This window comes from Vulpes lagopus, chromosome 2 (assembly GCF_018345385.1).
Source record: "Vulpes lagopus strain Blue_001 chromosome 2, ASM1834538v1, whole genome shotgun sequence".
NCBI classification, from domain to species: Eukaryota; Metazoa; Chordata; class Mammalia; order Carnivora; family Canidae; genus Vulpes; species Vulpes lagopus.
Window position 1 is genome coordinate 58,917,847 of NC_054825.1, and position 121,896 is coordinate 59,039,742.

Genomic DNA, 121,896 nt, shown 5'->3' on the forward strand with positions numbered 1-121,896 from the left:
AACAGAACAAGTAGGAACAGCACCCTGGGAAACTGAAAAGGCGCTTGACTTGGAGAAAAATAGATGCATGTCCTAACAGTGTGTGGCTTTGAGGAAGCCACTACCTCGCTGGCCCTCAGTTTCCCTTTCTGGAAAACACTGGAATAATACCCACCTCATAGGGCATGAATGAGGAGTAGAGGGGGACCACAGATGTGAGATCATGTCCTAAACAATATGCAGCTGTGTTGGGCATCATGGTTTCCCATGGAAGAGAGCGGCTCTGGGGCAGGTGCAGACGGTGGCTCCCCGAGCCCCCCTTCCTCTTCTCCATCTGCTCAGCCTCTCACTCACTCATTCATTCTGTTACTGAGTGCCCATTATGTCTAGCATTGTTCTAGGCCACTGAGGATATAGCCATAAACAGAACAAATAAAAACTTTTGCCTTCATATTCTATTGGGGGAAGTCAGATAATAAGCAGACAGGAAAATGTATGACTCTATGGAGAAAAATAAAGCAGCTGGTGGGGAGGGGGTATATTCATTGGCATTCCTGACAAAGTGACATTTGGAGAAATACTTGTAGGAAATGAGGAACCAGCCCGCTCAGGTGTGGGGAAGGAATATTCAAGGCAGGGAGAACAGCCATGCACAGGCCCTTAGGTGGGCACACTCATGCCTGTTACAGCAAGAGCAAGGAGGACCATGTGGCCCCGGTGCTACACTCAGATAAGCAACAGCGGGATCAGGTGGGGTTTTGTGGGCAATCATAAACATTTAGCTCATTCTGAGATGGGAGCCCCTGGTGGGCTTGAGGCAGAAAAATGACCTGATCTGATAATGTCTTTACAAAGTGATGCTGGCTGCTGTGTTGAGACAGCACTGTAAGTGTGGGCAAGGGCAGAAGCTGGGAGACCAGTCAGGAGGCTCCCCACCCAACAATCCAGGCAATGGAGCATGGTAGCTCATCTGACCACCAAATCTCATTTTCCAGAAGACTTCTGTTTTAAGACATACATTTTGAGCAATGCTAATCAGGTCCAACACCCTTGTTTTAGAAACCAGAAAACTCAAATCCCAAGAAGTTAAGTGACTTGGCCAAGAATATTCAATTTGTGAATAGCAAAGCAAGAAGTCTGCTGCCACCACTGCTGCCAATATATCCTGATTCTGAGCCCAAGAGCCAAGATTCTCCTCAGAGCACTATTGTTGCAGCTGAATATGAATCTGGAGCTCAGAACTGTATCAACAGTATTTAAAACCACGAAGCTGGAGGAGGTCCCCAAAGGAGTGAGCACAGAGGGAGAAGAGGTTCAGGGAAAGAACATTAGGCCTCTCGGTGCTCAGTGATTAGGAAGACCAGAAGTAATCTGCAAAGAAGACTGACAGAAAATGGTCATCAAGTGCCTTCAACAGAGAGCAGTAGTTCTGGTTGCCTCCAGAAATGAAGAAAAAAAGTGTTTGAAAAAAAGGGAATGATCAACTCTGCCAAATGTTCTGACGGGTTAAGAAAAAGGAAGACTGAGATTGAACTACTGAATTCAGCAACAGCAAGGCTATTGGTGACCATGACCTTTTTTGAGGGAATATTAGGAGCAAAGATGTTGAGATTGGAGTGGATTCAGGAGAGCTGGTGGAGAAGAGTTGAGGTGATGAGATAGACAATTCTTCCAAGTAACGCTTCCTTGCTGCTCCTTGGCTGTTGAGGGTCCATCAGGCCCACCTCCTATCCTTGTCCTTCTCCTACTCCACTTTCCATTTCTTGTCTTCCTTCTCCCACTCTCCCAAAGTTTGCCTGTTCCATCTCCCCCTCCCTTAAGCCCTACTTTCCTTCAGGAAAAAAGTCACCTAATGAACTAATATGCACTGAGAGATTAATAAGATTTCATTGATGTTTTGCTGCCTCCAAGATCATGTGGATTTTAACAAAGGATTCCAATAAATAAAATGTTTTCTCCCAGAGGTAATTATGGCAGCCACAGATCGGAGGAAGGAAAAGACAATGAATCTAAAACACCATATTGTCCCTTATCCATCATTATCCAATGCCTACTGTTGACCTGTACAATTTGCAAATATATAATTTTCTTTTTTTAAGATGTAATTTATTTGAGAGGGAGAGCAAGAGAGTGCAAGCAGGGAGAATGACAGGAGAGGGATAGGGACACCTAGGTGGCTCAGCGGTTGAGTGCCTGCCTTTGACTCAGGGCATGATCCTGGGGTCTGGAGATTGAGTCCCACATCAGGCTTCCTGCATGGAGCCTGCTTCCCTCACTGCCTGTGTCTCTGCCTCTCTCTATCTCTCATGAATAAATAAACCTTTAAAAAAAAGAGAGAGAGAGAAGCAGGCTCCCCGCTGAGCAGGGAGCCTGATGTGGGGCTCAATCCAATGACCCTAAGATCATGACCTGAGCTGAAGGCAGACACTTAACCAACTGAGTCACCCAGGCGCCCCAATAAATATGTAATTTTCTATTTTGAAATAAACTTTCATACTGAAGAAATGATGCAGAACATTGAGCTCATTGCCTAGAGCAGTGCTACTCAAGAGACGTAGTCAAGACCCACTGTGAGTCTCTGCAAGTTGCGAGACATGTTAAGTAGTGTGTTACTATAATAAAGTTCCAAAGTACAAATAGTTTTCTTTTGTTCGTAAATTATCTGAGGGAACCCTGTACACATGAGATTCTCCGTGTGTTCTCTCAGAGACGGTAAGGGCCAAGCAGAGTCACAGCTTGTGGGCTGAGATCTGCCCATAACCCACAGCTACCCAGATCTAATTTCTGGATAAGACTGAGAGGTGGAAGCTTTGAGGAGCAATGCTGGTCCTCCCCTGGGCAGTAAAGTAAGTCATGATTTTTTTTAATGATTAAAAAACCAACACGAGAAATTCTAAATGATCATTGGTAACAAGACTATCAAAACCAGAGACTTCGTCAGAGTAGGGCGAGGAAGACATACCCCTTCACTCCATACAGGACTGCTTCCTTGAAGGTATTGATGGCAGAGACTGCCCAGCAGCATACGAAGGAAGCAGACTAGCCTGCCAAAGACGCCAGGCCAGAAGATCCAGGAAGCTCTGACAAAGATGGAGCTTTCATCCAAGTCCTCCTTGGCTCCCAGAGAGAAAGATCACGAACAAAAAAAGGGCAAAAGTTAGCTCGCCCCTTACGGTGGTCACAGACACTTTATTAACATCTTAGTTCAAGTTGAATTTAAGGGGGTGGCAGAAATCAGTGAAGGGGCCGGAGGTACAAATTTCCAGTCATAAAATAAATAAGCCCTGGGGATGTAACGTACAGCGCGGTGACTATAGTTAAAATACTATATTCCATATTTGAGAGTTGCTAAGAGAGTAGATCTTAAGAGTTCTCATAAAACACACACACACACACACACACACACTTGTAACTATGCGTGGTAATGGATGTTAACTATACGTATTGTGGTGATCTTTCTCCAATGCATATAAAATGTCGACTCATTATGTTGTATGCCTGAGATTAATATAACGTTATATGTCAGTTATACTGAACACCTCCCCCCCCCAAAAAAAATCATCATTCTCAAAGAAAGTTTACTCCTCTCAAATCCATTTGCTTCACAGAAGACATTAGGCTTCCTAGAATTTTTATTACTTATCCTCATTAGCCCACAATAATACATACTAAGATCCCAAATCCCCTGTTACCTTCAGAGGATGGTGGCAGACAGATGTCACAGAATTGGTGAGAGGTTTCGGTAAGTAGGTAGGTAGGAGTCACACTGCTGAAGATTGGAGGAAGAGGGTGGGAAGATGATGGGGAGTTTGTAAAAAAAAACCAAGTTGGGGCTCCCGGGTGGCACAGTCTTGGTTAAGCATCTGACCCTTGATTTCAGCTCGGGTCATGATCTCAGGGTCGTGGGAACAAGCCCTGCGTGGGACTCTGTAATCAGCACTGAGTCTGCTTGGGATTCTCTCTCCCTCTCCTTCCGTTCCTCCTCCACCCCACAAATTTTTTTTTTATTTTTATTTTTTTATTATTTATGATAGTCACAGAGAGAGAGAGAGAGGCAGAGACACAGGCAGAGGGAGAAGCAGGCTCCATGCACCAGGAGCCTGATGTGGGATTCGATCCCGGGTCTCCAGGATCGCGCCCTGGGCCAAAGGCAGGCGCCAAACCGCTGCACCACCCAGGGATCCCCTCCACCCCACAAATAAATAAATGTTTAAAAACAAACCAGGTCAGGCTGCGAAGATGAAGAGAGTCACACTTATAAGGAGCGGTACATTATCCCCTTGATGTTTCTTTATAAAATATACATTATCAGTTTTTATTTCAAGAAAATTAAAAAAAAAAAGAAAATTATAGTAACTGAACCCAATTGCATTAGGTAAGGCTACCTAAGGCTACCCAACATTTCTATAGTTTCAGAATCAGAAAATGGATTTCTGGCACTGTTGCTTTTTCTGTCACTTTGCAAAAAGGTATTAAGGAATTAATTACAAGTAGACTCCCCATTAAGCACAGAACACCGGGCTAGAGCAGAAAGACTTGGCTCTGTTAGAATGAGCTGCACACTGTAGGCAAGTCTCTGTGCCTCCCTGTGCCTTGGTTTCCCTATTTATAGGATGTGCAAATATATTTAAAGTTTCTTCCTTCCCCAAGAACTAAAGATGTTAATTTGAGATAAGATTGGCCTTCTGTTGTGAGTTAGTTTCCTCATGTGCTGCATTTTGACCCTATTAAGTGTAGCTGAAGGGGGGGAAAAAAAAGTCCTTCTTATTAAAAATCTAATCAATAGAAGATATGCTTTCGTTCTTACCACACAATCCCTAGAAGAGCTATTTAATACAAATATATGTGGTACTGGTTAAGAGCAGTGATGTATTTCCTAGCATTATTTTCAGACAGAATTTATAAGCACCAATCTGGGTCTCCGTCTTCTAAGGAGCGTTTCTGTGTGCTCGGAGTAAGGGCTTGATTTACAACTCTCATTCTTTTGCCTTAATAATGAGAAAATTTTCCATACGAAGCTGGGTCTTTCCTTAGCTCAGTGTCCTAATTTCCCCTGTCAAAATAGCTTTTTTAGGGAGTCTCTATTGTTCTCAGTTAATTTTAACACTAAATTAAAAGTTTCATATGGTGGTGATTTTAAAACATTTTACTCTGAATGCCAAAAGGTACCTCCCAAACTACTTGAATCATAATTGTTACCATCGTTACAATAAGGTTTTCATATAGAATCTCTGTTAGGCCCCAAAGTGTTCTCTAAAGACCACACTTTGAAATTTCTGTTCTCTCAAAACATACCCCATACGTTAGATAAGGGGTCACTGACCTCATCTTACAGACTTAATAGTCAGGAGAGCACATAACTTCCCATTGGATTCAAAGGAAATAGTGGCATTTAAATCCTAAATCTAATAACCTAATGCTATTCCAGTGGCTTACCCTCTTTTTCGCCTTTTTTTTTTATTCCAAGTTTTCTAAAATCATCTGGGAAGTAATAGATCATATTTAATTGTTCAGGCTTTTATGCTGCGCTTTCAGAATCGCTTCTGATTTGTGGTCTGGCTCCAGTTCAGTATTACCCAGCACTAGGTTTGTTTCATCCACCCAGTATCAAAGCTCCCTCACTTTAGCCAGAAATTAAAATAATAGCTTTCAGTTTCTCCTACCCGTCAAGGAGCTAGTCAATAATGCAATTTGCCATATTTTGTAGATGACTCTATATGCTCTCCATTAAAGCTGGATATATAATCCTTTTATTTATTTAGCAGGGGCTAAAGACAGAACCTTTTCTTCCTGACAACTTTACTTTCTTTTAGCATTATGAACTGTCCTGAAGCCCGCAAAGGGCGAACTACCAGGTATTACCTGCTCCTCTAAATAAAGCCTGGGATACCTGCAGTCACTTTTCCTTACATCTCTTCCCCTAGAAAGTTTTACGCAGCCAAGTGTTGAGTGAGGAGGGAAGAGTGAAGATACCATCAGTGACCAAAGTGGTCATATAGTTCTAAAATGATTAAAAACAAAACATTCCAAATACAAAAATTATCAGAACAAAAAGCTCTTTTGTGGTGTAAGTCGTAGACACATGACAAACACCCCCAGAGCAATCTGAGCTCTCGCCTACCATTAGCACTTTTTAAAGTCCACATGCAACTTTGATTTGTGGGTTTGTGCACAAGGCCATGCAGTTCAGTGCCCAGAAATCTTGAGGGCTGGCTTCTTTTCTCGGCTGCCTCTGACTGACCTTGTGCAAATCACCTCAACATCCCAGTTACAGGAAAGAGAGATAATCCCACAAGCTATCTGCCTTCCACCTTGACTCATATCTCCTGGATCCCCAGAGAATGTGATGTGGACTAGACACAGGTCCTGTGAAATTATTATCTTAGAGGTGACTCTTACATAATGAGGTTATTAACCCTCCAATATCTCCCACAGTTCAGGTTAAGCTCCAAACTTCAGCACTTCCATCCCTTAAAGTAATCACTTGAAAATTGAAGGTAAGGGTTAATGACTGCAGATTCACTCTATTTTCCTACTTTAAGCCTAATTTAACATTAAAAAAGTCTTCCTTAAAAACTTATTTTTAGGGCAGCCTGCGTGGCTCAGCGGTTTAGCACCACTTTTGGCCCAGGGTGCGATCCTGGAGACCCAGGATCGAGTCCCACATTGGGCTCCCTGCATGAAGCCTGCTTCTCCCTCTGTGTCTCTGCCTCTGTCTCTCATAAGTAAATAAATAAAAAATCTTAAAAAAAAAAACTTATTTTTAAAAGTTAACTTTTGTCCACCTGCAATTCAGATGAAAACATGTCTTCTATGTCTATACCCTTTTGATTTTACTTGGAGGGGCAACATGGATTATGAGCTAAGAGCATATATAGCTTGGGTTTAAACCTTATCCCCAACACTTCCTAGTCATTGTCCTTGGACAAGTTATTTCAAGTCCTTGTGTCTCAGCTTCCTCTTCTGTAAGTGGGAAAAATAGTACTTTTGAAAAATAAAAATCTAATCATGTCACATTACAAAAACAAAACCCCTTACTTGCTAACTCTTCTTAGTCAAAACTATACTTACAATAAAAGTGTTCTGAATTTTCTATTTAACTTGTACAGCGCAAAAATAGTCATCCTTGTTGAAATAGTAACTATACTCGATAAATGGCAAGGTTCCAAATCTCCTATCTCCTAAGTTTCAAAGTACATTTTGTTAGGAATAAAATTTAATTGATTAACAATGGAGTAAAAAACAAACAAAAGGGGATCCCTGGGTGGCGCAGCGGTTTGGCGCCTGCCTTTGGCCCAGGGCGCGATCCTGGAGACCCGGGATCGAATCCCATATCAGGTTCCCGGTGCATGGAGCCTGCTTCTCCCTCCGCCTGTGTCTCTGCCTCTCTCTCTCTCTCTCTGTGACTATCATAAATAAATAAAAATTAAAAAAAAAAACAAAAAAAAAACAAAAAAAAAAACCCAAAACAATGGAGTATCAAATACTTTTAAGTGAATGGAGATGTGCATTATCAAGGGTTTTTGGTTTGTTCCTTGCAAAACAAAGCAAGCTGATTCTAAAATGTATGTAAAAATGCAAAGGGCCAAAAACATCCAAAGCACTCTTAAGGAAGGATGGCAGGCTTTACTCCAGCCTATCATAAAGCTACCATAAATAACATGGAGTAACATTAACACAAATAGATAAACAGAACCAAAGAGAGGACCCAGTAAATTCACACAAACATACACTGATGCTTGATGTATACCAGAAGTATACTATATAGCTCAGGACAAGCTGGCTACACAGAAGGATCCTTCCTCATACATTCACAAATAATTTCCAGGTAGAATCAACAACACAGCAGAAAGGCAAAATTATAGAGCACTTTTTAACTAAAACAATTTTAAAAGATAGTATTTTCATGACTTCAGAATAGGGAGAAATTCCTTTTAAAAAGACATTAAACAGGGCAGGCCCAGTGGCCCAGTGGCTTAGCGCTGCCTTAAGCCCGGGGTGTGACCCTGGAGACCCGGGATCAAGTTCTACGTCAGGCTCCCTGCATGGAAACTGCTTCTTCCTCTGCCTTTGTCTCTGCCTCTCTGTGTGTGTGTGATGAATAAATAAATAAAATCTTTATTAAAAAAAAAAAAGACATTAAACATAAAAGATTGGTAAGTCTGCCATTAAGGTCTGTTAATCAAAAACACCATGGAAAAAGTAATCCAAAGAGGAAGAAGATGTTTACAACAAATATAACTAAGTAATGATTAGTATTAAGAATACACCCTAAAGGGGCTAACTGGGTGGCTCAGGCGGTTAAGCATATGCCTTTGGCTCAGGTCATGATCCTGGGGTCCTGGGATCGAGCCCCAAGTCAGACTCCCTGCTCAGTGGGGAGCCTGCTTCTCCCTCTCCCTCTGCCTGCCACTCCCCCAGCTTGTGCTCTCTCTCTCAAATAAATAAATAAAATCTTTAAAAAAAAAAAAAAGAATACACCCTAAAGATAAATGAGGAAAAGGACAGCTGACACAAACACAATAGAAAGATGAATAAAAGTTTTGAATGGACACTTTTCAAAAGAAGAAATCCAGTGACCTGTAAACATGAACACGCTCAATGCCATTCCTAATCAGGGAAATGCAAAAATAAAACCACAATTAAGACCTACTACCAAAACATCACACTGGCTAAAATTACTGTCTGGTAGTAGCAAGTGTTAGTGAACTGGAACTTTCATACATGCTGCACAAGGGATGGTGAGAATATTAAATGTTAAAGATATGCATTATATCCCACGAAATGAACTCCTAGGTAAATACCCAAGAGAAATGTTTATGTGCACAAAGATACTCATCGCAGCATTGCTTATAAAAGCCAAAAATTGAAAGTATTATAGAAATGCCCACCCCACTAAAGTGGGATTGATAGGAATGGCACATTATACAGCCACCAAATGAATCAACCACACTTACACATGAATTTTATAAGCAACGTTGAGTCAAAGACACCAAACACACATACAGTACGATTTCATTTTTATAAGGCAAAAGTAGGCAGCAAAACAAATTAACCATATTATTGCATACATAACTGGTAAAACCTTTTTTTTTTAAAAGGGGAAGTACTACTTCAGGATAGTAGTTACCTCTGAGGGATAAATAGGGTATCCACAGGGTACATGGGGGAGATTTGAATGCTGGCAGTAGCTTTTATGCATCTGGCTTGTGATTACATAGCTGTTTGCTTTACCCATTAAACTGCACACCTGTTTTGTGTACTTTTCTGGAGGTTATATTTGACAGAATTTAAAAGAATGAGGGAGAAATTGTATACCAAATATTAATGCTGATTAAATCCGTAATTATTAAAATAGTACAGGAAAAACTGCAAGGCACAGAAATAGGCCCATACCACAAGACACATGGGAATTTAATATTCTATAATGATAGCATTACAAATCAGTGAGGAAATGGTTTAAAATATTGAACCCCCCCCCAAAAAAATATTGAACCAATTGGTCAACTATCTGCAAAAATTAAATCTTACAACATCCTCAAATAAATTTGAGATATATTAAAAATTTCCTTTTGAATTAAATAGAAGTATAAAATGGAATTTTTAAAAAAAGTAGTAGAAGAAAATAAGGATGAATACATATCCATCTTGGAAGTAGGGAAGGCATGCTCAGGCATAACAAAAGTAGTCTCCTAAAGAAAACTTCTACACCGAAACACCACAAACTGTATTAAAAAGAAAGTAACACACTAAAATAAGAACATATGACAAAAGCCAGACATCTTAATTCATCAAGAATTTATAGACCAATAAAAACAGCACACTCTCCAAGAAAATAGTTAAAACATGAATAAGCAACGCTCAAAAGAATGAACATTAAGTGATCAATAAACATGAAAAAACATCATTAAGCAATCAAAGAAATATAAATTTAAAAAATAATCCTTTCTTGTAACTGATTTGCAAACACTTTGAATAGCAATTTTCAGTTCTGGGAGTTCAATATTGCTAGGAGGAACATAAAGGGACTCCATCTTTGTGGTGGGTGAGGTCTATCGAGAATCTCAAAAACTTACCTATACTTCCAACTAGCGATTTCACTTCTAGAAGGCTATCTTCCAGAAATAATTTTTTGGACAAATGTGACTTTAAGATGTTAATCTCATTGTTGTTTACAGTTTACACTGCAACTAACAATTAAATTATTAAACAGTAGTAAGTTGATTTTAAAAGTTCTGGCACACCCATTAAATAGAATATTCTGTAGCTATCTAAAATGCAAATTATTATGGGAAAATGTTTAGGACACATAGAGCAGGCTATGAAACAATATATAGTATGATTGCATTATTGAAAATAGAAACAAAAAATATGTGAAGTACATATACCCAAACCTTAATAGAGGTGTTCTCTGGGTGATCTGACTACAAGGGACCATGTGTACATGCATTTGAGCCCTTCCATATTACTTGGCTTTCCAGAATGTATCCTTTTATCCTCTAAGGAATAATTTTATGTTGTGAAATACATTTACTATCAGTTTTTAAAAGTACAAATAATTAATTTGTTAGCTCAGTATATCTTTACATTGGGGGGGGGGGGGGCGCTGAGGTGACAGGGGCATAGAAAGCTGTAGCTGCTCCTGGAAATTCATGCTAGAGAACTGAGCCCTTCTTCTCACTCCTAAATGTGTTTGCAGGAAAATTTGATATATGAAAGTCTCTTTTAAAGTAAGATAAATTTAATTAAGCACCAGTAAAATACCACCATTAACATTGTAAAGTTGCTCTAATTAATATTTTATTCTTCAACACTGTTTGAAGTCTCCAACATATTAAACAAAGAAGTCTGATAACAACTACATAATCCTTTAAAATTACATAAACACAAATACATAAGAGATTGAGATTTCTGTAGCCTATATATGCCTCTTTGGGCGGGGGAGAGGGGCAATATATTGACAATCCAATTGTAGCTTTAAAAAAAAAAATGGTTTCCTTACCAAAATGAACCTGTCAGCTCTGAGAGTAATGACCTCAAGTCAGGTCAAGCCTAAGAATAGCTACTCCCTTCACCTACAACAGTCACCCTAGACTTTCCCTCCAACTCGTGTTACTCCAGGCAAATCTGATCATCTAAAGATCATCCAAGCTCCAGCATCACTAAAAGTACTCCTTATTCCTAATCAGAAGAAAGATAGCATTCTTCCTAAGGGAAGACGGAAGGAGACAAATATTTAAGAATTTTCTAGGAGTGTCTTCCTAGGTACTTCACATGTGTCCAATACCTCAATAACCCCATGCAAACATGCACAAAATTCTCTAGACTGCTCCCTTCATTACTCAAAAGAGGCGGGAACTATATCTTCCTAATTCATTTTAGGTGATGCCTGGGGCAACCAAATATTTCACTGAAAGACATGTAATAAATGCTATTCCACTGAGATAAGAATAAGGAAGAGCAGTTACCTGCCTCATTTGGCTTAGAGGAAAAAAATACTGTGCTTACTATGTACTAAAATATCAGACCAACACACATACTGCAAAACTTTAATACAATATGATTAAACATAATATTCAAATTTTAAACTTTCTAAGCACATGAAAGTCATCTTCTGAAAGACACACTGGGCTATTTTTATAGCTACCTTTGTGTAACTTTGTAAAACTCCTCCCCTCAACAATGTGACTCTGATCTTGATACTTGGTAAAAAGTCTGATGTAAGACCATGATATCTCAACAGGCAGACATTAAGGTGATGATTCCACTGCCCATCTTCAGAATTCATCATCAGAGGACTGATCATCTTCATCCCTTACTTCTCGATACTTCCTCGAAGTCTCCCCTTCTGGATTATAGCTCTGCATCTTAATATTCAGTCTTTCAGCTAATTTTTGTGCCGCGAGTTTGGCTTGCATCTCCTTTAAAACAAAAATCAAAGCAAAAAGTTACACATTCACATCTTTTTCCCTACCATTTTTCCAACAGGGAGTCACTTAAAGAACACTGGAAATAAAGGGGCATACCACTCCCCTCAGTGCTCTCTAGCAGTGTGCAAGTCTGAGGTTGTGCCTACCGCAGATACAGGGGGGCAATGCTGGTGAGAGCTACTAGCCCACCACCGCTATGGTCAGATTTCCCCTCAGACAGACAGTTGTTCACTGATTACCCCACTTCTCCATGGCAAACTGAGTAACAGGCTAAACGCCGCAACAGTTGCAAATATGAAAAGATTTTTAAGTATGTGGATACATGCATTTGTACATACACACTCACACAGCAGTTTGAACTATCAAATGCCAAAAATCACTAATGCTGTCCTGATTCTCCAACAAAGAATCTTCTTTCCTAGATGAAATCATGGCTTTTAGGCTTGAGAGTTACATTTCAGTTGCACAATGAAAAAAAAAACAAGAAACCAATACTTCTAAAAAGCTAACCATCCCCTCTCCAAATTAAGTTCCCATGAAACTTACTATGCAACACAAAGTCCACATAAATTTCAGACACAGGCAACGTGCTCATAAGACACCCAAGGGCACAAGCTCTGACTGATGGCAGAGGCAGCGCAATTTTTAATCTGGTTCTTCACTTTTCTCCTGCTTCTGCCCCTACAACTTGACCCTCTCCCCATCCTTCCCCTCAGGCCATGAATATTCTGGGTAGGCAGAACTGAAATGGGAGCTATTACCACTCTGCCAAGGAAACCAGTTTCAAAGGAACCAAATTCAAGCTAAATTGGACAGGCACTTAAGATCATATAAACAATTTAGAAAACAATTCCCCAAGGGTGTAGTTTTAAGTAGGCAATAATACTGTAATACGTGAGGAAGAAAATGGCTAAAAAGGAATGCCTTGAAAATGCCAATCCATGCCAAATGAATTTTTGTAAAAAGTCAAGGCTGAAAAACAGCCTCATTTTGTCTTGAATAGTGCCTAGTGCCTGATTAAGATCTAGCGAAGCAATGCTAGGAAGTTAGGCTGCTATTTTCCTGGAGGTTCAAACTCTTACTATCTAAGGATATTGGATGCTTTCTATTTTCCCTCCAGTCTGCACAACTATTTCCTCCCATCTCATTACTCTGTGCACAAACTGTCCATATACATGCTTAGAGTCCTGGGCAGAAGTCCCAGATCTTTGAAGAAAGTGCTCTAAGAAATTAAGTCACCATAGGTAGGCGATTCTTCTGTCTTCACAGGGGCTTACAGATCATGCTTTTAAGTTTACTATCTGAACATGTTGATAAAACCACAGTATTCTCCCAACATTACGCTCTTCCCTGTCCGGCAAGAGACAGAAACCTGCAAAGTTCTCCCTGATTCTTGGTTAGCTTCTACCACCGAGAACCTCTTGCATGGCGTTTCCAAGGTAGAAGACAGAGAAGCAAGGCTTCTGCTAGCCTGACAGTATGGGCTTTAAGAGACTGGGGAATTTTGCAGTAGTCTCCTCCCCGTATTTTCTGGCAAAAACCACTCAGCTGTTGCACCTAGCTGTGAGCATCTCCAGCTGCATCCTGTGGTTCTAGCAGCTTCAAGACTCTCAGAGAACTAGAGGCTCACATCTGAAAGCTACTGGCATTAGCTGACCATTTCTCAAGCACCTACTCCCTTCTATCGAGTCCTATTCTTTCTGAACCTTTCAGAGTAAATTCTGACTTAGCAGCATCCAACACACAGACAAGAAACATTTAGAGCTCTAAATACCTCATAACTCTGTTTCTGCTGTTTCTGAAGTGCCAAAGATTCTTCTATGGAGAGCAGCTGGGTGGGCATATGGTGAAGTGGTAGAAGGCGAGCTGCTGTGATGTCATCGAGATGCTGCTTATCCCTGAGCCGCCTCTCTTCTGAGGAAAGGGGAGACCCTCTTCTCTGCCAATGGCTAGATGCAGATTCATCATTATGTTGCGAAGGTAATCTGAAGGAGGGGAAATTTGTATCAGCGGACTACTTTCTTTTTATAGACACACATTTACAACATTCCCACACAGAAGTGGCCTTCAACCTTAGCAGTGAATTCTCCTAAAAAGATAATAGTAAGGAGTTTACCAGTATTTATATATGTAGGTAAAAATCCTATTTCTAAACATACTTACTTCAAAACCAGTATGTAAATTAGCACCTTTTTGGAGAGTAACGTGACAATCCACTGTTTCAACAAATAGGTAGACTGGTAAGTTCTTTGCATTTTCCTTTACTCCTCCAACCTTACACTTGAACTGAAGCCATCTTTCCATCTTTTCATTCAAAAAACATTTGCGAAGGGGTTTGCTGTCCAGTAAAGGGAAAAAAACTTATGGACAGTTTCTGTGCAACACAATACCACCTGGATACCATACACAGAGGTGGTATACATACTATACATGTTGGCACAGTGTAACATAAAGTAAACGACGTTTTATTGGGAGACGGGGGAGGGGGCTGTCAGAAAAGCTTTAAGAAAGTGAATTTTGAGGAGTCTTGGAATAATAAATGCTCACTGTGTCAATGAGGGGAAAAGGCATCCCAACAGGGAGTGAGGGCCAACATGGTGCTGCACAAAGGGTGTTCAGGGGGTGGGGTGGCCAGGAAAGGCAGCGAGGTAAGGCTGGTAAGTAGACCAGGCCCAGTCCTCAGCGAAGAGTTCTGTTCTATATAATAGGTTCAGATTTGCATTGTACAAATTTCACTCTGACAGCAGTGGAGAGGATGGACTGCTGGAGTTAAGACTAGAATCCAAAACATGCCAGTTATAGTCCATGAGAGGGATAAGAGCCTTCGTTTTGACAGGACAAAAATAAGAATGATCAGAGATAAAGGTCAACGAAATATATTATGTAGGTCTTTACGGCTGGCAGATACAGAGATGAGGCAAAAGCAAGACACCTTAGGGAAAAAAACAAAGTGCTGACACTATGAATTTAGGGAATATGGGAGAAAGCATAGGAAGAAGTAAAAGTTCTATGCTATATATAAATCTAAAGTGCCACAAAACACCCACAGGGCCAGGTTTCATTGGTAACTGGCCATGCAAATCTGAAGCTCTATAAAGACCGAAGCTAGAGGGAGATGAGGGGCAGCCACCAGCATCCAGGCGGTACATGGAGCCAGAATGGCATGGAGGAGGCCAAAGGAAGAGCAGAAAAAGAGCCAAAAACTGCTCATACTTGGAATCCCTGGACAAACACCTAACAGACTCATCCAGGCCCAGCCTTTCCTGATCTGCTCTGACCAGAAGCATCTGGCTCTCCCCACTCTGACTTCCAGCTAAATGACCACACTACCACAATCAGTGTATCCACTGACTACATGATGCTTTAGGTTTTCCAGCTTTCTGGAGGTAAGGAAATGTACCTCCCTGAACACAAAATGAGAAATTACTTAGAAAGAGTACAAAGATTACTTCTTGTTCCTCACTAAAAATTAATGTTCTATAATCCTGGTTTTTATACAGAATAAAATGTTTTCAAGTTAAAAAAATGGCAGGGTTGAACTTGAAAGTTTTTTTGTAATAGTTCTATAGTTCTTTGAAAGTTTTAGGTATTTCTAACTAGAGGTTTTCAGATTTTCAAAGGCAGGCAATAGTGTTTGTATATGATGTTACACCTTGCTAAAGTCAGACAGGTAGGACACCAGTGGCTACTCCCTGAGGTGAATGTTACATCTGCACACAAGGAAGTAACATCCTTTTTTCTTCAAGGAGCTTCTCTTTTTCTGCAGATCTCAGTAACAAAACTATGGCTAGGAACTCAGAAGCAAGGTTTGCCCCTCCTGCCTCAAATGTTTCTGTGTCTTTAACCCCTTCTCAGCTACCTTCCCCCTCAAGTTGTTATGGTCTAGTTCAAAGTTCTTCCAAGTGTGGAAGCCTTGGGTTTTCATCTAGACCCTGAACTCCTGAGGAGCAGGACCTTTACTTCTGTGTCACCTCAGCACCAGCTGCTTACATATAGTGAGCATACAAATATGTTTTGATGACAAGTCCATCAGCTTTTTTCCCCTTAGCTTACAGTCTAATCAAAGGGGGAGCTGCATAACAAACAAGTGTTGTGGAAAACAGTCACAATAAATTCTCAACTCTGGGTTTAATATCAAATGTTGGCTAAGCATCCTGAAATTTAATACTTTGCCTGCTATGTGAAACCTATTCAATTATTTGGCTAAAAACCTAAAGTATTTTTCACCATGAATCCTCCACTCTGGCCAGGCTGTTTCCACAATATGCTCTTTCCTAACTATAAGGAGGTCCTACACAAAGTCCACTGAACTGAAAGCATTCTTCCCTTTTTTTTTTTTTAGTTTAACAAATGGTACATTTCTGTGACCGGCCTGTTTCTGATAGTACTTACACATTAGTTTTAAATTTATGTGCTGGGGGCACTGGGTTTTTGGCTCGAATTTCTAGCACTTCCATGTAATGAGGCTTCTTCTGTGCCCCACTATGGAGCCTTCCCAAGTTTTCAGCACTCCTGCTCTCTTCTGAGTGCCCTTCACCTGGGTCCACAATTGTGATCCTTTGTAACTTATCAATAAACAGGTTGTAAGAGCTGCTAGAATTATCTTCTGCTTGACGTGAAACCCGATGTTGAGGGAGATGCACATTAGCTTCGGAAGAGGAAGGTGCACGGGCTCTGGTGCTGGAGGCTGGGCACCTATTTGCTGTGTACTCCACCTCTGGAGCTTCTTCATAGCCTTCACCAAAAGGATGTACAAGTCCCTGTTGCTGTGAGGTTGTTTGAGATGACTTGATGTTACTTACAGAGGAAGAGCCATAAACTAGTGATGAAGTATCAAGTACCTGGTCAGAATTCTGGGCCTTATCTGTGTCCACATCAACAACTGCAATTGCTTTTTGCTTTAGCTCACAGTCTAAACTAACAGGATGAAACAGTTCACTTTTTCTTCTAACTTCTTCACATTCTGCAATGGCAGCTTTCAGTTTGGCAACAGAGTCTAAGATCTTTTTACCTTTGTCGGGCAATTTGCAAATGAATTTTCTGTTAAATGGGGGAAAAAAAACACACATGTATTTGTTAGAATCATGTTTTTAAACTTGAGATACAAAGACAAAAGCATTATCCTCAAAGGGAAAAAAAAAATCTATCTTTAAGCCAAAAATCTGATTTCCTACTGCCTCAAAACAGGAATAAAGTAAAAGGCATTATCTAAATACTCTAAAAATACAGGATGCAGGAATAAGTATTCCTCATCTGTCTAATTAGAATTTCAGCAAAAGTATTTTAAGCATATAATATCCTATGATACACCCCAAAACTCGCAGTTTTTAAAGTGTGATGTCCAAGGCCTTCCTAAGGAGGGGACATGGATGGTTCTGCATGGTCGAAATTATTTTCATAATAATACTAAACCATTATTTGCCATTTCCATGCTCCTTTTCTCATATGGGTATAATGGAGTTTTCCAGAGGCCACGTGATACTGCTCTGATGGCTAATCACTGTGTATTCTTGTGTTTTAAAGATCTCTCACCTGTAATTACTTTTTTTTCTAATTTATTTATTTTTAGGAAGAGAGTGAGCGCAAGACCACAAACGGGAAAAGGCAGAAGGAGAGAAAATCCCAAGCAGACTCCTGGAGCCGACGCCAGGCTTGATCTCCCCACCGAGATCCCGACCTGAGCCAAAACCAAGAATCCAACGCTTAACGGATGATGCCACCCAAGTGCCCCTCTCACCTATAATTCCTAACACAACCAATAAACACCAGTAGATGTTTTGTAAAACACCAGTAGATGTCTTGTAAAACAAGAGCTCCTTGGGACGCTCCCTAAGTCTTAACAGTATAAAGGGGGTCCTGAGACCAAAAGGTTAACTCACTGCTATAGATTTAAAAAACCATTCTCACAAAGTACTTGAACCTACTCGAAAGCTCCCAAATGGTCATTTGTCCCTTTTGCTGAGTGACAGAAATTCCTTTTCAGATTCTCTCTCTCTTTTTTTTTTTTTTTTAATCTCTATTAGAAATGGAGGGAAAGATAGATTACACCTCCGGCTCTCCATTCTCTCAAATTACATTTCTTCCCACAATTACAACACTGAATCCCTCTCCAGCTGAGATTCCTACATGCCCTCGGCCTTCTCTCTCCGGATCCTCATGACCACTACTCTAGCTTTCCCCCACCTCCCCAGGATTTTATTTATTCACGAGAGAGACAGAGAGAGGAGAGAGAGAGAGAGAGGCAGAGACACAGGCAGAGGGAGAAGCAGGCTCCATGCAGGGAGCCCGACGTGCGGCTCGACGTGCGGCTCGATCCCGGGTCTCCGGGGTCACGCCCTGGGCCGAAGGCAGGCGCTGAGCCGCTGCGCCACCCAGGGGTCCCCCTACTCTGTCCTCTAAGCACACCTAACTAACTGTTCAACTCAGCAGCCCCCGAGTAAACTCAACCTCGGAGCTCCTCCCCAATTTTCCTGTTCTTACCAGTGGTCCTCTCTACGGGCCGGAAACTTCAGCCACCCCCTTCAACCACCTACCCCGATTACTCCACGCCTGGTCGGAGTTTTCCCCATCCGACAACTACTCTTCTACAGTCCCCCTTGCTGGGAACTTCTCTGAAAATAACCTCCAGCTGTCGCCTGCCTCGGATTCCTCCAAAACCATCCTGCACCAATCTGCTAAATGAAGCTTCCTTTAAAAAAAAAAAAAAAAGATCACTCTCATTATGTTGTTCACCTGCTACAGGGCAGTCGGCCAGCTGGAGGGGACCAACTTTCCTGCCTAATGCAGCACTCCAGACACTCCCTCTCCTTCCTACGGCTCCCGTAGAACGGGGCCGAGACGAACCGACCGCGGGTCCTGGGCCCGGTCCGGGCGGCAAGGGAGGCGGAGGTACAAAGGGATTTAGGCCACGGCCCCTCCCTTCAGGGAGCCGTCGGGGGAGCGAGGTCATTAGCACCAAGGGGGGCTCAGGGACAGCTGAGACCCCAGCAGCCGGCCGGTCGGCACCGCCCGGGTCCGACGGAGGGAAGGTCACCTTCCAGGGAAGGGAACCCGACGCGGGGGAGGGCAACGAACGCGTCCCAGGGGGCCCCGACCGAAGAAGCCTGCGGTGACTCGGCGGGACCCCAGCTTACTCGTTGCGCAAAAGTCTCTCCTGGCGCTTCAACATCTCCCGCAGCTCCGCCAAACTCCGCCGCCCCAAGTCCTCGGGAACTTGGGGCTCGAAGCCGCGGGCCAGCGAGGACATTCTGCGGGGGCTGCGGCTGGCGGGGCGGCGGGCACTCGGCTCCCTCGGCAGCCCCCGCTGCTGGCGCCGGATCCGCCGCCGGCGTGGACTCCGAGGTAGGAGCGGGAGCCGCCATTTTCCCGGAAGAGCGGGGCTTCTTCGAGCCGAATCGAGCTTTATTGAAACACCGGAAACAAACACAGGCGAGGGGAAGGGGGCGCTGGGAGGAGCGGGGAGGGGCGGAAGTTACGTAAGCCGGGGGGGCGGGGCGCGCTGGCGCTGGGGGCCTCTTCGCGGCTCGTCGGCTCGGCTCTTAAGGTTTATTCAAAAAGTGTTGCCGGTAGCGCCACTGTGACCCCCCAACACGTGTCCACGACTCCTGCCGTTGTGGAGCTTCCCGAGGGGTGGAGGGAGGCAGACACTAATCAGGTAATGGTGAAACAGCAGTAAGAGGGGCAGCCCGGGTGGCCCGGCGGCGGGTGACCCTGCGGACCCCGGATCGAGTCCCGCGTCGGGCTCCCTGCAGGGAGCCTGCTTCTCCCTCTGCCTGTGTCTCTGCCTCTCTCTCTCTGTTTCTCATGAATAAATATCTTTAAAAAAAGAAAGAAGAAGGGGCCCCCGGCAGGTGCCTTCTGAGAAGTGGGATGGAAGTGGAAACTCGCCCTGGGTGAAGCCGGGGGAGTGTGCCGGACGGGGCCCAGGCGGCCAGGGCTTAGTGAGGTCCTCAAACTAAGTTGGAGGGATTTTTCGTGACTATCAGCGTTTCTTAGTGGGACTCCGTGGCATTCGGAGCAGGACGTTTATTTCTTCCTTTGCGTAAGACGTTTGGTGTCTGGCTTGCGCCCTCTGGTTCAGTGCAGCTCCCAGCTCGGAACAATCCCCGACGCCTCTACCTGTTCCCCCTCACACACACCCCCCCCCCCCCGCCACGGCCCGCCCTGCAGGTACACAGGCCCCTCCAAAATCCGCCGGAGGTGATGGTGGCAGGTGCCGGACTAGTCAGCCTGAAACGATCCTTTCTAACTGCCCAACTCGCCCGTGGGAAAGCAGAGGCGCAGAATCAATGAGGTATTCCCAGGGCACAAAACTAGTTAAGTGGCCGCACCAGATTTCACTCTTTCTACCACACCCGTTTGGAAAATCTTTTTTTCCGCCTATTTCCAAATGTTTAAAACTGTTGAAAGTTTTTTTTTTTTTTCTTTTCAGGTTGTTAAGAATCTTAAGAGTAGAGCAGTGTAAGAAGCATCCTAGGTCGCTCTGAGTTTGTCTTTACAGCTCAGCTACCAGAGCTGTATCCCAAAGCAAAACTAGGAAAAGCGTGCAAGAGTCACAACACGTAACAGTTGGGGGGTTCGGGCACCTCTATAACCTCCAACACTACATCCCCCCATTCTCTGATATGGAGAATCTTTAATTCTCTCAATCCTGTGTATAGTGCTGTAATAAATGGAGCTGTTCCCTCCCAATTAGATAGAGGCTCTAAGATAAAATCTGAAACTACTCCAGGGATACAGTTGAAGCCATTTCTGTATTGTCCCAAGCTAGTCCATTCTGATCAGAGTAAAGTATCCAAATTCTCAACATAAGCCCTGCTTGCAAAGACCTCAAGAACCTGCTCCAGGGCAGCCCCGGTGGCGCAGCGGTTTAGCACTGCCTGCAGCCCGGGGTGTGATCCTGGAGACCCTGGATGACATCGGCTCCCAGCATGGAGCCTGCTACTCCCTCTGCCTGTGTCTCTGCCTCTCTGTGTCTCTCATGAATAAATAAATAATTTTAAAATTAAAAAAAAAAAAAAAAGAGCCTGCTCCAGCCCAGCTATATAGCAGATACTTGAGTAAGACCTTGGAGTCAGGGAGTTGTCTGCTGGCAAGCTCCCCCAAAGCCTCCCTCAACCTAACTCTGAGCCACAGCTGGAGGCCTTTATTAACCCCACGGTAGTGAACCCTCCTGGTCCTGGGCCACTGGTGTCCTCAGGCAAGGATGCCTTTCTCTCAAGACTCAGAATTTTGCCCCCTACCATTCTCCTTTAGCCCCTTATAGATCTAAATTCAAGCTTCATCTTCCTCCTAAGCCTTTCTACATTATTCCAACCCTAAATTGCTCTTTCTCTTGAACATAACTATACCTCTTAGAGCTCAAACCTCAGTCTCTGAAGCATATTCTGCTTCTCCAATTGTCTTATGCATGGTGATTTCTTTTTCCTTTCTAACAAAATTGTGAAGTCCGGGAATTCTCTCAGGGAGTTAATGTTTGTACTTTTCTGTCTCTTCTAATGTATATCGCAGGTATTAGTTGATGGAATCTGCCTCTCTCTCAATTTTTCTCATAGCCTTCCTCTCATGCTCCTCTTAATGAAATGTCTCTTTCGTATATACAAATCTTAAGCTTTTTATGTAAGTATCAACCATAGTGATTGTGAATTCTCAGTGGTATGTGATAGAATCTTTTATACAACATAGCTTAGAACTTCAAGATGTCCTAATACAAATCTGAATTTCTAACAGCACCGATGCACAGTCTAGTTCTCATCAGTGACCAAGAGGTTTGGCAAGTGAGAAAACATCACCCTAAAACAAAAGCGGGCTATTTGCACTTCAGAATGAAAAGAGACAAAGTGTTCTTTTATAACCATCAAACAAACAAATGAAAGGTAAGTTTAGAACACAGATTTTAACAGCAGTGTCTGGGGAGAAATGATATAAAATGGAGAAATTCAACAAAGAAGGAAACCGTGAATGACATTGGTTTTAACGGTCTCCAGCCAGAGCCAGGCAAATACTTGAAAAGAAATGGAGCCCACAAACCAAGAATCCCTAATCTCTGCTAAAGAATTCCAATTGTTGGGCAGCCCCAGTGGCTCAGCGGTTTAGTGCCGCCTTTGGCCCAGGGTGTGATCCTAGGGTCCCGGGATCGAGTCCCACGTCGGGCTCCCCACATGGAGTCTGCTTCTCCCTCTGCCTGTGTCTGTGTCTCTCATGAATAAATAGATGACATCTTTAAATAAATCACTTTTCCAGTGGTACTTGGACTAATCTTCAGAGTATTAATTATCCTCAGAGTAAACTAATGAATTTGGCTATTAGCAAGAAAAAACGTCAAAATGAAGAATTAAAGGAGAGGACAGTTTCATCATTATGTGAAGTGTTGCCAGGATGACTTAGCCATTCCATTGCCACCAAACTGCTAAGAGTGTTGTTTGAATGCAATTTAAAAGGACAAAAACGGGCACCTGGTGGCTCAGTCCATTAAGCATTGGATTCTTGATTTTGGCTCAGGTCATGATCTCAGGGTCCTAAGATCAAGCCCCACATGGAGCTCTGTGCTGGGTGCTGGAGCCTACTTAAAATTCTCTCCTCTCCCTCTCTTCTCCCGTGCCCTGTTCACGTGTGCTCTCTCAAAAAAGGACAAAACAAAAACACCTGGGAAAGATTTCCATTAGTCCTTAGGTAGTTGAAGATAAAAATTACAAATCAATTGTAAAATTAGTAGCACTGATCCTGAGAATCTTCTCCAGGCTGCTCCTCTGTTTTCTCCCACTGGTTTTAGGCCACAAAACTGGCCATGGTATGCGTCAGGTCCACTAGAATGGCAGCAAAATTATTTCCCATCCCACATGTTCTGCTTACTATGTGAATTTAACTCTCCTCCTCTCAAGAAATGGGGTTGGGGATGCCTGGGTGGCTCAGCGGTTGAGCATCTGCCTTCGGCTTAGGGCATGATCCCACGGTCCCAGGATCGAGTCCTACATCAGGTTCCCTGCATGGAGCCTGCTTCTCTCTCTGCCTAAGTCTCTGCCTGCCTCTCTCTCTCTCTCTGTGTCTCTCATGAATAAATAAATAAAATCTTAAAAAAAAAAAAAAATGGGGTTGGTCTTCCCTGTCCTTGAATCTGGGCATGCTTATAACTAGAGCAAAAGTGATTTTTTTCAGTCTTCATAGTAAAAGGTGATGCAGCTTCTGCCTAATTTTCTTGGGGTTCTTACTCTTGGAAGCAAGTCAGCCATGCAGAAACCTGAGTTTGTGTGGGGTTTGGTGTTTTGTCAGCCTAAACTGGGGTTTCAGCCAGAAGGCAGTATTAACCACCAGATATGTGAGTGAACAAACCTTTGAATGATTCTAGCTCCTGACTGGAACAGCCTTCCAGGCTCCCAAACTGAGGCCCCAGACATTGTGGAGTAGAGATATACCCACTAGGCTCTTTCTGTATTCCTGACTTATGAAATTCAAGGGCATAATTAAATCTTTTTTTTTTTTTTAAACTTTAAGGTTAAAGGGTAGTTTGTTGAACAGCAGTAATAACAGGAGCATTAATCAAGGTTAATCCCTCCAGCTATGATCTGGATCCCATCTATTTTGCCTCCTTGGAGATCATTTGTTCATTCAATAAATAATTACTTCTCGTGCATGAGATGCTGATCTAGGCTTTGGAGATATAATGGTGAATAAGACAAGTCTGCCATGCTGAAACTTACATTCTATTAGATAGTACTAAGTGCCACATAGAGAATTAATACAGGTGGAGTGATTAGGAGGCTACCTTGATTGAGGTGATTGAGGTTGGTTTTTCTGAAGAGGTAATTTATAAGCTGAGACCTGAATGATGAGCATTAACCATGGGAAAGTCTGACAGGAAAGCGTCCCAAGTAGAGGGAAACATAAATGCTAAGGCTCTAAAAGGAGCAGGAGCTCAGCATGTCTAAATAACAAAAGGTCGGGGCTAGATCTTGCAGAGCTTTGTAGACCAGGATATGGAGTTTGAATTTTACTCCAAGAGAAATGGGAAGCCATCTGTTGTAGGCAGCCTCTAGGCTGGACTCCCAATGGTCCTGCCCTATGGTAATCCCTTCCTGTTAAATGTGGATGGACTTCCTAACTTCTAACAAAGACAACGTGGTAAAAAAAAAAAAAAAAAAAATACAAATGGTGAAAGTGACTGAGTTTCACTTCTAAGGTTAGGTTGTAAAAGATTGGAACACGCATTTCACCAGAGGTGTACAAAGGAAAAAATACATGAAAGGTGAGCAGTGTTATTAGCCATTAAGAAAATGCAAATTAAAAATTCAATGAGATAACACAATTATCAGAATGTCTGAAATTAGAAAGACTGTATCAAGTGTTGGAAAGGATGTGGGACTACTGGAACTTACACTGCTAATGGGAATGGGAATGTAAAATAACACAATCACTGGGGAAAACAATTTGGCAGTTTCTAAAAACCTACTGCATAAACCCTTTGCTGGGTACTTACCCAAGAGAAAGGAAAGCATGTGTCTTTCTGAAGACCTGTAAATAAATGTTGATAGCTTTATTTGTAATAGAAAACTGGAGACCACCCGATGTCCATCCCTAAGGGAATGGATAAACACGTTGTAGTATGTCTGTACAATTGAGTACTATCATACATGCAAAAACCTCAGTGAACCTCAGTTATACTGAGTGAAGCCAGGAAGAGTACATACTGTGCAATTCCATTTACGTAAAATTCTAAAAGATGCAAACTAAGCTTTAGTAACTGAAAGATCAGTGAGTGCCTAATGATGTGGGGTGGCAGGGAGAGGCTGCAGGGAAGGATTATGAAGGGGCAGGAGGAAACTTCCAGGGTGATGGATATGTTCATTACCTTGATTGCAGTGATGGTTATGTGAGTGTATTCATTTGACAAGTCACAACTTCTCCCATGGTACACTGAAAATAAGTCTGGTGCATGGCATGTCTGCTATACCCCCAGCGAAACTGTTAGAAGTACCCCTCTATCTTCCACTCCCTTCTCTGTGTTCAAGGATAAGCTGTTGGAAAGACTTGTCTGTACTCTCTGACTCCATCTCTTCCACTTTCACCAGTGCCATGATCGCTCTCGTGGTGTCAGACCCAAGGAGCAGGTCTCAGTCTCTCTCCTCCTTGCTGCCTCTGACTTATTGACCACTGTCTCCTAACGGAAATTCCATGCTACCAATCTCTCCAGGATTTTCAGCTCTGGCAGTTTTTGCTCTAGGGCCTGAATTAGAGCCCTAAGGACCTTATCACCCGGATGTCCCAAAGGTTCCTCAGGTTCAGCTTCTCTGAAGCTGAACTTCTGTTCCCTTCCCCTACCCACTCTTCCTTTTTAAAATTCCCTGTTCGATGGCATCATCATCCACTTAGTTTGCCCAAGCCAGAAACTAAGTATTCATACACAGCTATTCTTTTTCCTCAACCTAACAGCCTAAATACCTTCTTCTCTGGACACTTCTCCCTCTTTCTACCCCTTTCAGTACCTTGCCACATACCCAGCATTGCCTTAATTGCCTCTGTTCCAAGTCCTTGAGCGAACTACTGTAACAGCTCCTCAGAGGTCTTCCTATCCTGGCCTATCTTTTCCTTCTAACTGCTGTCGTATAACTTTCTTCCTTAGAAAAAAATAATCTACTTTTGCTTCCTTCACTTGGAATACTGATGTAGGAAACACTGATATCAATGTAGCAAAAACCAGAAATGTCCAATTCCCTTGCTTGTTGAGCCTCTCAGCTCACAGAGATCGTCCTACCACCATGTTGGGATCACTGGAGGGTCCACACAGGGAGTGCTGCAGGGGAACACCCAGAAGCATGCCTGTCTCTCTGCCTAGAATTGACGGTGGTGTGTGGTCACTGTGGCAGTGGGTTGTGATGAAAGCATAAATGAAAAATGTAGTTTAACTCCTGTCAGACAGCAGGAACTTGGGCAGCAGAGTGATGGTTAGTGGGAGGTCAGTCCCAAAAGAAAATATAAAGGAGAGGATTGGCAGATATTTGAACGAAGGTCATTGGGAACAGTAGTCACCAAAAAAGAAACCTGTGATGATTAATTTTGTGTGTCAGTTGCTTAGGACTTGGTGCCCAGATAACTGGACAGACGTTACTCGATGTTTCTATAAAGATGTTTTTTGGCTGAGATTAACATTCAAATCAGTGGACTCTGAGTAAAGCAAATTGCCCCCCCATGATGTGTGTGGGCCTCATCCAATCATCGAAGCGTGTAATAAAAAGACTGACACCCCCCCCCCCCCCCCCCCCCCGAGCAAGAAGGAATTCTGCTGGCAGACAGCCTTCAGACCTGGACTGAAGCAGTGGTTTTTCTCCTGTTCTCCAGCCTGCTGCCTACCTGCAGGGTTAGTCACCTGAGCCAGGTGTCTCTCTCTCTCAGATTCATTTTAAGGAATTGCCTCCCATGATTGTCTACACACACACACACACACACATTCTGCTGCATCTGTGTCTCTGAGGAGCCCTGGACCCATACAGAGCCCGATAGTGTCAAGCTGTTAGGAAAATCAGGGGTCCAGCATGACCAGGGAGAGGGGGCTGACGGAGGAGAGGGAGGGCTGGCCTTTGCTCTGCCCCTGCTGTGTGCTGGGCATGTGGAGAAGACATAGGAACCAAGAGTCATAAACAAGTTTGAAGCAAATTCTATTTTCTTCCGTGTTGTTTTTTTTTAAGCGTTCATTTGGGAATGGAACTTGCTGAACTTGCAAACAAACCATAGCAGCCGTAGCTAATGAAAAATTAATAAAGAATGCTAAACCTTAGACTCCATTGAACAATAATGGCTGGCATCTGTGTACCATTTACCAAACCTGCCCTTCCAAGCCCCCAAACCGCTTTCTTGGATGAGCAGAGTGGCAGAGACTAGCCCTGCTTTATAGAGGGAGACACGAGGGCTAGGACCTCCTGCCACTTGTCCCTCAGCACAGACCTTCCCAAATAACTGGCAGGATCCTGGCCAGTTGGGAGCGAGAAATAAGGAAACAGGGAAGTGGAACTGGGCCTGAGAAAAGCAGAGTGAAGAAAGGAAAGGAAAGGAACTGGTAAAGAGGGACACAGAACAGAGGAAGGAGCTGTAGGGATAAAGTTTCTCTGCACAGAAACAGAAAGCTTCATCGGAAGCCTTATGCTGAGAAATGCACAGATAAATTTTTCATTTCCCTTCCAGCTCTAAAATTCTGTACTACAAAATGTCACATTTCCCCTTTTTGTATTTTACTGTGATCCCACTGCAACAAAAGGTTTTCCTCAGCTACCCAGGGGTTTAGGCTGTAAAGTGCATGTACTCCACACTAAAAGTAAATTCTTGCATTAGTTATCCAAACTGTTTGAAATGAGGAACCAAATTTTCAACTCCTATCTCCCTCTTTATCAGCAAATAGTAATTTAAAGCCATTTACCGGGGCTGTGGTTCCCGGGTAACAGACTGTGGCCTATTAAAATTAATCCTGACAGAAGATCCTTGCTGCTTTCTCCAAGCACATTCAGGCCATTGGTTTATGAACAGGATGAACAGACGGCCCATCCCAGAGGGCTTGAGGGAGGAAGCACGTTAAAATGGACGCCTGCATCTTTGTTTGCTCAGCTGCTTAGAAAAACTAAGACTGAGGGAAATGGGATTAATCAAGGGGGCAGTTGCCCATGGAAAAAAAATAGGAAGACTCTGGTGAGAAAATCCCAGCCAAATAAGGTTCAAGTTGAAGGGAAAGAATTCTTTTCTCTTCAGACTTTCACATGGTTGAGTGTTATTTGGTGACACATCTCCCATTTCTGGGCACCACAGTGTTTTATGATCTTTGTGATGGTGTGGGAAGAGGTATTTTAGGGGAAAAATAATTAAATGTCCGAGTCCCGAAAATTTCGTGTAATTTTACTTTTAATTTACAAATTTAGTGAAGATTATTGGCTAGATATGTGGTTAATTGCAATTAACATCTTTCTGTGATTTTTCATATGAACAAACTCACGGATGAGAAAAAAGTGTTCTTGTAAGATCATACGTACCAATCTTGGTACAGACTATATAGCCATTGTAGCTGAAGCCCCTCCTCTCAGTTTAGGAGAAAGAAAATTGTCAGAAGCAAGACAGACTCTTGATTTAAAATATCATCCCCTCCCCTTAACTTATTTCACTTCCCTTTGACACACTGACTGGAATTCCAGCAATAAGATCACTAGGTTAACAAGGATCTTCCTTTGAGACCATGGATATTTCTAAAAGGGTTGTGGCCTATCAGCCATTTATAAATGAATATGAACTGGTTCCAAATGGCTGTCTGACAAAAGGGCTAGCTGAGGCGATAACCTACACTAACAGAGTAGAATTTGGTAGGAGGATTAAAGAGGAAATTGAGAGAATTTTTAGCAATCAGAGAGGAGAGTAGATCACAAAGTATTAAAACAGACTTTACAAAGCAGGAAGATCCCAGAGGACCTCCTATCCAGGATTTGGAGAATATGGAGAGCAGGCAAAAGGGGACAATGTCAAAACCAAACTTTGCTTGGAATTGGCTCAGATTCAGTGCTGGAGAGCAGACATCCTATATATACATGGACCTTGTCAAAGATCTTTCATAAAACTTACAGTTGACTGTGTATCAAAAGATGGCTATAAAAATATTTCATTAAAAAATACACTCATAAGTATGTTTACACTTCTCTTGTGCTCAAGGAAAGATGGTTTCTACGTATGTTTATCAGAAAATAGAAACAGTAAGGGAGGTAATTTGCAAAGTCAGGAAAGGGTGAGAGGGTACAATTTCCTTTCAAGTGTTAATAGGGGAGGGAGTTCAGAGTCGTATCCATCATGGAGGGAAAGAAGAACCAGGCCACTGCTACAACATCAGCACACCATGGGTCTCACTCTTTGGAGTCTGATGTCTATCAGACGCTATGAAATAAAGAAACTGGTGACCGGCAGGAGGATGGAGGTAGAGAAAGCTGACTACCCCTCTCCTGCCACTGGACCTGGCCAGAATCAAATGTCTGATCACCTTTAATGTTCTGTGTTGCACAAACAAGAACACAGCTCTGAAAAGTTTCAGCTAGGGGAAGTGGGGGCACAAGGGACGCCCATGGAATGTAGAGTCGAGAGAATTATTAAAAAGAAAAAAAACAGTCCTTGATTTTTCTTCCTAAAAATTTGGAGAACAGTCAAGCATAGTCTATGGGACAATAAAGGTGATCCCGATCAGAGAATTGAAGGGGTGGTTGTCAATCCTCAGCTGTTTTTTTTTGGGGGGGAGAGGGTTTATGTACCACTTACTTTGTGCTTTGTGGCCAATTAATTTCTCTGGGTCTCTGTTTTCTCCTATTTAAAATGAGGTTATTAAACCAGACAAACTCCAAGATGCCTTTCAACGCTTAAATTATATGATTCTGGGATGATTAATGTCATAATACATTCTTTGGCAACATCTGCATCTATTTAAGCTCATAAATGTTGAGAAGAAATATTTGGTATGCAGTAAACCAGGAAGCAGGTAGCTCCCTTTAAATAAATACTCATCCAACATTGATGATGTTTCAGGTTTTATCAACCCTTGCTGTACTCCCATACTTGCCCATATCTTATGGAACTGGGTAATGTCTTCCGTCACCTAGAATTCTTGGGCTTAATTTAATTTTTATATCTAGTGGATGACAGCTCTGAGTAATTTAAGATTGTTTATAAGGTTTAAAAAAACCCTGAAGTTGTCAAAATAGTAGAAGAAAAGCAAACTATAATAAATGATGTGGGAGGAACATCATTTCAGGCAGAAGAGAGAAAAAGGTGCTTTGAAGGAATAAGTATTTTCTTTTTTATCGTGCACAGAAAATAACATTAGATAATATAAATAAAGGGTTGCAAATTGTGGGTCTGTGGCCACATCCAATTTACAAATGGTTTTTTTTGTCAGGACAGAGTTTCTCAAAATCACGAATTTGAGTGACTTGGGCATGTACTTATCATCTGGGTGAACTTTCCTCCAATGAGCCACTCACCCTCGTTATCCTACACCAGACCCTTTCCACCTCTGTGCAGACCCTGGACACCAGAGCATTTGAGTTTGGGTGTGTCACAAAAGAATAGATGAAAAATTTTATCCAACATTTTTCTTGTCTGAGATATTACAATTAATCCCACAGAAACGTCTAGGTCACTAATCCAATATATATAACTTGTAAGAAAATGTTCTTTACCTCCAAATCTCAGTTTTCCTAAGGTCTTCTGATTTTAAGAGGCCCCACAAATGGGGTGCCTGGATGCTCAGTCAGTTAAGCATCCAACTCTATTTTTGGCTCAGGCCATGATCTCAGGGCCCTGGGATCAAGCCCCACATGGGGCTCTGTGCTTAGTGGAGAATCTGCTGGAGAGTCTCTCCTTTTGTCCCTCCCTCGTACTGTCTCTCCAATAAAATCTTAACAATCTGCACAAATGATTCTCAGATTATTTATAGACTTGATGTCCTGCTAGATTATAAATTTCATTGAGATTACAAGGTTGGTTTTTTTCCCCCTCTAGAATTAAGTGTAAAAGGCTAATTTTAACTCAAAAAGACTCAGCCTTTTCTGGGAGGAAACCACTTGCCTTGTTTTATAGTCAGACTAATAAGTACTATAGTCAAAGGTTGTAATTCTCTTATTTTGAACATTTCCTAAAGAATTATTTGTAAGTATCTCAAACAATACATAGTCATTTTTTTTACAAAGCTTGATATATAACATTTTTATCTATTAAAAGTCATTTTAAAAAATCAATTATGAATCTTTATGATCACCATGGAAAAACACCATCTTTACGACTATATTTTCTATTTTCAATTCCATATTGGGAATTTGGGGACAAAAAAAGGTTAACTTGAGACAGCCCTAATTTCCTTCCCCAGCCCCCCAAAAATGTTTAAATAAATTCGTGGGTACTATAAAGATATTTTATTTTAGGGCTGGGCCACAAAGTGACCAGTTAAGTTTTTTCAGGCTGAATGTGTTTTGTTTAGGAGGTGGCAAGTTAAGAGGAAAGGAGAGAATTAAAATATTTGCAAGATGTCATTAATCTCCAGCAAGAACCTAAAGTTGTTTTTTTTTCCCTCTTCATTTCAGAACTAATCCAGCTTTCTGTTATTTGGCTCAGAAAAGTCTTAAATCTGTAACAAGAGAGTAACTTCCTGTTCTCAAGAGTATGGCTGCCAAAGAAAACATTTACAAGAAAAGTCCCAGGGCCAAAAAATTGCCTACTAATTATTTCTTAACCCCCTCCCACCCCTAATTCAGGAAGGTGAATGCTGTAAATGCTATATGTTAAAACTCGAAAGTATGTGTTGAAAAATTAAGAGAAAACCCCTAAGAACTGTTTGCTATTTATTTATATTTTATTGCATTCAAATTACATGAGTTTTATGGCCCTTGGGCACAAATTAATGTTTCTTACAATATTTTGTTCAGAATTCCACAAAGATTATACTATACCTTTATCAGACTACATTATGGAAACTTTTACCTGGTACCTTCCCAACTGAAGAAGGGAGAAGTAGTCCCAACATTCAGGACCTGACCTAGTACTACCAGCTAGGCTGTGATGTTGCTCCAAGTTGGCCTGACACTCAGCAGTGAGGTCTTTTTTTTTTTTTTTTTTATAAAGATTTATTTATTTATTGGAGAGACTGCAAGTGGGAGGAGGGGCAGGAGGAGAGAAGGAGAGAGAATCTTAAGCAGGTTCCCTGCTGAGCACAGAGCCTGATGACACAAGGCTCCATCCCAGGACCCATGAGATTAAGACCTGAGCTGAAACCAAGAGTCGGATGCTCAATCAGCCTGAGCTACCCATGCACCCCACTCAGTATTGAGGTCTTGGTGTTCTTCTTGGTGATCTCTCTGTTCAGTGCAATGCCAATCAAAGTCCCAGCAGCCTTTGGTAGAAATGGACAGACTGTAAAACTCACATGGAAGTGCAAAGGACTTAGAATAGCCAAAACAGCTTTGAAAAGAAGCACAAAGTCAGAGCATCTATGCCACATGACTTCAAGCCTTATTAGAATAAGATGGGCAAATAGATCAATATAACAAAGTAGTGAATACAGAAATAGACTGATGCAAATATGACCAATTGATTTTCAACAGTGATACCAAAGCAGTTTAGTGGAAAATGGGTAGTCTTTTCAATAAATGGTGCTAAAACAATTTATACTCTACACCATGTATTAGTAATCTAATCCTGTTTAACAGATTATCCCAAATTTAGCCTCCAGTCTCCCTCTGGTCTTTTTGCCTCTGGACTCTAGAAACACATCTCCAGTCTCCCTTTTGGGCTTTCCCTTCTCTGACAAATTCAAATGAGTTATTCTCAAATTTTCATATGGGGAAAAGGAGACTACAGTTTATTCAATCTCCTGTTAATCCAGCCACAGTCCCACTCACTAGTACTCATTGAGTCTAATAGTCCGTCCAGTAAGAGGATCCTTAGATTTGCAAATATTCATAATGCAACACCTCCTTCCCAGTAATTATAGTAATAATGGCAGGTATCAACTGTTTGTCTCTGGTGTGGTGCTGGAAAATTTTTCCATGGTCTCACGTGATCTGCACAGCAAGCCTGTGAAGGGGATGTAATTCCATTTCTAGGCAAAACTGCCAGTGGGAGCGCTAAGCCTGAAGTGGCCTGACCAAAAGGGTATTGTGACTTAGTGGCAGACTAGAGACTGACTCCAGGCTTCCCACCTGTGTTCTGGAATCAGGCCCGCATGGTTTCAGACAGTTTGCATCTCCTTTGAGTTTCAGTTTCCTTGTCCACAAAATAGCAGCACTAGTAATGTCTTCCACACAGAGTGGTTGCAAAGATTTAGTAGATGTATGCTGGGCCTAGCTCTATAACTCTTGCTCTGCTAGATTTCCCCAGCCAGGGCTCTTTCTGGAATACTTCCTATTTGTAGATTATTGAGGTTTGGAATGAATCCCCTTGTTTATGGGAAATTACCCCCAAGGAGCTCACTTCATGAGAGAGACAGGAAATGAACGTGATGCTCTGTCATTAGATGTAAAAGGTAAGAGGGTGAGGGGGGCTTGGGAAAAGTAGCCCTGGGATTCAGAGACAGCAGAGTTCAGGAGGAACCAGACTCACTGGGGATAATTTTTGGGAGGTGAGGGTCTCGAGGGGCACAGACCTGTCTCCCCAGCACATGACCTGTGGCAACTGGCATGTGCTGGTTGAACCGAACCGTGTCTGAGTGTGGCTATCAAGAAGAGTACTGTGGTCTGATGCAGATGGGAAGGAATCCTTGCCATCATACACCCCACCCCACCCCTTGCCCTTAGGGGACCACCCTGGGGCTCCTGGAGCAGGAAGCTAGCATTTGTGGGGGAGGAAGAGGGTTCCCAGGGTGGAGCAGGTCAGGAGTCAGTCTTGGTTGGTACACCCGCTAGTGGGGGGAGGGCACGTCATGCAATACAACTCCAAACACTTCCCAAACGTCCCTCTTTCCTGGCTGGCCCCCGAAATCTGCCCTCTGGGGCAGGTCCTACCCAGACTCAAACCCATTTCAGTCATGTGGCCTGAATTTTTTCTGTCTTCATGGCTGGCTCTTGCTTCTGACTGAGCAGCAGACCTTCTGTGATTCCAGGATCCTGGGGAAAGCCCACTCACTCACTCTAAGCCCAGGCCTGTTTCCTGTTTGCTGCCCATGTTCTCTCTGGGCCCTGGGGACGCCTACAGGCCTGCAGCTCACACCTGCACCGACCCTGAGCTCAGGTATCCAAAGGCAATATCCTGAAGAACTTTTTTCACTGCCTGTTTGCGGGACAGGTCTGCCTAAAGCAAGCAACTTTATACACTCCTTCATTTCTCATTCCCAGTGTTGGCAAAGGGGTCAGAAACCTCATTCTCATCCTGTTATAAGAATTTAAATGGATGCAAATTTCCAAGGCCCAGTTGGACCATATATACCAAAAGACTTAAGTCTGTATAATTTTTGACCCGGCCCAGCAATTCTTCTTCTAGGAATTTATCCTGAGAAACTAATTAGGCAAGTATATAAAGACAGCATGTACACAAGATGATTCATCAGAGGATTGCTTAAGAAAAGTAAAGACAACTTCCAAAATTCCAACACGAGTGGAAGGCTGAGTAAATCAGAGTAGATCAATAAAATGGAATCCAGTTAAGTATAAGAAACAATGGCATAGATCTATATATCCATATCTGTATAGAATGACCACAATATAGCAAGTGAGAAGTGGTATGTAGTAATGAGAATAACACTTAAGTGCCTACTGTGTGCCAGGCACTATTTTAGAACTTCACAGATATTAACTCATTTAATCTTTCCACCAACTGCAGCTAGAAAAGAACTGTCAAGGATCCCATTTAATAGGGGCTGAAAGAGGTTCCATAATTTTCCCAGAGCACACACTAGTGACTGAGCTCAGTCTCCAGAGCCCAGATTCCTAAGTGTCACAATTCTGCTTTTTCAACATAGTACCATATGTGTTTTCAAAACAAAACAAAATAAATAGTATGTGTGTGTGTTTTAAGACAGCCAAGAAGGATTGAAATGAAAACATTGATGGCATTATTCTAGGATTTTTTTTTTCATAATCTAGGATAAAACCTTGCATACGAAGCTGTTTTTCATTTCGGTAAGATAAAATTACTATGTACTATTGAGTTAATTAGATAAATTTCAGGGTTTAAACATACACACACGCTGGCGCTATCTCCCCCCGCCTCACATACACACACCCTATCTTATGGTTTATAAATACTTCGATGAACTGTACTGATGGAAAGATCTCTGTGCCCTGACTTTGACATTCCCAAGCTCCATCTTGTTCTCTACCTCTCCTACCTGACCATGGATGAAATACAGAGACAACGTAGGTAGAACAAAATATATGCCATTTATTAAACATATGTGACATAGGTTATAATATCAAAGTAGAGCATGCATGAACAAATTATTTAACAAAAACACCAATTGATACTGAAAACATGAAATGATTACATTTCCACAACATACAAAATTCTTTCAGTTAAAGTGAGAAAGGGGAAAAAAAAAAAATCACAGGTGAAATAAATACTTAGATTTCAGTAAGCCCCATGAAGGCATAAGGCACAAATTAAACCAAAGGATTAGCACATCAGAATGAGGCACTTGTGCCGGCAGGAGGCCAATCTCCAGCCATGGCTCCCACAACCCCACACAGATCCTGGGTGCCTAGAGGAGACAGCACCCTTCCTTGGCAGGGTTCGGTCTCCCCAGGTGCTCCTGCACCATGGACAGGCTTCTCGGCACCAGAGAAACACTGCCTCTAATACTTTTATGGGTGAATAAAGCCTTCATGCTGTAACAAATGATCCTGGCGTGAATAACATGAAATTTCAAATTAATGCCCTTTTTCCTCCCAACCGAAGGCTAGTAAACCAGAAAATAAATTGTGAGGGAATTATCCTGACACAATTTCAGTGTCTACTCAGAAAGCTAATGACGGCCCAGTAGGGCATGGTTGGGTGTTTGAAATACGACCTCGAAACCACTCTCCCCAGCCCTCCCCTTCCACCTCACTTTTCCTTCATGTTTTAAAAGTAGATCAGAACCTCAGCAGGCTCCTTTCTGGCTTAAACACATATACAGGGAAGCAGCAGCCATCCTTCCCAGACTTTGAGCTGTGTGGTTCTAGGGCCTTTGCGCATCTGTACAAGGTGTGTGTCTCCAAGGGCCTAAGTCAGGGTTTTCTTCATGGTTAACTCCAGAACTCTTGTGTACGGGGTATAGTTCCTGGAAGGCATCGCAATTTCACGAGTCCTGCCTGTTGGGCTGAGAAGTGAGAAAAGGCAGGTCAGGCAGATGGAACAAACTTCATATTTTTCATGTAAGGCAACTCTAGGAAATGGTTTTGCCACTGCTGTGGCCTAAAAATAGACAGAATGCAGTTGAATCTTTCATTTAAATATTATGAGGGTCCTTTATTTTTAGCAACTTTTTCCCCCAAAGATTTGACAGAGCTGAGCAGAGAGAGAGGCAGAGGGGGAGAGAAAATCTTAAGCACTCTCTCCACCAAGAGCATAGCCAGATGCAGGGCTCGATCCCAGGACCCTGAGATCATGACCTGAGCTGAAATCAAGAATCAGACACTTAAACCGACTTGAGCCACCCAAGCGCCCCATTAGCAGCTTTCAAAGGTTGTGCCAAGCATCGATAATTCAGAAAAAAATTTTTAAATGTATTTAATTAAGGAACTCATCATTTCGTGGGACAGCTATGTACGTAACTGTAATACAATGTGTTAGGTACTATGAGATACATAATGATCTGTGCTGGATATTCTCCATTTGCCGGTTCAGATGACTTCCTGGTCTTCACCTCACTCTGCCCTTGGGAAGCTGACCTGAAATCAGCATCAATGGGCTCCCTTACCCTTTAACTTCCAGTTGGTTCTGACCAGTTGGAAACTGGCAGCAGAGGATGAGAGACTAGAAGGACAGAGAGGTCAGGACCTTTGTCCCCTTCTGGCCAGGCTGTGGCTTGGTAGTTGGCCACATTCCTCTTGCAAGGACCACAGCTTACAGCTCTCCCCTTTGTCTGCTCTACCCGCTTCCTCCGCCTGCCTCTTCAGGCCCCACGGGTAGTACTTCCAGTAGTACTACAGAGTACACCATTGTTCTTTGTTTACTTCTCTCAAAGCTGCCCATACCTTCACAAATGGCCCCTTCATCTAAGTCTCTTCAGTCTTCCTGTCCTGTCAGGTCCCTGAGCAATATAAGAATTGACCTATTATGGGCCAACTGAGGCCAGGACAAGGTAGCAGCACTGAGGAGGGCATCTGGAAATCTGCACCGAGAGGGGGAACCTTGAAGGTACCTAGGCATTCCTCAAGTGGCCAAGGAGGAGACAGGAATTCAAGCAGAAGGGACAGTGTGTGCAAAGGCAGAAAAGGGTGAGCATAAGGGCTGTGGGTATGGAAAGGAGACATGTTCGGTGGGACTGGGGCAAAGGGTTCATGATGGAAAGTGGCAGAGGACGAGGCCTGGTGGAGGGCCCTGTGTGCCCTGCTAAGGAGGTTAGAAGGGGACACAGCCACTAAAGATTTGTAAGGAGGGGCAGGATATGCTCGTCTGTTTATTCTAGTAAGATTCCTTGGCACCGCTAAGGGTTGATTAAAGTGGGGTTAGGAGGTAGGTTAGTTAGGAGGCAGGAGGCTAGTTAGGAGATCCTTTAGTGTGTGTGCTGTTCAGGAGGTGAGAGATGACAAATCAGGAGAACTTGAATTCTGACAGAAACACTGGAGGTGAAGTAGCAAGGAACGGGTAAGGAGATACAGGGGAGGTGGAATCAACCAGAATTTGGTGACTGAGATGGAGGAAATCTCCCATCTCTTTTTCCTCCTGGACACCGTAACTACTTTTTCCCAGTGTGGCCGTGTGACTAAAGGACAGCAATGATGTTTATTACTTCCAGGTCTAGCCAGGAAAATTCTCCTACATAACCCTCCATGCCCAACCTCTTCCCTTTCATGTAGAGGATAGAGTGGAGGGCCCAGGAGGACTCCAAAGCCCAAGCAAGGTGACCAGCTGGAAGAATCTGGACTCCTGGATGACCATGTGCAGTGAGGCCCATGCCAGCTGGCCTCGGGCTGTCACACGAGAAATCAGTCTTGATTTTGCTAAGCCGTGGTCTGTGGGCTTGTGTTACAGCAACTATGTTCCTTCTCCCCCCGATGCAGTGACCAGGTGCAAGTAGGAGATCCTAGTCCTCTCTATTCCCTCAGCCACTGCGCCCGTTCAGGCTCTCCGAATCCATGTTTGAATCCTGGAGCACTGTTCTAAATGGTCTTCCTCCCTTCGGTGTTGGCAAAGTCCTCCTCCTCCTCAGATCCTCTACCTGGTTTGCTGTCAAAGAGATCTTCTGATAATTGAGGCATATTACCGTACTTCATACTTTTCAGGGTCTCCCCAGTGCTTCCGGGATGAAGTCTAAGCTCCTGTGCTTGGTCTTACAGACCCGCTGCCATCTCCTGTTTTATCTCCCTCCCGTCTGGCCTTGCTAAGAAACACGGTTTTCACCCCTGCCACACTGCCATTCTCCCGTTGTCCGCTCTGTCTTGAAAGCTTCCCTAATCAAGTGGATTTCATAAATCCCTGCCTGTACTTCAAGACTCAAACCAAACATCACCTCCTATATGACAATTTCCCAGATTCCCCACCCCAGTGATGGAAAAGAAGTGATCATTCCTTTCTTTTGGTCCCTTTCCTTGGGCAGTAGTGCTCCATTTTCTGCTTCCACTTTTGCTAAACTTTTCCAGCAGTTAACATTTCCCCTTACCCTGCAGTGATTTTCAACTGTAGCTGGCTTACAGATTCTTAATGGGATATATTAGAAGCTTGGGGGAAATTTTAAACATCACCTATGTCTTTTCCATGCTCTCTAAACTATCCTCCCCACGTACACCTTGAAAAAGACTGTCTGTCATACAGGCTCCTGACCCACGACTGGAAGCACCCCATAGGCCCCTCTGGTCTCCACATTCTCTGCTAGTTACAAATGCCTGAAGGCTGAAAACCACACTCCTCTTCATGACTCCAGCAGCTCACGCAGGCCAGGCACAGAGCTATCACTAAATGTATGGGTAATGAAGGAAACCAGAGGACAAGGGGTTGCCAGGAGTGAGTGGTCAGAGTGTCTTGTCCCCTGCCACAGAGGAATCCACAAAATCTGGCAGTTGGGTCCCCAGTGACCTGACCAGGCAGTTTTGTGGAGTGCTGGGGGCAGAAGCCAGATGGTGGTTTGTGCCAACCACCATGAAAATTCCATGTAACGGAAGTGGTCTCTGGTGATAATATCGTAAAAGCCCGTAAAATGCAAAAATATTTATAAAGGTGAGCTTTCCAGGTTTCAAAAACACAAACTCTGATATCCCAACCTTTCAAGAGGAAGTGAGTTATTTTGTTGATCACTAGGAAACAACGGGATTTCAAGAACACAAATAATTTCAACCACTGAACTGAAATTCAACCATTTTCTTTAACACCTTAGGCCATTGTTAACCTTTTATTATTCCATAAAGGGGCAAGTCCCCTGAGGGAGACAACACCAGAGTCAGCAAATAAAGCTTTGACAAAAAGCTACTTTGTGTTCTGGTCTCTACACACCAGCAGTATGAAATGTTGGCATTTTAAAGCACTTACTATGTGCGGGGCACTTATGACCATGGGGAGTATTTTTCATTACATCTATTAAGACATAATTTATGAGCTTGCTTGGACACCAGGTGTCACTAAGGGGCAAAGAGAAAAAGTTTCTTTTTCGTTTTTTATTTTTCTCTTTGGATGAAGGCTAGTGGATTGGAAATTGCTCTCCATGGCTTTCATTAATAGATCTCAAACTTTTAAATCAAACTCTTGATTCTTTTCTAAAGAATAGGTGGCTTTTTTAAAAGACCCTGGAATCACAGTGAGTGCCTTCTCAACCCTTCCCTCCCTCCTTGCCCTGTTGTAAAATCCGCGCTCTCCAGAAATCTGTGTAATGCAAGGGTTGGATGAAGAGGAGAAGGATTTGAAGAGGAGAAACTGGAGAGAGAAAGTGGTACTCTTCTGATGAGACATGAAGAACCCAAGTCTCTAGCAGGCTGGTGGCAGTGGGACTGTAAAGGCCTGCAGCAGGTCCTGAAGGGAGGAGGAGGCCTGTACGGGCACTGAGGTGGTCCTGGAGCAGTGTCCACAGAGAACTGCCCTTAGGGACCTGGGAAGGTGGTGGCCGCATCAATGGAATAGGAAGATGCACCCACTCCACTGGGCACTTCCTGTCTTAGCCTAGTTCACCAGCTCAGCAAGTTTCTGAGGGAATTACCATCAGAATCTTCCAGTTCTGGGTGAGAAATCGAAACTCAAAGAAGATTAGGGATTTACCCAAAGCTGTAGATACAGCGAGAGGCAGATCAGCCAACAAATGTTTATGGAGCATCAAGAAAGTGCTAGGCTAGGGAATGAGCAACCTCAGCGTTGCTGTCCGCTGGAGTACACTGTGTTGGCAAAAATGCTGGTGAAAATGGGGAAGTGGTGACGGTGTGGGGAGTTTACAGAAGGGGCTTAATGGCTCTATAAGTAAAGAAAAGACTGATTTTGAATCTTCCCAGCATAAAAATCAAGCAGCTCTAACTGTAAGTCAAATGCTGTTAACAGTAGCACAGCAGGAAAGCCCTGCAGGTATAGGGAGAAATGAGTCCTGGGTGGCCCGCTACTCTCCCGTGAGGCTTTGTACCCAGTGCCTGGAACAGGCTGGGACCACGTGGCCATCTCAGCCATCACAGAGACCTCATCAATCACTGGGCCTTCCAGAGTTTTATGCACTGTCTAGAGGGTTCCAAACCATGGAGAGTTTAACTGAAGAGCTTAATGCATACTGAAGCAGTACAGACTTGCAGCACTATCAATCCATTTAACAAAATCACTGATAACCACCAGTAAAAATTAAGTTAATGAAACTGTCTTAGCACACCCAAATTCATTTATATTTGATACAGCGTCTTATGTGAAAAATTAGAGTTTTGGTGTAATTAATAATAATAATAGCTGGTTTCTTTTTTTAAGATTTTTTTTATTTCACAGAGAGACCACAAATTGGGGATGAGAGGGAGAGGGAGAAGCAGATTCCCCATGGAGTAGGGAGCCAGATGCAGAGCTCCATCCAAGGATCCCAGGATCGTGACCTGAGCCAAAGGCAGATGCTCAACTGACTGAGCCACCCAAGTGCCCCAATAATAGCTATTATTTATTAAGTGCTAAATGCTATATATTTTTGCATTTAACCCTCATAGAAACCCTATGAGATTTGATACTCTCCTCTTCATTCCCATTTTAAGGATGAAATACTGTAGGCTTAAGAGTGATGAAGTAGCTTGCCCAAGATTGTGCTCAGCTGGCAGCTGGCTGGGCAGTGAAGCTCCATGACTTGAGGCTCCCCAACTGGACTACATTGTCAAGTTCTTTGTGAGAGAACAGGTAGTGAGAACAAAACTTATCTGCAGAATTAAGGCTTTAATGCAATACTCTTATTGATCCAATACATTTTGGAGTAGGCTATTTTCGAAATGTTCTGGAAAACACTATGGGATCTTATATTAGATGCAAGTTCAAAGTCTAAGTAAGAACCAGGAATTTTGTTAGAATATACACACAGAATTTAGTGACTTTATTTATTATCTTAAAACTACACATGTACCACAGCAGGACTCTAACAGTCTGGTTCTAATCCTGGCTGTGTGGCTTCCAGTGAATCACTTACCTCTCTCTGAGCCTTGATTTCGGTATCTATCAAACATAGGTACTAAACTAGACCAAGGGATTCCAGTTTCTTTATTCAAACAAAATCTTACTTGGGATCCAACATATAAAACACACTAACAGCCGAGTTTTTCAGTTTTGTTTTGCTTTGTTTTCCAGCAGGGGAAGGTCCCCACAGGCCAGCTCCTTGCTCACCTCCAGCCCCCCCGAGGCTGCTCCCTGAGCCCCAGCACCACGTGCAGGGAAGCAGCACAGGTGGGAAACTACTGCTCTGAATTCTCTCTAAAGACCTTGTGCTCCTCGCCACTCAGACCCGCATGGCACCTTTCACGTAGTAGGCACTTAATAAATATTGGAGAGGAAACGAATGGAATCTTACCCTGCCTTTTCGGAAATGCGGATATGTAGCTTTCATTTCCTCTGCTGATTGACCTATGCAGTGAAAGCGCTAAGATGGATCCTGGGGGAAACCAAATGTTACATTTATGGAAAAGCTGCTTTTAGATGCTGAAGTGGCTTCCAAGTTCACCATGGCCATAAGTTAAGGGTCTGTCAGCACTTCCATTATGAAAACCGCTTTGTGGTTTCATAACTTAGCCATAAAAGTTTGCTTCAGGCTATCCTTCGGCATACAAATTGAAAACTTTGTTTTAAGCCAAAATGTGGGAATTAGAAAACAAACAATTTATTGGTTTCAGACATAGTTTTGTACCCGTCTTAAGCCAAACAAGATTTATTATGTGGGCAATTAAAGTGGACTAAACCACTTGGTTCCTGAAAAATAAAAAAGGAGAGAAATGTCCAAACTATTTATATTTCAGAAGGAGTCCCCAGGCATGACCATTCTTTTTGGCTATATTTTTATCATGTCCTTTGTCCCCCACATTGATGAGACCTTCAGTATGTTTTAAGTATCTGTTTCCCTGCTTGAGCTGGTTAAACCTGAGAAATCACCTACTCAAAACTACTGTACTTTACAGATTGGGAAACTGAGGCCCCAGCAAAGACAGTCTGGCTTGAACACATCCTGCTGCTAGCTAGGGGAACTAGACCCAGGTACTCTACATTCCAGCTTGGTGATGCACTCCCACCGTTTCCTACCAGATACAACCATTCGAGGTTCCAGGATTCTACATTTCTCCAGCCTGCTAGTATCTAACAGAGCACACACTAGTGCCCCTAATTACACAGGACTACATCCTCCTACACACGGTATACAAGGTACTTTGTGACTTTGGGTACCTAAATTACAAGCCACATGCCATGGGCATGCTCATTATCGCTTTATGTCTCTTTGGGCCAAGCACGGTTTCGAGCACCTAGCGACGATGGGTTAGCTACTGGGTCCCAGATGCTGATCTTACTAGAGATAGACCCGGGCATGGGTGTGTGGAGCAGCTTAAGGACAAATAGGTCAGTCCTCGAGCTTAGAAATGCAACTGAACAGACAAGGTTGTGGTTATTGTTCATTTGTCATGACTGAAACAGATCGATCTATTTTCGATACTGAGCCACTGTTTGACGATACTGTGTCACAGCTCAGGGAAACAGAGGACTCTCCCTCCCTCTGTGTTACCAGAGCACCTCGAGGCCACCCCCCCCCCAACACACACCGTTGTAAATGTCTGTGTCCGTGTATGTCTCCCCTTCCAGACTGCATGTGGGGCAGGCACCAAATCTCATTCCTCTCCATAAGCCTATGGCACAGGGAAGGTATTCAACAGATGTTTGCGGGGTGAATGAACCAGCGGACAGAGGAACAAATGTCTGTACTTCCTGACAGGGCCAGTCTGTCTCTCACGTGGCTTCCCCACGCTTCTCTGCGTGACCCTCTCTGCCCTGCCCAGTACTCCCGCTCCCAGAGAAACGAGCCAGACCCCTCGGCAGTTACCATTTATCTTTGCAGAAATATTTTTGATAGAAAGAATGTGATTCTGGTACTAACAGCCCCGTAACGTATTTTCTTAAGTCAAAGAAGAATTTGAGTCAGAAAAATAGGAAATTCCCAAATACCTGGTTAGAAGATCACAGCCCACTCCAATCTCTCTGGTCTCCACCTCAGGCTTGGCCTGGGTTTCTATTAAATAGTCCAACCTGCTTTGTAGTTCATTATTCTAGAGAGGAGGAAAAAAAGTACTTTTAGTAAAGCAAATACGTTCCCCCACAAACGTGTGATACAGATAGACATATAGATACAGTCCAAATGTATTACACGATTTACCATGACATGGACATCATAATGTATTATTGAGCACCTCTTATACTGTAGGAATTGAAGAAATAGTTTGCATCCTTACAGATACTTTTCTGTGCATGTACATACATATGTATCCAATTTTACATCAATGGGAACAAACAAAATACCCTGTTGTATGCTAAATTTGGGGTTTTTCACTCAACAATTTGTTGTGAATATCTTGGCATGTTTATTAGTTTTCTTTTTATGTCAACAAGCTATTTTAATGGGTTCATAGCATTCCATTGTGTGGATGTATATTATTTATTTAACTAGTCTCTTACTGATGGCATTTAGATATTTACCACTTTTTTTGCAATTATAAATAAGGTACAGCTCATGTTTTAATACTCCCTTATTAAACTATAAAATGAGTAAGTCTATTAATTTAATTTAGTGGGAAATACCTCTATAACTTAATAATTAGTATTTCATAGGTTTGGAAAATTCAGAATCTCAAACATATAAAGTAGAACAAGCTCCTTGGGATTAAAATTAGCATTCTAAACAGTTTTTTTCAGGCCAGAGCCAAACATTACATAGGCTGATGATTAGATGCTCAGGAATTGGAAATTTGCCCCATGGGGGAAATGAAGGACAAAGGAGCAAAGGGGCTGAGGATATTGGAATGAAAACAGAAGAAAGGATAATGCTTGGCACCTAAAGGGCAAATATACACACACAAAATCCAGAAAGAGGTTAATGGTGGTTATCTCTGGGTATTGAGGGGTTTTTTTTTAATCCTTCTATATTTTTCTGTAATGCTAAATTTTCTCTTTTTGTATATTATTAGTTTATTTTTTTCATCATGGTAATGATCTTTAATCCCCATCACCTATTTCACTCATCTCATCTCCCAACCCACCTCCCCTCTGGTAATCATCAGTTCTCTAGAGTTAAGAGTCTATTTCTTGGTTTCTCTCTCTCTCTCTGTTCATTTGTGTTGTTTCTTAAATTCCACATATGAGTGAAATCATATGATATTTGTCTCTCTGACTTATTTCCCTTAGCATAATACTCTCTAGCTCCATCCATGTTGTTGCAAATGGCAAGAGTTCACTCTTTTTTATGGCTGAATAATATTCCAAACCACCTCTTCTTTATCCATTGATCAATGGACACTTGGGCTGCTTCTATAATTTGGCTATTGTAAATACTGCAATAAAGAGAAGGGTGCATATGTCACTTTAGTTAAAAGTTAGTTAAAAAATTAATATTTTTGTATTCTTTGGGTAAATACCCAGTAGTGCAATTACTAGATTGTAGGATAGTTCTATTTTTATTTTTTTTTAAGATTTTATTTATTGAGAGACAGAGAGAGAGAAAGAGAGAAAGAGAGGCAGAGACATAGGCAGGGGGAAAAGCAGGCTCCATGCAGGGAGCCTGATGTGGGATTCGATCCCGGGTCCCCAGGATCACGCCCTGGGCTGAAGGTGGCGCTAAACCACTGAGCCACCCAGGCTGCTCTATTTTTAATTTTTTGAGGACCCTCTATACTGTTTTCCACTATGGCTGTACCAGTCTGCATTCCTACCAACAGTATGAGAGGGTTCCTTTTTCTTCACATCTTCACCAACACTTTAATTTTTCATGAGGCAATACGTTATCTATCTTCTTAGCTATATTCTCAGAGCATGTCATGTCAGAGATGCAAGGTAAATACTGAATAAATAAATGTATAAGTAGTCTTATAAGGAGCATTTTATTTGCATAATTAGAAAAAAATTAAAGCATTTGTCTTTTAAGAAGCTAAAGCACTATTCTAACACATTAGATTAATGCGTGAACGTTGAACAGTTCTTTGAAAAAGAAGCTCATTTGTTTCAAAAGCAAGAATGTGGGTATCACTCAGTAGATCATGCTCTGAAATGGGTGATACCAAAGAGCAAAGCAGCAGCTCTGGTACAAACTCATGTTCTGTAAAGGTCTATGGATCCCTTCAGAAAAAAAGGGAAATGGTGTATAGAGAGAATCCATAGCAGCTGATGAGCCATGACAGATGGATGGACTCCAAATCTATTACCTAATGCTCAGGATGGAGAATGTTGCTGGCTTACTGCCTGAGGTACAACATTTACACACACAAGTGCACACACAGCTTCTCTAGCAATATATGGATTCTCTCATTCCTAAGGAAAGACAAAGGCAGAAGGGGCTTGCCCATTAACATGCTCCAGAAACCCCACCGCCTTGTCTCTTCTCAGTGTAGAGTTTAATAATGAGGATTTCACATAATTCTGAACTGACTACCTACAGTTAGGGGGCACAAAAGACAGGTTAGTAAATATGCCCTACTGATAGACTGAATGCAATGTGGCAAAGTAGCCACAAATCCTTTGTTCTATTTCAGAAGAACTCGATGTGTGCATATGAGATACCTGCTGAAGGCTGAAATAAAAAACCTGCACTCTTAAATTTTAATGTAAACAAAAGGAGTACCAACTATGTATCAGGTAGTGTGTAAAGTTGGGTGAGGGGAGCTAGTTAGCAGTTAAAGAAATAGGGCATGATTGCAACCCCTGAATTCAGTCTTGTGGGAGTACAGACAACCAAGCAGAAAATAACAAAGGCATAAGTCCCACGCTAGAGGGACCCACGGAATATTAAGGGGGAACTTAAGACAGGGAAAATGACTGAACTCCATGAAGGCTTCCTGGAGTTATACAAGGGAAAAAGTAAGAGAAACAAAGGGATGAGTATTCCAGAATTGCAGAACATACCAGGTTGAGAACAAGCACCTTGCTGCAGTATATAGGTAGCAAGAGTTAGTTCTGAAGGGCTACATATGCCTTTACAAGGATTTTATACCCAATTCAATAAGCCAGAGCACTAGATTTTATTTCAACCACTGGGCTTCCAGGTGAAAATTGTCTTGAAAGGAAATAAAACTCCTTGGTTAGTCAAGGAGGCCACTACAATTTCCTAGATCAAGGAGTGAGAGCTGTATTTATAGCATTGAGGAGTAGACATTTAGCCAATGGATCCTCCTGCAAAGAATAGCTATGAAGTGGACAGAAGACCAAATAAAACCAAAAAACCCATCTATTAAGGTCTTTGGAGACTGAACACGGAGAGGCAAGCTGTAGAGGGGAGTGACAAGCTAAGAACGTGTTCTCTGTGACTCATTTGTTTTTGTTTGCAGCTTTGCCCAAGAGCAGTTCAGTCACTGTGGCAGCAGCACAGACCCTTTAGAAATTCAACAGAAAGATCACCTTTCTTGTAGAGGGGGAAAAAAAGGAGTCCAGCATAACCAGGACTGCCAAGAATAAAGGGAAGCCAAAAAGGAGAGAAAGAAAGCAGAAATGTAAAATTCTGAACAGTTCTTCAGTAAAGAACTTTACATGAAGAACAGTTCTTCATGTAAAGACTCAACTCAAGTCTCTGGCAGACCCCTGAACCATGCATGTGTTGGGCCAACTAAAAGAAGTTTGCAGCCAAGGCTTAAAGAGCTGAACTGAGATCTGAGCCATCACCCACTACAGCATGCCAGGGTGGAGTTGGGTCTAACCAAATTCATTACCTAAAACAAAAACCTCAGCACTGTTCAGAACAATAAAATAATCCAAATTCTCCACAACAGAACCTTTACAATGTCTAGATTATAATCCAAAATTACTGAACTTGTAAAGAGTCAGGAAAATGTGACCCATTTCCAAAGAGAATGAGAACCAACAGATGCCAATCTTGAGATGACCTGGATGTTGGAATTTTCAGACAAGGACTTTCAAGCCCCTTTTATAACTATGCTCAATGAGGTAAAAGAAAATATGCTACTAATTGATATAATTTAAAAAATCAAACAGAAAATATAAAAAAAAAAAAGAACCAAGTAGAAACTTTAGAACAGAAAAATACACTCCCTGAAATTTTTTTTTAAAAATCACTAGACCAAAGAAAGAATGGAGATGACAAAGGAAAAAGTCAGTGAACTTGAAAACATATTAACAAAAATTCAATCAGGGGCACTTAGCACAGTCAGTTAAGCATCTGACTCCTGGTTTCAGCTCATAATTTTAGGGTCATGAGATTAAGCCCATCAGGCTCTGTGCCCAACACAGTCTGCTTAAGACTCTCTGTCCCTCAGGCCCTCCCCTGCCATACTCTCCCTCTAAAGTAAATAAATCTTTAAAAAGAAAAACCAATCAGAGTAAGATGAAGAAAGAAAACACTGAAAATAATAAATGGAGCTTCCTGGAACTATGGGACAACTTCTAATGCCTCACATAGGGACACTAGAATCATAAAAGGAGAGGATAAAGAAACTAGAGCAGGAGAAACAATCAAAGAAATAATGGCTAATCATTTCCCAAATTTGGTGAAAGACATAAATTTGCAAATCCAAGAGTCTCAGCAAATCCCAAACAGAATAAATCCAAAGAGAAATATGCCTTGGGATATCTTATTCAAACTACTGAAACGCACAAGATTGAAAGCAATCTTGTTACATACAAGGGAACAATAATTTGAACTACCACAGATTTCTCATCAGAAACTGGAAGTCAGAAGACAGCACTAAAAGAAAGAAATTTATCCCTAAATGCTCAATGATTCAATAATGATGGTAAAATAAAGAGCTCACTTTCAGATAAAGAAAAACTAAGTGAATTTGTCCTCATGTGTGCTATACTAAACAAAATGCTACATAAAGGTCTTCAGGCTGAAGAGAGATGATCTATGAGAAACAGATTTTCAGGAATGAATGAAGAACATCAGAAATAGATACTATATGAGTAGATATGAAAGACAATATTAAAGATAATATTAAAAGCGATTGTAACAGTGTATTGTGGGTTTATAATGCATGCAAGTGTGATACCTATAACAGCAGAGGAAGGGGTAAATGGACCTATATCATGGCAAGATTTCTTTTTTTTTTAAAGATTTTAATTTATTTATTCATGAGAGACACAGAGAGAGAGAGAGAGAGAGAGAGAGGCAGAGACACAAGGCAGAGGGCGAAGCAGGCTCCATGCAGGGAGCCCAACGTGGGACTCAATCCCAGGTCTCCAGGATCAGGCCCTGGGCCGAAGGCGGCGCTAAACTGCTGAGCCACCCGGGCTGCCCTCATTGCAAGATTTCTACATTTTACACAAAGTAGTTTAATATTAGACCTTTAAGTAGACTATGAACAAATAATGATGTACATTGTGATATGCAAGGATAATGGCTAATATATTAGAGAAAAGAGACATAGCAAAATGCCAATAGATATATTAAAATGGAATTTTTAAAAATAATAATCCAAAAGAATACAAAAGAAGGGAGAACAAAAATAAGCAAAACAAACCAGAGGGTGTAAACAGAAAATAAATAATAAAATGACAGACCTAAATCCAATCCTAGTAATTATTAAATGTCAATGGACTATACACTCCAATGAAAGAGATATCAGAATATATTTTAAAAAGCAAGACTTAACTATGTCTTGTCAATAAGAGATGCATGTTAAGTATAGAGACATGGATCAGCTGAAAATAAGTGGGTGGAAGTGGGTGGAAAAAGGTATATAGTAATAAAAAAAAAAGGTATATAATACAAACAGTAAACTTAAGAGAGCAAGAATAGCTATATTAATGCCAGAGAAGACAGATTTCAAGACAGAGAATATGAACAAGACAGTGACCAACATTTCAAAATAAGGAAAAAGTCAATTCATCACCAAGACATGACAATAAAAATTTATACATATCTAATAACAGAGCTTCAAAATATATGAAATTAAAAAATTAAATAGATGGTCTAAAACCATACCAATGGTTTTAGCTGACACCCCTCTGTCAGCAATTGATAGAAGAATTACACAAAACTCAGGAAGAACATAAATAAAATAAATGATACTATCAGCCATCTTAATCTAATTGATATTTATAGAACACAAAAATAACTGAATACCTGTTTTTTTACACTAACCAAGAGAAACCATGTGCTGAGCCATAAAACAAATCTCAATAAATTTAAAAGAATTAAAACCATACAAAATATGTTCTCTGACAATAACAATTAGAAATCAAAAACAATATATAAGAAAACCTCAAATATTTGGAGGTTAAACAACACACTTCTGAATAATCCATAAATCAAAGAAGAATCTCAAAGGAAATTAGAAAATATTTCAAACTGGATGATAATGAAAATACAACATATCATAGCTTGAGGGGTGCCACTGAAGCAGAGCGTACAGAGAGACGTTTATAGCTGCTGATAGTAACAAAGAAGAGAGCTCTAAAATCAATGGCCTAATGTCCACCCCAAGGACCTAGAAAAAGAGGAGCAAAGTAATACCAAAATAATTAGAAGGAAGGGAATAATGAATATCAGAACAAAACTCAATAGGATAGAAAACAGACAACAGAAAGTATCAACAAAGCAAAAGCTATTCCAATTTTTTAAAACATCAACAAAACTGATAACCCCCTAGCTAGACTGATCAAAGACGGGGGTGGGGGGTGTATAAATAATAAGGATCAAAGAGGTGCTAAAAGGAAACAACTGGATATCTATGTGGAAAAAAAATACATTCCTTACTTCACACCAAACCCAAAAATTAGCTCCAAGTGGATTACAGATCTCAAATAAAACATTTAGGGAAAACCCCAAGAGAAAATCTCTGTGACCTTGTACTAGGCAAAGACTTCTTAGCACACAAAAAGGATAAACCATAAAAGAAGAAATTGATAAACTGAACTTTACCAAAAATAAAAACCTTATCTTCAAGAAAATGAAAAAGTGAAGCATCTGGCTGGACAGTCAGTAAAGCATGCAACTTTGAGGTCCTGAGTTCGAGCCCCACATTGGGGGAAGAGTTTAATTAAGAAAAGAAAATGAAAAAGCAAATCATGAAATGGGAGAAAATATTCACAATACATATATCTGACAACTGGCATCCAAAATATAAGAACTCTTACAATTCAATAATAAGAAAACCAAAAACTTGATAAAATGATGGGCAAAAGATTTGAATGGGCACTTCAAAACACTAAATGGCCAATAAGCATTTTAAAAGATGCTCAGCATCACTAGTGACCATGGAAATGCAAATAACACCACAATGAGATACTAGGATGGCTAAATCAAACAGATTGATGGGACTAAGGGTGAAGATGTAGAGAAACTGTAACACTCGAACTCCTAGTGGGACTGTAAAATACTACACAGTCCCTTTAATAAACCATTCGACAGTTTCTTAGAAAGTTAAACCTATATCTACTGTTCAACACAGCCATCCCACTACTAGGAATTCACCCAAGGGGAGTAAAAGCATAAGTCCACATAATGACTTGTATAATAATGCTCACAGCAGCATCATTCACAAGAGCCCCAACCTGGAAACAACACAAATGTAGATCAACAAATGAGTGGATAAATAAATACAGTGGAACACCTACAACACAGATACAGCTAAAATCATTATGCTGAGCAAAAGATGCTAGATACAAAAGAGTCTGTACTGTATGATTTCATTTACAGAGGATGCAAACCAGTCCTCAGTGACAAAGTGAGCCTCCCACCAAAAAACAAAAACACAAATCACTGGCTGCCTGGGGATAAACTGAGAAAGGGAAATGGAGTCTTCAGGAAGTGGTGGAAATGTTCTGTATCTAGACTGCGGTGCTGGTTTCCCTGGTACACACAACTGTCAACATTCAATGAACTAGGCACTTTAATTTCTTTTAGGTATAACTGACATATCACATTATAGTGTTTCCAGGTGCCCTGTTCATATATCCTGTGAAATGACCACCGTGGGAAGTCTAGTTCCCACCTGTCACTATACACTTTACATAGATAAGGCTTATTGATGTAAATGAATATACAACAAGGTTGCCAAAGGTGTGAGCTTGAATATGGGCAGTAGGAGACAAGTTAGAGAAGGAGGAACAGATTTAGAAATAGAAAAGTGTCAGAACTAGGTCTAGGAAAACAAAGACTCTGCTCTCAATCCCACAGACTCTACCTACAGTGAACCGACAAAAGGCAGCCTCACTACTGCCAGGCTTGTGTTCCGCGGAGGGTGGCTTCTGGGGCTGAGCCTCCGGTTCCAGGATTGTCCTGCTTTCAAATACCGCCCCCTTGTGTTAAGATGTGACATGCAGCCCAGGAGGCTGTGCGCCTTCCAGGAAGGAAGGACCTGGTACCGCACCTTTTGGCATTTTTTGGAAGTTATGTCACAAATATAGGGCAGCTACCTCCTCCCCCAACTCCCCCAGGCTCAGGGGAGGGAGAGGCCGGAGCTGGAGCACAGGCACTAAACAAAAATGTGTGTCCAATAAAATGCATACGTGCAGCCTTGGTGCCTGGTGCTGCTGCCCCACTATTACCCTGGAAAATTAATAATAGTCCCAGGAATGCACAACGGACACGTTGAGAGGTTTATGTACCATACAACATGCATTAAATGCAGGATGAACAAAACCAAGACATGTGACTCCTTTCCTCTGACCTTGGAATTCTGCTGTAAGTTCAGGATTTTCAGCAGTGAAAAATGGAATGGAATCACATCAGAGTTTCAGACAGCTGACCAACTTTATATACTTATAAAGCATAATTTCAATTTAGTAACAGTTTCTATATAGGAAATAGGGAATGGGATATTCCTTCTTCAAAAGGTGGGCAAATAAAGTATTGTTGAGAGAAAAAGAAGAAAGAATGGACATATTTTTATGTCAGGAAGATTTTGAATTGGTTGATAAAAATGTGGTGTGATGGGGCCAGGCTAGAGCAAACTTCTAGGGATCTGGTTGGGGTGGAGGGTTCCAAATCTAATGAGTAAACATCAGTAAGTTCAAATGTTGGATTCAGAGACCAAAATGATCCACATTTTTTGTTTTAAGAAGGAAGGTGGGAGAGGAAAAGGAGGAGGAAGAAATATGTATCAGTGACAAGGAAAGGAGACCCTGGGGCCTGGACAATTGGAAAAACAGTAAACACATATGGCATTTACAGTGAGCCATGTACTTTTCAAATCACTTAGTATTAACTAATTTAATCCTCCTAACAACTCTATGGAGAAGACACCATTTTAGAGAAGACTCCCTTTTACAGATGAGCAAACTGAGACCCAGAGCAGTTAAACAGCTTACTCAAGATCACACAACTAGCAAGTGGCAGAGCTGGGAATTTGAACTCGGGCAGCCTAACTCCAGGGTCTGCAATTAGGCACTTAGTAAAAGGTAGCTACTTTTTTTTTTTTAATTTTTATTTATTTATGATAGTCACAGAGAGAGAGAGGCAGAGACACAGGCAGAGGGAGAAGCAGGCTCCATGCACCGGGAGCCCGACGCAGGACCCGATCCCGGGTCTCCAGGATCGCGCCCTGGGCCAAAGGCAAGCGCCAAACCACTGCGCCACCCAGGGATCCCAAAAGGTAGCTACTTTATTAATAAGGTGGGATATAAAAGGCTACCAGATATGTCTATCAAAACTTCTCAAAGATATCTGGAATACCACCTTTGGCATCATTATGGTTTAAAGCAGGTGGTGGGAAGATGTGGTATAAAAATTAGTGGCGTGAGAACCGGCCAAAAGCACAGAAATTCTTAGTGGCCAACAGAATCCTGTATTGTAATACGATATAATTAGATAAGTTTGGAAAATGTGTGACTAGTAATCTTTTTTTTTTTTTTTAAGATTCTATTTATCCATTCACGAGAGACACAGAGAGGCAGAGACATAGGCAGAGGGAGAAGCAGGCTCCCCATGGGGAGCCCAATGCAGGACTTGGTCCCAGAACCCTGGGATCACAACCTGACTCAAAGGCAGAGGCTCAGCTGCTGAGCCACCTTGGTGCCCCCTTCGTAATCTTAAAAAGACATGTACTTCCCCCAATTCTGTCAGGACTAAAATTAGCCTAACAGTAGGCACAGGGCTTTAGCCATGACCAATTCTCACATCCAGGTAGTTTTCAATATAGTTTGCCAGTAAAATGAACCAGGGCTCCTTGGCGACAAGCCAATACTGTATCTTGAAACAGGACAAAAACGAGGAGGCAAGAATGAATCCAGAAGCACCAGGAACCCTGCTGCACAGGCAAAGAAATTGATGTAGGAGAACTCTCCCCATCTGAGGTGTGACAATTTGGGCATCAAAAATAAAGGAGGAGGGGCAGCCCCAGTGGCCCAGCGGTTTAGCGCCGCCTACAGCCCAGGGTGTGATCCTGGAGACCCGGGATCGAGTCCCATGTCAGGCTGTGTGGAGCCTGCTTCTCCCTCTGCCTGTGTCTCTGCTTCTCTCTCTCTCTGTCTCCTCTCTGTGTATTCTCATGAACAAATAAATAAAATCTTTAAAAAAGAAAAAAAAGGAGAAGGAAATTATTATTATAGAAACAAGGTGAATCTAAGAAATGCCTTGTGTTCAACAGTGTCTCTCAAAGGGAAAGTTAATAGAAAGTATACACAAAGATAGTTTTAATAGAAAAGACAGGTGACCATAATAAGCAAGGTAACAATTTATATTGATTTTTAAAACTAGATACAACATCTACGGTGATGTCATCTCTTTTATAGAGTATTAATTATATGTTCGTTTATGAAATTTCTGTGTCAAGTAAGAAAGAGTAACGAAATGAATCATAAGTCGGGTCATCCCAGGACCTTAGGCCCCATGGAAAGACTGCTTGGCGTTGGTAACCCTACAACCACCAGGTGGAAAGATCAGCAGAGATCCACTGCCATTAGTGGTCACATACAGTTAACAAGGAGCCAACAGTCAGCAGTGTGTTTGTCACATAAACTAGTCAAACAGCCTGAAAAAGAAAACCAAGTACTCAAAAGCCATCTCTTATCTTCTAGGAGGTGAAACATCTACCTGACACAACAAAGTGTGGTAAAGTATTAATGAGGAATACATGAGTTCTGTTCTGAAAGCGAGGTCAATGCATCATGATGATAAAGGGTCCTGACTGAATCACCTTGAAGCCTAGTGTACCCTTATCCCTCCCCCCCCCCCCCAAGAATCAGGACCCTCTAACCTTAGCGCACCTGTCTAGAAAGTGGTACAATGATGTTAACTCTAAGAACACACTGAAATAAGTAAAACAATAGCCTTGGTAAGATATATATATAAAAAAAAAGAACAGAAACAATGAAGAAATAAACACAAGATATTTAATATTTTAGAATACGTTAAAGTATAAATATATTAAATCTCATCATTATATAACTTATGTGTTTTATCTGCTGTTTACGTGGCTACAGGAAGTGATCAAAAGGAATCAGCCATACTACATTCATAGTGGGATTTAAATAGCTTATGAGTATTTAATCAAAGTTTAGTCAGTGTTTAAATGCTCAAGGGAAACTGGTTCTCCAAGTTTGCTTATTGGATATACATAGCAGATGCTGCTGGCCCCACCCACACCCTTTGGACACTCACCATTTCCTGACATGCCACTTGTGACTCTTTACCTGGGGGCTTCCTCAAACCACCAGAGTCTGGCTGGCCCTGAGGGCAGGCCACAGTGGATGCATCCCCCAGGAGCAGGCCTCAACCAATGGCTGACGGGAGTTAGTGGATCAATGCCCAGCTCTCTGACCTTTGGGTAAGGACAACTCAGAGGCTAGTGTGGAGCATGTCCTAGGGACTCCCGATGGAGTGAGCTGCAGCTGCCCACGTTGGCAGCCTCTTCAGCAAGGCACTGTCCTCTCCCTGACTCGTTTCTGCCCCCGTCCTCTACTGGGGCTTCCTGGGATCACCAACCAAATCAATTAAGTGGACCAATAATATCCACATCTCAGGGTCTGGGCATGAGATGAGTTTAAGAAATGGAGCATTAAACAAGCACCCACAGGTGTAATGCTGTTCTCTATGCACAACATCCCCTTGGGCTTTCATAATCTACCAGGAGGAGAGCTGGCTTGAGTGGCACAGCCGCAGGGAGGGAGAGAGCTGGTGGGCACTGCTACTTTTTTCCACCGCTAATAAAAGGCACATCTATGGTTCAAACTTGGGCACATCTGATTCTGCGCTTAGCCCCCATGTTATACAAAGGATGTGGAGAACAATTAACAGCGCCCAGCAATACCAGGTGCTTAACAAATGACATTTCTGTCCCGTCCCCTGACTTCATCACTGTCTCCTGGGCTGTTTCCCTTGGGGGAAGAGCTATGTTGAGGGGCATAGACAAGGAGAGATTCATGAGGCTCAAAAGGAAGAGGCTCAATGCCAAGCTCTTAATAAAGAGCCTTCAGAACAAATAGATGTTGGCTTCTCCTTCTGTTAATACCTAAGCTCTTAAGGTGCTTCCAACTCCATAATTTCCTTTTCTGGACTCTATACCAAATATTCAAAATGACTTTCAAAAAATCCAGAAAGTCAGGAAGGCTAAATATCTTTAAGGGTTCAGGTGACATTAAGTCACCTCTAACCTGCTGACTCAGTGTCACAGAAGAGCAGCGGATTCAGACCCCATCTCTCAGCCTGGCTCTGGTGTTAACTAAGCTGGGAGACCATGAGCAAAGCCACCTGCCTTCTCTGTGCCTCATTCTGAAACATTGTTAATATAAAGATAACGATTCTCCTCTCGCCTTTCTTAAAGTCACTGAGGTAATCATGTGAGGAATGTCCATGAAAATACTTCATAAGCTATAAAGCATTACATAAACGTGGAAAATTATCAAGTGTTATTCAACAGCTTATCAGACTGGCTAAGAAAATTCTTGAATGAGAAAAATGAGAGCCAAAAAGCAGAGGTGCACAGCAGGCTGGAATGAGGAGAGTCAGGTGGTCAAGAAAAACTAGCTGTCAGAATCTCATTTTCAGTGTTGGCAGTTAACCTTCAATCAATTTTATAAGGCCAGGAAATAGCCATATTTTTAATTAAGTGTCGGTGGTAGGCTCAGCAACATAAAATTTAATGGTAGAGAAGACACCAACTTAAAGAAACATAGCGTCTTACCTCTCCTTCTAAGAAAGAGATCTTTTCTAAAAGCTGCAATATCAAGAGCTGTTTCTGCTGCACCTTTTTCTTTAACGATTCAATCTAGAAAGAAATTAGAAATTGTTAATAAACACAAAATTGTACAAGCAGAAGTTAATCAATCAGAAGAGATGCTTTTGGTTTTCGTTTAAATAGAACCCACACTTTGGTTCTTTGTGTCCCATGGAACAGTGTTAACACGAGATGCTTCCTGGAATAGAGGATTCTGTGGCCACATGATTTTGGAGTCACATCTCATTAGGTTTGTTTAACCTAACATCTCCACACTGATTTTGCTGTGTAATCCTCCTTAACATCCTATATATGTTCCAGAGAGTATGCTTTGGGAGATGCAGATGCAATTCTATGTAAAATAATTGTTCAGCTTAAATTTTCGAGGCAGCCCACATCCACAGTGTGATCCTGGAGACCTGGCATCAAATCCCACGTCGGGCTCCCTGCATGGAGCCTGCTTCTCCCTCTGCCTGTGTCTCTGCCTCTCTCTGTGTGTGTCTCTCATGAATGAATAAATAAAATCTTAAAAAAAAAAACAGATGAGGATATATGAATGCATATGTATTTGCAAAAAGAAATTCTGCAAAGATAAAAGACTTAATTATTAAGAAATAGTTGCCAATAGGGGAAGGAGGAAATTAGAGGAGGCAGAAGAAAGGACTTTTTTTTTTTTAATTTTATTCATGAGAGACACACAGAGAGGCCGAGACACTGGGAGGGAGAAGCAGGCTCCCAGCAGGGAGCCCAATGCAGGACTCGATCCCAGGGCCCCGGGATCATGACCTGAGCCAAAGGCAGACGCTCAACCACTGAGCCACCCAGGCGTCCCCAAAAGACTTTTTTGATCATACCTTGTTACCAACATTTAGTTCTGAAAGCACATTTTTACAGATTCAAAAAATAAAACCAAAAAGAAAAATGAATCCAAATACCTGAAAACAAATTGAAATAAAGGAACTTAACTGTATATCAAATTGGTGAAAAGAACTCAAACGTTAGAACAAGCTAATGTATTCTAAAGAGAAACAGAACTGCAAAGAAATTTCTTATTCACTAGAAAAACTGTTGGTAATAATGCTGGTATTGTTCTGAGACTTGAGATATTAAAGTATAATAATGTTTGGAACCAAGGTTTTTAATGGAAGAGAAGGAAATACAAGTGTGAAATCAAAGAAATGTTTTTTTTTTAAAGTTTTGTTAAATTTGAAATGAAAATACCAGTATTGAACGCATTTTACTTTCACTTGTTAAATATGCATTTCCTAACTCTGCTTGGCTGAGAAACTTAGAAATAAAAACAATAAGCACATAATATATCCAGATGGTGGCATCTAAATACTAACCCTCACCAATGAAACACAGGTCATCTTGGAGGAACAGCTCATTTCAGGGGGCAAAAATATACGAGGGGAACCCAAGATACCTTGTTGTGCCTGAAAACAAATACATGCAGGGTCTCCCTTAGGCCAAGGATTGGGACAATTTTAGCATCAAAAAGAATAATAAATGTAACTGAGCAAAGCGCATGGAATAAATATGTTTTTAACACCCTGAGTATTTCATGATTTGTCAAAAACAAAAACCAACAGCACCAGCATTGGAAATGACTAGGGAACCAACTCCTTGCTTTAGAAAGTTGGCAACTTAGAGACAGAATAAAGTACAAAGCCTGCCCTTCTGGTGCAAACTGCATTTTGAGATTACTAAAAAAAAATCCCAGTTAATGAGGGAAAACATTTTCCTTTTCAGATGAATTCCAGTTAATAAATGGGGAAAGAATGAGAGATTTAGAAAATCACCCTTGTGCAATCCCTAGGAAATAACTGGCTCGTTATACTAGATGAATTAACAGATGAAACAATCAGGGAATGTTTGTTCCCATGAGGGCCGGGCTCATGAGGAACTTTACAACTGTGTTTTCGGCTGTCACCATCTGAATCCGTGATCAGCCTCAGCATCACCCAACGTGGGACAAGCAGACATGCCATGTCACCAAGGACAGAGAGAGTAAATCGCACAGCACCACCACCACGAAGTATTCCTGCTTCCCCCCTGCAGGAGAGATCAAACTGAATCTCCCCAAACTGCTAGAGCTAATAAACAGAAAGTCAAATCCAGAACGTGGGCATGTTTATAGGACAACCGACTCATTCCTGCAATGTCACTGGATGCAGGAAACCCGGCAGGGGAGGAGGGCAAACAAGGAGAAGCATGTTCTAGGTTAAAAGACTCTAGAAACATAACCACCAAACAAATGGGCTTCTCTGTATGCTGAATGAAACAAAGCTTCAGTTAAAAAAAAAAAAAAAGCCATTTTAAAGACATTTCAGAAAATTTTAGGACAGATTGGTATTAATGGATACCAAAGAATTATCATTAATTTTGTTAGGTGTGACAGTGGCATTATGAGCATATAAGAAGTCCATATGTTTTAGAGATGGATACTGAAGTGTACAGGAAACATAAACAGAATGTCTGGGATTTGCTTCAGAATTACTACACGCAGGGTAGAAAGAGGAAAGGGAAATAGAGCTAAGTTTTGCTATTTGTTGAATCTGGTCATGAGTCTGAGGGGCTTCATCGATTAATCTCTCTGTCCTGAGTGCATGTGACATTTTCATGATAAAATACTTTCAATTCCACCCAGTGTCAAAAAATATAATCCTCCCACGTAAAAATTAAGCCACATGAAACAGAGTATAATAAGAAACACATTTAAGAAAAACTGTCCAATGTTGATAATAATTAGTAATATTATAATTAAAAACAGTAACAAGTTACCCTTTAATAATGATTAAATTTGCCCAAAACTACCGGCTAAAGAAATCAGTGTTGAAAGAGCTGGGAGGAGCAGCATCTCTCGTGTGTTGCAGGTGGCATTGTAAATTAGAATGACCCTTTGGGCAATTTAGCAATAAATATTAAGAGCCATAAAGCTGTTCATAGCCTTTGACCCACTAATCCCACTCCTGGGAATTTATCCTAAGGATATAATTCAGACACAGAGGAAAAAAGCTATATATACAAAGATGTTCTTGCTCCTATTATTTATAATAGAAATTGGAAATAACCTTAACGTCTAGCACTAAAGCATCGGCTAGTACGTTATGGAATATCAATTTGATGGAATATACGACACAGACACTACAAACAAATGTACTGCAGAATGTAAAAGTGTTTACGAAAAGCCTCGAGGGAAGAAAACAAAACCAAAACCAAAAACCAAAGCTTGCAACGACTGGAAGTAAAAGCTGGAAGTTAGATCAACGAAATCATACTGAGGCTGGGGCAGGATTCTGGGCAAAAGGAAAGTTTCTTTAAATTCTCTTTCGATATTTGTAGGACTAGTTTTCAAAAATCATCCTTTCCAGCGTTCCTCTTTCATTCCTTCCTATAGTATTAAGATTTTTTTTTTTGAAAATTGACTTTCATTCTTTAAAGGAGAGGCAAGATGGGTAGTGAAATTAGCTACAGCGTTCCAAGGAGGTTGGGGTAAATTTCCTCAAATAACACAAAAATGGGCTCTGGATACACCTGCTTCACCATCTCTGCAGTAATGGGAGTGGCTGGTGAGTCCAGAGAAGCAAGAGATGTGGTCGAAGGCGCCCCAATGAACCGTTCATAGGAAGACACCGAGGATTTTCTTTTTAAAAAGTAGATACAAAAAAAAAATAATAATAATAATAAATTTTTAAAGTAGATACAAGGCAGAGATGCCACCTAGAGGATGCTGAGGGAGGGGAATTGTGGTAGTTCTCAGAAGACAGCGGGCTGGTTCTGGAGCAGTCACCTCCTTGCACGGAGACACAACAGCTGGGGGAAGGATCTGGGGGTGCTTCGCCTTTCTCAGCAACCAAAGCTTCAAGAAGTGATCGTGCTCTTTGCTAGGTGAATGCTGCACCCTTGCACTTGCTTCCTTCCTCGAGCGTTCCTTACAGAAGCATCTTGCACGGTACACCCTTGTGACCAGGGCGTTCAGATTAGAGAAAAAGGGACACCGAGGATGGCAGGCAGTGCCTGGCTTGGCCCTCACGCCCTAAAAGGGGTGCCAGCTTTGAATCCCAAATCTGTCCCCCTGGAATCTGCCCCTGGAGCGCATCCCACGTGTCTTCCTATCTTCCTATGAGACATCCATCATGAGGCACAATCTCTAAATCATACCTTTGGGTGAAAAGTGGTGGGATCCCGACTGCCGGCTTCAAAGCACCTTCAAATATTGCCTCCTGTAGAGCCCAGCACATGGTAAACACTCAAATCTAGCTACTACTGTGTCATTACTGGCGTTTGTCCCCCACTAGACTGTGAGCTTCTTGAGAGTTAAGGACCTCCATCAGCTTTACATTTTCAGATAACGAACAAATGAATCAGTGACTCCATCCATCCATCTCTCTCAACAATCTATCTCTTAGACTTCAGAGACAAAATTGTCTGGATGGACAGCCTCTTGGAGGCCCTGATGAACCAAGGTGGACGTGGCCCCAAAAGCACCCTCAAAATCAGGGCCCACTCCAAATTCCAGGGTACCATGCAGCTGACAGGCAACCTTTGCTCTTTTCCATACATTAAAAGCTTGTAAATTTGACCTTGAGGTTCGTGTCTTCTTCATGAAGCTGCATTTAGGCCTAGCTGTCACCAGGTGGTAGTAAATGACCCAAGCCACCAGGCTCAAATCAGAGCATCAGGAAATGAGAAATTAGAAGCACTTATTTTCCAGACCTAATCCATTTTATTTAATAGGAACATAATCTTGTCACAACAGTTAAATTTCAGTGTAAAATAGTGGACCCCCTTATAGAACAACAGAAGAAACTTGTCTTGGTAAAATCTGGAACCTCTTAACTAATGTGAATAGAATTTGTTCTTATTTTTGTCTCAGCAGGCAGGTTTTCTGTAACCCAAACTCAACATATGTCTTATGGCCTAATGATCATTCAGGACACTAGACCTCTTAAGCCTACAGCCAGTTTGATATTTAAAGTGACACTTGGCGGGGGGGGGGGGGGGGCGGGCATGGCAGAGGGGTATCCTCTAGTTAATGGCTTTTCTTCACACTAGCCACCATGGAGTTACCTCCCTAGGTGATCTGAACTAAGCAATCCCGAGGCCATGGCCACACAATGGAATCACCTAGCGGGAGCTTTCACAAAATACTGACTTCTAGACCTACCTCCAGAGATGCTGAATGTATCACCTCCTCCTTAAAAACCCTCCCAAGCTTCTAACATTCAAACTCTCTAGCATGGGTATGAGGCTCTCCTGCTACAGTCCCACTATCATTTCAGCCTGTCCTGTCCCAGATGAACTCTACATTTAAACCTCCTCATCCTCAGCATTCCACAGACATACAGTAGTCCTGCCTCTAGGCCTTTGCACAGGCTGCTGCTTCCACCCTACTCTCCACCAGGAAATCTGCTGTTATACTGAGTGGTCACCTCCCACACGAGCAGCTCCCAAGGCTTCCAGGCTAACTTCATGCCTCCCTCTTCTCTTCTGCCTCAGTCCTTTGAATAAACCCTGTTAGGACACCTGACTCCTCCTACCATCCTTTGTTGACATCTTTCCCTTGCACTCAACAGCACACTCACAGGTGTTTACTGTATCAATGATCTTATATAAAAGAACTGTTCTTGGGATCCCTGGGTGGCGCAGCGGTTTAGCGCCTGCCTTTGGCCCAGGGCGCGATCCTGGAGACCCAGGATCGAATCCCACATCGGGCTCCCGGTGCATGGAGCCTGCTTCTCCCTCTGCCTGTGTCTCTGCCTCTCTCTCTCTCTGTGTATGACTATCATAAATAAAAAAAAAAAATTTAAAAGAACTGTTCTCTTCGAAGAAGTAATCGTTTGTGTCAATCCACACAATTTTATAAACCTGCTTTTGGAAAAAAATCATCACTATAGCAAAAGGACTCTTTCCGATTGCTTTTGAAAAGGGCTTGTATGTCAACCAGAACAAAGTGAAACTGTACAAAATTTTAGTAAGGTCTTGTTATGGATTGGGAGCAATCCCTAGAAGTTGAGAGGCTTCTCAGCTTCCTGCAATTTTTTTTCCCATTAGTGAGAGACATATAGGTCACAGGTCGTTTCAGGTTAGTGTCAGAAGATGATACAGCCCTATAATTAGAATTATGTGAACAGTACCCGACTGGGTGAAACTTGTGATGCATAACTCACCACTGAGGTTGGGGATGTGAAGAGAAATTAATGAATAAGAAATGCAGCAGCAAAGAAGTCTTAAATACTAGACAGCACTTGATACGTTATTTTTTAAAAACTGTGCTTTAGGGTATTGTGTGTTACTAGCAGGCAGATGATAATATACATGCATCTGAAAAATGCCTTAAATACAACAGTAAACACACCAAAATGGAGCATAATTCTAGAAGGTATGTTAAAACCAATGATCATATCAAATCACATTAAAACCTAGCAAGGAAAAGGGAATTAATTTTTTCATTGCAAACTAAGTTTATGATACAGACTTATTTTCTTTGAAATTTGTTTAATTTTGCTTTCATTCAAATTTTAGGAATATCCAATTAAGGCCCACAGGCACATTTACTTCAAATCAGGGTAGAGGGCTGTGTGCATGTGTGTGTGCATGCGTATTGTGAAGGCTGACCACGTGTTAATAAAACTCCCTACCTCTATCACCAACACCTCTGATTTGTTACTCTTTCCCACAGACCCTCATTTCAAAATGATTTCTGCTTTAAACCACATTTATGAAGAAATAATTCATCTTTCCACTGAAAAATGTATCAAAGATGAGTAACTGCCAATTAAAACTAATAATCAAAATGAGATAATCATAGCTATGAATTATAGTAAAGCAATAGGATACTTTATTATGAGTCCTTGTTGACTTCTCAGGGGAAATATGTGCTGTTAGAATATTTGAAAAGTTCACAAGAAGAACAGTTTGAAGATTCTTATTATTGTTTTCAACCCCCCTAGAGGCCCAGTGAATTGGCCAGAGCAGGCATTGAACAGGACAGCCAAGAACCTTCTAGAGCTCACTCAGGCATGTAGTCACCTTCTCTTTTTGCCTCCTCGTGTCCTGACCGGGCCTTGTTTGCCACCCAAACTCTTGTTCCCCCTGTGTGATCTCAAAAATCGTTGTCCTCATTCCCCTTAGCAAAATAGGAAATCCTGCTCGATCTTCACATAAGAGGAGAAATGAGAATGCATACTCTCCACTCTTTCTCAGAAAAGGTTCTTCATGTTTGCTACAGCTGCTCTTAATTATATCTCGGAGGTCTTGTAACACGGTAATTTCATAGTTATTGTATTTTTAAAGTGCATTCTCCTTGATAAAAACCACCGCAGTAAGAATTTAAAAAATAATAAAGTTACCCGCTTTTCCTAAAAAATAATAAAGCATAGGCAGATAGGACAAGATCAGAATCTGCCCTGCACTAATGCAACATAAAAGAACAGTTTAAAAAGGACAAGGTACATTATCTCATTCTGGGGGGAGTGAAGGCAATGAATTAAGACCACAACAAAACGAAACTGAAAAATTGCTAAATGAAGCTCTGAGTGGGGAAAATGAAAAATCAATGAAGGAACGGAGGGAAAAAGGTACATTTGTCATCTTCATGATGCTTGATTGGGTTTGTAGAAATTCATTTCCAATTAATGTGTCTTGTGGCATTCAGCCAGGCTAGATATGAACAGGGCACCTATTTTAATCAATTTTTTCTATTAAGTTTGAAGTAATATATAATAATAGAACGATACCATCCAAAAGGATCAGTTGAAACTGGCTTCTGAGGTAGAATAATCCAATTTGGTTTGATTTCTATCTTATATTAAAGATAACCCAACTTCTCTTTAAGGAGAGGAATAGCACCCCACTTCTTCCAGGTGCCTAAACATGACAGGGCCGTGTAAACATTCCGGAAGGATGAATAAACTGGCTTTCCAACCAGAGGGTGGAATAATGTGCCACTGGGAAGGAAGACAGAGGGGTGCCCTGGGTCCCAGGCCGGTTGCTGGGTTTGCTCACTAACCTCCGGAACAACCCTAGCAGTGGTTCTCCCTGCCAGAGGAGGAGACTGAGCCTCCTAGAGTTTCGTCACCTGGCATTCCCGCAGCGGTCACCTGGGATCACCTGTGCATCAGGCCCAGTGTTGGACGCTGGGAGCACAGCAGGCAGCCAGGAAGACCTGCTCTCCATCTTCACGGACCTCACATCCCGGGGAGGAGGACAGGCAGCAGAAAAAGGCCCAAGTCAGTTCAATAAAGGGACAGGCACATCCCCCGAGGCAGGATGCACCTGCTGATTGCCAAGGGCGTGAGGGAGGGGTGACCGGCTCATCCCAACTTGCCCGGGGCTTTAGCACTGGAGTCCCTGGGCCAGGAGCTTCTCATCCACAGGCACACCAGGACAGCTGGTCACCCGAGCTGGAGGCTGGCGGGGCTGCGATCTCAACCTCCATCTCCCTGACATCGGGCCCCTGGCCCTTTCTCTCAGCACCCTGACATTCAGAGGCTTGCTTCTGCCCTCCTGGGGATGATGACCTATCACGGCAACATGGCCCAGGAAGCAGGCAAGGCTGGAGGAACAGGTTGGCCGGTATCTTCCTTTTCTTTCTTTCTTTTTTTTTTTTTTTTAAGGATTTATTTACTTACTTGAACAAGAGAGAGAGAGACAGAGACAGAGACAATATGAGAATGAGGAGGGTAGAGGGAGAAGCAGGCTCCCTGAGCAGGGAGCCCCATGTGGGGCTTGATCTCAGAATCCTGGGATCATGACCTGAGCTGAAGGTAGACACAACCTACTGAGATGCCCAGGCACCCCGTATCTTCCTTTTCAAAGCCTTTGTAGGGGCCGGAAGTCTCCCAGCTGTTCTTTTTCCCTCTGACTGTAGAGGAGGAAGGTGGGAGGGAGAAGATGCTCTAAGGTCTCTATCCCCACGCTTTCTACCACAGCTGCACTACCACGTACCAAAGACCCTACATGGAACAGGAATACCCAGGGAGGGAGCCGTTTCAGGCTAACGTAAGATAAGGCACATGGCAATGTCCAGCTCCACTTATAGGACATGGCTGGCTCTTCAACAATGGTGGTTTTTAAGATGTTCCTAAGGTTCAAGTGTTCTGGAAGGTGGACACTCACCTGCACCAGCCCAGGTTCCCCTGGGAACCTCCAAGCTGCCCTTCCAGCTTCTCTCCCCTCCCATTTGCCCGGCTCCCTCCTGCCGGGGGGGTGGGGGGGGGGCATCACTCTGGGGTCAAGTCCAACCAGTCAGAACTCACCACTACGGAATGTGGAGCAGGGTAACACAGGACATTTTCTCAGTGTGATGCTGAGTGGGTGCAAACCCACAACTGCTCTCAACCTCATTTCCAGCCTCCTCTACAAGCCAGTCAAACTAGACCGGTAGCTCCCTGAACCCACCCTAAACTTTCTGGTCTCCGTGTTTTTGTTTTCTCTTGGTTTGTTGTTGTTATTCTATATTTTGTCTGGCATGTCCTTTTCCACCCATTAAGTCCCTGCCTAGAAAAATCCAATCCATCCTGCAAGACCTGGTCAATCATCACTTCCTCTCTAAGGCTGTGCACCCACACCAGCATTAGTGAACACTTATGGGTTCTGTGCTAAGCCCCAGTGCGCATTTCATCAGCCAAGCCTTACAACAGCCTCTGAAGCAGGGACTATGATGATCGTCCTCATTTTGTTGATACAGAAACTGAATGTTGGAGAATTGCTCAAGATCTAAAGCCTTGTTAAGAGAGGAGCAGGATGCAAAGCCAGATGCAATTCACTCAAGGCCTATGAACCTAATCACTACCCTCTCCAGCTTCTCTGCCCAAGCACACAGCTCATACCCTTGCTGAATACTTGTCATAGTTGACCAGAGTTCTAACAAGTTTTAGTGTCAACCAGAAGGTCTTTTGAGGGCAAGAACTCCTATCTATTTTTGCATTTGGTCCATAAAAGGCGCTTTTAAAATGTTTTTTGGCTGACCCATCAGGGCGGGAGAAGAGGAACATTTAAAGATAGTGGCACAAGGGAAAGAATGCTAGCTTGATAAAGGTGCCATGAAAAAAATTAGTGGGGCAAGGATGGAATATTCAGGAAATGCTGTTAGGGAAACAGACTTTCCATGAATTAAAAAAAAAAAAGAAAAGAAAAATGCAACCCTGTTCACCCTGTATAGACAAAAATAAATTCCACATGGATTATTATTTATTTGTTCAACAAATATTTATTGAGCGCCTATGATATGCCAGTGACTGTTCCAGATGTTAGGAGTAGATCCAAGAGCAAAACAGGAAAAAAGTCACTGCCCTCACGGAGCTTACATTCTAGTGGAGGCAAACAGAAAATAAGTAAGTAAGCAAAACAGGTAAACGTAGTATATATTATAGGATGCTAAGATGCTAAGTGCTACAGAGAAAAAGAGTAAGAAAGATAAAGGGTATGAGTGTGGTGGGGGTTATAATCCAAGACATAAAGATGAAAAAACTCTAAAACCATCACAAAAATATCCTATGGCAACAAACAAGACACACAACACAATACCAACGAATTGATAAGTTTATACCAAAATTTAAAATGAGTGCATTATACAAGAGACCATAAACAAACAAAAAACATTAGCTGGGAGAAGATAACAGCATCCACACACTTTTTGGCAAATGATCAATATTGGTAGTATCCAGAATTCCGACAAACCAGCAGGAGAAAAGATAACCAGATAACCAGAAAAGCGAAGATAAGATAGGAACAGCTGATTCAGGATAGGGCGGAAGCGGGCAGAAGCCTGAATGGCCAACAAGCTAATGAAAAGATGCTCAGCAGCACCCACAGTGATGAGCAGTAATCAAGCTGAAGCAAGTGAAAATTAAAACAAAAGAGATACTATCTCACAACTCGCTAAAATTATGGTGCAACAGTGCCAAGAAGTGATGAGGATGTGGGGAAATCCACCCTCCCAGTGGGTGGAACTGTACGCACGCTCCGGAGACCCACTGGGCAGTGTCTAGTGAAGGGGAGACTGCCAACCCAAGGCCCTGGCATGGCCCTACTTCCTCCAGCCATGCTCCATAACTACAGAAGCAAAGAGAGTGTTTGGCATGGTTTGTCAAGGAATAAAAATCTGGGAATAAGCTAAATACCTATCAACAGGACACATTACAGTACATTAATACAACAAAGTATTAGAGAGCCATTAAAATAAATAATGTAGACCTATATGTAACAACATCAAAAACAAAACTGGGGAAAAGAGTAAGTTGAATAATACATACAATAATATCTACTTATATATTATAAATAAGGATGTACATACATTTTGAAACACATAAATTGAACTAAATACTGATAATAAATACATAGGTATGTAGTAAAAGCATCAAAATACAGCCCAGATGCAGACCAAATTGCTTCTGAAGAGGGAGGGAGGAAGGAGGAAAAAGATCAGAGAAGTAAAAAGAACCTCTTCTTTGTAATGTTTTCTTTTACTCGGAAAAAATCTGAAATATGCCAAAATGTTAACATTTTTGTCACTTCTAGAGGAGAGTAGCTGGGTCTTTGTTCTCACCATTCTCTATAATTTTCTATATTTAAAATTTTTTCCAGTTACAAATGTATGCAAAAGTAAGAATGAACACTGACTTTGGAGTCAAAGATCTTGTGGCCCTAGCACCATCATCATGTGCTGAGAGACTGCCAGTGACTTATTTTTTAAAACTGTGTTTCAGTTTCCTGTGCCAAAAAATTGTGCTAATAATACTCCCCATGGAGGATGAATGTGGGATGTTAGGTCTAGATGCATGGTCCTGAAGCATGAGAAACATTCAATGGCTGGTAGTTACTTGGAACAGGAGTGTAGCAGCCTCACAAGCTCTCTGGACAGAATATGGGCACCCAGGTCTTTGAGAAATATCTTACAGCCAATTACAAACAATCTCAAGAAAGAGAAAGTGCATTCAGTGACATTACAAAGAAAAGACCTCCCTTGAAAGGACGGTTTGTATCACGAATATATTAGTCAGCACGTGTCATAAAATAAACCTGCAATATTTACGTAATGTATAGGAGGGGGGTAAAAAGGTCCACAGTGAACCCTTTGATACCTTCTAAAAACTTCCCAGTTTAGATAAGGTATCTAAGATTTAAAAATTAGGAAGTGAATAATATGTTGAACATGAGAACTTGAAACTAACATTTTTATTTAGTCCAAATAAATCCTGCCTCAAACTTCTGAGTAACGCCAGATGTGAGTGGCCAAGGGATAAAACAACAGCCTTGAGCATCCAAGAGTTCCTTCCCCATCCACCACCTTGCCGATGTAGGGTACAAGGATCTGAATGAAAGACCAAAGACAAATACTGACAGGAAACCATTTACCTGCCCACTTTGCCATGGAGAAGTGGGAGTAGAGAGCCACCCATCACCTAAGTGACACCCAGCCCCTAAATGAAGTCCCTCCGTCAGCCCAGTGTACTGGCTGATTAAGGTGATCCCACCCACCGACTATTACTACCACTGCTGCTCCTGCTACCGCTACTCGTCTGTCTTCAGGGGCGCTGTTAAGTCTGATGACCTACCAGCACCTGTGGCTTGTCTCAAGATCTCTATAAAAATAAGGCAGGCTTGAAGTATTTCACTTCACTATATTTGGATCAAATATATTTCACTTTTCCTTGGATAGACTTCTCCTTTCCATGAAGTTAGTTAACTGCCTATGCAAGCAGAGTGCCCGTGGGCATAAAAGGCAAACCAAACCCTGCTTACACAAAGAGAATGCTACATTGACCTGGGCTTTTGGTCTCCATTCAGAGAGGACATCCTCAGGGCCACCTCCCATATGCAAATATAACCAAAGGACATGGACACGAGGCTGCTTCCGTATTACGTGGGGCGTGATCTGGTGGGGTGCGCTTCCTTCCTGGAGCACTGGAGTTCTTCGAGCCCGCCTCCCAACGTTAGCAGGTGTCCAAGGCAGCTTTTCCACAAGTGAGGCTTCCATTTCCCAAGATCTTAGAACCAGCCTCCACCTGGCACCTCCTGAATTATTTTTTAGTATTTTCATTGCAGTTCTTTGATGTCTAGGAACCCAAGTTTCTACAAATATTCTTTGAGTTCTCTGGACTCTGCAGTGTGAGGCTGGACAAGTCGAGGTGACAGTGTGTGGTATTTTCACAAACGAGAGCCCTATGTGGTCAAATCTGCCTTTCCACAACACGTCCTTCCTGTTCTGTTCGTCGGCTCATCACAGACACATGCCACCTCTTCCCAGCAGAGTTCAAGTATTCTTCTAATCACGAACAATAAAAGGAAATGCTTCCAACCCAGGCTACCATCTTATCATCTTCCAAAGAACCGGAGACTAAATCTGGAGAAGAGCTCGTGTGACATGATCTGGAAACAGTTCAATTGAGTGGATTAGGGGGTGTGGGCTCAGTGCTATGGCTCCGTTCCCCAACCCCCATTCGGCTAAATTATGAGTGACAGAAGTTACTCTGCATCACCCAAACCCAGGGCATTTGGCAAAAATGTACTTTTGTGCAGTATGTTTCAGCACAACACACGAGGAGATAGTTTCAAAATGAACCGAGTGCTAACAAGCAGCTGCTCCATTTAAAATGGAAGATTCTTGGGATGGAGAGAACGTAAACATTTTTTAATTGCTTTATGTGCAAATATTCTACTCAAGAGACTGGTGGCAGCGCAGAGCAGAGCAGAGGGAAGCATACCCAAAGATTCCATTTGGCCCCTAAGACTCCCAAAGTGCAGAAGGGCAGCTCTGTGTATCCATCAAGAAATCAACTCAGCTACTTTTGCTTTTTATTCATTTAACCTGACTTTGGGGATAGACAGGAATCCATCCACCAGTAATAATAATAGCAGCTTGTGTTTCTTGCGTATTTCCTATGTCCCAATTAATATAAGTATTTTATATCATCTCATTTATATTTTTATATCATCTCATTTAACTCTAACCCAAAAAATCCTCTTGGGTAGATAGTGTTATTAACCCCATTTCACAAATAAGAAAACTAACTGTATGAAGGTTCCACAGCAAGTAAATGCAGGTCTGATTCTCAAGTCCTTGCTCATATCCATTGTCTATGCCACCTTCCATGTGTAACCATCAAGGTCTCTAACTGCACTTCTCCCAAGTCTCTAACTGCAGGGGTGCCTGCAAATTCAGAGCCTAGGAGGTAAGGTCTCAGGACTTGAAGAGAAGCCCTGCTTTGCTGACTGGCTCAAAATGAGCCAGAAACCAGAAACTCAAATCTCAATTCTCAGAAGAGTTAGTTACTCTTCACCTATTCTCTCCAATCTAGGTTGTTTTAAGAAAAACAAAACAAAACAAAACAAAAAACCCATGGCATTATGAAAACTTCTCTCTCAAATAAAAAAGAAGAAGAAGAAGAAGAAGAAGAAGAAGAAGAAGAAGAAGAAGAAGAAGAAGAAGAAGAAGAAGGGATGGTACCTAAATACGTTCAAACTCATTTCTGAGGAATTGCAGAAATGTTTTGCCTCATTTTGGACTTGAGAAGCAACCACTGTGAATACTGTTGTTTCAGCAAGGTGGTGTGCTCTCTAAGGGGTGCAGGGGGACCACAAATAAGGTCTTCTGTGCAGACAGAGGGAATATAAACCAAGGTGAGGCCAGACACCTGTACCAACAAGCACAGAGGGAAGGGGATCCAGGAGAACCACTTCGGGTCCCTTTGTTAGGGGCAGGTTCTCAGCTTCCAAGGACAGCGGGCAGAAAGGATTCCATCACTTGTCTGTCTAGTAGCTATTTAACAAGTGTGCATCATCTACCACTTGGGAACATCTCTCTAGATGCATCTGGGGAGCCTCCAGGAAGTTTATCTGCATCCCACCAGGCCAGTCTGGCATTAGGAGTAAGCTGTCGCAGCATCCTCTCTTGATGGGGCTGCTAGATCCCCAAGAAGACCAGGTGGTCACACACTCAGACCGGCTGTCCCATGTTCGTGCTCACGGCCTTGCTCAGTGGTCTCCGTGGCACTCTTCCCGTGAGCCACTTCCACTCCAAGTTCACTACCAGCTTTCCACCTCAGGCACCGCAGCTTGTGAAGGAGGCTGGCTGGATATACTAACACATGGAAACCCCACATGGAGACCCAAGCCACTGCTCTAGAAATTCAGAGCACAGCTTCTCCATCCTGGCTGCATACTGGAATCTCGTGCAGCTTTAAAAAAACCCCAAACCCCTGCACTCCCCAGAGCCATCTGCCAGGTTTGGCGTGTTTTAAGGCTCCCCAAGTGATTCTAATGTGCAGCCTGAGCAGAGCAGCACTAATGAGAAAATCAATTCCTTCCACCTTTGCACTCATTAAACATCTAAATCACAGAGCGGGACAAGCGGGAGTGGAAGGGCGTTACGCAAAAGAGAAGTGTAGAGCCAGAACACCTCCGCTACACCCCCATGAGATACTTCCTGTTGGAAGAACCACTTCACCCATCCCGACCACAGGACCACAGAGGGAAGTGAGGAGGAGGAGGAGGAGGAGGAGGGGGGGGGAGGAGGAGATGAAACGAAAGCACTCCTAGGGTTGAAGAGGGAGGAGGTCAAGGAGCTCTCTCTGAAATTACTATGTAGTCAGCTGAATAATACCACTGCCTACTGGCAAAAATATAAGTCCCCCCCCCCCATTTCTGAGGGCAAATAAGAATTTGGGGTTTTTTTTTCCTCCAGGTAATTTCCTCCTTGGTAGGAAAGCTGCTTTGGTTGGCAGGGCCTGGCCATGGTGAGAGCAGGTAAGGAAGTGTGAACGAGCCTGCTGAGAAGAGAGGACACGTAAAGATGTGCCCAGACACCACTGCTCTAGCGTCAGGCTCTGCTCAGCCTTTTGTTTCTCTCCATCTCTGGGTTCCTTGAAAGGCAAGCTAAAGATGCAGTTGGACTCAAGACAAAGGACCCCCAATCCCAATGAAACTTTTCAACAGAAGAAAGAAGCCCATTCGCAAGAATGGGCTGGAAAGGCAGGTCACACCGGATGGTAAGATCTGAGAGGTCAGGACCACACCTGCCCCAGGCACAGAGAAGTACTGCTGCTTATCTCCTGAACCCACAAACCAGTGAGTTTCCCCACAAGTGGTTTTTTTTTTTAGTCCCTCTATATTTTCTGGTAAATCCTCAGAATTGTCTAGAAGGATCATAGATGGGCTGATTTTATTTTTTTTGTCAGAACCAGAACCAGTTAGAAGAATTAGTGATGGGAGTGAGGTAGCCAACCCTTGATGTCCACCACAAAAGGAGATGTAATTTTAGGGTGCCTGGGTGGCACCCTAAATAATAGTTAAGTGTCCGATTCTTGGTTTTAGCTCAAGTCTGATCTCAAGGTTGTGAGATTGAGCCCCGCGTTGGGCTATGCACTCAGCACAGGCTCTGCTTGTGGATTCTCTCTCTCCCTTTACCCCTTCCCTGACCCCACATGCCACGTGTGCACTCTCTCTCTCACTCTAAAAAAATAAATCTGGGACACCTGGGTGGCTTGGAGGTTGGGCGTCTGCCTTTGGCCCAGGGCGTGATCCTGGGGTCCTGGGATCGAGTCCCACATCAGGCTCCCTGCATGGAGCCTGCTTCTCTCTCTGCCGGTGTCTCTGCCTCTCTCTTAAAAAAATAAAATCTTAAAAAATAAAATCTTAAAAAAAAATTAAAAAATAAATATTTTTCTAAAAGGAGGATATAATTCAGTAGAAAGATCTAGCCTGCTGGGGGTATGTGGTTCCACATGTCACACAAGACACTGTGTATTAAATTTGACCCCGTAAGACATATACCAATCCTTCATTCAAAAGGGTCATCCTGCCTTGATCTGTCATTAGCCCATCTTACATGCACAAGGCCTTACTGACATATACCATCTCACATAGGAAAATCAAGTCCTTATTGGGCCAAGGACTGCAAAACTGAGGCCAGTTAGTTTTTATTCATTAAATTAATAATAATAATAATAATAATATAGAAATTATATCTTACTAAAAGTGCAAGGAAATACGTAGCTAAACATTTAAGGATTCCAAGAAACCCAGTAACACCCTTTTTCAGTGTTGAGCTGAAAAAAGAAGCCCATCGTTTCAGTAAGCTAAGCTTCTTCACAGACATTAATGGCTAAAATGACACCAGCGGTGGATGGAGGCTGGATCCCCACCCTTGGGAAACGTGAAGCTAGCACACAGACAGGCTTTCAGACTTCAAGTGAGGAAAGCAAAACTGTCCCTAACATCTGCTGCACATGAAGTTTGCCTCTTTTTCTAGGTCAAGTTTCTCTCAATGTCTGGACAGCTTGGGATGCCTGGGTGGCTCAGTGGTTGAGTGTTTGCCTTTGGCTCAGAGCGTGATCCCGGGCTTCTCCCTCTGCCTATGCCTCTCTCTCTCTCTCTCTCTCTCTCTCTCTCTCTCTCTCTGTGTGTCTCTCACGAATGGATAAAAATCTTAAAAAAAAAAAAAAAGTCTGGACAACTCGAATTCACAGATAAAAATAAACTCCTCTTTTAAAGTCAGAGGTGGGAGGATCCCTGGGTGGCTAAATGGTTTAGCGCCGCCTTCAGCCCAGGGCGTGATCCTGGAGACCCTGAATCAAGTCCCACATCAGGCTCCCTGCATGGAGCCTGCTTCTCCCTCTGCACCGCGTGTGTGTGTCTCTCATGAGTAAATAAATAAAATCTTAAAAAAAATAAAGTCAGAGGTTATGAATTTGTTAATTGCACTTATTATGCAAAGTAATGCTAATGCTGAGATCGCACAGCCTAGTAAAAAGCAAAGCATTCTTTATATAAGGAGCTTCCAGCTCAACTCCTGGATCATGAGGGATGGACCTGTAAGGAAGGACTAAGTACCTCCCCAAGGCAGTCAGTGTTAGAAATGTTTTCTTCATGTGAAATGAAAAGCTGAAATTCACCTCTTTCCAAGTGCCACCCAGTGGCTCTGGCCTGGTTGTGCATGCAACACTAAGCAAGAATGCATTCTGAGATATGAATTTAGCTCTCATGCCTCTCCTTGGCTACATCTTCCCCAAGTCCTTCGGCCATTCCCTGTATCACTAGAGCTCTCAACTTTCCAACCTGACTCTGCTCTTCTAAATGTGTTCATCTGTCAATGTCCCTTTTCCATGTTTCTAACTTCAAAAAAAAAAAAAAACTATTCATATCAATGGCTGCAGGAATTGAGATTTTAAACCGTCCTTTTGTGGTGTATGTTAACATGGAATACTGGGCAAACACATCAATTCTTACTACCTGATTGAGGTAGTGGCTTAAATTTTGAATAAAAAAATAGAAGTCTCTTTTTTTTCCAGAATCCATGCACTGTTGAAACCCAGCTGGCCCCTAGGTGGTGCTCACTCCGACGACAGCACCCTAAATTTCAGCCTATGATTTCCTTCTGAGGACTGTGTCTACTAGACCACACCATCAGGATTTAGAGAAGCTTATTTGGGAGATATTAAGTCACAGGTAGAAAAGCGAGACATGGACAGTGATCTTTATCTGCTTTCCTATTTTCATGTATCAATTTTCCCCTACTCCCTTCAAATTGGTATGTCCGTTATATTCCAGAAGTTAGAAGACAGAATCCTAAACCACTTGAAGGAAGTATCTCTTCCTTTGAGGAAGTATCTCTGATTTTGGTACCAATCTTAAACTCTTACCGAGAGTAACTGAAACAGAAGCCAACCGGTATAAGGCTTTCTTTGTTCACTTGTTCTCTAAGATAAAACCTAAGAGCAATGTACATCACCTCCCTGTGGTGGGCTGGGAGAAATGTAGTGCACGTGGGGAAACGGGTAGCCTTGCCCCAGACTTCCTGTGTGTGAAATTCAGAAGCAGAAAAGCTATGACCTAACAGCCAGAGTTCCCTGAGATACTAAGTGTGATGATAATGATGACGATGATGATGATATGTTTTCCCTTGGGAAACACACTCCTGACACCTAGCTAGTGTTGATAATGGGGCAGGATCTATCCATCCCTGCTGCTCCTGCCTGGGTGTGCAATGGGAGTGCAGAGGGGCCCCTCGTTCTTCTGTTCTTCTCCCTGAGACTCACAGATGAGCCAATGTAAGACTTACAGGATTCCACACAGTATGACTGGATTTCTAGTTTAGGTGACAGAGTTCACCTAATGTATGTGTTTATCCTACAAGAAAAAAGTATCCCTCCCCAACCTCACAATCCCCTGACCTTAACCTCACTCCACTAATATTGCCAACATCTTAGAGATTAATAAAATAGGTATCTTTTTAATCTTCTTTTTTGTCATGTGTGTGATTTATTAGTAGACAGGCTTTTAACTTTAATAATTCATTAATAAAATAGATAACCTTTCTGAGTAGTGCTTAATATAAGGAAAATGTTTTGTTTTGTTTTTTCAGTTTTTCCACTGCCAACCAAAGGTTCAATTAAAGTTCTTCCGCAGAAATATAAATGTTCAACTTACCTGTTTTATTTTCCATTTAGAAAAACAAACGCATAAGCTATGAGCATATAGTAAACATAGAACTTGGTCTAATATCCCACAGACAGATGGAGACTGAAAAGATGAGGGAAGAAGGGAGAGGAGGAGGGAGGAGACAGGAGCATGGGAAGAGACACCTGTCCACCGAGGAAGAAAAGATGGAGCGGTCCCTGGGGAGAAAAGCAGCCAGGTGCAAGGAAGTGCAGAGACCTGAGCTAAAGGAAACTTCTCGTCAGACCCTCGCGACCCCTGAGCTGTAGGCACCCCTTTGGAGGAACTGCTGCCTCTGAAAGCGAGTGAGTTCATGCACTTTGCTTCCCAGCCTTCTTCACTGGAACCCTGTGATCTGACTAGAGGGATAATCACCAGCCCACGGGGGTGATTAGGAGAAGATTTCCCTCTGGGCCATGAAGATCGTGGCGTGAGTACGTTCACTTGGGAGCCATGGAAAACTGACCTGACAGTCAGATCTGGCTCTAGGGCTGAAACGTCCCCACAACAGGCAGCAATCCCAGCCCATGACCTTCTGGGGGCTTACCTCCTCAACCATCTGCTTGACTTTCTTCTGCTGGCAATGCACCATGTCATCTAAGTGTCTGATCCGTTCACGGAGGCTGGCAGATGCCTCTTCCAGCTGCTGATACCTAACACAGAGAGAAGAGCAAGCTATAGAGTCCTCAGCCAAAGCAGCAGTACCAGCACAGAGTCACGGCTGAAGGGAACAGTGCCACAACTCCACCTTCTTCTCTGTGTCTCTGGGGGGATTAACTATCGATGGACCACCCCACTGCAGGAGGAACACAGGACTTTTCTGCAAGCTCCCACTTGGAAGGCTTACCCTGTGTAAGGACAATGACTCTACTTTCCAGGGACTGAAACCGAAGTTTTTTGGCACCACTTAGAGAATGAGGGGCTCTCTATTCTGGAGTTAATACAACATCATGCTATATATGCTTTACAGGCAAAAGGCCTTGGAGTGGAAAATGGAGGAGAGGAGTCTAGTACCACAACACAGTACAATATCCGAAATCAAGTGGCCAAGTGCTGGGAAGTCTGGAACTGTAGCTGTCTACACATCATTTACTTGGGGAAACCGGGAAGCATGTTGAAAGAGAAGGTCTTCTCCGCATCAAAAGAGACTGGGCTGCTTCCTGAGGCATTTCATAATTTTGTCTTAAAATAGTACAAACTGCCCTCTGACTCTGCTTGGTTCAGCGAAACCAAAGGAACCAGAAGACAGGCTCTTTGGAGCCACTGGAAGGGAGCACTGGGCGCAGGGTCTGGTGGTCAGCTAACCGCTCCTGCCAGGTACCCCCTCAGCACTATGTTAAAGTCTACATAAGACTGCAAAGTCTGAAGTTGTGGAGAGGAAGGAAAACAGACATTTTTCAACACATACCACAGGGCAGGCAGCAAGCCCCCCAACCCCCTCACAATGAATGACCCAGTGAGATGGGCACTGCCCTCATCGCCGTGACCCCCTCCCCCACTTTAAAAATAAATCTTGGTTTGCAGATAAGCAAGGAATCTCAGTGAGGTTAAGTAACTTGCTCAAATTGCTCAAATCATCCCAACCTTGTTTTCCTTCACCAGAGGGCCATGCATGATCTCTCTGCCCTCTGATTTCTAGCGGAGACCATGTACTGCTCCAGTATTTTCCATGCAAGGCTTTCTATGCCCGTAGCTAGGGTACAAGGTGAGGTTTGAGTAAACAATGTTTGGAAACAAACAAAAAAAAGGGCATTTTAAAATTAGTTTCCATCGCAATGTTATTAGTCACAGCTAATGAGTCTTCTCATCAACAAGGTGCATCCTGTCGACTTGAAGGTCACAGAGAACATTTATAGACTGAACTTCTGCACCCGAGGCAGTCTGCAGTGTGTTCCCCCACACTATCCACCAGCCATGGGCTCCAGGATGTGGCTGTGAGCTCCTAAAGAAACCGGCCCCGTAGTGGAAGCTCCCAGCCCAATACTTAATTTGTAGAAGTCTGTAACAGTGATGACCAAATGAAGGAAAATGCAAGGACCTGGCACGCTCACAAAAACACAGCATGTCCACCGTCTAAGTCCACTATAAACTAAAGGGCATGCATCTTACCTTTCCTTGTCAGAATCGGTTATTTCCACTGACATTTCTGTTTCATGCTCCAGAAGCTGTAGCTGCAGCTGATGGCGCTCCTAAAATAAACACCGATATCTGAATCATCGGGTCCCCAGCTGGACAGAGAATGTATATAGAGTAATTCCAGCGCTAGTGGGTTCAAGTCTACAGAATTCCCAGCGGGGTTTATGCATCCACCTACCAAAGTCCAAACAAAGCTCAAAAATGCCAAATCTTTTGGTGTGCATTTACAGATATATTTATGAATAAGATACAAAGATCCTGGATAAAGCCATCCAAGATTTCTTTTTACTGGACACCTGGGTGGCTCAGCTGGTTAAGTGGCCAACTGTTGGGCTCAAGTCATGATCTCAGAGTCATGAGTCTGAACCCCCTGTTGGGGCTCCGTGCTCAGCAGGGAGTCTGCTTGAGAATTCTCTCTCTCTGCCCCTCTCCCTGCTCTTGTGCACCTGTTAATAAAAATAAATAAATCTTTAATAAATAAATAAGTATTCCTCCAACTTTGGTTCGGGTACCTTGTGGGAATTTATAGTTCTAAGAAATGAAAATCCATACTCTTAAGTCAGGAGCCTGTGATACTGCAAAATTCTTGATTATTTTCTGCATTATCAAGAAAAGAACCTCTAGAATTTGGAAAATATCCACATTCACCCAGTAACCTGGGTGGTATTTACACAGGTATGTTTACTTGTAAAAGTGTACTGTGACAGAATAATGGGTGGTCCCCCACCGCTGTCCACATCCTGATCCTTGAAACCTGTGAATATGTTGCCTTACACAGAAAAAGGACCTTTGCAGATGGGATTAAGTTAAGGGTCTTAAAAATGGGGGAATGATCCTGGATTATCCAGCTGGGCCCTCTGGAAGGAGGAAGAAGGGTTAGAGCCAGAGAAAGACAAAGACTGGAAAATGCTACACTGCTGGCTTTGAAGCTGCAGAGCCCTAAGTCAAGGAATGCGGGCAGCCTCTAGAAGTTAGAAAGGCCTAGCAAACAGACTCCCCTCTAGAGCTTCCAAAAGGAACCCAGCCCTGCCGACTCCTTGATTTTAGCACCCTTGATCTCCAGGGCTATAAGAGAGTAAATTGGTGATGTTTTAAGCCACTAACAGTGGTAATTTGTTACAGCAGCAATGGAAAACTAGCACATATATCAAGCTGTGCATTAAGATTTGTACCCTCTGTTAAATATGCAAATTTAAAAATCTATCCAAAAAAGGTAATAGACGAATATGGACAATTATTTCTTTGGACAAAGTGGAAAACGTTAATAAAAGCATAGCAGCCATCATAACCAAAACTGCTCTAGAAATACATTACAGACGTTGGTGTCCTAGATTTCCTTAAAATGAAATTTATCAAACCCCGTTCACTAAATTGGGAAGAGATGATTTTACTTTAGGCCCTAAGTACCACTGTGCCTCTTCATTATTCTCAGAAATTCTCCCAACACACTCTTTAAAAGCAAACCTTTAGGGATGTCTAGGTGGCTCAGCGGTTCAGCACCTGCCTTTGGCCCAGGGTATGATCCTGGAGTCCCGGGATCGAGTCCCATATTGGGCTCCCTGCATGGAGCCTGCTTCTCCCTCTGCCTGTGTTTCTGCCTCTCACTCTGTCTCTCTCTCATGAATAAATAAACAATAAACTCTTAAAAAAAAAAAAAGGCAAACCTCTGAAAATCTCTCATAACTTCTGAAGCTATAAGCAGTGGTGTCCCAAGAAATAGACCAAAGAGACAGGGGAACAGTCAACCCTGACAGGAAGAGTGTATTATCGCTGATGGATTTAGGAAGACCAACTTTTAGTGGGATTTTGTTTTTGTTTTTAAATCTCTCCAGAAAGACACAGTCTTACTGCCCACCTGGGCAGAATGCTCCCCTGTTCTCACACCGTTTGCTGCTGCTGGAAGTTTGTATCAGCCCTAAAATAACCACGATGGACCTTTCACAAGTGAGCCCCCACTACCCCCACCCCCGCCGTGGCTGACTCCAGGAACAAAAGTTGTCAGAGAGTAGGGCAAGGCCTAACTTCCAGCACACTTTAAGTGTTCAATTTTTTTTCTAAATTGAAGCACAGCAAATCTTAAGTGTACATTACCCAATAATTTCTTACATTTGTACATGCCTATGAAACCACTGCCCAAGCACAGAATATCACCTTTTCTGCAGCAGGGTCCCTGATAGATCACACTCCTTATAAGATTTTTTACCAATCAGGAAAAAAGAGGTGTTCTGAAAATCCAAAAATAGGCACAAGCAGGATACGACACTGCCACAGTTCGTGCCTGTGGACATGCTGTTCGCATAGTGTGTGAGACATCTGGCACGATTCCTGCTCTGAACGAGGTATCCCCAAGGGAGATGGAGCAGTAAATTGGAATACCTAATCCTAGCTAAATAAAGCCAGCATATCTCTAGCCTAAATGGAAAAAGAAGATTTAGAGAAAGGACAATACATTTTCATTCACTACAGAAAAAGCCGACAGGGCCTGGGGAACAATGTGTGTCACATCAATGCCGGCAGGGAAGGCTGGCCTTACCACCTCCCTGGCCTCCCACCCATCACCTCTTACACAGGCTCCACGTGGGAATCAGCAGGGGAAAAAATTCTACTTTCAGAATCCCAAGGGTACAAAGAAGCTAAGCTATTAAAAAGAAAAAAAGAAAAAAAAAAAAAAGCCTAGCCAAAAAAAGCTGATTCCAGGGGCAGACACTGACATAAGTCTAACAAAATAAAAATCAGAGCCACACATTTTGACATTTTGACATCTCTACTACATGCCAGGCACGGTGCGTAGCACTTTGTGGGGACGTTTTTCGTTTACTGCTCACGAAGCCCTAAGAATTCTTATTACTAGCATTTTACAGAAGAGAAAACTCTGTTTGGAAGACTCAAGTAACTGCCCACAACTAGAAAGAGAAGCAAGTTTTAAACCCTAGGTCCATCTGATTCTAAAACCTGTATGTTTAGCCACCACGTGGGCAGTCTCCATAAGGTGGCTTCCTGCCCCAACCAGGCTGCCCACTCACTTGGCACCTGTACGTGGCAGGAAAATCTGTCACCCGCAGGGAGCATTTACCAAACCAGTACCTTCTGCTGTTGCAGGGCAGGGGGAACAGGGGAGAAAGCTCACCTAAAGTTCCAGAAAATGCCATCACTGCTCAATCTTCACTACAACCACCTCCAACCAATCCTGATGTTAAACATGCCACTTTGCTCTCTTTAAAGATTTTATTTATTCATGAGAGACACACAGAGAGAGACAGAGACACAGGCAGAGGGAAAAGCAGGCTCCCTCTGGGGAGCCTAATATGGGACTCGATCCCAGGACCCCAGGATCACGACCTGAGCCAAAGGCAACTCAACCACTGGCGCCCCTTCCCTCTTCTTTTCAATAAAAGAGAGGATTCTGTTTTCCCAAGGAAGAGAGGTGAAGTTGTGGCAGACTCACTTTGTTCATATCGCTCCCAGATAAAGACATTACCTAAGGCGGGAGCCCCCAAAGCTCCACAGCTCCAGAGCACTGGGTTTAATGCCACTCCCACCCTGGTTACACCTCACCTCATCAGGGCACCATAGAGGAGCCTGTGTTGTGGACACGAGAGGGAAGGAGATCTCTCAGAATCACTGGAAGCCCAGGAGCTGGCCATGCACACATTGTCATTCCTCCTGGCTCATCACCAGCCAGGGGATGGTCAGCATGAGCTACAGAGTATTCATGTCACAGTCCTGGCAGGTGGCCGCTGTTCAGCGGAACCACATGCTGCTGAGAACCATGCACAGCATTACCCCTAAACGAACACCCTTCCCCCAGAAGTCAGCGGTCACCTGCTAAAGGTCACCTTGCCTTTTTCCTCCTTCCTGCTTTTTCTTTTTCCTCTCTCCCACCCCTTCTTCCTATTGTCCACATTCTCTCTAATTTCTGCTTCCTCCCTTGCTCTCCACTGGCTTCCTTATCTTGATGTGGGAGTGAGGAGTTACGGGCAGATGGCATTAGGCAGGGAAAGATAAGGGAAAGGCCCCAGAGTCAGGCTCCTTCCCATCCCAAAAACACAGAAATAAGAAAGCAAAAACAGAAAAAGTAAACCGGGCTCCCTAGCTCCAAAATGTTAGGGAGTATCCCCCTTTAATGGCTACTAAGTAATCACAGAAATCCCAGATGTAGAGAAATATTATGGAGCAGGTATTAGCCAGAGAGAAGGGAACCCCTTGTTTGGGCTCATGATATTTACAAAAAACATCTTGTTTGTTATTATGATAGTTACAAATCCACCACCTTTGCTCTAAATGTCCACCTTGATACTGAGAAAGAATTTACCAAGTTCCCTGGTCAGTTTCCCATAAAAGACAGACCATAAAAGTCCTCAGTGACAACCCTGTTCCCACAGGTTCCCAACCCTGTCCCCCAGAGGGACCCCTTTCCCTTTGAGAGCTTTCTCTGTATCTCTGCTTAACAAACTTCTATCCGCTTTGCTCACTCTGTTGTCCAAAAGATTGTCTCTGACTCAGTGATACAAGAACCAAGCTCTCCTGTATCAGTCTCAGCTGAGCTCCGGCCTCCCCCAGGCTACCCACACCCATAGAAAACACAGGTCCTCCACTCTGCTGACAGATGTGGTGGGTCAGAGAAGAGCCAACCTTTCAGACACCTGCCCAAGAAACGCTCGCTCAGGATACTGATACAATATTTAAATAAGGCTTGGTTGCTCAGTGAGTCAATGAAGTTCATGCTTGGGACCCCAGTGAAACGATGCTAAAACATTTTTATAAATAACTACGTACGTGACGTTTTTTAAAGCATCAAAATAGGGGCAGCCCAGGTGGCTCAGCACTTGAGGGCTGCCTTTGGCCCAGGGCGTGATCCTGGAGACCTGGGATGGAGCCCCACATCGGGCTCCCTGCATGGAGCCTGCTTCTCCCTCTGCCTGTGTCTCTGCCTCTCTCTCTCTCTCTCTCTCTCTCTCTCTCTCGAATAAAGAAATAAAATCTTAAAAAAAAAAATAAAGCATCAAAATAGTGGCACCTGGGTGGCTCAGCAGTTGAGTGTCTGCCTTCAGCTCAGGGCGTGATCCCGGGGTCCAGGGATTCAGTCCTGCATCGGGCTCCCCATAGGGAGCCTGCTTTTCCCTCTGCCTGTGTCTCTGCCTCTCTGTGTCTCTCATGAATACCTAAATAAATAATCTTTTTTTTTTTTTTTAAAGGCACCAAAACAGTTACTATAGGAAAGATGAGAACTTTGTCAGACCTTCTCATACTTCATTTTATGGCTTTGTTGTTTCCTGTTGAAATCACAAATTAGAGGGATGAGCAAGGCGGGTGCCGAAGGCTCCTTGCACCTTCGCGGGCCTGCCAGGACTGCAGGGATGTGGGGAGTCTGGGCCCAGAGCAGCGTTTGTTACCTTTTCCATGCGCTCAATCAGCCTGTCCAGCTCTCCAATCCTCTGGTCCTTCTCCACTAGGCTGATCTCTGCTGTTTCCATCTTTTTATTGGCTTCTTCAATAGCTTTCAGAAAACTTTTGGTTTCTTCCTGCAAAGGAAACACACTCTGTTCTCAGCACGTCCGTGGAGTCCCTAGGCTGCTAATGAGGGTCCAAACAGCGCTGGCCTTGCTAAATCGTGACATCTCTCTAAAAGCATACTCTTGGGGCTGAGAAGTGTCATGAACTCAGATCATGAACTCAACTCCCATGATTCGAGTTCTCACCTGCAAATAAAGAAACCTCGTGTGGCTTTTTAATGCGCCTAGTTATTTTTTCTCCTCTCCCCACCCCCTGAGTCCTTATATCTAAAAAACAAGCCCGCAAATGTTATTTCTCCCTTGACTGGATGCTCAAAGCGTCAGTGTATTTGCCAATAATATAAAGGTAAGGAGGGCCACATCTGGAACTGAATGCAGAATGCCTCTACCCTTCTCCCATACTGCAAAGCACCAAGTCGGTCAGCATTCAGCACATCTATAGAGCTTTAAGAACACAAGAGAAGGCAGCCAAGGACTCCCTGCCTCCAACGATCTTACACTCGCTCCTACCAAAGCCGGGATGTGAGATGTACAGGTGAGGTCTAGTAACAGGAACTACAGAATGCCACAGCAAAGAGTGGAGAGAGAGCATGGGCTTCCCAAAGACACAGGACACTTCTAATGAATGGCAAAGACTTTATTCACAGAGATGGTGGCATTTTCAGGGCTTTGCAGGTTCTTGGGAAGGAGCAGGGACAGGGAAGGAGGGCATTTCAGGTAAAGAGGAGCAAATGGAGGAAGAAAGGGCACAGCTGCATGGAAGCCTGGGATCTGCTGGAAGACTGGCAAATGGCAAATCTAGCCAGAGAAAAGGAGGTACTTAGAGGCAGAGACTGGTGGCAAATCTAGCCAGAGAAAAGGAGGTACTTAGAGGCAGAGACTGGTGGTTATCTTAGAGGCAGAGACTGGAGCAAGGAGGGGGGCATGAATGAGGGCGGGAGGGAGAAGTGGGAGGATGAGCGAGCAAATGAATAAACCTTGACCTTCACTCATGTTAGAGTCCACTGACTCCCCTCCAAGCAGAAACCCTGCTACTACCTAAACCTCACCAACATTCATGGACCACACGCTCCCCAGTTCTTCGTGGGCAGCTAGGGCATACACACCAGCAGAGCCTCCTTCTCGGCATTGTGCTTCTGCTGCTCCTCCTGCAGCCTTTCCTCGTACTGGCTGTACAGCTTCCTGGTCATCTCTCTCATCACCTCGGCATTGGCTTCCTGGGAGGATTCCACCTACAGAGACATTCATTTCAGAGCTCTGGCTTTTGCAGGTTCCAGGGAACCAGCACCTGCCACGCACTGGTGAACCCCCCAACCAGGCTTCTTCTGCGGAGATGGGAGACCAAAGCAGCAGGAAATAAGGGGAGGAGGATGGTGGGAAGAAGGAGAGGGGAGTAGAGGGGTAGAGAAAGAGAAAGCAGGACTTCACACTCTGTTACCAGGACAGGGACCCTCCACGTGAGCGAATTTTTCAAAAAGACAGAAATGTACCTAAGCATCAGCCCTGTCCCCCCAATTTAGCCACTTTTAAGTTGAATTTTTAAAATTAAAAGGTCTATCTGTTGAAGAAAAGAAGGAGTAAGAGATGAAAGGGGGGACAGCCCCAGTGGCTCAGCAGTTTAGCGCCACCTTCAGGCCAGGGCGTGATCCTGGAGATCCAGTATCGAGTCCCACGTCAGGCTCCCTGCATGGAGCCTACTTCTCCCTCTGCCTGTGTCTCTGCCTCTCTCTCTCTCTCTCTCTCTCATAAATAAATAAAATCTTTAAAAAGAGATGAAAGGGGGTATTACAAGTACCGATATTCTATTTCTGGATATATTATTTTGTAGATTTGACTCTGAATCAAATAAATCGTTTATCTGTTACCAAAAAATTAAATTTCAAGAAATTACCTCCCAAGACCATTCAATGGGAAAAGGATGGTCTTTTCAACAAACATTGCTGGGACAAATGGATAGTCACACCCAAAAGAATATTAGATACCTAACACAGCATATCCAAAAAGTAAGCCAAAATAGATCAAAGGTTTAAATGTAAAAGACAAAACTATAAAACTCCTCTAAGTAAACATAAGATGAATCTTTGCAACCTTTGGTGAGGCAATAGTTTCTCAGATACGATACCAAAAGCATACACGAGAAAAGATAAATAGAAAGACCTTATCAGTATTCAATATTAAAACTTCTGGGCTTCAAGGATACCATCAATGAACGTGAAAAGACAACCCAGAGAGTGGGAGAAAAGATATGCAAATCACATATCTGATAACTTGTGTCCAAAATATATAAAGATTTTTTACAATTCAATAATATCCAATTTTTAAATGGGTGAAGGATCTGATATATGTCTTCTTTGGGAAGATATACCGACCTATTAAGCACAAGAAATATGCTCAATATCATCACTTATTGGGGAACACAAAACCACAAAGAGATACCACTTCACATTCCTGGGATGGCCATGAGCAATGAGGCAGTAACAAAGTGTCGGTGAGGATATGGAGACATCAGAATCCTCTCACACTGCTGGTGGGAATGTAAAATGGTGTGGGTATATTTCTGCATTACCTTTCATACTATGGCTCCCCTCCCGCCGCCCCCCACCATGTGTATACATTATTTTAAAATCTTGTTATGTCACAGAAGCGGGGAGGCCTTTGAAGACAAGTTGCCCACATGCAGTTAAAGCTGTCCTATTAATCACACTGGCCAAACAGTACCTAGGAGAGACTTCAGTTCAGCTCATAGAAGAAATCTGGACTCAGCCTTTCCACATGTTTGTGCTTTCCTAAATACCGCATTTAGAAACATTCCCACCTGGTCTGCGGACACTAAGCCAGGACCTCCCAGTGCCTCTCTGGGCCCCAGCTCAAGAGAAAAGAAAAAGTCAGCAGATGGGTGAGCAGGACTCAGGTTGGAGGTGGCTGGTACTCCCTTTCTGCCCACGCCCCATCCTTGCCTTTGAACCTCATGCCATTGATTTTATGCTGCAGAAGGTCTGTCTGTGTCCCGTCCTTCCAGCTTATTGCTTTTTCCAGAGAGCTGAGCCAGCTGGATGTGTGAGCTCTGGATAAAGGAGGTATACTTCAAACTCCATGGGGTACATGACATTTATTTCTAAGATCCAACAAAAGTCTCTGTTGGTGCTAATCAACCTTCTCATCACTAGAGAGGTTCTGGTGCAAGTAGCCACAAAATGGAATATCCTGAGCAGTGATTATCATCAGCTGAGAGACACACAATGTGTCCTGCACTCCATTTCCATGGCAAACAGAGACTTCTAGAAAGGGCTATGTCCCTCCTGTCCCTCATTGGCCCACTCAACCACTGCCCAGCGTCCTTGGTCACCCACGGATCTTCTTCCTGCATGCCCTTGATAATAAAGAGCCCTTATTACCTTCCAGCAAGTTCTTTATTATCAAACCAGAAAGACCTTGAGACATCAGAGAAAATCTCAACAGTGAAGTCTTCTGAAGTCCCAGACCTGTGGGCAACCCCCAGCCCTCTCAGTATGTGACAGTGGTGCCATGATGACTGTCTCAGCAGCCCTTAATGCCACTGGGGCCAGGGCAGAAGTGCCCACTCAGGGTATTCGTGGTGCATCCCAATCTGAACTGGGAATAGTGAACATAGAACCCCCGTCGGTGCCTTCAAGCCAAGCCCTATGGAGTTGGCCACAAAAAGTATGGGAAATGCCAACCAAGAAAACAGAAGAAAGGAGATGGATTTGTTAATGATGGGAAGACAGAGAAGGAAAGGGAAAGAAGAGAAGGGTCAGGGGGAAATCCGGGCTCCCCTACTTTACCTTCATCTTCAACAGCTGATTTTCAACTTGCGCTACCTCCAACTGCCTCTGCTTTTCCCGCAGCTGGCCCATGGATGCTTCATAGGTCTGCTGCAGATCTCGGATTTGATCCTTAATGTTGCTATTTTCCAGAGTAACATCCACGAGGGTTTTCTAGTGGCATAAAAAGAAATCAAAACCAGATCTGGTGATGTGAGAAAACATGCCCAGAGTCATGCACCAGGACATCCCTTTGCCATTAACCATTGGGAGAGATGTCAAGCAGCTGCAAGCCAGGACGCTGGTATCTGGGGGGCTGAGGGCCCCCCACCATGGGCAAGTGGTCTAAGGTTCTGTAGTTGGGTGGGCCAGCGAGCCTCCCCATCACACCCCACAGCCTCTGCCCACACCACCTGCCCCTGCTCAGGATGGATGGAGATGGATAAAAATGGAGTCTTTCCAGGAAAACTGTTCATAATGCATCATTTCATGTAAGAAAAATTAGGTTTTGAAAATAGTAAGGATAGAACAAATCCCATTTTGAAAAGGAAAATGTATAAGCATCGATTCAAACGTGTTTATGCAGAGACAAGTCTTCAGAAGACTGGGATGAATTTCACCAAGATCCAAATAATGGCTATCTCTATGTGGTAAGATTATGGAGGATATTTATTTCCTTCTCTGTGTTTTATGTATCTTTCAAATTCCTACAACAAAATCAAAAAACAAAAACATACGTTTTGTAGAATGGAGATAGTCCCCTTTTTCCTTAAAGGGGCTGTCCCTTCTGTACTTGTGAAACCACCTACCAGGACAGCCACAGCATGGCTCAGGTTCTGGTGGTGCCAGCAAATGCTTCCCCTTCCCCTACCAGGCAGAGAACTGTGGCAATGAAGAAGTACCAGGGAACAGAGTCTGGTGACTCAGACAAGTGCCTGACAAGCATCAAAAACCTGTTGATTATTGCTCCAGGCCATCCACTGGAGCAAGAATGATTAAATTAGGTACACTTAGGTGGCTCAGTGGTTGAGCATCTGCTTTTGGCTCAGGTTGTGATCCTAGGGTCCTGGGATCGAGTCCTGCATCGGGCTCCTCACAGGGAGCCTGCTTATCTCTCTGCCTCTGTCTCTACCTCTCTGCCTCTTTCATGAGGAATAAATAAAATCTTTTTTAAAAGTTATTGTTAAAAAGAAGAAGAAAAAGGAGAAAAGAAAGGCACCATATCACAACCAGGAAATTCAAGTGAATCTGAAGATTGTTGGCTTCTTACTTCTGCAAGGCTCTGACCTCTCCCCCTGCGCAGACTATCCCATTTTCATTATTATTAACAGACCAGACCCTTGGTTTGATTGCACAGGCTGTCAGAAGTGTAAGGAACTGCTGAGATGATCCCCAGTCCCCCTGTTTTATGGATAAACAAGCTGAGGCCAGCAGAAAAAAACAACTTGAACAAGGTGGCTAGCAGTAGAGCCAGGACTAGAACCCTGGTGTCTGGGTCCAGATGTAGGTTCATGAGCACAAGAGTTCTATCTGTAGAGCCAGTGGGCCTTGGAGAGGGAGCGATTGGGCCAGGTGGTTTCTAAAGCCCCTTGCAGCTCAAATATCTTCTGATTCTGTGCTTTCAAATGGCTTCTGTATTTTCGTTAATGTCTAATGTCTATTTACCTCCATCAAAAATCCTTTCTCCTGATTCAAGTAGGTTTAGGAATCAGAGGCATTTTATCTACAGTGAAGGCTAAGGACTTGAGGAAGCTTCAAGGACTAATCCTCTACAAAGAGGAGATAGGCATTAGAACATGTGTCCAACCCCAGAGTTTCCAAATCTAACTGAAAGTCGAACGTGACCTGGGGAAGTGGTAGATGGTACACACAACCCAGTTCCCGGTGGTAAGAATTCCAGGTTATGGAAGCCATTCTCTGTATGAATGAGGAGTTAACCATGTAGAACCCAAAGCATTAAACCATACCAATATTAACTGGCATTAAGTAAGAGTGATGGGGAGAAGCAGAGGGCAAAGCAGACTCCCTACTGAGCAGGGAGCCCGATGCGGGGCTCGATCCCATGACTCTGGGATCATGACTTGAGCCAAAGGCAGATGCTTAACTGACTCAGCCACCCAGGTGCCCCTTAACATAATTTTTAATCTTTTCATTATAAAGCTCCTCTGTCTGCCCCAGGCCAAGACACTGGACTATAACTAGGAACCAGTCAGATACCTGGGTTATGGCTGACCCTATTCTGATGGCTGACCCCACTGCCTGGAGCACCAGCGGGATGACAGGTCAGAAGTACAGGTGGGGAAGAGAACCCAGAAAATCAGTGCCCATACCAACCAGGTCTGCACTCAGGTGAGGTACAGCATCTCCTACTGTTTGGCCAGGAGCGAAAAGATGCCCAAGAGAGAAGGAAAGGGAGCCTTGCCAAGCCCCCTTGATGGCAGAAGAAAGGGAAAACCACACCAGACCCAGAACAGGGCCAGGCCTGGGGCCAGAGTAAAACCAGCATGCACTAAGAAGGATCAGGAAAGGAGTGAGGCTCCAAGACCCCACCAGAAATGGCCTCCCAGCCAAATCCCAACACGATGCCTGCCCAGGCCCACTGTTGTATCTAGCTTTGTGGTTGGCACTACTGCCCTCACAGCTGTGACCAGAGAAAACCAGGCTCATGGAGAAGTGGAGGATTTCAACATGAAAATTTATCTGTTATTTGTATAGAACTGGGAAGGACACATACTAGCTGCGGGACCTTTTAGCGAAGGGGAAAAAAATAAGAGCCAAATGGATTTAGAGAAGAGGCAAGAAACTGTTGTGTGCCTATCTGGAAACCAAAGCCAAGGGAGAGTGTTTCTGGTGAATGTAACGCTGTTCTGAACCTTTTCAAGTTAATCTGCATATTAGAAGCAGGACTCAGTTGGAAGGGTAACAATGGGTAGCACTGGCAGAGTGAACTCCCAGCAAGGCAGTTCAATCACGGGAGCAATCCTCCTGAAGTGGACCGAGGACACACATTCAGAGCGTCCTGAATCCTTCTGCCTTCCTGCCTCGTACTAAAGACATTCTTTGGAATGCACAGGATTTCTTTTATTGCAAAATAATTTCTAAATTAGTAAAAAGTGCTTCACAGCCTTTGGGAGTTACTTGCCATGAATGAGTACAGATTGTCTGTGAGTAGGTCTGTCTTTTCCGTGCTTGGGTGGAACTTCCCGTAACGCGAGAGCTAAAAGAACAGGGGCTGATGTGCTGTTTTAAGTGCTAATACTTAAGACCACTTGGGTACCTACTGGAGAAAGTGACACCGCTAATGGAGCTCAGGATCTAAATGCCCATTTTAACGAAGGCAAAAACAAATTCTACTCAAAGGTTTAGAGTCTTGGCTTGGAAGCGCTTCCTCTCACCTCCTTCACTAGCTTCCTGGTATGGGCTTTACTGTGGCCATGCTTGAAGGATCCTAAATAATGATCTGAAGACATCCCGTGACTTACTTTACTACCGAGGCACGGACCCACACTTGGTTAGGCATGCCGGCCCCGTAACAGAGGGCACCCCAGAGGGCACCCAGGCTAACGGCGAGCACTGGAGTACCTGCAGGCCAATGGAGTCCGACGTTAAGGTTGAGTTCATGGCATTAAAACTGTCCAGGGCTGACGACTGTGTCTGGATGTGACTCTCAAGATACTCCTGCTGAGCCTGTGAAGCCTGAACAGATGACAAGATGGTTACACAAAACCATTTATGCCTGCAACAAGCTTCAGTTAGGCTAGAACCTTCTCCTGATATTTCAAGTGCGGCTTAAAATTGCAAAGTCAACATCTGCATGACCCAGAGAGGGGAAAGACAAGAAGGATCTTCCTTTACATATTCACCCACAGGACTCACCTGCTCCTCACAACAGGTGCAGCAGCAGACCATCCCCCTTCACATGGAAGAAACAGAATCAGAGAAGCTACGGGGTTTGCACACCAGCAGCTGAGAAGCAGCACAGCTAGACCTAGAACCCAGTTGGAATATCTTCTCATGACATCTTGCTCTTTCCACTCAGCACAGAAAGAGCTCATCTGGGGTGCACACAGTTCTCCAGCATCATTCTGGGGCTGCCGCTGCTGCCGTGTCTTTGTTGGGTGTGTGTGTTTAACGTGTTGCAGACAGTTTCATCAGAGAGAGTTCTACAAGTTTAAGCCAAACCTTCAAGAAGGTCTGGGAGTAGGGAGGCAGGAGAATGAGGGGTAAGGATTCGGGGTAGGCTCAAGGGTGGATGCCGGTGGGGTCTGCTGGAACCACAGAAAGCAGTCAGCAATGACAGAACCAGAGGGGCACCCAGCACATGGGAAGCAGAGATGAAACAGCAGGGCAGGCCCAGGAACAGGGTGGGGGGCACGTTCTTGCTCAGTGGCGTGTTCACATTGCAAGAATTTAGCAATGGTAATGTGGCTGCAGAATGAGGGCTGGTCTAGGGGAGGAGACGGGGCAGAGACATAGTTTCTCGCATGGGAAAATGAGGGTGTGCAAGAGACAGTGATGGAAAGCCAGGGACAGGGACCTGTCTGTGCATCTATTGCAACTCCAATCCTCCGGCTTTAATTACAGTTGTTAGCGCGTGTCAGTGGATGGCAGATTCAATTTCCACAAGTATGTGAGAATTTCACAAACCTCTTCCTACATGCCAGTTGAGAATGGGCTACGCCCCCACCCCTATAATCAAGGCAATGGGTCTTACTTAAGCAGATAATCTCCCGGCCAAATCATGCGCTAACCTCTAACACGGCTGGCGTAACTGTGCTTCCTTCCTGCAGAGATTCACCTTTACGGAAAGTAGGTTGTGTATATGTGGACTTTTTTTCCTTCAACATTATGAATCAAAAATACAAAAAATAATTTTTTCGCAGGCATTAGCTTGTTTAAACCAGAGGAATGTTATTTTCTCTTAAATTGGAAAGTAAGACATTCACATAGTTCAAACATTTACAAAATGTATAAGGTACACACTAACATAAATCTGTCACTCCTGTCCCATCTGCTCAGGGACCACCTTGCCTACTCTGCCCCTCAATTAAGAATCATTTAATTGGGGATCCCTGGGTAGCTCAGCAGGTTTAGCACCTGCCTTTGGCCCAGGGTGTGATCCTGGAGTCCCGGGATCCAGTCCTGCGTCGAGCTCCCAGCATAGAGCCTGCTTCTCCCTCTGCCTATGTCTGCCTATCTCTCTGGGTCTCTCATGAATAAATAAAATCTTTAAAAAAAATATTCCCCAAAGCATATCTTGACTGGTCCATTTTCCTCTCTTTATTTGAGATGCTACATTTATCATATACTGGAGTACATTTCTTCACTTTTTTTATGAATGCTTACTTATTTATGTGTTAATATGATGCTGTCCTAATCTCTGAGGCTCTCTCAGTTTCTTATAATATTAATAGAGCTAGTCTTCCTCATTGCATTTTTTTTCCCCAGAATTTCCTCAATGCTTCCTATTTATTTTCTGTATACTCTGGAATCACCTAGTCCAGTTGTAAGAATGACATAAAATAAAAATCTGTTGGTATTTTTATTGGGTTACATTACATTTGTGTACTACCCTGAGTAGTATGGACATCTTACAATGTTGGCAATTCCTATCTAAGTACATAGTATGTCTTTCCTCTTGGTATAGTTTACTCCTAGATATTTGGTAGTTCTCTTTGCTCTTGTTTCTTCTCACCAGTTGTGTTTTGTATACTTAAATCTATTTGTTTGTACCTATTAATTTTTTTACCCTGCTACCTTACAAAATTGTTTTTTACAGTAGTTTTTTTTTTCCATTGGCTCACTTGTGCTTTCTGGGTATATAATCATACAGTTTGTAAACAGTGACATTTTTACATCTACCTGTCTGGTTTTTATACCTCTAAATTTGTTTCTCTTGTTTAATTCCATTGGCTAATCTCTCAGGTACAATATTAAATAGTAATGATGATAGCTGGCTTCCTTGTCTTGTCCCTCACTGTGGAGGGAATGCTTTGAATGTAAAGATTCTTCTTGCCACAAATGTCCCTTTAAATAATACACTTAATTCTGTGACAAAATTCCCTCAGTTCATTTAAAATATGATTCTATTCACAAAGAACATCATAAACTCAAATATGTTCAGGTACCAGCCACTCAGAGGGAGTCCTAAGCCCTACCATCCCTCCATATTTCCAAGTCACTGAGATATTCACTTACTGACAATTCCTGGGTAAGCTGTCGAATCTTCTGTCTCATTTCATCATAGTCTCCATACATTCGCTTCCTTACTTTTTCCAAAGTGGCTCTCACCTGCAGCCCACAAAGATGCTAGTTAGAGATCAAGTTACAAAATTTTGAGAGATTTTCTGAAACACTAATGACAGGAGGGCTCCACAAAAAAAAAAAAAAAAAAAAAAAAATTTTAAGAACATGACAGTTTGGGAGATTAAGAAAATCACTTCTAATATCTAGTTAGAAGCCAAGGGAATTATCCAAATAACAACAATAAATATGTATTATTATGTATGCTAATAATTATTAATAAAGATGAATTATCCAAATAATAAGCCCTAAAGAAAAAATTGTTTGTTGAAATGCACCTATCACCTGTCAAAACACATTCAGCAAGATTCCTTTTCCTATCACGCATTTTTATAAGTAGAAAGTTAACAAGTTGACTCTATAAACAAGTGACTAAGAAGACAAAACAAAACAAAACAAAAAAGCAACCTCTAATTTTCCCTATCTCTGCTCTGACCACCAAAGAGCAATTAAACGTCTGAAATATACGGCAGGGAAGTATGAGCATAGAGAGACCATAAATTTGAACATTTCTCATTTATCAATAATACACAGGCACAAAATATAACAAAAGTCAGGGTAGTCCTCCAAACACCTGTTTACACAACCACTGTTGAAGTTCCTCTATAGTAGCACTTTTGGAGGAGTAACCAGGTCCTTACAATTTTTATTAAAAAAAAAAAAAAAAAAGCCTTGACCCTGTCAAGGGTCAAAAAAAGCCTCTGCTCCCGCTGCTTAATGGAGAGCTCAGGGATCCTCAAATAGAAACGAGGTCTCAAGGGAGCCCTCTGCAGGGAGTTCCAGAACTTCCATGGCAGGAGGGACTCAAAGACAGAGGTTGGTAGGAATTAGGGGATAGCACGAGGGAGCACTTCACCTTGAAGCTGTATTTGCATAGCTAGCACACGGTTTTAAAACCAGATTGCATGTTTGTTAGAGGTGACTGCGTATTGGTGAAAATTTTGGCAGCAAGGTGTAAATCAAGATGCCAAGACTTTCCTAAATGAATTCTGATCAAGAGTCTACTTTCTTGCTGTTATCTACAAACATTTTGGGGAAATGAGGCCCGAAACACTCTGGCAGACAGAAAGGTTTTCACCATGGCCCTAATTGGCTCTCATGCTGCTCATCAGTGGGGAGTGGGCTGGCTCTCAAGCTGGATGGCAAGTGGTACAAGAAGCCAACTGGGCCAGAATCACTCATGGCAAGAGAGAACAATCCCATAAACATGCTTAGGGATGAGCAGACCAGGATGGATTTGAAGCCAGCTATAGAAGGTGGGACCTGGAAATTAATTTTATGTTACAGGTCACAATGGAGGCTAGTAATCCAGGTCAGAACCACCCCTGTGTCCCAGGCACATGTCATCCCTGATTCACAACCAGCCTCCACCTGTTGATTTTGTCTTGGGCAACTGGCGGCTCTTCAGCTCTGCTTAAAAGGTTTACCTGTGAAGCAGTGCCTTTTTATCTGAGGTTTATAAGAAGGGACTAAGTATTTACATGAGAAAAATACTGGAGATGAGAAATGTTCAAGTTGCTTCTATAGAGGAAGTCAAGAATGAGATACTCTGAATGATTAAAAATTTTATTTGGGGAATAGAATGATTGGGGATTTGAGGGTGGTGGTTGTCACAGTTGTCCTGTGTATGTATGTAACTTTTTTGGCTTTTCTTCATTTTCTCTGTTAAGCATTTATTATTTTTAACTAAGACAAGATTTTTTATTTCTTTTAATTATATAAGTATCTAAATCTTTCAAGACATGCGAAAGAAGGTGCCCAAAACAGTTATTTTTAATACTCAATGAGATGTTCTTTTAAAAAAACTGTACAAAAAAATTAAATTAAAAAACTATACAAAAGCTGATAACATGACTTTGTATCTTCTCTGCAAACGCACTACATAAAAAGCTAGAAGTTTTGACTTTAGGGGTCCCTTCCCACCCTCCACAATCTATATAGGAGAAAACTGAAGCCCACAGAAACAAAAGCTTGGCTGGGCCAAACACAGAGGTAGATGTTGAACCAAGGTCTAGGGGGTACCCCACTGCCCCACACTGCTCTGCTTCCCATGAGCACTTTCTAGTCCACAGGTGGTGCTCTGAGCTCATCGGTGTCAGAGTAACTAATTTCCTCTCTATCTAATGATACGGATTTGGTCAACAGGGCACTGGGAGGCCAAAGAACCAAAAAGGAATGGAGATGGATGGATGGATGGATGAAAACAAATAAAAAATTTAGAAGAAAATGCTCCTTAACAACAGCTCTGGTTAAATGGTAGAATTATGGATGGTTTTGATTTCTTCTTGACACACTTGTATTTTCCAAATTTTCTTAAAAGAGTGTGTAACTAAAAATATAAGAAATGTTATATTAAACACAAAGAAATTACATTGATTGGTCTGAGATGGACAGTGTCTACTGTGGTTGACTTCTCAGCATCTATTTCGACTAACTGATCTGAACCAGCTATAATCAATCCCATTCCCCTCACCAGGGGATCCATCCAGGGATGGATTTGGGAATGAGCCTGTGACCCAATCCTGGCCAATGAGATATAAGAAGCCTAACAGAAGGACTCTAAAAAAATAAACCAGAGACAAGTAGCCTCTTCCTCCAGCCACCATCATATTTTTAGATGATGCCATAAGCCTGACACAAAGGAGGAAAGAACCAATGGAAACTCTGAGAAGGATTCAGAGGACTGGAGCTTGGATGTGCCCTGGCGAGAGCCCACCTACCCCAACACTTACCCCACATGAGACAAATTTCCTCTTTGAGTTGGCTTTTCTGTTCCTTACAACCAAAAGCAATCAAATTTATATCATTTTTGAAACTCATGTATTAGGAGTGGAGTGTCCTACATAATAAGAAAAATCACTTAAAAGTCTCCATATCATATGTGGAAGAACGGAATCATTTGGTCTCCTGAGCATCCCTACTTAGCAACCTCCAGCAGTTCACTCTATTCTTCACTACAGAATTACGTATATGTACCTTTAACATTACGTGAAGATATGGAGAAACATTTCCATCGAAAACAGTAATGCTAGAAATTCTTCCAAAAGGCCTTATTACATTCATGTCAATGCTTCCAACTGCACCGTCTCACATGCTACAAAAGGAGTACAAACAAAACCAAAAACAGCAATCCTCAACTGACTCACATCTCTGATGTAGTTCATCTCTTCTTTCAGCTGGTTGGTGGACCACCCATATACCACCATTTCTTTCTGCTCGTTTGGATCTGATCTCCGCACCACGCCATAGACAACACCCTGAGGAAGTTTCCTGGTTGGTTCTCCATTGCTTAGTTCAGGGAGCTTCAAGAAGGTAGAAAAGAGAAAAGAATAATGACTGTTTAGGCCTGGTAGAGACAGTTGTGATAATGGGTACATTGTATGTGGCACTAAGGAGCCCAGCGGAAATCCAGCCCGGTCACTTTCCTCCTGCCTGCACCTGGAATGGGTCATGCCAGCCTCTACCCTGGAGGAAGCCCATCTTTCTCAAATTTCTATCAAAGCCCTATCCATCTACCTAAGAGTGTATCTGCAGGGCCCTACCAGCCCAGAGGAGCACCTTTCATTCTCACAGAGGTGCCAGGTTGACCTTTGTTACCCCTCACGACAAGAGCAAGAGTCGGCACTTTCACAGTTCAGGTGTCCTAATAATGCTGCTTTCCCCTGAAAAGCAGTTCCTTTGTATGCCTTCAACCTCATCATTAAATACATCACTTGAAATGCATGAGGTTGAGATACTGGGGGAAGAATGTTGGCTGCCCACTGGCAGCCAAATTGTCCCCTGAGGTTAAGACCCACCCTGGAGCCAGCTCAGAGAAAAGGGGGGGGGGGGGGAGGAGTACACAACCTGTTATGACCATTCATGAAATATTTCTGAAAAGCCAGGCAGAGCCAGCAGGACTTCAGCCAAAAGAACTTTCTTGCACTTTAATCCCTTTACCCAGAGCTTTAATACCCTTGGGAAAGGATAACACGTTCAAGTCCTAACACACTTTTCTAGAATGAAGGCTCAAGAAGCTAGAGAAAGGAAAATTAGGATTTGTTCAGCTTCTACTATAAGCCAGACAGGTTCCTTAGTACGTTTAATCTTTACAACCATTCTGTGACATAGCAATTGTCCTCTCCACTTGATAGCTGAGAAAACCAAAGTTCAGAGAGGTTAAATAACTTGCTTATAGCCACACATCTAGATTCAAGGACAATTCTGCCCTTCCAACACTTAGTATACTTCCCCATACCATGGGCTTTGTTAGGTCCAGGATGACAGAGCAAGAGTCCCCATGACAGAGAAGGGCAAGACAAAATCAGGGACTGAGGCTTCATAGACAAACCAGCCTACACCAGGCTCCCCTGGGGCTAACCCTGACCATGACATCACAGTACAGAAGCCTGAATTCCATATGGCAAGCCTGCTCTCCCACTATTTTTTAAGATTTTATTTACTTACAGAGACAGAGAGAGACAAAAAAAAAAAACCACATGTAGGGGTAGGGACAGAAGGAGAGAGAGATTGTCAAGCAGATTCTGTGCTAAATGCGAATCCCAACTCAGGGCTCTACCCTGAGATCATGACCGGAGCCAAAATCAAGGGTGGGACACTTAACCAACTGAACCACTCAGGTGTCCTACTCACTAATTTTTTACACCACCTTTGCATCAATTCCTTCCATGGACTCACAAAATATTTTTGACATATAAGACTGTAATTTACATTTTAAAATCATTCATTTGCTTCAGAATATAACTTTACGTTCCCATTCATTTAAAGTTGTCAAAGAAAAGTCTAGAAAGATACATGGTAAATTATTAATAGTAATGACCTCTAAGGAGGGGACAGCATGGTAGAGCTGGGGTACTGGGTATCAGGATGACTTTCAATTCTTTCTTTATACCTTTTTGTACTGTTTGCCTGTCAACGATGGGAAGCTTTAAAAAAAATTAGGAAACAAAACACTCATTGCTTTCCACCCTTCTGTACATATTTGGGAAGAGATGAACTATGAGGTGTTGTGACACTCTGTATTTGCTTCCAGAAAATGATTCTGCTTGAGTCCTTTGTGCTTGGATCCCACTGGCACTAATCCAACTCTTGGAATTTGTACATAAATTTAGGTGAAGAGACTGTTCAGTTGCTCTTGGTGGAATGACAAGCTAGGATTCCAGACCCCTGATTTCCCATACAAATAATTAGGAAGAGGAAAAGCTCTCATGAAACTCCCCAAATACCAGGCAACAAAAGCATGCTCTTTTAATCAGACACCACCCAGTTCCTGAAAAACAAGCTGATGAGGATGGGAAGGCTTAGTGAAATGCATTTCTGCAAAGCAAAGGCTTTCCCAGACGGGACTGGTTTTCAGGAAAATGCTCAGGTGGCTGCACACAGACAACTCTGCCTCCCTGCCTGTGGAGGAACACGCACAAAATGTCACAGACAACACGAGGTCTGTGAAACACGGCTCCAGAGGTGGTAGATCTAATCGTTACACACATGGAAAGAAAGATATCGAAGATCTGTTAAGAGAAAAACAGTAATTTCTATATTTTTGGTTTTGTTTTAAAAATTTTATGTTTATGTGCATAAAACATCTAGAAGGGTGGAATCCAAATTTTTAATGCCAGTGGCCTCAGGCAAAATAGGATTTCATTTTTTAATTTATGCTTCTTTTTGTCTGATTTTTTTAAGACTTTATTTATTCATGAGAGACAGAGACACAGGCAGAGACACAGGCAGAGGGAGAAGTGGGCTCCATATGCGGGCAGCCTGATGTGGGACTCGATCCCAGGACCCAAGGATCATGACCTGAGCCAAAGGCAAACGCTCACCCCTGAGCCACCCAGGTGTCCCTACCTATGTCTGATTTTTAGCCAAAGAAAAGGGGTGGGGGGTGCATTATTTTTGAATGAGTAACATTCATTCAATTTTCAAAAAACAAAAAAGAAAAGATTATTACAAAGTCAGGAACTAAATAAAAGAGTCCAGACAAGGGCTGAGCACAGGACTCTGCTCAGGAGCAGGGCCACTCTCACGGGGCCACTCCACACAGTGAGGGTTCCCGAGGCCGTGAGCAGCTGCTGCACTGTGATAGGCAAACAGAAGGGAGGTTTATGAATAAAGCACCCCAGGGACAAATATTTGTTGTCTGTTTTATTACGCAGTATTTTCTTTATCCTCACAATAACCCTGTCATGTAAATATTATTAGTTCTGGGATCCCTGGGTGGCGCAGTGGTTTGGCGCCTGCCTTTGGCCCAGGTGCAATCCTGGAGACCCAGGATCGAATCCCACATCGGGCTCCCGGTGCATGGAGCCTGCTTCTCCCTCTGCCTATGTCTCTGCCTCTCTCTCTCTCTCTGTGACTATCATAAATAAATAAATAAATAATTTAAAAAATATTATTAGTTCTTCCAAGGTGGCCACAGCACTCAAGTGCCTGAGTACATCTTCCCAAATCTAAGCTCTTGCCTTTGACCACAAGCTTTCAAAACAGCTAAGAGTCAGGGGTGAAATGGAATCTCACATCTCCATGTGGCAGCAGCCCAGACCTCAGCGGCAGGGAAGCCAAGAGCCTGGGCCCCGGTCTGGTTGGGGCCACTGGGGAGAGGCAGGCTTAGCACAGGGAGGCCTCCTGGGCTCCATCTCCCCCTCGGCCCCCACCCTTTCTGCTCCTTTCTGCTCTTTTATCAGTCAACCCCCTCCTTGTCACAGGATGTGACACGGGCTATTCTCTCTGTGTCCAGTGCCCACTGCTGGGCTGAAATGTCTCTCCCTCAAGGACATCTTCACTGACCCTTCAGACTGGTTAGGTCTCTACACCTTCAGCACAACCACAACACAGTGACGATTAGTATCATCACATATGTAAGGGCTGCTCACCTAGCCACTGGGCCATGTTGATCTTCTTTACCATCATAAGCCCTGACATCTATCAGTGACTGAATCAGTCAATGAATTTCTCAATAAATATTTGCTGAAGAGGGAGCTTTAGAGGTTGGAAGAAATTCTGGGGAGTTTTCCAGATTATGTAAATATGGTCCAACTGAAGGGAACATCCTCTGTGGAAAGATGTTAGACCGAGGGACAGGGAGCTGATGTTTACCCCGTTCATAAACTCTCTATCCAGCGGAGTTGCAAAGGAACCCAAGAAGGCTATCACTCTGATAAAATGTATGTTTTTGATGAAAACCTAGAGAACTCAGGAAAAAAATGAAAAGAGCCAACACGTTTGGCACTGTGTCTGCGGCTGAATTTTTCTCCTCTCAGGTCCTTTAAGGTATCTCCCTATAAGATAAATATTAGTTTCTGAAGCATGATAACAGCATTGTGATTGTATGAGAGATAGTCTTTATCTTTCAGAGAAACATGCTTAAATATTTATGATATCTGGGATACCGGGTGGAGGAAGCGGATGGGAGTGCAGACAAGCAAGACTGAGCTTGGGCTGAGGGCTTTGGGGCTGGGTGAAGGGTCAGTAATTCATCACACCGTTCAGTCTCCTTTTGTGTATGTTTGAAATTCTCCGCAGTCAAAAGTTGTGGGGTTTGGTTTTTTTTTTTTTTTAAACTTCTTCATAATGCTGCTTGGTTGGTATTAAAATATCAAATTCTTTAAAACATACTAAGCCTATTAAAAAGCCTCTTGGGTAGGAAATAATACTAGGCAAAACTGCCTGGAAAACCAAAGCCCTACCAAATGTAGGAAATGAAAAGAAAGTCAGTGTCAAAGAAGGGAAAAAAGTAACAGCCAACTGAAATGCACCCCATGAATTGCAATGTAATTAACAATAGACATAATCAGAGAAATATACAGAGAATCTTTCATTTAAACTGTTACCTGGGATATACTCATGGCTGAAAATTTACTTACAGACTCATGCTCTAGCTGTTTTCCCCAAAGACGTATGTAGTGCAAATTGCCTTAGAAAGAAGGAGAAAGGGATCCCTGGGTGGCTTGGCAATTTAGCGCCTGCCTTTGGTCCAGGGTGCGGTCCTGGGGTCCCGGAATCGAGTCCCGCATTGGGCTCCTGGCATGGAGCTTGCTTCTCCCTCTGCCTGTGTCTCTGCCTCAATCTCTCTCTCTCTCTATCATGAATAAATAAATAAATCTTTAAAAAAAAAAAAAAGAAAAGAAAAGAAAGAAGGAGAAAGTACAGGAAAGTAACCCCACCTAAATTCCTGCCACAAGGACTTTATGCTGCTGGAGAGCTGGGGTCAGTGAGGCCAGTAATAGGTGATCATATTTCCCAAACCCTAAGAATATATGATCTTACATGAGATAAGCTCCATAACGCAGGGGCTGGATCTGCTGTACTGTTTTAACCCTAACTCTCAGCACAAAGAGATGCACAATAAATATGTTTGGAAGGAAGGAAGGAAGGCAAGCAAGCAGAATATTTGGAATTGGGTCTATGCCAGAGATTTGGAGCATCTAATCATCCAAAACAGTGCTCTACGCAAAAGAAGAAAATCCTTTGGTCAAGAAGAGTTCTCAGGGAGGGGATGCCTGGGTGGCTCAGTTGGTTAGGTGTCTGCTCAGGTCATGACCTCAGGGTCTTGGGATCAAGCCCCAAACTGAGCTCCACGCTCAAAAGGGAGTCTGCTTCTTCCCTGCTCCTCCCCCTGCTTGTGATTGCTCTAGCGCTCTCCCCACCCCACCCCCAAATAAATAATAAAATCTTTTTTAAAAAATTAGAAGAAGAGTTCTCAGGGAAGAAATAACAGCAGACACACACAGACACACAGATAGCCTACCACCGCCAGCCCCTGGTCCCAGAGGCCAGGACAGACAGCCAGTCACATGTCCAGTCTGCTGATATGACTTAGATGGACCATTACCTGAACTAAATGACATGCAAACTAGAAACCAAGTTATTTCCAAAACTTCTTGCTTTGAACCTCTTCTTCCAGCCAGAGGGCAGCAGCTGACACAGGGACAGCTGAGCGCTGAAACAAGGGCGTCTTACCCATCTTGCCTGCTGAGGACAGCACCTTCAGGAACGTGCTCTGACCCATCTGCCCTGTGTGTCAATCCTAGCAAATTAGGAGTCCCCGGTCATGACTCACACCTGACATTGTTTTGTCTCCCTGTGAAGAAAATGAATAATGAACCCTGCAGCCATCCTGAGCGGCCTTCCCACAGCCTGGGAGAGAAAGAGGGAAGGGGAGACAGACCAGTTTCCTCAAAGAAATGGATACCTTTGGCTTATTAAAGTATTTGTTATTTCTGAGGAGCTCACAGACTCAAGACACCATTTTATATAAAATAATAAACTCATGCTTGGACAAAGACCAATCATTTTTAATGCTTAAAGAGAAGGAAAAGAAAAACTTCTAGCCAAGTAGAAAGCCCAAAGAGAGTGTAGTTCTAATAACAGTATCCTGGTAGGAGGTAATTTCTTAAAGATATTACCTTCTAGATTCTAAGCTGACAACAGCTGGTTAGGCCCAACAATTCCAGAGGAAAAAAAAAAGAAGAATATCTGGAAGGCAAAATCAGGAACTTCTTTGCTGGAACCCAGTCATACAGTACACATTAGGTAACCTTGATTGATAAAATATAAATATCCTGACAGACCTTCCCAGATAAGAGAAAGTATGAGAGTTGACATTCCCATGGCAACATGGCCATGGCACAGACCCAAGTTGGAACTGCAAATCCATGGTGTACTAGCTGTGTGGCCCTGTGCCAGTTATTTACTGCACTCAGGTTCAAGGGTCCTGTCCTGATCAAGGACAAGGGGTATAATACCACCCACTGCAAAGGGTTGTTCTAGAAATACACAGAATAATATACATAAAACCCCGGGTACGCTGCTGCACATTACTAGTAGATATTGACAGATTCTATTATTATTAGTGGGATCTTTACATTTCTGAGTATCTGGGATCCTGCTAAAGTCTATGTTGTTTGTCTGGATGCTTCTGTCTGTCTACCTCTCTCTTCCTGGTGCTGTTTGCACCACAACCATCAAATGTGCCGTGACAGTGAGATATCCACCCTTCGACTGGCCTCTTCACAGGGCAACAATCATAATCCCAGGAGATCAGAAAAAAGGAAAAGAGCTGGGTAGTCCAGTGGGTTTGTAAATGGTACCCCAGCCCTCCTCAGTGGCTGATAAGGCTGAGGCTGGGGCAGGGGGTAGAGGGTATAGGATGGGTGGGGGAGCACTGCTGGAACAGCCGGCACAGCCCTGGTCTTGCCTGAAACCACAGCTACTAGGCTTTCCCTCTTTTACCGATGGACTTCCATATATATATGGAGCATATATATATATATATTCAGTTGAATAAGGAGTTCCATAGCTAAAGAAACTTGGAAAAACACTGGTTCCAGGCTAATATCTACAGTTGCTAGAAGAGAAAACTGAGGCCTAGAGATGACTTGCCTGGCCCAAACACCACGGTGGGCAGTAGGGAACCAGAACTAGGACTCGGGCCTCTTCACATCCTCCTGGGCCTGCTATCTCTGAGAGGCACACGCAGTCCTGCACACCATCAGGACAGCCCCAGTGCCGATCTGAATCCTGGCAGCACACTCCCTCACCTGGCAACAGCCCGGGCTGTTGTATAAACAGTCACCCCAAGGACGAGGACTCAGCACGCTTACTCATCTGGGGCTTTTAAGGGAAAGGGGACTGTAAAACTGAATGGCAAGACTTTTCTCCTTTGAAACATTATACTGGGCTATGAAAGCTCCCAATGTTTCATACATACACATATACCTGCTCTCCCTCACTAGAGTTCTTTAAAAACACAGGTCGCTAAAGGACACCTACAATGGTAGGATGTTACCAGCTATCGGAAATATCATCTGCTTCAAATTACTCTGTTGCTTTGCAAAAGACTTTGCCATCCCACAGACTCAGAATCAGCAGAGCTCAGGCTGTGCTCACTAAAACTCAAGTATACAATGAGATCTCGATTTAGCTGATAAATCCATAATAGCTGGTGTTGTCTCTTACTGCTATGTGCATGTATCTAAGAATACACCACATACAGATTTACATAGGAATATGGGTATGTGCTCACTAAAACTCAAGTACACAATGAGATCTCGATTTAGCTGATAAATCCATAATAGCTGGTGTTGTCTCTTACTGCTATGTGCATGTATCTAAGAATACACCACATACAGATTTACATAGGAATATGGGTACATACATTCATGGCATTCTTTGAAAATGATGGGGGTTAATTTCAACATTATCAACACCAATTATCAATTCCTCAGTATGAAATGTGTATCCACAAACTAAGAGCATTTCTTCTCTCATATTCTTAATGGTTTTTAACACATAAATAAAGTCCAATGGCTAATTTATCTGAGTAGTTAATATAATTTAAGATAACATTCTACCAAAAAAAAAAAATTGTTTGGGGCTGAACTGTGTCCTGCAAAAAAGAGAAATGTTGGAGTCCTAACCCCTAGTAGCTCCAAATTTGACCTTATTTGGAGAGAGGGCAAATTAAAATGAAGCCATTAGAGTGAGCCCTGATCCAGCACAATGGGCATCCTCATAAAAAGAGAAAATTTGGATACACACACACACACACACACACACACATCAGGAGAATACCACGTGAAGACTTGGGTTAGGCAGCCATAGCCAGGGACTGCCACAGCCGCCAGCAGCTGAAAGAGGCAAGGGAAGATTCTTTTAGAGCCTGCAGAGAGGGTATGACTCTGCTGACTGGACCTTGACTCCAGACTTCTAATCTCCAAAACTGTAAGCCAATAAATTTGTTTGTTAAGCCATGCAGTTCATAGTACTTGCTATGGCAGCCCTAAGAAAATATAAAAACAAAACAAACAAACAAAACACATAAAGCATTCTTGAAGCACGTCCTATGTGCAAGGCAGGGACCTAAGCTCTGGGAGACAAAATAAAAAGACATCACCTCATTTCAAATGGCTCTGAGGGAAATACCTATGATGAACAAATGTAAGAAAACACTGGTCATCTTTCTCACTGTGAGATGCCTCAGGAGACTCTCAAACAGAGAGGGATGGCGTCAGAACACTTTCTAAATGTGAATACCTAGGTTCCATTCCAAACTGCAATTCAGACTAGAACTTTCTGGGTATGTCTGTTCATAAATGATCCAGATTCATTCATATTTTTAAATACCAAAATAATGGTGATGTGCTGATTAGGTATCTATATTCGAAAAACACCACATGTAGAGAACACTGAACACTGGCATGGCCACCAGTGGGACAGGGCTCAGGATCAGGAGGGCAGAGCTGGCGTGTAGGTTAAGTGTCTCCCTGCAGAGGCTGGCTCCAAGCCGTGGAAGAACGAGTTCTCTGAGGTAAAGTCTGCAGAGAGAGGAAGCAGCAAGGCCTGAGGACATGGGCAGGAGGATGCTCAGATTTATGGAGAAGGACACAAGGACACCAAACAAAGATGCGTGGGCACAGCCCAAGAGGAAAATGCAGGACAGGCAGTTTCAGGAAGGGGGAATAACTCCCAGAGGGTCTGAGGGGAAAAAAGCAAAGAAGGGCCACTGTGCTTGGCACTCGAAGGATTGACATTGGCTCTGAGTCGCTGCCTCACTAAGCAATATGGTGAGCATATGCATATATTAGCTCACTTATTCTTTGCAATCAGGCATTACTGTGCTTCCTTTAAAATAAGGAAACTAAGCAGCAGAGAAAGGAAGTATTTGGGAGCTCATCGGTGGCCCACAAAAGCAGTCTTGGGGCAGTCGGGATCTTCTAGAAGAGAAAGACTAAAGGCAGCAGGCAGGAACAGTCTGCCAGGATCACCTGGTTGAGCGTCTGCCTTCAGCTCCAGGGGTCCGGGGATCCAGTCCCACATCGGGCTTCCCCCGAGAAACCTGCTTCTACCTCTCCCTATTTCTCTCATGAATAAATAAATAAAATATTTAAAAAAAAAAAAAAAAGGAATGGTCTGCCATAAGGGCAGGAAGCCTCCACATACACCTCAGGAACGCAGGACTCCTGAAAAAGATGCCTCTGTTGTGACTGCCTCCAGAAGTCTCCAACACACCATCATGAAGGTGGGCAAAATATACCATCCACCACACCCCTCCCCTTCTCCAGGGATTCGGGGAAGAGCACACAGAAGAACGGCCCAAGTGGCAGTGGCATCTGTGTGTGACCAGCTGTCCCATGGAATCCCAGGTGCTCAAAGTATGCTAAGCATCATCCATGATGGTGTCAAAGCTCCGGCTTGCCCTCAGTCACCTACAGCTCTAACGGGATCCTGGATTTTGTCCTCAAAGTTTACTTTCATCAGAAGCCACTGAGGCCTTTTACACCTTCCCACTTTGACTGATTGGAGTCAGCTCCAATCCCCCCAGCCTTTGCACACCCCTGGCGCCTCCAGGAAACCCAAGTCATCTCAATAGGGAGGGCCATCCATAGTTCTTGGCACCTTGCAGTGTTGTGGCCCACAATGTCCCAGGGAGGGACAACGATGGTGGAGGCACATCCCATGGCACTTTCAGGGCCTCCTTGCTCCTGCCTCACCACTGGCCTGTGACTCAAGCCCAGGCAGCTGGCCAGGACATGGTGGCAAAATCACTCAGAACAGCCTCACAGTAACCACCAGTACCTTCTAGTGCAACCACCACCCAAGGACTTCAGTCCTGGGGAAACAGCTGGCCCCACCTTCCTCCACTCTACCCCAATTCTTCTGCAGTGAGTCACTGACACATCACAGATGGGCACTTAGGCTGCACACCTGGTCCGCCCAGCATATGAGGTTATTTGACGCATGCTATGCCCTCATGGCTTTGCCCTGTGCTCCTCACAGCCCCGGGGTTCTCACGTACCCACAGGAGGTGGCCAGGGAAAACAGAGGGACCCTGGCCCCGCACTAGCACCACTTCTACCTGATTTATATATGAGGGCTCAAAGTAATATTCTGATTAAAAAAAAAAAAAAGCAGATCCTATTGCTTTGAAAGTTTGAAAAGCACTGTTTAGGACAAATGGGCCAATCAAAGCACATAACTTGGTTACCAACTCCTGCTTGATGTGGAACACATGCCTTCGTTCCTTGGGAACACTTGATATCTCTTAGCGGTGACATGCCCTCTGGTGCCTCACAGCACCAGAAACCCTTCATGAACATCCGTCCAGGCCTGCAGCTTGGGTCTAACTCCAACAGCCCAATCCCCCCACCTCCCCTGCCATGCACACAGGGACAGCTGCCATGGCTCTGGTCTTGTCACTCCCTCCAGCTTGGGCCACTTCCTCAAAGAGTACTCCTGATTCCTCGTGTGCTAAGCAGCCTGTGAGCCCCTGGACAGCTCAGGTCCAGACAGGGCAGCAGACAGGCCAGGAGGGATACCCCCCAGCAGCGCAGTGGCCCACTCCATCTAATCAACAACACGTGTCTAGGTGGTTCTGGTTATGAGCTTTTACCCTCAAACTCTTCCTTTAGAGAATGTTCAAAGCTATATGCAGGCTGAGAATATAGCTCAACTACATAACCAAAGTACCATTATCACAAGTAAGAAAAGTAACATTTATTCAATAATATCCAATAAGTGGTTCATACTCAAAACTGTACAACTATCTCAATATGACCTGTACAGGTTTTTTTTGATCCTGGATCTAACCAAGGTTTGCTCCTTATATTTGATATTAACCTCTCCTTAGTCTCCTCTACGCCAATTGTTCTGCACAATGTCCCATATCTGGGGTTTCTTTGTTTCCTTACTATTCAGTTTAGTTTAACAAGTTTGGCATGAATATCACATAGGTGATCCTGTGCAGTCCTTGACTGCATCACCTCGGAAGCCCATCCACCAGGCTGCCCCACTATTGGTGAAGCTAGATTGTATCACTTGGTTGAAACACTGGCTGCCAGATTGCACCACTGTGCCTTCAAGTCAGAAAGTAACCTGTGAGGTGATACTCTGGGACTACGTGAAAATACTGTTCCACAATAAACTTCCACCAACTAGCTTTGCATCCACTGATGAACTGCCCTTGAGATTACAAAATAGAGATTTTCCAAATTTATCAGCTGAAGTTCTGTAGAAGAGCACTCTTTCTAAATCTGATGCTTACTATAAACTCATGAACTCTTTTAATTATTCAATTTGTCAAAACATATTCCTGCCATTGCTTTTTGATGTTCACGTTGTTGGTAGTTTTGCCAGTGCAGTGAGACCCCCTTTCAAACTGGCTTCTGGGTCCTTTGCTAGGACCCCACTCATCTGAGTGTCACCTCACTTTCCCACACGAGATGTCCCAGGCTTGCTCTGTACTTGCCTTGCTCCCACTTGGAATCAGCCATTTTTCTGGATCCTTTGGTGGAACTCAACCTCTCTCCTTAAGCAGATAAGCAATTTGACTTTCTCTCAGCCTTGCTCTAGTCATAACCTCATTTCCCGTCCTTTACCCTGTCATTCATCATTTGAATTAGTGCTCTGTCCTTGGTATAAAGTGGGGAGAAGAAGGGAATAAGAGAAGGAGAGAAGAGACAAAGACCAACAGTGAATTTAGGGCCGTTATCAACCATTTACCACTCAAAGACAACCTTCCTTTTTTATACATTAGTGGTCAGCTCCATAGCAAAGCTTGTCATTATTTCATGATTCCATTTACAAAACTTCTGTTACCACATATCCATATGTGGTATTTTACTGTTTGATTTTATGCTTATGCAAAATAAATGCACAAGAAAAATTACTACCTGCCCCTCAGCCCTCTTGTCCCCTTCCCTTGCTTTGTCTTCATCAGCAATTATTACTTCCTAAATTCTATGAGATATGTTTTATTTTTTTATTTTTTAATTCTCCCCCACAACTAGGAGATAAGTCCAAAAAAGACAGGCACTTTTTTGTTCCCTGCTTTGTTCAGTACTGTCCTCACAGTGTAGTACACTCTAGGATGCTACACTCACGTGCCCAGTGCCTGAGATACGAAGGTGTCTCCTAACTATTTGTGAATGAGATAAAGGGCTTGCCCAGGACAAGAGGTCTGGAGTTGAGTAGTGCACCCTGTGTATCCTTTGGGCCCTGCTTCAATGTCACCCCCAGCGGTCAGTTCTTCCCTTCCTGGTGTTCCCAGAGACCTTCTTGTCCTTCTGATCCTAAGGCTTTAACTATCATGTCAGCATTGTTCAGAGGTCTGTCTCACCTGAAGAACTTCGAGCTCCTCCAAGACAAGGACAAGGTCACACTTACCTTCACGGCCTAGCACTGAGCACAGAGGCTGGCACAAAAATCCCTGCTGACCTCCTCCACCCTCCACCCTAGTGCCCTTGCCTGTCGCCCGGGCTACGTGCTGGGCCTGTCCTCTCCGGGTGGCCTGCACTGGGAGCTGGGTTTCCACCTCCAGCTGCTGAGAAAGGCTCAGCCGCCAGCAGCTCACAATGGGCCCTTTGACTGGACAGGACTTAGCTTTTTCAGGAAAAACTCGTTCCCTGCCACAGCACCTGTCACGAAGGCCAGCGTCCCTGCAGCTTTGAGGCCACACAGAGCCAGCGTTCACCAGGAAACAAGAGCAGGGGCAGGAGGCCAGCAGGGCCAGCCAGGCAGGGCGGCCTGACTTCTGAGAAGATGGAAGATGGGGTGGCAAGGTCGAGAGGGCCTTTTCATCAGCCGAGTCGCTGACATTCAGACTGTGAATAGCCTGGATGGAGGATGGGAGGGGTAAGGGGTTCAAATAAAAGAGTGCAGAGAGGAGAACTTGTCAGAGCTATGCCTCAGAGGCGGCTTACTTGTTCTTTTCTTTCAAGTTTCTTTTCACCTGGCTCCAAGGCTGGACTCTCGGGGGGTACCGTCAGCCGCAGTCTGCAGACATTTGCCTAGGAGAGACAGGGAAGAGAAGCCAGTGAGGGACCCACATTTAAGGTAGAAAGATCTAGGTGACCCTGTGCTTCTCAGAGCCTGTGTCCCCCACTAAGCAATGAGGTGATCATACTGACCACACCGGAGCTCCAAAGAGAAGACCAGCCTCTGCGTGGCCCAGAACAGGCACTCACCACCCTGCTGCTCAGAACAAGGACATCACCAAGTCATCTCACAACATTCATCCATTTCTTTAAATGGCTCAAGTTCCAGAACAGTGTGTACAGAATGATCATATCTCAGGTGCTTAGGTCAGAATATGGCTAGGCGGATAGAGGTCAAAATATACACTCTGGTGATTGGATGGTGGAGTCGCTTTCTTGTTGACCATATGCTGAATTTTTCTCAAACAGACATGCGTGTGCATAAGCACAAAGTTTTATAAAAGTCTACACACTCATGTTCATAGCAGTGCTCTGCACAACAGCCAAAACGTGGAAGTAATACAAATGTCCATCAATGGCTGAATGGATAAATAAAATGTGGTGTCTGCACAGGATGGACTATTGTCCAGACTCAAAAAGGAAGGAAATTCTGACACATGCTGCAACATGGGTGAACCCTGAGGACATTATGTCAAGTGAAAGAAGCCAATCACACAAAGAGAAATGTTGTAGAACTCCACTTCTTAAAAAAAAATTTTTTTTTAAGATTTTATTTATTTATTCATGAGAAACACAGAGAGGCAGAGATACAGGCAGAGGAAGAAGCAGGCTCCCCACAGGGAGCCTGATGCAGGACTCGATTCCAGGACACCGGGATCACGCCCTGAGCCAAAGGCAAACGCTCAACCACTGACTCCACTTCAATGAGGTACCCTAATGTCACAGCCTGGTCCTGCTGTGACCTCCCAGGGAGAAGTGATCAGGCCACCAGAAAAGCCCAAAGAGGGTCCCAGCAGCAGACAGAGCACCCAGCTGCAGCCATGTGGGCTTGCCTCGTGGGCGTGCTGCTTGTCCCTGATATGGACTGCATTGTGTCCCCCTAAAATGCATTATGTTGGAGCCCTAAGCCCCAGCAGCACCTCTGAATGTGATCTTATTTGGAAACAGAGTCTTCAGAGAGGTTAAGTTAAAATGAGGTAATCAAGGTGGGTCCTAATCCAAAATGAGGGATGTCCTTATAAAAAGGGAACCCTGAAGATAGACACACTATAGGCAGATCACCAGTGAACATGCTGAAGAGAGAAGCCTGGAATGGATTGTTCTCACACATGCCTCACAAGGAACCAACCCTACCAACACCTTGATTTTGGACTTCTAGCTCCAAAACTATGGGATAATAGAGGTCTGTTGTTTAAGCCACTTGGTCTGGTGGGACTTTTGACAGAAGCCCTAGCAAATTAATATACCTGCAACTTCATCTGCACAGCCACCTCTGAGCAAAACTACCCCGCAGCCCAGACACCCAGAATCGGATGGGATTGCAAAAAACCTTTGAAGTCCAATCTGCCAGCCTATGAAGAGGGTGCAGAGACTGAGGATGGCATCTTCCATCCTGCATCCAGGTAAGCAGGTAAGAGAGCCCATTGGAACATGTGTGAGTACTTCCACATACATTGTCACCTCCCTTTGAGACATCTCGTACTTCCAACTTCCTGATGATGAATTTATGTGTTCCCTCTGAACTCCTACCTAATGACCCTGGGTTGTCTTCAGGGAAGACAACCCAATTCTCTTTTCTCTACAAAGGCTTCCTTCCTCTGAACCTCTTCTCCTCGAGATTTAAAACCCCAGCTCTTTCAACTAAATGACCTGATTTTGCAATCATACTCCATCTTCACTCACCTCTGGGCCAGCCTCATCCCCCAGGGCCCCGGAGCCACAACTGCCTCTGATGTGGCCAACTTTGCAACAAACCTTCAAAGCTTACTGCTAGTCATGTTGGCCAAAGACAAACTGCTAGTCATGTTGGCCAAAGACAAACTACCTATTCCAGCTAGGAGGTAGCTCTCATAGTCAACAGGTAATAGCACCAAGGAGAATCCGAGTTCCTCCAGAGAAAGGCAAACCTCTGATCACATGGACTCGCTGAAACCAGCTGGCATTTGCACAAGCATTGGAGTGCAATCCAAGTCTGTGACGTTCAGTAATCTTCTGTATAGGCTGATCTAATCCATAGCATAATTTTGCAGAGAAAAGGAAGTGCTTTTCTCCTACACCCCATTCCATACACACACGTGTACCTACACATGGGTAAATAGATGCACACACTTGCACAAGTGTACAAGTGGTCTGGTGGGACTTTTGACAGAAGCCCTAGCAAATTAATATACCTGCAACTTACTACTTTCCATGATAATATCAGTTTGATCAACAGATCTATTGTAAGTGATACTTTTTGTAGGGTGATTGGTCTAGAAGGGTAATCCTTAATAGCAGTAATCTTAGGAATAAACTAAAGACTGAAGAGGAGACAAGGCCCAGAAGGCACCCCATCGGTCTAATCCCTCAAAAGTACAATATTCCCCTCCCTTATTTGAGACAATTCTTTATCTGTCCACCCAGTACTTTGATATTCCTCAACAGGCTTCCTGCAGCACTCAACAATGAGCCAAGTATACCCTGGAGTATGACAAAGCCACAGGATAAACAGAAAATATTTCCCTAAACCACCAGTTTTACCTGGTGTTAGATAATTAATTAACATAAAGTGAACCTGTAAAATAATACATTTGCCTTCAAAGCTATCTGGCAATTGCAGCAGGTTCTTGAGGCCACACTCAGGCCCCTGTGGTAAATGTTCTCTCATGTCATTAGAGGTGCTTTAAGGACGGGCTACACATGGGGCCAGCATCCTCTCATCAGTGCTGGCCCTCTGATAGATGAACCACACAGACACAGTTTAAATCCAGCATTGAAGAGGATCAGAAGCCTTCCTAAAAAGATGGCCAAATGTGTTGTCATGTGAAAAAAAAAGAAAGTTGCAAGAAAAAAATGTTAATAATAACCCTATTTTTTGTTTTTTAAATATACTCTAGTAATCTGCATAGGTTTATGGGGGAAAAAAAATGTCTTTAAGGAAACATACCAGCTGGTGGTGGTGATGGTTATCTCTGTATAGTGGGATTCTCACATTGTTTCCAACTGTTTCAAGTATGTGTAAATTTTTTAATTAAAGATAACAGCAGTAAAAGCAATAATAAAGATTGAGAGAGACTGTATCGAAAAGAGAGAGCAACAGATCAAGCTTTCCTAGGTCCATAGGGCTGCCTCAGGAGCAGCAAAGAGAACAACCCAGAGGTCTAGAAAACACTCTGAATTCCTCAACAGAAGCACAGAGTAACCCCTGAAGGTACCCACTTAGGTGGACATGGTAAAGTTAACCTCCTTTTATTCGTTCACTTTCAGGAAATCTTCCCGTGGGAAAATTTCCCATTGAGTAAGATCAAGGCAGCATTGTTTATCTCTCTGAGCATTTTATGATACTGGTCTCCATGGTTTCCTTAAACTCGGATAATAATACCCAGAGCAGCCTAAGCTAGGCAATACTTGAGGAAGGTAGAGTATTTTATTCCCAGGGACTCCTGCAGCAGTTGGGTCAGCCTTATGTTCTGAACAAGAGAAAAACTGAATCTTACTTTCCCTGAACACCACAGCTACTGGGTTAGCTGTCCCTACATGCAAGGGTCCTTCCAGTGGATCGAAAGCAGGAAGGTGGACTCAGAGTATGTCATCATTAGGTTACAGAGCACCTACTACATATAAAATACTTTTAAGGAAAAAAAATTAAAAATAAAAATAAAATAAGTAAAAAATTAAAAAATAAAATAAAATACCTTTAAGGGCAATGAAAGTACCAAGATGAAAAGGAAACAGCCATGTTGCCAAGAGCTCAGAACCCAAAAATATACCCAATCAAGGCAAATAAGAACACTTAGCATAACCAATATAAGGTCCTGAGAGGCAGGGTAGCTCAGTGATTAAGGCATGGTGGAACTGCACTCCTTATAAAGGAGTAGGAATATGAAAGGAACTGTCTTAACTGGGGGGCAAGGGGGACATATATCAAAGGCTCCTAGAGATGACATTTGAGCTGGGTATAGAAGGACAAAAAGGACTTTGTGGTTCACTAAGGTTTGGAGAATCCATCATCACAATACAGCACACAACTACCAGGCAAGGCATTTGCTCCAGGCTGGCCAAAGGCACAGATGTGAGAATGTTCTGAGAACTGTAAGTGGGCTTGCAGCCTACACTAGAGTGGGAGAAGAAAACAAATGGGTAGGGGCCAAACTCCAACAAGCTACAAATGCCTGATGGAGAAGCAAGGTCTCTAGTGGAAGACAATCAGGAGTCATTCAGCTCTTGTGAGGAAGGGACTAACACTCAAATCTGAGTTCAGTGATTCAACAGCAATTATTGAGTACCTCCTATTACATTCCACACATTACAACACAGATGGAAGGGGGGAAAATAGGGGAGAGATGAAGCAAACTTTGTACTTTAATTGCTTTCGTTGCCCTTCCAGGGCTTAGCATAGTATCAACACGTAACAGGCGCTTGCTTGCTCAGTAAATTAAATGTCAGTATGAGTTTCTTTTTAGGTTGAACTAAAACACAGTAAGGTGACTATATCTGAAACTCCCCAGAGAGCCTTCCACTTTCTTCAAACCAACCCCTCTGGGAGAGAGGTCAAGGGAGGGGCAGATAGTATTCAAGCCTCCTCCACAAAAACATACACAGCCAAGCCCTTGTCTGCAATTCAGGGCACCTAGGAGCTAGGCAGGTCCTCTGGGGCCTTGTTTCTGACCACCTCCCCTTTTGTGGAGGTAGAGGGCTAGATCTCCATCTATGGGGGAATCTGGGAACCCACATACCATCATGCTCTCAGCTTCAGTATATGGGTTCACGCAAGAGAAAACTATCATCAAATAAAAAAGGGGTGGAGAAGATGACCCAAGGAGGGGGTGGGGTTAGGCGGTTGCTAATCAGTTTACAATGATGTATTTCCCTAAGGAAATTAGCCAAATGCATTTCCATTTCTCTAAGGCCTGGTCCACTTTGTGACTGTGGGTTCCTGCCCAGTTCCACCTAACAACAAGAGGTGTGGTTCATGTGGTTGTGGCTCGGAGCACAGACACCACATTCTACTCAGCACAGGCATAAAGTCTCTGGAATATGTGGGTCAGGCTGTGTGCAACAGGGTATGCCCCATGTAGAGTAGGCCTCTTAGCTCTACTGTTGTCCTGAACTTACAGGACTGATTATCTACACCAGAGAGGGGCAAACCTTTTCTGTAAAGGGCCAAATAGTAAATACTTAGGTTTTACAGGCCACTGTAAAAATCATTATCACAGAGGGATACAAAACAAGCCAAGAGGGCCAAATATGGCCCCAAAGACAGTAGCTAATCTACATACTTGGACTCTGTAGGTGGTGTAAAATGTTCTAGAGCCCCTCTTTCCTATGTCAGGACTGACTCCAGACACAACTCATAAATATAAGGACAGTGACCTCTCCTTCCTGTCCTCACTGGCTCATTTCTGTACAAGCACACAATGTGCTCAGGAATGCCAACATGCAGACAGAAAATGCAAATAAATGAATGCACACAAATACCAGTGTGACCTGGAGTGGCAGCCGCCCCCCGCCCTCCGCCCACTCTGCCCCCACCACCACCTTGACGTTTCACAAAGCCAAAGGGACCTTCCAGAGCACTGTCCCGGGAGTGTCTGTATTCCCAAGGAAGTGTAAGAAGACAGCAATGATTAAAGAAGTAGTTCCTATTCTTGGCTGCACATTAGAATCACCTGAGGAAATTCCTGAAAAACACTGGTGTTATTCTCTACTTTCAGAGGTTCTCATTTAAACTGCCTGGGTGGGGCCTGGGCATAGGTATTTTAAGCTTGTCAGTGATTCTAGGTATAACCAGGGTTGAGAACCACTGACTTAACCAAAGGAATGTAGCTCCAACCTGTGCAACAGGATGAGGCAACTGGACTATTTGGAGGCCTTCCCAGAACTATCAAACTCTTCACCTGGGCCAGTACTCCCATCCATTTGTCACCTGCTTCCTGTCCAGGTGGGCCAAGGGTGATGGGATGGCTTTATCCCAAGCTTCTCTTCCTGGTTTCCTGTTTGCCAATTCGGTGTGAAGTGTGGCCCCTTTAGGACCTCAGTGGCATCCTCCTCTTTTTAAGCACCAATTATGCTGGGCCCTAACCCCTCTCTTCAAATAGCTAATCATAGCTGATGCAAGCAATGACCGGGTGCACCAGCCTCTAGGGAAACAAGGAAGGGGAGAGCTCAGACAGGCTCCTGGAGGAGCAGACCCTTTGTTAAAGAACCATGAGAGAGGCGAGGAACAGCATGGAAACCTTGGGGAATGGCAAGCAATTCGGAGTATCTTGAAAAAGTGTGGGAGGGGGAAAACGAAGGCGAAGGCCAAATCAGAAAGGTCTGGAAGCTAAAATAAGGATTTTGCACTTGCTGTTGGTAGTAGCAGGGAGGCTCCTTAAGCAGAGACATCACCTAACCAGATTTTGCATTTTAGAAAGGGCCTTCCGGTCTCGGAGTACTAAGGAGAATCAGCAGCAGGATGACTGAAATTTAGGAAACCAGCACTCACCTAAAGCTGAACAGAGGGAAATAGCCCACTGGACCAGTTTTAGACTGGGGGAGCTTGCCACAGGCAGCCCTAAGACCAGGACGCTGCCAATTGCTCCAAGTGTTTCAGATGGAAGCTTCTTGACATGGTCTCTGGTTATTTCGCCCTGGATCCACAGCTCCTAGAGCACAACTAGACAATTTCTGAGGCTGACTTGAAAGGCTTTCCCAAGTGATCAGAAGCTCGGGCCTCTGGGTCTCTCATTCAGGTGTGGGCATTCAGTGCAGACAACTGTGACCTGGACCACGGATGCAGCCCTCTCACAGGCCACTGAAGACACGAAACAGGCCAGGATCCCGCTCCATACCCTCTGCAGCACCACCACGGGGTCGCAGTCTTGAGGAAATCAAGTTTCCTTAAGAGTCCCCAGGACCCAGGTCTGTTCATCCCACCTCTGACACACCAAGTTGGGTGCTACTTCCTCCTACCAGGCCCTGAGGTCCCACAAGGCCATGTCCCTTCCTCAGAGCCCACCTCTAGGGAAGCTGTGCACACACGTGTTTCTGTGAAAAGGAAGTGGGGTAAATACCTGTCTGACCCATTCACTGGCCAGCTAAAGAACACTCTTTATTTTGAGCCAGCCAGACCAAAATGGGACCAAGGAGAGTGTGCATTAGCTAGGGAGTGAGGCCCGGCAGGCCAACTGGGTTTTGACAGAGGAAGCCTTTGCCAGAGAGAAAGAAATAGCCCTAAGAGCAGGGTAGGACCTGTGGCCTTTTGGGTTGGCTTCTAGTTTGTTTGTTTTTTTTATGAGCCACTGAGGGGCCATGATACCAGCAATACCAGCCAAAAATCTCTTATTATCAGGACAGCGTGGTGCTGGAGGGAACCCTTGACAGATCTAAGTCTCTCACCACCCCAGCTGAGCAACTCAACCAAAAGTACTTGGCTGTGTGAAGCCTTCCCCCTCAACACACACAACCTATCCACACCACTGACCTTTCATCTCAAAGGCCCATTTCGTGGGATTAACTTGATGTGCAAAATTCCCTTCAAAATCATGAAGCAATTCAAGTGTTTTTTTTTAAATGCTTTCCCCCATTCACTAAGGACATCATTCTGTCTGTTGTTATTCTCCAGATAATCTATCTTCCTGTTGTTGCTACAGATAAAACTATTTTTAGTTTTGCAACTGGCTTGAAGGTAGGTTTTTTTTTTTTTTTTTTTTTTTAATTTCACAACCCCTGCTGGTTGGCATCCACAAATGCCTCTTTGCTTATCAGCTGACAGAAATTACTTCCCCACCAATTTTCTTCTTTGGGACATGATTCGGATAAGAAGGAAGTACAAATTGTAGGTGGCAGCCACGGAACAAGGGATGACCAGTGACAGTCTGGTCTGGCTACACCACCCCGGGTGGCTGACTCAGAAAATTCCCTGCTCAATGTCAGCTGTCACCACCATTTCTAGTTGTCTGAATAGCTGGACCAGCACGGCCTGGTTCTCCCGCAGTCCCTAATTTGGTAAGCTCTTTGGATAAAACAGATGCTATTTTGATCACTAGCATGTTCTTGTTCAAGACCATCACCTACGTGTGGTTCTGTGGTTGAAGCATCTGCCTTTGGCTCAGGTTGTGATCCCGGGGTCCTGAGATCGAGCCCTGCAACAGGCTCCCCATAGGGAGCCTGCTTCTCTCTCTGCCTGTGTTTCTGCATCTCTGTGTCTCTCATGAATAAATAAAATCTTTAAAAAAAATAAAAATAAAACAAGACAAACACTGTACCCCACTTTAACAACCATCACTTTGTATGATAGTAGTCTGTGACAATAACTGCCTCCATAGGGGTGCCTGGGTAGCTCAGTGGTTGTGCGTCTGCCTTCCGCCCAGGGCATGATCCCGGGGTCCTGGGATTGATCCCACGTTGGGCTCCCTGCGGGGAGCCTGCTTCTTCCTCTGCCTGTGTCTGCCTCTCTCTGTGCGTCTCTCATGAATAAATAATAAAATCTTTTAAAAAAAAAAAAACTGCCTTCATGGGTACAGTGGACCCCAATGCCCAGCCTTGTATCATCCAGAAGGATATCTATACATGTTGTTTTAAAAAAAATCAGTCAACAGATCACATCTTCCCACCTTGCCCCCCACGCACATCCACACAGACAGGACCTGTGGCATTTGCAAATCATGAGCAGAGGAAATCGTAAAGGGAACCTAGGACTTCTTTCCTGAACAAGTATGCCAGTACCTGTGTGCTCAAAACAGTCTCAGATGGTCTGATTCAGGTCCCTGACCTCTCCAGCCCAAAGTACTTTGGTTGTCCTATTCAAAAGGCAGAGATGCCTGGGTGGCTCAGGGGTTGAGCATCTGCCTTTCAGGCATCAGGGCATATCCTAGAGTCCCAGGATCAAGTCCCACATCAGGCTCCCTGCATGGAGCCTGCTTCTCCCTCTGCTTGTGTCTCTGCCTCTCTCATGAATAAATAAATAAAATCTTTAAAAAAAAAAAAAAAGCAGAAGGCAAAGCCTTTTCAATAGTCTGTCCACTGTGCCATTTACAACTAAAAAAATACTTGAAAGTAAACATTTGGGAAAAACAATCTACAGAAAGGTTATGTAGTGTACTAGTCACATCGGCATCCACTCTAGCTCTAGCTGCCCATCTCTGGAGGGAGACTTGACACTTTCATGCAGTCTGGTCCTGCACATGACCCTATCCAGGCTCAAGGCTGGCTTTTCAGTGACTTCATTCTTTCTCAATCACAACTGTGTTCCAACTGAGTACAATTTCCATAGAAAAAAGGCAAATGCCTGTCTTAGAATAAGACAGACTACATATAGTTGGAAACTCGCTTGGCCCTGATGTGGATCTTGCTTTATAAAGCTAATGACTGGGACGCCTGGGTGGCTCAGTGGTTGGGCACCTGCCTTCACCTCAGGTCATGATCCCAGGATCCCTGCTTGGAGCCTGCTTCTCCCTCTGCCTGTGTCTCTGCCTCTCTCTCTGTCTGTGTCTCTCATGAATAAATAAATAAATCTTTAAAAAAATATATAAAGCTAATGACTGGACAATCAGAGTTCTGTCAACTGTATGTGTCTGGCATACACACACGCACACACACGCCCGCCCCCACTCCCCGCAGAATCCATCGCTTCGCCCACACCCAAGAGTAACGCAATGCCTTTCTTCTAGAGCTAAAGAAAGACAGCACATAAGGCCACCGCTTGTCACTTGGCTGAGGTATGGAAATACAAACAGGATGTCCACAAGACTAGAAGTCCGGAGTGCCCAAGGGGGTCCTGGCTTGGACTTAAGCACCTGTTTAAGCTAAAACTTGGGGAACATGATTAGAGAAGTCTCAACCACAGCAAAGAGGCACCAAATGATAACTATCACGAATACTTTGAGGAATGGATGAACTAAAAAGCCAGAAGCCAAGGCGCTGGCAGTGTGCTGAGGTGCTAATCCTGGAAGAGATACCAGAACGGGGATGATGCCACCTGCTTGTGCCTAGCATCCTTCACTGAGCCCCTGGAGAGGTGAGGGAAAACCCAACAAGGGGAACAGCGACAGAGCGCTTCTAAAGGGCAGCCTCCCTGGACATGGTGCCCAGGGCTTCCAGGGCTTCCAGGGCTTCCAGGGCTTCCAGGGCTACCCCTGCTGCCACTGTGCTGCACTGAGATCAGAATGAAGAAAGCGGTTTGCACAAATCCAAGCCCCACACCACTGGGCTCCTGGAGGGGGCACGGGGTGGCCAGCTGCTGATCTCTATGTTGTAAGGAGAAGCCTGCACCTTGGCTAAACTCACTCCAGAGCCACTTACTCTATCACCGGTGGGGACGAGTGACCTTTTCTTTTAATCGCTGAAAGGAGGCAAGTTTGGGTGTTAAAGACATTCATTACCTTTGAGTCTCAAGTAGGGGCATTTCCCCCTGGCGGTTCAAACTCATGCCACCAATAAACGTGGCCTGACAGAGGAGGCAGGAAGGAGAGGAAATTTCTGGGAATTCCACAAAGTCCCCTAAGCCCCACGAGCCCTTGGCTGGACGTTGAGAGAAGGGTCAGGGCCGGCCGGAGCTGGGTCCAGGGTCGGGGGATCGAGGCCGGGCGGGTCCCGCGCGTCCCCAACGCCGGACCCCGCGGCGGCCGCCCCCCCCCCCCCCGGGCTACTCACCCGCCTGCTGGGCGCCCTGGCGCCGCCGCCCGAGAGCAGGGTGACGGTGGACGTGGAGCGCAGCATCCCGCGTCGGCGGCCGGCGGCTGGCGGGCTGCGGCGCTGCTCCGGCGGAAAAAGCCCGCCGAGCCCGCCCTGAGCGCGGGCGGTGCGGCCCACAGCGGCTCGGAGGCGGCGAGGAGGGCGCGGGGGGCGAGGCGGCGCGGGCGCGGAGGGGCGGCGCGGGACCGTAGCTCGGGCAGCGGCGGGGCCGGCCGGGGGCGGGGCGGGCTCGGGGGCGGGGCGGGGGCGGGATGGTAGCCACTCAGGCAGCGGCGGGGCTGGAGGGGGCGGGGCCGGCGCGGGGCCGGAGGGGCGGGGCCAGAGGGGGCGGGGGTCAGAGGGGATGGTAGCCACTCAGGCAGCGGCGGGGCTGGAGGGGGCGGGGCCGGCGCGGGGGGCGGGGCCGGAGGGGCGTGGCCAGAGGGGCGGGGGTCAGAGGGGATGGTAGCCACTCAGGCAGCGGCGGGGCTGGAGGGGGCGGGGCCGGCGCGGAGGGGGCGGAGCCTGAGGGGCGGGGCCAGAGGGGGCGGGGGTCAGAGGGGATGGTAGCCGCTCGAGCTGCGGCGGGGCCGGCCCGGGGCAGGGGCGGGCACGGAGGGGCGGGGCCGGCCGGGGGCAGGGGCGGGCGCGGAGGGGAGGGGCCGCCGCGCGCGGGCCCGACCCGTCCGCCTGCATTTTCTCCCCGGGGCGCAGACCCAGCCCCGGCGGCCCGCCGTGTCCCCTTCCCGCGGCGCAGCGCCCGCCCGGGGTCGTCCCGGGGCGGTTGGGAGCTCTGGACACCCGGGACCTCTCTCCTGCCTGCGGGGTCG

The 121,896-nt window shown here is 43.8% G+C and overlaps 2 protein-coding genes across 2 annotated transcripts; both read right to left on the minus strand.

Annotated features, from left to right (window-relative positions):
* Positions 1-10,547: 10,547 nt before the first annotated feature.
* Positions 10,548-19,300, minus strand: POLR2M (RNA polymerase II subunit M). Its single transcript, XM_041743115.1, has 4 exons — positions 19,043-19,300; positions 16,302-16,949; positions 13,684-13,894; positions 10,548-11,900 (listed from the first exon to the last, which is right to left on the minus strand). The coding sequence occupies exons 1-4, from the start codon at positions 19,153-19,155 to the stop codon at positions 11,757-11,759; spliced, it is 1,116 nt and encodes a 371-aa protein (XP_041599049.1). The 5' UTR covers positions 19,156-19,300; the 3' UTR covers positions 10,548-11,756.
* Positions 19,301-34,764: 15,464 nt separating this feature from the next.
* Positions 34,765-121,286, minus strand: LOC121484218 (myocardial zonula adherens protein). Its single transcript, XM_041743114.1, has 13 exons — positions 121,046-121,286; positions 110,198-110,284; positions 96,647-96,802; positions 93,396-93,488; positions 90,780-90,893; positions 87,219-87,371; positions 84,522-84,647; positions 83,296-83,424; positions 77,876-77,955; positions 76,314-76,419; positions 56,291-56,374; positions 43,176-43,276; positions 34,765-35,700 (listed from the first exon to the last, which is right to left on the minus strand). Exons 1-13 carry the CDS (start codon positions 121,109-121,111, stop codon positions 35,604-35,606), a joined length of 1,392 nt encoding a protein of 463 aa, XP_041599048.1. The 5' UTR covers positions 121,112-121,286; the 3' UTR covers positions 34,765-35,603.
* Between the last annotated feature and the right edge of the window lie 610 nt (positions 121,287-121,896).

What these genes read in the sequence shown, in the direction of transcription:
- POLR2M (XM_041743115.1), bottom strand. Translation starts at nt 19,155, where the DNA reads ATGTCCTCGCTGGCCCGCGGCTTCGAGCCCCAAGTTCCCGAGGACTTG. An exon ending in GAGAGACTTTTGCGCAACGA is followed by an intron (nt 16,950 to 19,042) that starts GTAAGCTGGGGT and finishes CCCATTTAACAG; the next exon opens with AAAATTCATTTGCAAATTGC. An exon ending in CATAAATTTAAAACTAATGT is followed by an intron (nt 13,895 to 16,301) that starts GTAAGTACTATC and finishes CCCCTCCTTCAG; the next exon opens with ATTACCTTCGCAACATAATG.
- LOC121484218 (XM_041743114.1), bottom strand. Translation starts at nt 121,111, where the DNA reads ATGCTGCGCTCCACGTCCACCGTCACCCTGCTCTCGGGCGGCGGCGCC. An exon ending in AGATGAACTACATCAGAGAT is followed by an intron (nt 93,489 to 96,646) that starts GTGAGTCAGTTG and finishes TGTGGGCTGCAG; the next exon opens with GTGAGAGCCACTTTGGAAAA. An exon ending in CCGAGAAGGAGGCTCTGCTG is followed by an intron (nt 83,425 to 84,521) that starts GTGTGTATGCCC and finishes TTTCCTTTGCAG; the next exon opens with GAAGAAACCAAAAGTTTTCT.